At 54.0% G+C, this 138,956-nt stretch overlaps 2 protein-coding genes across 2 annotated transcripts; both read left to right on the top strand.

Moving 5' to 3' along the window:
• Positions 1-57,773: 57,773 nt before the first annotated feature.
• Positions 57,774-77,863, top strand: LOC137484405 (centrosome-associated protein CEP250-like). The gene is made up of 28 exons (XM_068208279.1): positions 57,774-57,788; positions 58,736-58,783; positions 58,933-59,165; positions 59,604-59,757; positions 61,072-61,262; positions 62,568-62,695; positions 62,873-63,042; positions 63,787-63,963; positions 64,262-64,276; positions 64,579-64,713; positions 64,990-65,133; positions 65,596-65,876; positions 66,630-66,789; positions 67,366-67,609; positions 68,237-68,391; positions 69,364-69,705; positions 70,363-70,553; positions 71,852-71,979; positions 72,158-72,327; positions 73,072-73,248; positions 73,547-73,561; positions 73,855-73,989; positions 74,266-74,409; positions 74,872-75,152; positions 75,906-76,065; positions 76,642-76,945; positions 77,573-77,727; positions 77,783-77,863. Exons 1-28 carry the CDS (start codon positions 57,774-57,776, stop codon positions 77,861-77,863), a joined length of 4,533 nt encoding a protein of 1,510 aa, XP_068064380.1.
• A 23,898-nt stretch (positions 77,864-101,761) lies between these two features.
• On the top strand, positions 101,762-121,811 carry LOC137484404 (centrosome-associated protein CEP250-like). The gene is made up of 28 exons (XM_068208277.1): positions 101,762-101,776; positions 102,724-102,771; positions 102,921-103,153; positions 103,598-103,751; positions 105,066-105,256; positions 106,562-106,689; positions 106,868-107,037; positions 107,782-107,958; positions 108,257-108,271; positions 108,574-108,708; positions 108,985-109,128; positions 109,591-109,871; positions 110,624-110,783; positions 111,360-111,603; positions 112,230-112,384; positions 113,328-113,669; positions 114,327-114,517; positions 115,816-115,943; positions 116,122-116,291; positions 117,036-117,212; positions 117,511-117,525; positions 117,819-117,953; positions 118,230-118,373; positions 118,820-119,100; positions 119,854-120,013; positions 120,590-120,893; positions 121,521-121,675; positions 121,731-121,811. The coding sequence occupies exons 1-28, from the start codon at positions 101,762-101,764 to the stop codon at positions 121,809-121,811; spliced, it is 4,533 nt and encodes a 1,510-aa protein (XP_068064378.1).
• The last annotated feature ends 17,145 nt before the right edge of the window (positions 121,812-138,956 follow it).

Here is a 138,956-nt window from a genome sequence, read left to right as displayed (position 1 = left end):
GACAACACAGTCAAGCAGAATGTGGAGGAGTGCGATCTGGTAACAAACTCCGTGCTTCGTCTTCTCCCCTCCTTTGCTCTCAGAACCAGTCTTGAAGGCACTGAATACAATATCCAGCATAAACAGAACAGACGACTGGGGATACAAGCATCATAACATCACCCTAGGACAGAAAGAGAAACAGCACAATGGACTACTTAAGACGAGACAAGGGGTCTTGAGAGAGTTATCCCACCAATTGGCAAGAACAAGCAATAGATAAGCTCTCGTGGCAGGGGAGATGCCCTGCCACACCAGGGAACCCTGCTGCACCTTGCCCGGTTTCTTACGGGCAGAGCCCAGCGGATGCACGGCCTGGGCTCTGCTCCAGCTCTCAGGCAGCCCTGTTGTTAAGGAAACTTCCCTGTCTGAGCATCCCCGAGGCACTCTGGCATTCACACTCCCATCACCAGACTGTTCCTGCAGGGACCAAATCCCCTTTGCAGTGGGTGGCTCAGGTGAGCCAAAGGGTGCCCCCATTGACTCCCTGCACTCCCCCCACTCTCACACAGTCAGGCCAGGTTTCCCACAGCAGAGTCTCACGTGTCTCATTCCACAAAACAATTTATTTGCAGCACAGGAACACAGAAATAGCCCGAGCCGGTGCCTCCAGGGAGGGACCTCGAACCCCTGGGCTGTTACGCCTTCACGGTCAGAGCACATCAAAGTCTCAGCTCTTCCTCCCGAGGCTTGGCATCTGCCCTGTCTCTGAGCGGCCACTGTCTCTGGCTGTGCCACAGGTCCTTGGGCTCTTTGTCCTGCCAAGGGTCAGCAGGTCACGGGCTCTTCCCTTGGGCTCCTGCCAGCCAGAGCTCAGCCTGGAGCTGGCACTGCAGCTGCACCCCGAGCTACCTGCACCAGGTGTATTCCTCAGCACCTGTGCTTTGCAGCTGCCGAGGAACTGCACACAGGACCGCCCACTCGGCCTCCGGGACCGCACGCTGGAGCTGCTGGAGCTGCCTGAGCACTGCCCCAGCTGCGGGTGTGCGTGAACGCGCTGCGGGGCTCACGGCCCTCGTGGCTGAGCAGTTCACGTGGCCCAGGGAAGCTGGGGCACAGCCAATGCTGCTCCTCCCCTGGCCAAGCTGGAGAAGAGCTGCAGCTGGAGCGTGTGCCAGGAACTGCTTTGGGAGCAGAGGAACAGCGTCCCTGGGCTGCGCCCCTCACTGTTTCCCAAGAGCCCCGTGGTGATCAATCACTGCACCTCCAACAGATTGATCTGCCTGTCTCTTGCCTTTGTGCAAAGAGCGAGGCTGGCAGGGCTCTGTAGGGTGAAAGCTGCCCCAAGGAACCAGACAGGCTGGAGGAACGGGCGCCAGAGACCTCGCCACATCCAGCCAAGAAGGGGTAGGAACAGAGAGTGTCACCAAACAGGAAAAAGGGAACTTATCCAATACCAATTTGATGTGAATAAGCAGACACTTCTTTATTCAGGTGCTGGGAACACAGGGATAACTCCTCTGGAAGTGTGTTCCACTTAACAAACAAAACCCATCCATTTTATTTACTTTTTCTGCTGAATCATCATTATGTGCCTTCTTTTACATACTGCGCATACTATGCCCACTCTTAAATTTAACCTTTACATTGATTGGTTCTAAGAGTTAATAACTTCGTCAATATTCTAAACCAATCATTGCTCATCTCTCCTGAGGTCTACTGACTGGAATCCTTAATCTTAAAATCAAGATGGGAAGGATAGTGGGTTTCCAAGCAGTGTTACTGGTGAGCGTGACTGCAACAGAAGGGTCCAGTAACTTCCTGGGGAGGTTTCACCAGTTACATTCCAAACACAGCGCTCCTGACATTTCTATACCTTATACTTCACAACTGTCTACTTATAATCATAGTAACCCTTTTATATGATCTGATTATTTGATCAAAGCATTCATCACAAGAGCAGACAGGAACAGCAGAAGCCAGAGCAGGGGAGACTGGGAAGGTGGCAGAGAGGTGTCTGGGCTGAAGGGGATCCTGAGGAAAGGGGAGGAGAAGGCTTTCCCTCAGCCCGTGCTTCTCTTCTCTTTCTCAAAACATGACCAAGGAATCTCATGTTGCCAGGAATGGGCCAAATATCCAGTTTGCTGCAATTTCCCCAGCCGTTGCTGCTTGGCCATGACAGGGAAGAAGCCCTAAAAAGGGAAAGGAGGAAAAGCAGCCCCCAAACTGGGCATCTTTGGCGTGGCAATTCCTCCCATTCCTTCCTGTTGGTGAGGAAGCTTTGCCTGACAGAATGACACAACAGGGGAGGGGGGAAGGGGCCTGTGGACAGGAGCACCACAAGAGCTCTTGGAAGGAGCTGTGGAGCTCCATCTCACTGCTGGTGTCCTGCCAAAAGGCAGAGGCACTGCTGAGTGCACTGGGAATGACGGGGAGGAAAGCAGTGGGCTGATAGAGAGAGCTCAGCCGCTGAGCCTGGGGCATGCGGGTCTGCTCTAGGCCTAAGGACCCTCAAGAGCCTCAGCTCCTTCTCCTGCACCTGCTGTGCAGGAGGCTTCTTGAGCTACTGCCCAAGTGTCTGTGTCTTCACAGATTGGCCCCGGAACGCCACACCTGGGAGACTGAGCCACCGGGCTGATGGATTCTGACCTGCTGGACCTCCCACTCGGAGTCAAGATCTAGGTGAAGCCCAAGTCCAACTCTGTCTTCTGCAAGGGAAAGCTGGGGGAAAAGGTAAGGAAATAAAAGAGCGCAGAAAAGCTCTCCTCTTTCATGGGGTCCTCATCATGCACAGAAGTTCTTGTGGCCACCTCCTCTACAGCAGGAGCTGCAGCCCTACAGTCAGGCAGGGCTGGGCAGCAGAGGGAAGCTCCAGGCTGACACAGCCCTTGAGCCTGCCTAACCCGAGGAGACTGGTTTCATCCCCTCTCCACTGTCTGCATTTGAAGCACTGGGCCTGACCTTTTCAGCTGGAAGGTTCATTTGTGGGTGGGTCAGCAGTTCTTCCTGGTGGCCTAAGGTGTCTATTTGCTGCTGGGGTTTGTTTTCTCTCCCTCAGCCCATCCCATCACAGCCCAGCCTGGCCCAGCACGGCCCCGCAGTCTTTCTGTGAGGGTCTCTGTGTCTTCAGAAGGATGGTCTTCAAAGTGTTGGTCTTCAAAGTACCTTGCTCTTTCCACAGGTACCGCATGGCACCTCTTTACAGCTCTCCGGCCTCCTTCATACTCTGGGAAATGTCTCTTACAGCTTCACTGGCAATGTCCTTCTTTCAGTCTGGACGACCCCTACATGCACCACCTGAACCTGCAATACAACTGCCTGCATGACCCCCACCTTCAGGACTACCACAAGCGCAAGGACATCCTGCGGATGCTGAAGAAACAGGGCTGCAGCACCAGTGACAACAAGGTAGGTTTGGACATCAGGCTGATCAAGAACAGCCCTCTTCAAGCAGGGCTCCCACAGCCCCTGCTGCAGCCGCCTGCTGCTGCCAGAGGACAGAGCCGTGCGCTGGTGTCTCTGGGAGCAGAAGCAGCGCCAACATCGCCCTGGCAAGCCCTAGTCCTGCCCTTCTCAGCCTGCCCCACGCTGCCTCTTCAGCCCTGGCTGGGGGGACATCAGTGGCCCCAACACCAGGGTATGGGGGGAGGGCTTGGGGGCAGCTCCTCTCCCACTGAGGTCAGGCTGTTTTGGGGAAGGCTGACAGCATGGCTTGACAGTTTCTGGGGGATTCTGTCCTCGTCCCTCCACAGGTGATTTGCACTGTGAAGGAGTTCAACGAGTGCAGGCAGTGCCTGACCAGGACCAAGCTGCAGTCGGAGCAGATCTTGGGGCGGCAAGAGGTAGGCAAAGCGTTGTGTTCAGGGCCATGGGACTGTGCAGGGCTGTGCTGCTGGGCTGGGTGCTGTGGTGTGGAAAGGACTCCACGGCTGGGAGCTGAGCCAGCGCAGGGCGCTGAGCTGGGCACGGGCAGCAGGGCCATGTGCAGGCACACCCCGTGCTGAGGGAAGCCCTTCTCTCCTGCCCTCGTGGCCTGGCTGAAGCAGAGTGCCGGCCTGGGCCCGCAGGAATCCTCAGCACGCAGGGGCTGAGTGCTTGTCCAGGCGCCATGACCCACAACCTGGTGTCACCTTTCTGGAAGGGCTTCTGCCACTTTTGGCCAAATTAAAGGATGGTCCCAAACTGTCAGGAACCACTGACACTTCCTGCAGGGCACAGCGGCAGCTGCAGCCTCAGAAACCTTCCTGCCCACCTCCACAGAAGAGCAAAGAGACCCCCCCTGAAATCAGGGAGATTCAGAAGAGTGAAAGCACCTTTAGACAAGGGCCAAACCCACTCCACGGCTGAGCTGGCTCAGGAAGATGCCAGCAGAGCCGCTGGCTCCCAGAGGAAGCTGGACAACACTGCCGATGGCCTCTTTAAAGCTGTCTTTGAGCAGCTGACCACAGCAGAAGGCCAGAAGCTCCAAGAGCTGGTTGAGACCATTGTGTACAAAGTGTTTGCGAGGCAGAAGGTTCCTTGGGACCAGCGTGTCAGTGTCTTAAGAAACACTGCTCAGGGGATCAGAGGAAGAGTTTTTGGCAGCTCTGTGAGAACAGAGCCTGCAGAGCCACCACTAGACCGCCAACAGGAAATAGAACTGGTGGCCAAGGAGCTTCCAGCAATGGTGTTGGAGATCTTGGGGGACCATCTGGAGTCCAAAGCTTCTGAGTCAGGGAGGGCAGCCAGGCAGAAGGAGCAGCTTGTTGATGGAGGAGCCACCCAAGCAGACACACCCAAGGAAGCTGAAACAGACAGAGGACGTTTACACGCTTGCCTTGACTATCTCACCATCCAAGTTGTCAAGAATATTCCCTGCCTCTAGAAATCCATGGTAGCTTCTCAGTTTGGAGGAGACTCCAGCTGTGACTACACCAAAATCCTGAAGCTTCCCAAGGGTAAGGTCTCCAGAGGACAGATGCCACCAGGATTCCCTGGAGCATCTGAAAAACAGAGCCAGGAAGAAAGCACGGGAGTAAAGCTGCCTGCCTTAGGAACACAGCTCCATGCAAAAGGGACAGGCTATGCCAAAACCATGGAGCCCGAGTATCCAGCAATGGTGAAGGGGAACTTGGTGAGAGAAAGGAACCCAGCAATCTCAGGCAACACTTGGGACATAAGGACCATGGCAAATTGGATCGTTCAGTCTGTATTAGGGTGGGTTGTTCGGCATAGGCCTGCACCAACCTGCAGGCAGAATTTCCAATGGCCTGTCCCAAACCCAGCCACGTGCCAAGGCAGAGAGGAGAGCTGTGCTGCTGAGGACACTCTCCCCTCCTTGGACCCACAGTTTTCCCCACAGCCCATCCCTCCAGAGGGTCCAACGCCCCCTGCCCAGGACAGAGCACGGCACAGATCAGTGCACTCAAAGCTCGTCTGAGGCGAGCAAGGCGTGTGGCAGGAGAGGTGAAGGGCCTCTAGACAGCAAACTTCACACCCTTGTTCCATCAATAAAGAGTTTATCCATAAGGCCTTGCTTGTGCTTCCTCCAAACCAGGCCAAACTGCATCCACGCATTTTCCCTGTTCCCCCATCTCTCCCCCGCAGTCTGCTCCCACAACCTGCCCAGAAGCCCCCAGGATCTCCCAGGACCTCCCCAGAGCCACCCAGGACCCGACCATCTCCCCTCCTATATCTCCCACCCAGGACTCTGTACTACCCATCTGCCTCCCATATATCTCTTCCCAGCCCATCCAGGACTGCCTGAATCCCCTCAAGGAGTCCTCAGCTCCCTGTGCCTCTCATATCTCTCCTATGTCTCCCTTCCATGAGGCCCCCAGGACCCTGTACCCCCTGTATCCCCCCCCATTTCTCCAGCCATATCCCCACTCGGGACCCCATAGCTTCCTGTATTCCCTCATATTCCCCCCATATCTCCCCCTGTTTCCCCTACCAGACCCCTGAAGGACCCTCTCAGCCCCCTCCAGATAGCCAGAGATCCCCCGAGCCCTGCCCTAGGACTGCCCCAGGATGGCTTGTACCTGATGGTGGAGAGCCAGTGTCCCCCATATCTTCCCCCACAGAGCCCCCAGGATCCTCCCCAGATCCCCCCCGGCAGTGGAGTGCCACCCACCGAGGATGAGGGTGTGGGAGGGGGGTGGAAGACCATGGAGTAGCTGGTGGTGGGCAGGTGGAGGGCTTCCCCTTCCCCCAAGCCCCAACCACTCCCAAGGGCCCCCCCTCACAGCGGGAACTGGAACAGCTCTGAGGAGAAAACATCCTCAGATGTGCAGCCTGGGGAGGGGACCCCAAAATCAGGAAGGGACCCTGGACCCTAAGAAGTTGGGACCCCTAAAGCCCCCACCCAGATGAGAGGAGAAAATGGCCTGAGCTGTGTGGTCCCCGCCCAAAAATCAGGAGGGGCCCCAAAATCAGCCTCCCCAGCCCCCTCCACACCTCCGAAGATATAGAGCAAGTCGCCCACCAGCCACCCCAGCCCTCCCATATCTCCCCTATTCCAAATGTCCTCCAGCCCCCCCAGATCCCCTGAAGCTCTCCCAGCCCATTTAGCCCTGCCCAAAGTTCCCCAGAGCTCCCCTCAGACTCCCTGAAGCTCCTCCCCATCTCCAAACAAGGAGACCCAGTTGTCTCCCAGCCCTTCAAAAGCCCCCAACCACCCGTCCCCAAATTCCTCCAGCACCTCCAACCCCTCCAGCCCCCCCTCCATCCTGTAGAACCCCAAAACCTTCCCTAAACCCCCCTAGAATGCCCCTCAGGGCTCCTCCTGACCTCCAGTCATGTAGAGCTGCCAACCCCAGCCCCCCAGACGCCACCACCTTGCCCCCATTCTGAATTTTCCCTGACTCCCCCAAACTCCCCAGGCCCCCTTGTCTTGTAGCTGCCCCAAATCCCCCTAGGATTCACCCAGGACCCCCGAGCCCCCTCCCCACCTCCAAACACATAGAGCCATTCATCCACCAGTGCAGCAAGGGTTGGGGGGTCTCTGGGGAGGTTTTGGGGGTCTGGAGAAGGTGACATCACCTTCATCACCTTTATACAGTTACATCACCGAGATACATGCATATTCGTGTGTTTTGTACATTAGTCAAACATTCTTTTGAACTTTCTGAGGTTTCGGGAACTCCTTTGTTTGATTTCTTCACACTCCGGCTTGTCTGCATAACATCCTGGGTATCAGGTCAATATATTTTATTTCTTCTTGTGTCTCCATCCTGCTGTTTTACATCCTCTGTTAAGGATTTAGTGTGTCCTCCTTAAATGGAACATGGCATTCTCTAATTGTCCTCCGGTGCTCTGGTTTGTGTGACGGTTATCTTATCACTTGGACGGGTCGGTCAGTGGACGGCCTTACATTGTTCTTCTTAGTTACACAAAAGCCTTTTCTATTCTACAATACGTTCATCACACTCTTATTTCCATAACTGCTACACAGATATTATATTCATTACACTATTTCTATGAGCAATACAGTGCACACTTAAGCTGATAGATTCTATTATATTCACAAGCAGCTAAAAAGAGTTACAGTTGGTACTATTTCTAAATACTTATAATCACTGACCACATGCAAAAGCTAATACGTAAAGGTGAAAGCCAATATTATGTAGTCATTTTACACAGACTTTTGCTGCAATTTTGTTCAGGTTTAATGAACCTTTGGAATTTTAAAAGTGAGCATAATTTCTCACAAAGTTAATATTCAAAACCCTATTAAGTCTTTATTCTTCTTCCCTGAGAAGAAGTCCATGGCAATTAGTAAAGCTTTCTAAAATAAATTAATGGATTCAGCTGATTGCAATGATCATGGCTTGTGTGTCTTACAGAGGGCACATACTAAGGGGGACACGGATAGGCGGATCGGGAAGTCCCGAGTACCTCCCAAGTAGCTCAGCCAAAGGGGAAAGGGACTGAGGAGAAAATGCAGCCGGGAAAGGAGAAAAGAAGGCTGCTTGCTCCAGCTAATTGAGAGAGACCCTGATGGACTCCCTCCCTTTGTTCCAGCCAAGGGACTTTTACAGGACTCCTCTGTCTCCTTTGTGGACACGACCCTCGAGCCACGTGAATTTGACGCTCTGGGCGGTGGGGGGTGCTGGAACTCCACTACCTGGGCAGGGGGGAGAATAAACCAGCATAAACCAGTCCAGACTGGGGCAGCTGGGCAAAGTTCAGAGTCACAAGGGGCCACTGGCAGCGAGGCAGGGGAGCGGCGGCAGTGATGGGCAAGGGGAGGGCGGGGAGGAGTTCCGGCCTCAGCCCGACCCCCCTCAGTGAGTGACAACGGGGAAAAGTGCCCTCAGGGATTGGCTGGGAGGGTACGCAAAATGACCCCAAAAAGCCTCAAAACCTCCTCGAAATTTACACAAAACTGACCAAAATGGAATAAATTTGAATAAGTAGGAAATATTTCAGGCTATATTTTAGTTCCATTTAGACAATGGAGTGTGGGAAAGGCAGACTATGCACTGAAACGTGGCAAGGCCAAGAAAAACCCCAAAGGCCCTTTAAGAATCCCTGAAAATTAAGTAAAATTGAGTAGAGGCATAATAAATATCAATAAATATAAATCGGTTAAAGCCATAATTAACATATCAGTATAAAAGGGGGACGTGTAATAGGGGGCTTGGGGTGCTCAAATGCCTCAAGAAAGTACCAGGAAACCCCAAGCACCACATTCCCCTCATGCTTGGGCTGGCTGTTGAGCAGCTCAAGTAGAAGAGTCCTCCAGGAACTGAAGGGAGCAGCAGCCCTCGTGCTGAGGCACAGCCTGTGGAAAAAGGGCTCGGTGGCCCAAATGTGTGCTTTGGAAATCAGAGTTGGGTTCCTAAATCCCCTCGGAACTCTCTCTAACAGACCTGTGGTGGCTGAGGGATGTCCGTGGGAAGGCTTTGCCAGCCTTGAACTGGACCTGTTGATCATCTGAGCTCTGCTCTGTGTGGGAGCCTGTTCCCTTCCCCTTGCCCCAGGGCAGAGAGTTGGTGAGGGCTGGAGTTGGAGGCTGTGTCTGCCCCGAGAGCCGGTACCGTGGGGCTGCAGGTGCTCCTGCCAGCGTGGGCTTGTCTGAGCCGGGCCTTGTGCCTCTTTCAGGTGTCCCTGCTGCAGTCACAGCTGGCCCAAGACCGACAGGACCACCGGCAGAACTACACTGAGAGCTGTGCAAGGACCAGGCAGGAGCTGTCAGACCTTCAGCAGGAGCTGTCCTGCTCCTTTGCAGCTCTGCTCAAAGAGCCCAAAGCTGCTCTTGTGGAAGCAGACACTTGAAGCTGCATCGGTCTCTGAACCTTAACTTGGCAGTGACATCCAGGGGCTGTCCGTCTCTGGAGAGACAGGCCCTGCAGAAGGCAGGTGCAGCTCTTCTCTTCCACGCAGGGTTTGTGCCCTGCTCAGAAGCCAATTCCTGTCAACTGGGGCACAAAATTCCTCCCTAGGTCACAGACGAATGCTATCGAAGATGAGGGCAAAAAATACCTGCCAAAGCTTTTACAAGCAGGCTCATTTAGTTCTTGAAGGTCTGTTCCTAGAGAGGAATCTCTGATGTAAGCAGCAAGACTTTTCTTCTGCCTAGAAAACCTAGTGATATATTGCCAAACAGAGAGCAGAGAAAAAAAATGCACTTGTGGTTGTCTCAGCATTCTTAATCACTTTTATGAGCCTTAAACACTGCAGCTCTTGGCATTTCTCTGTAGGAATTTGAAAAGCCCCTGAAACACCATTCTTCCTCCTCATGTGGCTTTTCTAAAGGCAAAGCTTTACTTTCCATGAATATTTGTAAGCAGCAAGAACCTTTGCAGGCTTTTTCTTCCATCTCTCCTTTGTCAGGAAAGACAGAAGAATTCCTGTGACTCAGGAACCAAGCGCATCCCTAAAGAGCCTGCAGGTCTTGAGAACGCTGAGCCTTAAAACTGACACTGTCTGCACCAGCAACTTTGAACTCATGTTATGAGCCAGGTCCCTGCCCAGCTGCCCAACAGGGCTCTGGGGACACGGGGGAGGCAGGGCCCGTGCCAGTGGTATAAATAAATTTGTTTTAATAGGCCGGCTTAATAATAGTTCATCGTTTTAATGAGTTGTAATGAATTGCTAATTAATATAATTAATTGTTGGAATTGATGTAGTAAGTTACAAAGTTAAAGGTATTGTCGGTCAAGTGTGCGTGCATAGCTGTCAATCACGGAAAAGAGGGGTCGGAAAAGGTGTCAAGGCAAGAATCTTCTAGACGGGTTACATCATGGAGCGATGTCAGCAACTCAACCTATGACTGGGGGACTAACCAGCCAATAGTGCCTCAGAATTCCAGGATGATTGGCCAGGAATGCGCTGTCTTATGGAGCAACCAGCTACCAGGAGGTGGACCAATCAACAAGTGGATCAAAAGTGCACCAGTCTCGCACCTTTCAGAGACTTTAAAAACCCCTGGGTGCCGAGCACCCGGGTCTTTCTGCAGAACTAGTATCCAAAGAAACTCCCTGTGTAGCACAGAGTTACTTGGATCTCTGACTTGCCCCTGAGGCCCTGGGCTTATCCTGGAGCCTCGTCTTCAGTTGTCTTTGTTTTTAATAAACAGGCCCAGACCTTTAAAATGTCTTGGCTCCAATTTGCCTGTTTTTAACACCAGGACCGGCAGGAAGCTGGGATGGGTGGAGAGCCAGGGAGGGCATCTCCAAGAGCCCCTGGAATGCTGGGCTATGGACCCTGGTAACCATCGCAAAGGCTGTGGAATGCTGGGAGTCGGAGCCTGACAACTGTCACAAAGGCCATGGAATGTTGGGGGTTGGAGCCTGAGAACTGTCACAAAGGTTGTGGAATGTTGGGGGTTGGAGCCTGACAACTGTCACAAAGGCCATGGAATGTTGGGGGTTGGAGCCTGACAACTGTCACAAAGGCCATGGAATGTTGGGGCTTAGACCCTGGCGACAACCAACAGCTCCTGGCTATTGGGGTTTGGACCCTGGAGCTGTCAACAGCTCATGAGCTTTGGGGCTTGGACTTTGCAAAGGCCAAGGGCACTTGGATTGTGTGCTATTGACCCTGCAAAGGCCAAGAGCCTTTGGATATTGGGGTTTACACCCTGCAAAGGCCAAGAGCCTTTGGATATTGGGGTTTACACCCTGCAAAGGCCAAGAGCCTTTGGATATTGGGTTTTAGACCCTGCAAAGGCCAAGGGCCTTTGGATATTGGGGTTTAGACCCTGCAAAGGCCAAGGGCCTTTGGATATTGGGGTTTACACCCTGCTAAGGCCAAGGGCCTTTGGATATTGGGGTTTAGACCCTGCTAAGGCCAAGGGCCTTTGGATATTGGGGTTTAGACCCTGCAAAGGCCAAGGGCCTTTGGATATTGGGGTTTAGACCCTGCTAAGGCCAAGGGCCTTTGGATATTGGGGTTTACACCCTGCTAAGGCCAAGGGCCTTTGGATATTGGGGTTTAGACCCTGCAAAGGCCAAGAGCCTTTGGATATTGGGGTTTAGACCCTGCAAAGGCCAAGAGCCTTTGGATATTGGGGTTTAGACCCTGCAAAGGCCAAGAGCCTTTGGATATTGGGGTTTAGACCCTGCTAAGTCCAAGGGCCTTTGGATATTGGGGTTTAGACCCTGCAAAGGCCAAGGGCCTTTGGATATTGGGGTTTAGACCCTGCTAAGGCCAAGGGCCTTTGGATATTGGGGTTTAGACCCTGCAAAGGCCAAGGGCCTTTGGATATTGGGGTTTAGACCCTGCTAAGTCCAAGGGCCTTTGGTCATTGCTTTTTACTCTCTGCTCGTGCCAAGGGGAGGATGGAGACCCGGCGGGTGAGTGAGAAAGCCACTGCTCTCCTTGTGCCAAGCCCAGCAGGGACCTGGGAGGGCCTGGGCTGGGCCTCGGGGAACAGTTCCCTTTGGCAATAGCAAGGGATTAACAGTTGGCTGTTCCGGAGCTGGCAGCAGCTTTGGTGCTCGCTGTGGGGACAGGTGTGGGAGGGAATGGGTGGCTCCTGGCCATCCCAGAGCACAGCCACATCTCCTCCTCCATCCTTGTCCCACTGGAGGCTGTGGGCACAAACAAGGGAGCAGCTTTTCATTGCCTTCCCCTCACCCAAATTACAGCACAGCCTCAGTGCTTCCCAGAGTCCAGAATGAGTTTCTCCCAGACATCTCTGAAATGATCCCTAGTGGCCCAGAGGAGGTCACAAGCATGATAGGAAGATGCTCCAAGGGCTGGAGCACCAGTGGCAAGGGAAAAGGATGCAAGAGTTGGGGTTGTCCAGCCTGGAGAAGGTTCCAGGGTGACCTTAGAGCCCCTTCCAATGCATGAAAGGGCTGCATGAGAGCTGGAGATGGACTTAAGCCAGAGGCCTGCAGGGACAGGACAAATGACAAAAGCTTCCCACCAAGACAGGGCAGGGATGGATGGGATATTGGGAGGGAATTCTGCCCTCTGAGGGTGCTGAGGCCCTGGCACCCAGGCTTGAGGTTTCCCAGAGAAGCTGTGGCTGCCCCTGGATCCCTGGGAGTGTTCAAGGCCAGACTGGCTAGGGCTCTGGGCAACTCCCCTTCTGGTGTTCTTAGAAGTGATGAAACACCTTCCAGCATGTTCATTTCTGCTGCTGTCAAACTACTGGGCTGAAAATATTCCCAAGGAGGGGAGGAAGAGCTCAGCTGGAATTGCTGTGCTCTGGGACAGGCTGGGAGGCACTCAGAGGCGACTGCCTCAGGGGCAGCCATGCAGTCTGAGTGTGCTCTTCCCCGTGCTCTTGCAGGGAGCTCGAGGGCTTTCTCAGCAGGGACGTTCCTCCGGAGCCCCTGAGGTGAGTAAAGTGTGCTGAGCTGGCTGGCATTTTGAAACTGGTTCTCCATGAATGGACGCTGGTTCTTGTGGGATCAGAAAAGAGGTATCTCAGTGCTGCTTTGGAATGGGAACAGAACACCTGACTAACAGCTGGATGTGGGCTTTCAGGCGCCGGTAGGCGACAGTGACAGCATGGCCAATTCCATCATCTGCACCGACAATCCTGGGAACATCCTCTCAACTCTGACATCCACTGATGAACAGCATCCTTTTGAATTGGTTCGGGAAGATACAGAGAACTGGGGGCGCATGCAGCGGCATTTTGATCAAATGGAGGAGAGAACCCAGAGGATCAGAAGCCGCTGCCAGCTGATAGACTCTCTGCTAGAAGAAATCAGTAGGTGAGTCTTTCCTCCTCCTCCTCCTCCTCCTCCTCCTCCTGCATTCCAGAAACAATCTGCTTCCAGGCCGGGGAGTTCAGAGGAGTCCCTGGTGAAGAAGTCACCTGCCTACCATGTGTAGTCCTCAGTGTGGCCCTCGAGCATCGTCCTGTCTGGTTTTTCCATGCTCTTCTGTGACTCCCAAGGCTGTCTGGGAGCTGCAGAGCCATGTTGGAATAGGAGACTCCTTCTCGCCGTGCTGCTTCCCTGAATTCTGTTCTTTAAGTGCCCCTGCCCAGCCATAGCTTCTCACTGAAAGAAGGCAGCCTCTGGAGGATTTTCCTGGGAGGGAAAGAGCAAGGTCTTCCTTAGCCCACTGCCCCCAGCTCCATCCTGGAGAGCTGAAAATGGCATTGCTGACTCTTCAGGCCTCTTGATTCTTCTGACTGAGCCTTGTCTCTGCAGTGACTGTGCAAACCTTGAGAAGTCCAGGGAAATGCTGCTGCAATGCACTGGAATCCCGGAGACAGGAGCCTTGTGTCTGCATCTGAAGAACACCAAGCAGCGGAAGGAAGCATCAGCCCAGGCCGAACAGGCAGAGCAGCAGGACAGGATGGAGGTTGGTTTTGGAAATGAGACTGGTTTTCCCTTGAAAACTCGTCTTGCCCCTTCTTCTACACTGGAGGACTTGGCTGCACTCGAGGGAGAAGACCCATTGTTGCAGAGCGAGCTGGAAGTCAAGAGGCAGTCATTGGAGGAATTGCAGCTTCAGAGGGATCTGCTGCAGCAGGAGAGTGATGATGTTAGCACGGCTCTGAACACCTTATTGCTCGGCAGCACCTATGGGAGGGGGAGTTGTGGCAGCCAGATCAGCCCAGATGCTGTTGCTGGCAGGAGAAGACGGGCACACTGCTGTGCACACCTGGCTCAAGACGGCACATGCGTTTATGAGCCAGGGATATGCGTGTTCATCAGCAAAGTGTTGCATGCTTCTGCAAAATGTGTTGCTTTGGGCAGCCACAGAGCCTCTAAAACGGGGATCGGAGCTGGGGAAGGGTCTGGAGCACAGGTGTGACCAGGAGCAGCTGAGGGAGCTGGGGGGGCTCAGCCTGGAGAAAAGGAGGCTCAGGGGGCACCTTCTTGCCTTCTACAGCTCTCTGTGACAGGAAGCTGCAGCCAGGTGAGGGTCAGGCTCTGCTCCCAGGGAACAAGGGACAGGACAAGAGGAAACAGCCCCAAGCTGTGCCAGAGGAGGTTTAGATTGGGTGTTACAGGATAGCTGCAAGAGAAGGCTTTGTTTCTGATGGTCTCTGTCAGACAGTCTCAGTTCTGGGGAATGTGATAGGTTGGGCAAATGCACAGCAGACGTTCTGATTTGGCCACATCAGGCAGGCGTCCACAAGTCACAAAATGTCTGCTCAGCACAAGAGCCATTTCCCGGCGAGGCATCCTCTCCTTGCAGAGAGCTGCGTAGAATATGTGAGGAGGAGAAACTTAGACGAGAGTTTTGTTGTGGCAGGGGGAAATCCTGTATATTTCCCCTTGATTCAGCAAGCAAATTTGTTTTCACAAATCTTCCTGAAAATGTCCAGCAATGAAATATATCCAGATAATAATTTTGTTTCCCAAGTGGCAGTTGCAGAAGATGCAGTATTTTTGGGTGACAACACGGAGTTTGGAGTGGGGATGTTTGTTGGGAAGGAGCTGTCTGGTCCCAGGCAAGCCAGCAGGGCCTGACACAGCACTTCCAAGGTAACAGTGCCAGAGGCTTTTGGCAGCCCCGGCTATCAGAGCTGCATAGGGCAGATGCTGTGAAACTTTGAGCCCAGAGCACAGGTGCTCCTTGTCCTCTGGCTGCCTGCGAGGTGCCACTGGCTGGCTCTGCACAGGCCTCCCGAGGAAGGGCTCGAGCTGTACCTTGTCCCACTTCCAGGTTTCCCAGGAGCAAGATTCATCGAGCTGCTCTCTGGAGCAGCTGAGCCCGGAATCCTCTGGCCAAGGGCACGCACTGGCCCAGGTGTGCCGAGAGCAGGAGCTGCTGGGCCAGAAGGCTGACCTTGAGGGCCGACTGGCAGCCATGGAGTGGCTCCAACAAGACCTTTCCAGGCAGCTGGAGGAGACCAGGTAAAGGCAGGGAGTAGAATCTTTTGTGGTATTTTAATATTCCCTGGTCAGAATATGGAAGAGTCCCAAGAACAAAAATATGCCACAATGTGAAGGTTCTTTTTCTGACACCTAAAGCCAGCAAAGCTCTCGGGAGCCTCGAGCTCCTGTTTGTGCCACCGAGCACACTCCTGTGGGAAGTCCAAAGCAATCCACCCAGCCCTGAATTGAGTAGTAGTTAAACATGCAGATGCTGAGTGAAACCTCAAGTTTCTCTTGGCTTTGGTTTCTTCTTCTGGGCATTGAACGTCCCTCATTTCTTAGCACGTAGCCTGACATGATCCTGATCTTCAGAACTGAAGCTTCGTCTTCAGCATTCCAGGCTCCGACCTTGGCACGTTGGGGGTAGCACACTGCCATTCAGGGGGAAGCCAGAGGCTCCTGCTGAAAATCTTGAGGGCTTTCTGCTTCCAAGCACACTCTTGAGAAGTGTGGGACAGGCCCTAGAGCTGGCTGGAGAGCAGCAGGGAAAGCTCTTTGGAATTCTCAACAGCCTCTGGGGATTCTTGCTGATTGTTGATGGGCACCCAGCTGCCAAACCTGCCAACCTCCCTTTGGATGGTCCCTCTCACTCTGTAAAGAAGGACAAGTGCCTCGGGCTACTGCCTGCTTGGCCCGCAACACTAAAATAAGGGTGGCAAGTCTACTCCATGACCTTGCAAGAGTTTAAACTGCAGTCTCTGCATTCGGGTAGTTGTTGTTCAGACAAAAGGGTGTCCTGATTTTTTACAAGTGCTGCTATGAGATGACCATGAGATTTTACTGTGTCACGCAAAGTAGTTCTGAAGCCACATAAATACAGGGTGTCTGGAAGATGATGGACCTTTATGTCCATTATCAAGAGCATTAAAAAGTCAGCAGTCAGCAAGGACAAGAGTCTGTTGTGTCCCCCTGCAGAGCAGCTTGGAAGTGCTGATGAGAGAAGGGCTGTGAGCAGGGGCTGGGCTTTTGCTCGTCGCCCCAGCCTGTTTGGACACAGCTAGCCAGTGTCATAGGTCAGGATCAGCAACTGAAGGTTTGGCTGTTGAGGCCAAGTTGGGCTGGGCTGTCTGTGCTATGCCAGGCCATAGGGAAGGCCTGGGCAGTCCCACAGAGGGCCCTGCTCTGCCGTTGAGATGGCACAAATGTGCCTTGTCTGGGCGAGTTTCCACGTGGCCCATTTCCCATACTCAGGTGTGGGGATCTTGAGCCACGTTGTCCTGGAATAACCGGCTGTGGGTGTCTGGAGCAAGCAACTCATGTCTCTCCGTATGTGCAACTCGTAGGTCAGCAAAGGAGAGCCTGGAATCCAGGCTGAGTGCTGCTCAGCAGCAGATATCTCAGATGCAGATGACCAGGAACTATGTGGAGGTAGAGCTGGAAGCTGAGCTGCAGGAAGCTCACAGTGAAATCCAGGCAGCGAAGAGGAGGCACAAGGAAGAGCTACATGGCCTCAAAGAGGAAATGAATCTGCTCCTTGAGCAGAGGGAGGCCCTACAAAAGCAGGTGAGTGAAACAGCACTGGCACTGCAGCCATGCAGCGAGGGGTCTGTGGCCTTCTTGCTTTTCCATGGCAGAGCAGCAGCTGGTGGGGTGATCCCTGATGCTGTCTCAGGCTCGGGGGACTCCATGGCAGCTGCTCTGCAGGACACACAGTGCTCTGCTGAAGTTCAGCTGCTGCTCTGGACAGCTGGGCTAGTCCTCTGGGCTGTTGGCCAGCAACCATCAGCATGGATTCCTGCTGGCCTCCCCTTGCCAGCCTTGGTTTGGGAGGTGCTTTTTCAGGTGCCCTTGGTGGTGGGCCACTTAGAGACTGAAACAAGTTGTCCATATCCAGTGTGAATCTGGTGCTCTCAGGACAGGGAGAAATGGAAAGTTGTCCTTTGCCTTTCCTCTCAGCCTGTGCTGTGGCTGACAGTGACAAGCTGTGGCTGCAGCCCCTGACTGCTTTGTTCCCTTTGACTGGAGGTGGGAGAGTTGACATCTCAGCTGGCAGCCTCCCGAGAGTCCCGGGAAACGACTGTCCAGAGAGCCCAGCAAGAGGTGAGGGAGGCCCAGGAAGAGTCCAGGCAGAAGCTGTCGGAGGTTGAACACGTCCAGAAGATCCTGGAGGAGGCAGAAAATCTGAACAAGGAGCTGCAAGTGCATGTGGAGTCCTTGGAGAAGGAAAGGAATTGCTGGGAAGAAGTGGCTCAGCAAAATTCAGAATTGCGGGCTTCGGTGAATGTCCTAGAGAGTGAAAAAGCCAGGTAAATGAAAGCCTGTGGGACTCTGCATTGTGGTGAATGGATTCCCTCTTTGCCCTCTTTGCACCTGCCAGGGGCTCTGGCAGCATTTCCTAAGTGGCAGATTCTGAACTCTCCGTGCAGACACTTCTCCTTGTCTGGATGTTGTCTTTCATTTTCTTTACTTTTAAGACTTCAAACAGAGTTTTTCTGCAGAGAAAGGTTTTGGGGGTAGCTCTTTCCCTCTAGGGGTTATTGTGTCTTTAGGTGGGTGTGTTGACACTGCCCGAGCTGCATTGTGAGGAGCTGGATACATCCATCAGCTCCACCTTGGGTCCTGTAACTTGAAGCCTTTGAGATCTGCATCAGCCTGGTATCTCATGCTTTTTGTTGACATAAGATGTGTTAAACCCATGATTTTTTGTCTAAGCCAGACAAAAAGAATCGCAGAATGGGTAAGGTTGGAGGCACCACAGTGGCTCATCTAGTCCCACCTCCCTGCTCACGCAGGGTCATCCCAGGGCACATGGAAGAGGATTGCATCTAGATCGTTCTGGAATGTCTCCAGAGCTGGCGATTCCACAGCCTCTCTGGACAATCTGTTCAGGGCTCGGTCTCTGCACAGGAAAGAATTTCTTCCTCTTGTCCAGGTGGAACTGCCTGGGCATCAATCCCTGCCCGTTCCTCTGGTGCCATTGCTGGGCCCCAGGGAGCAGAGCCTGGGCCCTGCTCTGACCCTCCCTGCACACAGGGACACCCAGGGCTGAGGGCCCCTCTCTGACTGGGGCTGCTCTCCAGGCTGAGCAGCCCCAGCTCCCTCAGCCTTTCCTGGGCACCGAGATGCTCCAGGCCCTTGCTCAGCTGCGCAGCCTCCGCTGGCCCTGCTCCGGGAGCTCCCTGTGCCTGCTGTGCTGAGGAGCCAGAGCTGGACACAGCACTCCAGATGTGCCTCACAGGGCTGAGCAGAGGGACTGAATCCCCTGCCTGACCTGCTGGCAATGCTGTTCCCAGTGCTTTCCAGGATCCCAGTGGCCCCTTGGCCACAAGAACACACTGCTGGCTTGTGGAGCGTTTCTTGTCCACCAGGACCCCCAGGTCCTTCTCCACAAAGCTGCTGCCCAGCAGGTTGGCCCCAGCCTGTGCAGGTGCCTGGGGCTGTTCCTCCCCAGGTGCAGGACCCTGCCTTGGCCCTTGCTGGATTTCTGAAGGTTCCTCTGCCCATCCCCAGCCTGCTGAGATCCCTCTGAGGGGATGCACAGTGACCCTGCTGGGGAGAGATCGACCCCCTCATCCAAGTCATTGATGAGCAAGTTCAACAATAGTGTGCCCAGGAGTGAGCCCTGGGGGACACCACTAATGACAGGCCTCTAACGAGCCCCTGTGCCACTAATTGCAGTCCACTCCTCCAGCCACCAATGTCTGAGTTTCCCAAGGAGGATGTTGTGAGAGACTGTGTCAAAAGCCTTGCTGAAATCAAGGTAGACAATGTCCACTGCTCTCCCTTTGTCCACCCAGGTAGATGTTTCATTGTAGAAGGCAATCAGGTTGGTCAGGCATGATTTATCTTTAGTGTATCCGTGCTTACCATTCCTGATCACCTTTTTGTCCTTCCATGTGGGGAAGAGGGGACCTCCAACATGAGGTACTCCATCACCTTTCCAGGGATTGAGGTGATTCTGACAGGCCCATAGTTCTCTGGGTCCTCCTCCATGCCCTTTCTGAAGAGCAGAATGACATTTGCTTTCTTCCAGCCCACGGGCACCTCTCCTGATCTCCATGACCTTTCAAAGATAATGGGGAGTGGCCTCCCTCTGGTGTCCACAAGCTCCCTCAGCACTCATGGACACATCCTGTCAGGGCCTAAGGACTTGTGGATGTCGAGTTTGCCCAGGCATTCACTAACCCAGGCCTCCTTGAAAGGACAGTCTTGCTAAGGTGTCGCTGCAGGCCCCCAGCCGGGTAATAATTAGCATTGACTCCATGATTGCAGAAGGCTGATCAATTGCTTTATTATATCATCTTACACTATACTATACTATGAAGAAATTCAGTAACCTTTACAGCCAGTCCGATACAGCTTTGACCTAATTGGTCAATCAATCCAACCATCCAGTGTCCAATTAAGAAATCACCCTTTGGTAAACAAATCTCCATGACACATTCCACATGCGCACAACAGCAGGTGCAACAAGTGGAGATAAGAATTGTTTCTCATTCTTTTCTCTGATCTTCTCACAGCCTTCCCTGGGAAAATGCCTGGGAAAGTCTGTGCCTGCTCTCTGTGGCCAGAGAGCTGCTGCCACACTAAGGGATAGTCTTCCTTCCAACATTCCTTTAGCCTGGTCTCCTGGGCCAGAGATCCCCGAGGGCTGGTCTTAACCAGTACAGACTGATTCAAAGAAAGGCACTCAGGAACTCTGCCTTCTCTGCATCCTCTGTTACCAGGGTCTCCCCTCCATTTAGGAACAGACAGAGACACATCATCCTTGGTTTTCCTTTTGTAACTGATGTATTTTAAAAAGCTCTTCTTGATGTCCTTGATGTCCTTGCCCAGATTTAATTCCAAGGTGGTCCTTGGTCTTCTTTGTCTCATTTCTAATTACTCCAACAATCTCACTATACTCATTTTAAGTGGCCTGAGCCTGCTTCCATCTCCTCTGTACTTCCTGCGTGTGCTTGAGGAACGACAAGAGTTCTTTGCTTATCCACTCAGGTCTCTTGCCCCCTTTGCCCAGTTTCTTGCTCACTAGGATGTATTGTTGTGGAGCCTGGAGGAAGTGATCCTTCAGTATCAGCTTGGATCCCTTTACCTTGCAAGGCCTGTTCTCATGTGCTTCTTTCAAGAAGGTCCCTGGAGAGACTAAAGTTAGCTCTCAAGAGGTCTGTGGTTGTAATCTTGCTTGCTACCCTGCTTTTTCCTCACCCCCAGCTGAACTCCACAATCTCATTCATAGGCAGTGCAGCCAAGGCTGACCTCAGGCTCACATCTCCAACAAGGCCTTCCCTGATTGTTAGGGTAACGTTGAGCAGCATGCTGTTCCTTGTGGGATCCTCCACTGCCTGTGTCAGCAAGTTGTCATCAGTGCTTTCCAGGAACATCCTGCACTGTGTTGCTTCTCTAGCTGACGGCAGGGAAGCTAAAGTCCCCCACAAGAACCAGGTCCTGTGACTTTGAGGTTGCTTTATGTTGCCTGTAGAAAGCCTTATCTACTTCTCTTCCTGTTTAGCTGGCCTCTAGCAAGCACCCACAGCAATGTCACCCTTACTTGTCTGTCCTTTTATTCTGACCCATAAGCTCTGGACTCACTCATCATCTACCCCAGACTAAGCTTGACACATTCCAAATGTTGCCTAACATAGTGGTCAACTCCATCAGTTGAGTTGGAGTTGACCAACTCTGAGGCACTCAAGGGATTTGAATGTCTCTCATGGCCATCTGTTGCCTTGTTCTACAGGCTGACTCTGTCTCTGGAAGAAAAGGATCTGAGCCTCAGAACCCTGGAAGAAAACAACCTGGCCCAGATCAGTCAGGTGTCTCAGCTTCGTTCTGCCCTTACCCAGGCTGAGGAGCTCCACGCAGAGCACAGAAGAGAAATGCAGGAGCGCAACACCCAGGTAAGCTGTGCAGTGGCATCCTCTTCTCCAGGGACACACAACAGCACCTTTGCCTTGGAGGCCCCAACCTCTTTCCCCTCCCAGCAGCACGCACAGCTGCCGTGTTCTGCCCGGGGCTGCTGCTGCACCCTGAGGCCGAGGCTGGATCTGCTGTCTGCTGCCCAAGTTTTGCACCGTTCTCTCCCGGCTCCCAGCAGGAAATCTGGGAGGGGAGCAGCAGCAGACTCCTCTGGAGCCTCTGTGTCCCTCAGTTAGCAGTGTTGTCCCAGACAGAGTTGGTGCCTGTGCCGGGCACTGAGCAATGTGGGGACACAGAGGTGGCTATGGCAGGCTGGGCAGGGCACTTCCAGCGCAGCCATCTCAGCTGCTGTTCAGAGCTGCAGCCTCAAGGATGCCCATTGCCTCCCTTTCCCTCTTTTCTCTACATTGGTCTCCTTTGGGATCCTTGCTTTTGTGCCTTTTGGTTTTGGCATGGTTTTTGCCTGAAATCATTTCTTCTTTGCTGCTCTCCCTGCGGCCCACTCTGCAGCCTCAGGAGCAGCCCTGTCCCTGAGGCTCTGTGCATCCATCTTCCAGATGCAGGCCATGCTGCTGGCAGAGATAGAGCAGACAGCTCACCAGGCAACTCAAGAGAAGCAGCTGCTGGAAACTGAGGTGTCTGAGCTGCGTGTGAGGCTCCAGAGCTCTGAGGAAAGAGCAGAGGCCATGGCCATACAGTGTAAGGACATGGAGCTGGAGCTGAGGAAGACACAGGCTCAGAGGGACCATCTCAGAGCCCACAATCAGGAGCTGCTGAAACAGCTGGAGAAAAAAGAGCAAGGTACAGCTTCTCCTCTCCCACCCACTGCCCCATCCTGCCTCACCTGCAGGGATCTTGCTGATGGCTCGCAGAGGAAAAGTGCCCAGAGATGGCAGAGGGGAAAAACAACCAGCAGGAGATTTATCCATCCAAGTGCCAGTGAAAGTTTTTTCTTGAGAAAGATGCTGTGGCTGCCAGTGCCATCCGGCCGTGCCATGGCTGATCCCGTGCACAGCTGGAGCCTTCCAGGTGCCGTGTCTGTGCTGAGGAGCTGTAGGAGGATGCCTCAGCTCGATTCCCCCAAACTCCAGGCCCTGCCAGAGCCTCCAGGCTACTGGCCTCTCTGGAGCAGAGCTGCACAGGCATCCCCTCTCCTTTGTCTCTCTTGGATTGCTCACTCTGCACAAGGCCTAGAGCAAACACCCTTTCCTGTCCCTCTGAACATTGCCCCTTTCATTCCTGCTTTTTTCTCTGCCTGCAAATTTCCTTCATTTCTGTCAGCTTTGGAGCCCTTGTGGGCTTAGGGCCTGGCAAACTCAGGCAGGCAGAGAAGGCAGTGCTGTTGTCTCTGCAGGATGCACATCAGTTTGCCTTTGCTTTGCTTTTCCCCTTCTCCTTTCTCCTGTTCCTTCCCCTTCCCTGCTGCAGATTTGTGGGAGGCAGCAGTCAAGCACACCTCTCGAGAAATTGCCCTGGAGAAAGAGGCCTGTGAAAGGCAGGAAGAGGCTGTGACTCTTCGTCAGGAGGTGGCATCTCTGCAGAGGAAATTGGAGAGCCTGCAGAAGGAAAGGATGGATGTGCTGGTGAGATTGGCAGATGCCACAAAGGGCCATTTCCTAGCTGTGTTTGCACATTCAGTTAATAGTTCTAAGGAGCACCTTTTTCCAGTTAAACTTCTCCAACTGCATTCTTCTGAATAAGGAGGAGAAGATGTTGTAGTCATGTCAAAGCCAGTTAATGCTGAGCCTGCTGATTTTCCTCCATGCTGGGCTTCTGTGCCCTAGAAGCTTTAGTCCTCAGTGTCCACACTGCCTCTATGGACATTGCATGCTTTGGGGAATTCCTCGTGTCCAAACCCACGTCCAGATTCCTAAATATCTGGATCTGGAAGGAGGGGTGAGAAGACCAAGTTTGCTGTGAATAGAAAGGTGTTTGGCCTTGGCCATCTGAGAGCAGCCAGTGGGGAGAGAAGAGAGGAAAGCCAAGTGCTGATCCACACCAGGACGTGTGCCTGCAAGGGGAGAACTCGTCCTGAGTGGCAGCAGAGGATGACAGAGGGATCTGGCCATTGCTGCTCCAAGAGAGGGCAGTGGGGCTCTCGGGGATGGAGCCATGGAAACTCTACACAGCAGAGCTGGAAAACCACTGCTGTCAGCCCAAGCCCAGGGAAGGAAATGCTGGCGGTGTTTGCTCTTCCCTTCCTCCCTGATGGAGAGCACATCCTCGTGGCACTGCCTAAATCCTGCTTAGCATGGACTTGAAATCCTGGCTGCAGTTCTGGCAGCTCCTCCCCAGAGGAGCACTGGAGTGGGGCTGCAAGAGCTTGGGGAAGGGCAGAAAGGAAGCTGGGACAGGCTGAGGGAAGGAGCAGAATCAAGGGGGGAACCCAGCAAAGGTCTGCAGCATCCCGAGGGGCAGAGAGAGAGGGGCAGCCAGTGCCTGCCCCTGCAGCAGGAGTCCAGATCTGGTCTGAAAAGCAAACCGAGGGGGCGAACGAGTGACCCTTTTTCTCCCTGTTTTGGCAGCATGGACAGGAATTGAACCAGCAGCACATGAGAGATGTGGAAGAGAAGAATGAAATGCACGCAGCTGAGTTAAGAAATCATAAGGAAAATACTCAAGAATGGGAAGTGGAGAGAGAAGGCGAGCAGGAAGAGTTGGAGCATGGGGCTGCTTCTTTGAAGAAATGGAGAGAGAACACCCAAGTACTGAGTGATGCACTGAAGAAAAGTGAAATTGCCAAAGGGTCTCTGATGAAAGACTTGTACATCCTGATGGGGAAGTCTGGTATCCAGGCAGGCACTGGCATTGACCTTCAGTCCACTCCAGGGTCCCTGAATTATTCCAGTGCTGTTTCCCATGAGGAGGTGGGTCTCTATCCCTGTCAGTCCAGGCCTGCTTGGGTAAAGCAGCCCGGGCTGCAGCAGGCAGCCTTGTCTGTCTGCCTGGCTCCAGCCAGAGACCATTGACTGCCAGATTGTTTCCTGGCTCACCCAGAAAGACTGCTCCAGCTCTGGAGCTTACTGTTCCAATCTGCTCCAGGCCAAAAGCTGGGCATGGGGAGCTGCTTTTCCTGTGCCCATGCAACACATGGGGGTTTGGATTTGGTGTGGGAAGTAATGGAGCAGGTGAGCAGAGGGATGGACGAAACTGAGTGATGGACTAAAGTGGACCAATGGCTGAAAATCAGCTGCACTCCTGGTGCTTAGAGTAAATGGTATTGGCAGTTGCAGAAGATGCAGTATTTTTGGGTGACAACACGGAGTTTGGAGTAGGGATGTTTGTTGGGAAGGAGCTGTCTGGTCCCAGGCAAGCCAGCAGGGCCTGACACAGCACTTCCAAGGTAACAGTGCCAGAGGCTTTTGGCAGCCCCGGCTATCAGAGCTGCATAGGGCAGATGCTGTGAAACTTTGAGCCCAGAGCACAGGTGCTCCTTGTCCTCTGGCTGCCTGTGAGGTGCCACTGGCTGGCTCTGCACAGGGCTCCCGAGGAAGGGCTCGAGCTGTACCTTGTCCCACTTCCAGGTTTCCCAGGAGCAAGATTCATCGAGCTGCTCTCTGGAGCAGCTGGGCCCGGAATCCTCTGGCCAAGGGCACGCACTGGCCCAGGTGTGCCGAGAGCAGGAGCTGCTGGGCCAGAAGGCTGACCTTGAGGGCCGACTGGCAGCCATGGAGTGGCTCCAACAAGACCTTTCCAGGCAGCTGGAGGAGACCAGGTAAAGGCAGGAAGCAGAACTTTTTGTGGTATTTTAATATTCCCTGGTAAAAATATGGAAGAGTCTCAAGAAGAAAAATATGCCCCAATGTGAAGGTTCTTTTTCTGACACCTAAAGCCAGCAAAGCTCTCGGGAGCCTCGAGCTCCTGTTTGTGCCACCGAGCACACTCCTGTGGGAAGTCCAAAGCAATCCACCCAGCCCTGAACTGAGTAGTAGTTAAACCATGCAGATGCTGAGTGAAACCTCAGGTTTCTCTTGGCTTTGGTTTCTTCTTCTGGGCATTGAACGTCCCTCATTCCTTACCAAGTAGCTTGACATGATCCTGATCTTCAGAACTGAAGCTTCGTCTTCAGCATTCCAGGCTCCGACCTTGGCACGTTGGGGGTAGCACACTGCCATTCAGGGGGAAGCCAGAGGCTCCTGCTGAAAATCTTGAGGGCTTTCTGCTTCCAAGCACACTCTTGAGAAGTGTGGGACAGGCCCTAGAGCTGGCTGGAGAGCAGCAGGGAAAGCTCTTTGGAATTCTCAACAGCCTCTGGGGATTCTTGCTGATTGCTGATGGGCACCCAGCTGCCAAACCTGCCAACCTCCCTTTGGATGGTCCCTCTCACTCTGTAAAGAAGGACAAGTGCCTCGGGCTACTGCCTGCTTGGCCCGCAACACTAAAATAAAGGTGGCAAGTCTACTCCATGACCTTGCAAGAGTTTAAACTGCAGTCTCTGCATTCAGGTAGTTGTTGTTCAGACAAAAGGGTGTCCTGATTTTTTACAAGTGCTGCTATGAGATGACCATGAGATTTTACTGTGTCACGCAAAGTAGTTCTGAAGCCACATAAATACAGGGTGTCTGAAAGATGATGGACCTTTATGTCCATTATCAAGAGCATTAAAAAGTCAGCAGTCAGCAAGGACAAGAGTCTGTTGTGTCCCCCTGCAGAGCAGCTTGGAAGTGCTGATGAGAGAAGGGCTGTGAGCAGGGGCTGGGCTTTTGCTCGTCGCCCCAGCCTGTTTGGACACAGCTAGCCAGTGTCATAGGTCAGGATCAGCAACTGAAGGTTTGGCTGTTGAGGCCAAGTTGGGCTGGGCTGTCTGTGCTATGCCAGGCCATAGGGAAGGCCTGGGCAGTCCCTCAGAGGGCCCTGCTCTGCTGTTGAGATGGCACAAATGTGCCTTGCCTGGGCGAAGTTCCACGTGGCCCATTTCCCATACTCAGGTGTGGGGATCTTGAGCCACGTCGTCCTGGAATACCCGGCTGTGGGTGTCTGGAGCAAGCAACTCATGTCTCTCCGTATGTGCAACTCGTAGGTCAGCAAAGGAGAGCCTGGAATCCAGGCTGATTGCTGCTCAGCAGCAGATATCTCAGCTGGAGACCACCAGGAACCATCTGGAGGCTCAAGTGCTCACAGTCACACAGGCCAAGGAGGTGATAGAAGGTGAGAACCTCGTGTGCTTTGTTTGTGGTGCTGCCCCTGCCTAGAGAACTAAGCACCCTGTAAAGCTGCCTCTGTCCACAGAGCTTCTGAGGAGTGGTGGGGCTGGTGGCACTGAAAGGGCCTGAGGTCAGTAAAGTCAGTAAAGACTCTGACTCTTGCTGTTGGTCATGTTTGTAGGAGAAGTGAAGTGCCTGCAAGATGAGCTGGAAGCAGAGAGATCTCTCAGGAGGCAGGAACGGGAAGACACAGCTCAACAGCTCCTGCAGGCAGAGCAGCAGCATCACAAAAGCCTCAGGCTTCAGGGAACTGCTCAGCAACTGGAAATAAAGAAGCTCCTGCAAGACCTGGTAGGGGACAGTACACTTCTGGAGTGTCCAAGCCAGCCCTGTGGGTTGGTTTAGCACAAGCAGAGCCTGAGGGTGTGAAAGGGCAGCAATCCTCTGCCAAGGCCTCCCGCTGCTGGGCCGGGCAGCAGAGGCAGCAGCTTGGACTTGGAGGTGCCTGAGAGCCCCCAGGATGGTGCTGGGACAGTAAATGCAGCCACAGCTTCAGTGAGGGCGTAAGAGGAGTTCCAGAGCAGGTTGGGCAGTGCCCACCCAAAGCGTGGCAGCCCAGGGCAGGATTGTCCCTGAGTCCCACCTGCCACGGAGCAGATGCCAGCGTGGAGCACTTGCCGGCATGGAGCAGATGCCAACAGTGCTGCTGGCTGCAGGCATGGGAACTCGGTTCCTTTCTTGCTGTGCTTCCATGGTGGACAGAGGGATTAGCTTTGGGCTGGAAGCAAAGGGAACAGGCCCCTTGTCCCTGGTCCTTCAGTCCTTGTGACTGGGGTGTCAGGGAAGGGAAGGTGACACCTCCTTTTCTGAGCACTTGGACTCAACGCTTGGGAAGGTCTTTGCCAACAGAAGAGATTCCACGAGTCTGTGATTCTTGCACCTGCTGAGCCTCCTTTTGAATTCCATGACAGGACACGGTTTCTGGAGTGCTGTTGTCTTTTCCGGTTGGGGGTTGTGGGAGGGATGAAGCTTCACCTTTTTCAGCAGGGAGCTTGCCTGGGACTTCATCTTGCAAATTTCTCCTCCCCTCCTCAGGCAAGTGAGCGCGAAAGGCACCGTGCAGAGATGCAGGAGACGCTGGAGCAATGGGAAAAAGAGAAGGCAGAGAGAGAGCAGGAGCACAAGAAGGTGCTGTTTGAGATGAGGCAGAAAGATGCCACCCTGCTGGCCCAACAAGAAGAACTAAGGAGATTTGAAAATGCCAAGCGACAGGTAATGACTGAGAGAGGAGAACTGGTGTGATTTTTTGCAAGGCTGGAGCTGTGGGAGATGGCAGGACATGGGGCTGTGTGGAGCATGCCCTCCGTGTCTTCTACATTGAACTGGGGGAGGTGAAAGCTGAACGGGGCTGTCTTTGGGACCAGCAATGAGCCCTCTCATAGGAAGCCAGGCAGAAACATCAGCTATCAGCTGAGATCTTTGTGCTGCTCTTGTGCTCTGTTGTTCTAAGATGTACCTCAGGGTACCTTCGCTGTTCTCTTTCCGCTCCCCTTTTGGTGTGTACTGGTAGGTGTTCACAGCCAAAGTGAGTTTGTAGCTCTTTTCTTATGTGGGAACGGGGAGGGTGCAGCAGCAACACTGACAAGAGAAAAATCTTTTTAAAGACTTGCCTGGAGTATTTCTGAACAGTAACCCAGAGATGTCTTCTGGGCTGTGTTTTAAGTCACTTCCTGGGAAGCTGTGTTGGCCCCGGGGCAGGCAGTGGCCCAGGGGAGCAGCAGCCGAGTGCTGTGAGAGCACGTGAGCCCATCAGTCTTTGCCTCTGCCACACGGATGCTGCAGGAGAAGTGTGAAGCCCTCTGCTCTTTCCTTCGGTGCAGGTGCTGCTGGAAGAGCAGAAGGAGAAGAGTGCTTTATCAGAGGCACTGCTCCAGACTCAGGGGGAGCTCAGCCGAGCCCACCAGCAGGTCCAGCAGCTCAGGCAGGAGGTGAAAGAGCTGCAAGAGAAGGGGCAGGTAAGTGTGAGTAGGCAGGCAACAGAGGGCAGGGCAGGGACAAGGGCACAAAAGGCAGCTCCTGGGACTGAGGAGGCAAGGGCTGCCTCAGGCCCTGGGAGCACAGAGCCTGGTAAGCTCCAGAGCTCAGCCCCAGGAAGGAAGGCTTGCAGTGGAAGCAGAGCTGGCTAGAGAAGCCAAAAGAAGCAGCTGAAGGAATGGGATTTTGAGGCAGCACGTGGAACAAGCTGAGCCTGAGGGCAGGTCCCAGGAAGTTGCTCTGCATTTTGTTGCCAGACCATCAAGGCAAATCTGCAAGCTGAGCTGCAGGAAGCTCGCAGTGAAGTCCAGGCAGCACTGAGGAGGCACAAGGAAGAGCTACACGGCCTCAAAGAGGAAATGAATCTGCTCCTTGAGCAGAGGGAGGCTCTACAAAAGCAGGTGAGTGAAACAGCACTGGCACAGCAGCCATGCAGCGAGGGGTCTGTGGCCTTCTTGCTTTTCCATGGCAGAGCAGCAGCTGGTGGGGTGATCCCTGGGGCTGTCTCGGGCTCTGGGGGCTCCATGGCAGCTGCTCTGTAGGACACACAGTGCTCTGCTGAATCTCAGCTGCTGCTCTGGACAGCTGGGCTAGTCCTCTGGGCTGTTGGCCAGCAACCATCAGCATGGATTCCTGCTGGCCTCTCCTTGCCAGCCTTGGTTTGGGAGGTGCTTTTTCAGGTGCCCTTGGTGGTGGGCCTCTTAGAGACTGAAACAAGTTGTCCATATCCAGTGTGAATCTGGTGCTCTCAGGACAGGGAGAAATGGAAAGTTGTCCTTTGCCTTTCCTCTCAGCCTGTGCTGTGGCTGACAGTGACAAGCTGTGGCTGCAGCCCCTGACTGCTTTGTTCCCTTTGACTGGAGGTGGGAGAGTTGACATCTCAGCTGGCAGCCTCCCGAGAGTCCCGGGAAACGACTGTCCAGAGAGCCCAGCAAGAGGTGAGGGAGGCCCAGGAAGAGTCCAGGCAGAAGCTGTTGGAGGTTGAGCACGTCCAGAAGATCCTGGAGGAGGCAGAAAATCAGAACAAGGAGCTGCAAGTGCATCTGGAGTCCTTGGAGAAGGAAAGGAATCGCTGGGAAGAAGTGGCTCAGCAAAATTCAGAATTGCAGGCTTCGGTGGATGTCCTAGAGAGTGAAAAAGCCAGGTAAATGAAAGCCTGTGGGACTCTGCATTGTGGTGAATGGATTCCCTCTTTGCCCTCTTTGCACCTGCCAGGGGCTCTGGCAGCATTTCCTAAGTGGCAGATTCTGAACTCTCCGTGCAGACACTTCTCCTTGTCTGGATGTTGTCTTTCATTTTCTTTACTTTTAAGACTTCAAACAGAGTTTTTCTGCAGAGAAAGGATTTGGGGGTAGCTCTTTCCCTCTAGGGGGTATTGTGTTTTTAGGTGGGTGTGTTGACACTGCCCGAGCTGCATTGTAAGGAGCAGGGTTCATCCATCAGCTCCACCTTAGGTCCTGTAACTTGAAGCCTCTGGGATTTGGATCAGCCTGGCCTCTGATGCTTTTTCTGGGCAGAACCATCTGAAGGCCCTGATTGCTGATCTAGGCCAGATTGCCCTCGGAGGCAGCCCAGCAACAAGAGCGGCTCTGTTGCATGGTTCCTCATAAAATGTGCCCCGGTGCCTGGAGGGGGTCAAGCAGGCTCCCTGCCACCCTGCCCAGTCACAGGCTTTACTGACTGTGCAAAGAATGCAAGAAACAGGACCAAGGTATGGGGGGCTCCTCCAGCTGATCAAGTCCTGCCAGTCTTCAGTGCCACAGGATTCTTCTTCCAAGAAGAAGGCAAAGGAAAGGCAGGGCACTCCTGCTTGCCTGGAGCCTTCTGCATCTTCCATCAGCTTTTGCTCCAAGCCTCTGTTGCCACTTGGGCCTTTGTTTCTCCGGCTGAAAGTAGGATGGGTGCTGGTAAATCTTAGGGAACTCGCCTGAGATCCCCTGGCTGTAGGGTGCTGCTCCTCCTACCTGGACATACAAGATGGGGGAAGGAAATGTCTCTTCCATGTTGACCAAACCTCCCTCCCTTGCAGCCTGGTTAGTCCAAAGAAGAAAATGGTTCCTCTCCTCTAATGTCTTCATTGCAAGACTTTGTTAGGTTTGTATTCACATTCCCACCTCAAAAAGAAGGTAGGGCATGTAGGCAGGAACTCCCTGTTCTTTTAGGGCCAAAAGCAGAGTAGGCACATGCTGGGCTTTGACTGCAGGGAGAACAAACAGCCAAGTTGTTTAGACAGACCTCATCAGACAGAGGAGTTTTTCCCTGAGGTGCTGCAAGTCCTGAGAGTTTATAAAATCTGATACTGTGTAGCAATGAGTTGCTTGCTTCCCTTCTAGGCTGATAGTGTCTCTGGAGGAGAAGAACCAGTGCCTCAGAACTCTGGAAAAACAGAACCTGCTGCTGAACTATCAGGTGTCTCAGTATCACTCTGCTCTTCAGCAGGCCCAACAGCTCTCTTCTCACCGCGCTGGACAACTGCGGGAGCTCAACACCCAGGTAAGCTGTGCAGTGGCATCCTCTTCTCCAGGGACACACAACAGCACCTTTGCCTTGGAGGCCCCAACCTCTTTCCCCTCCCAGCAGCACGCACAGCTGCCGTCTTCTGCCCGGGGCTGCTGCTGCACCCTGAGGCCGAGGCTGGATCTGCTGTCTGCTGCCCAAGTTTTGCACTGTTCTCTCCCGGCTCCCAGCAGGAAATCTGGGAGGGGAGCAGCAGCAGACTCCTCTGGAGCCTCTGTGTCCCTCAGTTAGCAGTGTTGTCCCAGACAGAGTTGGTGCCTGTGCCGGGCACTGAGCAATGTGGGGACACAGAGGTGGCTATGGCAGGCTGGGCAGGGCACTTCCAGCGCAGCCATCTCAGCTGCTGTTCAGAGCTGCAGCCTCAAGGATGCCCATTGCCTCCCTTTCCCTCTTTTCTCTACATTGGTCTCCTTTGGGATCCTTGCTTTTCTGCCTTTTGGTTTTGGCATGGTTTTTGCCTGAAATCATTTCTTCTTTGCTGCTCTCCCTGCGGCCCACTCTGCAGCCTCAGGAGCAGCCCTGTCCCTGAGGCTCTGTGCATCCATCTTCCAGATGCAGGCCCTGCAGGACACAGTGCTGCAGATGGAGGCTTCCCAAACAACTCGAAAGAAGCAGCTGCTGCAGACGTTTGAGGAGTCTCGAGCAGGAGAATGGGCTTTGAGGGACTCTGCGGATGTGCTGGAGGCTGAGGTGTCTGAGCTGCGTGTGAGGCTCCAGAGCTCTGAGGAAAGAGCAGAGGCCATGGCCCTACAGTGTAAGGACGTGGAGCTGGAGCTGAGGAAGACACAGGCTCAGAGGGACCATCTCAGAGCCCACAATCAGGAGCTGCTGAAACAGCTGGAGCAAAGTGAGCAAGGTACAGCTTCTCCTCTCCCACCCACTGCCCCATCCTGCCTCACCTGCAGGGATCTTGCTGATGGCTCGCAGAGGAAAAGTGCCCAGAGATGGCAGAGGGGAAAAACAACCAGCAGGAGATTTATCCATCCAAGTGCCAGTGAAAGCTTTTTCTTGAGAAAGATGCTGTGGCTGGCAGTGCCATCCGGCCGTGCCATGGCTGATCCCGTGCACAGCTGGAGCCTTCCAGGTGCCGTGTCTGTGCTGAGGAGCTGTAGGAGGATGCCTCAGCTCGATTCCCCCAAACTCCAGGCCCTGCCAGAGCCTCCAGGCTACTGGCCTCTCTGGAGCAGGGCTGCACAGGCATCCCCTCTCCTTTGTCTCTCTTGGATTGCTCACTCTGCACAAGGCCTAGAGCAAACACCCTTTCCCGTCCCTCTGAACATTTCCCCTTTCATTCCTGCTTTTTTCTCTGCCTGCAAATTTCCTTCATTTCTGTCAGCTTTGGAGCCCTTGTGGGCTCAGGGCCTGGCAAACTCAGGCAGGCAGAGAAGACACTGCTGTTGTCTCTGCAGGATGCACATCAGTTTGCCTTTGCTTTGCTTTTCCCCTTCTCCTTTCTCCTGTTCCTTCCCCCTCCCTGCTGCAGATTTGTGGGAGGCAGCAGTCAAGCACACCTCTCGAGAAACTGCCCTGGAGAAAGAGGCCTGTGAAAGGCAGGAAGAGGCTGTGACTCTTCGTCAGGAGGTGGCATCTCTGCAGAGGAAATTGGAGAGCCTGCAGAAGGAAAGGATGGATGTGCTGGTGAGATTGGCGGATGCCACAAAGGGTCATTTCCTAGCTGTGTTTGCACATTCAGTTAATAGTTCTAAGGAGCACCTTTTTCCAGTTAAACTTCTCCAACTGCATTCTTCTGAATAAGGAGGAGAAGATGTTGTAGTCATGTCAAAGCCAGTTAATGCTGAGCCTGCTGATTTTCCTCCATGCTGGGCTTCTGTGCCCTAGAAGCTTTAGTCCTCAATGTCCACACTGCCTCTATGGACATTGCATGCTTTGGGGAATTCCTCATGTCCAAACCCACGTCCAGATTCCTAAATATCTGGATCTGGAAGGAGGGGTGAGAAGACCAAGTTTGCTGTGAATAGAAAGGTGTTTGGCCTTGGCCATCTGAGAGCAGCCAGTGGGGAGAGAAGAGAGGAAAGCCAAGTGCTGATCCACACCAGGACATGTGCCTGCACGTGGAGAACTCGTCCTGAGTGGCAGCAGAGGATGACAGAGGGATCTGGCCATTGCTGCTCCAAGAGAGGGCAGTGGGGCTCTCGGGGATGGAGCCATGGAAACTCTACACAGCAGAGCTGGAAAACCACTGCTGTCAGCCCAAGCCCAGGGAAGGAAATGCTGGCGGTGTTTGCTCTTCCCTTCCTCCCTGATGGAGAGCACATCCTCGTGGCACTGCCTAAATCCTGCTTAGCATGGACTTGAAATCCTGGCTGCAGTTCTGGCAGCTCCTCCCCAGAGGAGCACTGGAGTGGGGCTGCAAGAGCTTGGGGAAGGGCAGAAAGGAAGCTGGGACAGGCTGAGGGAAGGAGCAGAATCAAGGGGGGAAGACCAGCAAAGGTCTGCAGCATCCCGAGGGGCAGAGAGAGAGGGGCAGCCAGTGCCTGCCACTGCAGCAGGAGTCCAGATCTGGTCTGAAAAGCAAACCGAGGGGGTGAATGAGTGACCCTTTTTCTCCCTGTTTTGGCAGCATGGACAGGAATTGAACCAGCAGCACATGGGAGATGTGGAAGAGAAGAATGAAATGCATGCACCTGTGATGGAAAGTCACCAGGAAAGGACACAACTGGACACTGAAAAGGAAACCAAGCAGGAAGAGTTGGAGCATGGGACTGCTACTTTGAAGGAAAGAGGGAGCGCTGTGCATGCTGCACTGACCAAGTGTAAAATTGCCAAAGGGTCTCTGCAGAAACACTTCACCTTCCTGAAGGGAAAGATGTGTCTCCAGGCAGGCACTGACATTGACCTTCAGTCCACTCCAGGGTCCCTGAATTATTCCAGTGCTGTTTCCCATGAGGAGGTGGGTCTCTATCCCTGTCAGTCCAGGCCTGCTTGGGTAAAGCAGCCCGGGCTGCAGCAGGCAGCCTTGTCTGTCTGCCTGGCTCCAGCCAGAGACCATTGACTGCCAGATTGTTTCCTGGTTCACCCAGAAGGACTGATCCAGCTCTGGAGCTTACTGTTCCAATCTGCTCCAGGCCAAAAGCTGGGCATGGGGAACTGCTTTTCCTGTGCCCATGCAACACGTGGGGGTTTGGATTTGGTGTGGGAAGTAATGGAGCAGGTGAGCAGAGGGATGCACTAAACCCAGCTGAGTTTTGTGCCGAGGGCTGAAGAGCAGCTGCACTGCTGGTGCTTTGAGGATGCTTCCTGAGATGGAGATTTCTGAGGGACAGCTTCTGTGGTGTTTGAAATATGTGCATCATCTCCTCTCTAAATACCCTGCAGGCTGTTGGAGCACAAGTGGAACAGCTGTTACGTGGCTCAGGGACCAGCCTGGAATCCAAGCAACCAATTGCATCACTAGAAGAGGAGAAGAGAGAGAGGCCTGAATTCACCACTGAGCCCAGAAGCGGCAAACAGGTGAAATGGGCTTTTGCTGCCTCTGCAGAACCTCAGGTTTGTCTGGAATACAAGCACCTGGTAGTCAGGAAAGAAGAGTTGGAGGAGTTCCAAGGCCTCAGCATTGCTTAAAGGCCCATTCTCCTTTGGTTTTAATTACCCACATTGTGCTCTGCTCCTGACTGGAATGCTCTGAAGTTTGGGAGAGGAGGAGTTTTCTTCCTGACCCTGGGTTACCTGTGCAGGAGCTTGCTCTTCAAATCACCTCCAGGCCAAGCTGGGCATGGGGAGCTGCTTCTCTTGTGCCCACACAAAGGGAGGCAACACGTGGGGGTTTGTGTTCTGGGTGCAAAAGAATGGAGCGGGAGAGCAGAGTGATGAACTAAACCCAGCTGAGTTTTGTGCCGAGGGCTGAAGAGCAGCTGCTCTGCTGGTGCTTCGAGGATGCTTCCTGAGATGGAGATTTCTGAGGGACAGCTTCTGTGGTGTTTGAAATATGTGCATCATCTCCTCTCTGAATACCCTGCAGGCTGTTGGAGCACAAGTGGAACAGCTGTTACGTGGCTCAGGGACCATCCTGGAATCCAAGCAACCAATTGCATCACTAGAAGAGGAGAAGAGAGAGAGGCCTGAATTCACCACTGAGCCCAGAAGCGGCAAACAGGTGAAATGGGCTTTTGCTGCCTCTGCAGAACCTCAGGTTTGTCTGGAATACAAGCACCTGGTAGTCAGGAAAGAAGAGTTGGAGGAGTTCCAAGGCCTCAGCATTGCTTAAAGGCCCATTCTCCTTTGGTTTTAATTACCCACATTGTGCTCTGCTCCTGACTGGAATGCTCTGAAGTTTGGGAGAGGAGGAGTTTTCTTCCTGACCCTGGGTTACCTGTGCAGGAGCTTGCTCTTCAAATCACCTCCAGGCCAAGCTGGGCATGGGGAGCTGCTTCTCTTGTGCCCACACAAAGGGAGGCAACACGTGGGGGTTTGTGTTCTGGGTGCAAAAGAATGGAGTGGGAGAGCAGAGTGATGAACTAAACCCAGCTGAGTTTTGTGCCGAGGGCTGAAGAGCAGCTGCTCTGCTGGTGCTTCGAGGATGCTTCCCGGGATGGAGATTTCTCAGGCACAGCTTCTGTGGTGTTTGAAATATGGGCATCATCTCCTCTCTGAATACCCTGCAGGCTGTTGGAGCACAAGTGGAACAGCTGTTACGTGGCTCAGGGACCAGCCTGGAACCCAAGCAATCAATTGCATCACTAGAAGAGGAGAAGAGAGAGAGGCCTGAATTAACCACTGAGCCCAGAAGTGGCGAGCGGGTAAATTGGGCTTTCACTGCCTCTGCCGAGCCTCAGGCTCCTCTGGAACTTGGCACGTTAGCCCAGGCAGTGCTTTGGAGACCTCTGCTTGTTTCCTTGCCTCTCCCTGTCCCTGCTGTGGGCACACCCTTTTGTTTGTCCTCTCTCTTGGGGCAGCCCATGGCTTTCACAAGGGCACCTTCACTCCGCTGCCTCCCTCCCTGGCCCTGTGTCCCCGCACACACACTGGCCTCTCTTGCACAGCCCCCAGCGAGAGCTTTTTGCCCCCAGTGTTGTCTAGTGCAATTCAGGGTCTCAGAGCAGAGATCTCCTTGCCATGATGTCCACAGGTCTTTTTGCTCCGTGTTTGCTGACAGGTTTCTGTGACCCTCTCTCCCATCCAACGTGCAGGTGGAACCTGAAAGGAGAAGAACCAGAACTTTTAGGAGAGTGTTCCCCCCAGATTGCTTTAAGTTTCCTGTCCACAAGCCTGCCTATCGAAATCGTCGACTTCTACAACAGAAGACTCCTCCAGTAGCTCAGGGAAGCAGCAGCCCTCCTGCTGATGCACAGCCTGTGGAGAAAGGGGTCAGTGGCCCAAATTTGGAAATCAGAGTTGGGTTCCTAAATCCCCTCGGAACTCTCTCTAACAGACCTGTGGTGGCTGGGGGATGTCCGTGGGAGGGCTTTGCCAGCCTTGAACTGGACCTGTTGATCATCTGAGCTCTGCTCTGTGTGGGAGCCTGTTCCCTTCCCCTTGCCCCAGGGCAGAGAGTTGGTGAGGGCTGGAGTTGGAGGCTGTGTCTGCCCCGAGAGCCGGTACCGTGGGGCTGCAGGTGCTCCTGCCAGCGTGGGCTTGTCTGAGCCGGGCCTTGTGCCTCTTTCAGGTGTCCCTGCTGCAGTCACAGCTGGCCCAAGACCGACAGGACCACCTGGAGAGCTGTGCAGGGAGCAGGCAGGAGACACAAGGTGCAGAAGGGACCTCCTTGCTTCCTGAACGACTCAGAGAGCAGCCAGGGTGCAGCTGGATGCAGTCTTAGACTTAGTCAGTAGTTTATGTTTAAAGGATAGTATAGGTGAAATTGAACCTTTACACAACTGTGTTCCATAGGATGAAAGATATAGAAAAATAAAGAGTTTATGATGATCATGATTAAACTAATAGATCTTTATCAGGGTTATTTACTACCCAGTACAGAGACCTATAACTTCCAGTATAGTGCATTATGTTTTGAAGCAACATTGTAGCAATTCTAGTCAAGCCAGCAAAACTAATTCTTGAAGATTGATGCTACTCACCCAAAGCAAGGACCACGGGCAAACATTTCTCTCAGCCTCAAGGCGTGACCTTGAGAAGCATCCTCACTCCAGGGTGGAATCTGCAGAAGGGAGACATGTGACATGAACCACTTTGGTGAGAGCAGGAGAAACCTGCCATGTGTGGAGCTTTGTCATTTGTCCTTAGGAAACTGCAGCCTGATTATTCTCAGAGTCCCAGAATCTCAGGCCGGGGGAGGCTGGAAGCACCTCTGCAGGTCACCTTGCCCAGCCCCTGCTCCATCAGGGCCACCCAGAGCCAGCTGCCCAGGATGTGTCCAGGTGGCTTTTGAGTCTCTCCAGGGATGGAGACTCCACCACCTCCCTGGGCACCTGCACCAGTGCTCGGCCACCCTCCCAGTGCAGAAGTGCCTCCTGAGCTCAGAGAGCCCCTCCTGTGTGTCACTTGGTGCCCGAGGCCCCTGGAATGTCCCTGGCTCTGTCCCCTCTGCAGCCTCCCCCCGGGTATTTATCCCCAGGGATGAGATGCTCTGAGCCTGCTCTGCTCCAGGCTGGGCAGTGCCAGCTCTCTCAGCCTCTCCTCACGGCAGAGATGCTCCAGTCCCTCCGTCACCTTCATGGCCCTGTGCTGGACTCTGTCCAGTCTGTCCCTGTCTCCTGTACTGGGCAGCCCAGCTCTGGGCCCAGCACTCCAGGGCTGGCCTCACTGTTGTGGAGCAGAGGGAAAGGATCCCCTCCCTCCAGCAGCTGTGTCGCAGCTCCCGGTGCAGCCCAGGACGCTGTTCTGCATTGCTGCAGGAGCACATTGCTGGCCCGTGGGCATCCTGGTGTCCAGCAGGACCCTGCCAAACTTTAGTTTTTCAACCGGGTGGCCCCCAGCAGATACCGGTGCCTGTGGTTGTTCCTTCCCAAGGACAGGACTCAGCACCTGTCATAGAACTGTCACCCCTGTTGAACTGTCCCTCGGGATGGCAGCACTTCTCTCTGGCAGAGCAGCCACCACTCCCGGTTTGTGGGAGGGCACCCCCTGGCCCCATCACCCAGTTTACTGACAAAGGTGTCAGCAAGGACTGGACTCAGCATTGTCCTCCAGGCTCCACCGCTAGACTTTGTGCCACTGATCTCCAGGGTTCCAAGAAGGTAGATTCTGTGCAAGGCGTCTTTGCTTGTATGTACAAATTCAGAAAGAATTGGCAGGATTTACAACAGGCATTTCTGCTCCATATCTTAAGTGGGAAAAAATGTAATGATCCATGCTCCCTCTCACTGGCAGTGGCTAAAGGAAAAGAGGTCCTGTTGTTGGTGACAGTGGATGTCACCTGCAGAGGAACTGTGCCAGACTGGTGTGACATACAAGGTCAAGGGTTGAGGGCATAATTTAAAATAACTTAGCAAAGTGAAAAGCAGAATCACAACCCTGGGTGATAGGAGATCAAGTGAACCGGAAACTTCTGACCAACCTCATCTCAGAAAGGAGGGATGTGGAAGAAGAATCAAGTTATCCAGGGGGCGTGTACAGACATTGCTGTGGAAGCAGTTATGGAGTTAAGAGGAAGCCTGCCCTGCATCATGTGAGCAAGAATGCTGAGAAATGGGGAAGAAAGCTGATTACACACGATCTGAAAACTGGAAAGGCGTCCTGATTGTCAAGCCTGTAAACCTTGTGAGAAGAAGAACAAGCCGTCAAAAGGACGGATTTATTACAGGCCTGCAACCGCTTTTGAGCAAACTGCTGAGCACAGTTTCTCACAATAAAATGTATAAATAATGTCTTAACTTTGCAATAAACCCAATTCACTTGCTTCTAGCTTGTGTCTCTCACATTCATATGCCACAGCAGTAGGGAAGGGGGAGAATAGTTAGGGAGAATAGTTAGAATCTTAAGCCAGGCATACACCAGGTCTAAGGACTGGAGGAAGCTACGTCAGCTGTCCATTGTCTTCAGAAGAGCCTGGCCAGTGCAGGTGGTTCCTGAGAACTTCCTGAGAACTACAGCAGTCTTAAAGATGGGCACAAAGGAGGGTCTGAAGACCTACAGGCTAATCAGCTGCTTTGGAATCCCTGGGAAAGTGATGGAGCAAATCCTCCTGGACACCCTTTCAAGCAACTGAGAGAGAAGGGCATTGGGAACAGCCAGCACAGATTTAGCACAGGGACATGGTGCCTGGCCAACCTGAGCGACTCTGCAAATTACGGGAGACCAGGCATGGTGTTGCCCGACATTGCAAAACATTCAGCAGCCACGCAGTCCCCTTACAGCCCGACTGGTGAGATATGGACTGAGTGAATGGCCAAGGGAAAACCGCCCAAACCAGCGGGCTCAGTGCTGCTGGATCAGATGTATGAAGTGGCCAGGCTGTGGTGACACCACCCACTCCAGATCATCCCTGGAGCCAGCATTACTGTTGATTAATGACTAATATTTATATGCAGAGAATGTCTCCTCTAATCGAAGAAACTTTACAACAGGGGGCTTATTCCACCATGATCATACATATCACAAGGTAGTTCCTAGCTCATACATAAACATTACTTTTCATAGAACTATTTTGCCCACCTCTGCCTCTTGCTGGAAGTCCCTTTATGGTCTTGGAGGGTCATCTAAAGAGGTCTCTGGTGGTCATATTCACAGTGAGCCCTCAAAACTGGAAGTGCCCTTGCCTTGAACTTCTCTTAGGGCATGCACTGTTGTTTCTTGTTACATAACTTTGCCACAAAACCCACTTGGGTGCCTTATAATCTGTTTTTCCACTGCTTCCAGCTCTGTTCAACATCCTGTCTGTCTACTTTTACATTCTTTTATCTCATTTGCTAGTTAGTCTTTAAGCTGTATTTTGCAACCAAAACTTTCTGTTTTCCACGTTTTCTGTCACGGTGAGTGGCAGCAATGCGTCTTCCTGGCTGGAGCCACCCCCATTTCTGTGGTCCCTGCGGCTGACAGACATGCCACGCACTGATGTCATGTCCAGCCTCAGCTCAGCTCGCATCCCTTGCCCAGACAGGGGAGAACCACAGGCAGGAGAGGCAGAAGCCATGTGCTCAGGCTGCCCCGCCTTGAAGGCACAAGAGCCTCCAGCTTCTACCGGTCAAGGGTCAGGGCACCTGACAGTGAGCCTTCAGCACTGAGTGATGGCATCCCACTTCTGCAGCTTTGGCCCAGTCAGATGACCCTGTCTCCTCAGGAGCTGCCCTTTGACCTTGCCAGGGACCACTCAATGGACATGATGCCATGGCAGCTTGGCAACCCCTGGATTTGTCATCAACTATGGTGATGTTTCACCTCAGCATAGAATCCCCGACTGGTTTGGGCTGGAGAGACCTCAAAGCTCATCCTATTCCACCCCCCGCCATGGGCAGGGACACCTGCCACCAGACCAGGTTGCTCCAAGCCGCCTCCAACCTGGCCTCGGACACGTGCAGGGACGGGACAGCCACAGCTGCTCTGGGCAACCTGTGCCAGTGTCTTACCATCCCCACAGGGAAGAGTTTCTTCTAACCCTGCCCTCTGCCAGTGGAAAGCCATTCCCCTTGTCCTGGCGTTCCAAGCCCTTGTCCAAGGTCAGCCCTCAGCTCTCTTAGAGTCCCTTTAGGCATTGGAAATGTCTCTAAGGTCTCCCTGAAGCCTTCTCTTCTCCAGGCTGAACACTCCCAGCTCTCCCAGCTCGGCTCAGAGCAGAGGGGCTCCAGACCTTGGAGCATCTCTTTGGCCTCTCTGGACTCACTCCAGCAGCTCCACATCCTTCTGATGCTGGACCCGAGGGCTGGAGGCAGCTCTGCAGGTGGGGTCTCACCTGAGCAGGGCAGAGGTGCAGAATCCCCCTTGTCCCCTGCTGCCCACTCTGTGGGGCCAGCCCAGGACATGGGGCTTTCTGGGTGACAGCGCAAGGGGTTGGGGCACACTGGGACTTCTGTCCACCAACATGCCCCAGTCCTTCTGCTCAGAGCTGCTCTCAACCCCTGCCCTGCCCAGCCTGAGTCTGTGCTTGGGATTGCCCTGGCCCAGGGGCAGGCCATGTCCTTGGCCTCATACCAGCAGAGTCACACTGGGACTTTGGTGATGGTCTCTGGGCCTATGGCAATGACTCCAGCTCCTTGAAACTTTTAAGCTCCTCTTGCTGCTTCCCCTACCTCATGCTTTTCTTGAGAACCCCATGCTCCCTTTGGTACTGCCTCATCATCCTTGTCGCAGGTTTGCGTGGTCACATCCGGGTAGCAGGGGCCCGCAGGGTGACCCTCTATGAGAAGACACCAGAAGCTGCTCCCGTGTTGGGCAGAGCCGGCTCCAGAGGGCTCCAGGAGGGACCTGCCACTGGCTAAGGCTGAGCCAACCAGTGATGCTGGGAGGGCCTCTGGGATTAGGTACTAAAAAAGGGCTAAACACTGCTGTGCAACAGCAGCTGGCAGGGAGGAAGAAGATGGGAGAGCAACAGTGGATTTTGACCCATAGCCCGTGTAGGTGAGCAGAGGAACAGATCCCCAGTGCAGCCCATGTGAGGAGCCCACAGCACAGCGGGTGGGGATGCCCTGAAGGGATCTGCAGCCTGGAAGGAGCCCACGCTCCAGCAGGTATTGTAAAGGCAGGCGAACCCAGTGGGAAGAATGATGATGTCTGACTCAGTTCAGAAGGCTGAACGATTTCTTTATTATAACTATGCTATAATACATTCATTGACTATATAAAGGAGGATACTAAAACTACATGCTACTTTCTCTAACACTACTAAATCTAACTAACCAACAGCTTGTGACCCTGTTCTCCAGAGTCCAGACACAGGTGGATCCGATTGGCATCAGGCCCAAACAATTCTGACCAGAATCCAATCCAGCAATCACCCCAGGTAAACAACTCTCCAAACACATTCCACAAGGAAAAACAAGGAGCAGAAATAGAAACTGTTTTCTCCTTCTCTCTCTCTGTGCACCTCTAAGAAAAATCCTGAGAGAGAGAGAAATGTGCTTGCCACAAGCGGGCTCCTGGCAGGGGCTATGCTCTGTGGAGAGGAGTCCATGCAGGAGCTGGCAGAACACTGGAGCAGGCTGTTCCTGAAGGACTGGACCCCAGGGAAAGGCACCTTGCTGGAGCAGTTCTTAGAGAACTGCAGCCCGTGGGAAGGACCCACATTGGAAAAGTTGGTGCAGGACTGTCTCCCATGGAGAGGGGAATCTATGAGGAGAAAGGAGCAGCAGAGACAAGTGTTATGAGCTGACAGCAATCCACGTTCCCCATCTTGCGCACTGCTCAAGGGGAGGAGGTAAAAGAGTTGGGAGTAAAGCTGAGTCTGGGAAGAAGGGAGGGTAGGGGGAGGTGGTTTTAGGTTTATTCTTAGTTCTCATTTTCCTACTCTGTTTAAGTGGTTATAAAATAAATTAATTTCCCCGAGGTGAGTCTGTTTTGACTGTGGCAGTAATTGGTGAGTGATCTCCCTGACCCGTGGGATTTTTATCACATTTTCTTCTCCTTTTCAGTCAAAGAGGGGAAGTAATGGAGTGGCTCAGTGAGCACCTGGCTAGCCAAAATTGACCAACCACAGTTCTCCAAACTCCTTCATCACCACCTCCACCTTCAACACCCATTGCCCATGACTTCTTCATGTCCCTGACTCCACTGTCAGTGAAGGGTCTTCCAGCATTGCAGCATTTATTTTGCACTTTATTTACTGCACACTCCAGACATGCCAATGGCACAGGCAACTCTGTGATGTCCAGTGCTCTGGGCCCGCGTCTGCCACCAGAACTCCCCTGCCAGGGCTGGACAGTCTGGAATTGGCTGTGGCAGGTCTGTGGCACGCCCACGGCAAGTCCACAACAGGTCCATGGTGGGTCTCTGATGGGCGCCTGATGGTCCTTTGGCCCAGGTGCCGTGCGCCTTGGTGGGGAGCTGTCACTTTCTGCCCACGTGGTCCTTCAGTGTTACCAGCACTTTTTGTGCCCGCTTCAGGACCTCCTCCTCATCCACGCTGGGGAAGGCCTCACTGGGGGTCATGGGAAAGGGATGGTAACTCGGGTACTGTGTGGCCTTGCCGTCCGTGCCACGGTCACACAACCACTGCACGTCCAGGACAAGGCCCCTCAGCTCCGGCTCCTCCGCCTCCAGCCTTTGGGCCGTACCCATCGGCCCCCTGTGGCCCGCAAAAGCTTCACCACGGCAAAGCACGGCCGCCACCAGTGCCTTCTCCAGGGCCTGGTGCACTTTGAAGAGCACCCAGTTGGGGCAGCAGTGCCGGATGTCATTGCGGGCTGCCTGCAGGTCACTCGTGGCCTGACACAGCCAACGCAGGGCCTCGGGGACGGATGGAGTCAGGGCCATGAGCTCCTCACTGCTCAGCCAGGAGCCACAGCCTCCCTGTCTGTGGTGCTGGGCAGCACTCACAGGTTTGTATTGGACCCACACCTTTGGCCCCCTGACACCATGCAGAGGCCTCAAGGCTGGCAGGCTGGGAGCCTTCCATGGATCAGCTTCAGCCTCCTCCTGCAGCCTTTTCTCTGGCTCTGGCTCTGGTGCAGCACCCACCAGTGCCACGTTGTTCGCCTCCAGAACCAAGGCCACGTCCTGTGGCTCCTGGCAGACCAGCATTTCACGCAGCACGGACAAAGCCTGTGCCTCCAGCTGCCCACCCAGGATGTTATTGATCTCCTGTGCCAGTGTCTCCACGACCCTCAGCTGCTGCCAGTTCAGCACCATCTCTGCATGCCGGATGTAGAGGAGCCGCTGGGCACCACCAGACGGGCACACATAGATAACTTGTGACTGGGAGCTGCCCTCCACCTTTGCCCCACTGTGCACCAGCACAGTGCAGATGTCCTTGCAGCACTGCACTTTCACCTGCTCCACTGCAAAGCCACCATCCCCCTCCATTCCCATCGTAGCCTTGGGGGTCTGCCACTGCAGCAGGGACTCCAGCCCCAGCCTAAACCACGGGGATACCAGCAGGGTCTGGAGACGCCTCTGCGTTGCGCACTGAGAGCCGTAATGACATGGCTGCGGACCACCCTCCTCCAGCTGCTTCTCTGTCACCTCTGAGAGTGCCCGCGGCCGCAGGTGCGGTGGCAGCCTTTGCAGCAGCCACCTGACATTACACCCAGACACTGGCAGCGCAGCCATGAGCACAAAGGTCTTCTCTAGGGCCCGAGCGGTCTCTGAGGGCACACAGTCATTGAAGCACAGTCTGTGGGATGGCTCCAGGCAGTCAGCAGTGCTCAGCAGGTACAGCTCAGCCACAGCAGAGCAATCGGGGGGGCTCCGGTTTCTCCCGCAGCAGCTGGAAGAAATGCCGTGTGGCCAGCAGGACTGTCTTCTCCTGGCTACTGGAAAGGGTTCCACTGCCATGGCTCTCCTGGTAGATTTGGGCCAGGACACGGCTGTAGTGAGTCAGTGTGGGGACCAGGACGACACCAAGGTGTTGCAGGAGATCTCCAAAGGCAGCCACGTGGGGGTGAGGCGTGAGGAGGTAGGGGTAAAAGTCAGCCTCGTCCGGGAGTGATGTCACCACCTGCCGTGGCCTGGCCATGTCCCATGACTTGGCCAGCACCACGGGCAGCTCAGAGAGGTGCTCTGCGTCCACCTCCTTCAGACGGGTCTGCAGGAAGCTGTACATGCTATGGAGCACCCTGGCCCGTGTGCTTACCTGCAGTTCTGTCGAGCAGGCTGCCCTGCACACATGCTCCAGGTTGGCCACCACCAGGGCAGTGGGTATCTCTGCAAAGACTTCCATGGCCTCCAGGGACCGCTCCCCAAGTTCAAGGGATTCTGGCAGGATGGTGGCTGATGTCCACAGGAGCTCAGCCACATTTTTGCAGTAGGAAACGCTGCCTTTCAGAGCCACGGCCTTAGTGCAGTCTGTAAAAGGAGGGTGGAGGTTCATCAAGTTTGGGGGGATATCCAGTGGAGGCAGGAATTGGATTGAGGCAATTTTCCTCAGGATTTTCCAACAGGATTGCAAGTTGCTTGAGCATCTCCTGCTGTCGCTCCAGCAGTTCTGCAGCATGGCATGTAGTCTGAGTGGCTTCACGCTCTATCTCCTCAGCCAGCGCCACAAAGTCCTCTACAGAGAGGCTGGTGCGGACACCTGCCTTAAGGAAGAAATCCACAATTACTATGCAGTTCGAAGGCAGCTTCTTAAAGAAAGATTTAGGCGCAAAGCGGTTTTGGAGCCGCATGTCATGGTAGAAGTAGGAGGCCAGGCGCAGTGTTCTGTGGGCATCTGGTATAAAGGCCGCCTTCCGAAATGCTGCCACAATGGCGTCCACGCTCTGAGTGGAACAGATGGGTCGCAGGACAAAGAACGAGCGTACAGCTTCCATGAGGTCTTGCTGTGTGAGCCGGGACAGCCGGGGAAGTACCACAGTCATGAAGAGCTCTTGGTCATCGGTGAACTCCCCCTTCAAACGCTTGGCCAGCCATTTGGGGTCCTGGCTTAGTGTGAGAAGCAGCATGCTTCTCCATGGAGGAGCTGCTCCAGTGCACGTGAATCCAGCTTTCCCTCCTGGACAAACCTTAGCAGGGCTGACACGTCCTGCTCCCCTAAATCCCCCCAGCAGAGATCAGCTCTTGTGTCTGCCAGATGGGCCACTACAGCCCTGGCATCTGTGACCTGCAGTGCCCTTGGCTTCAGGCAACAGTAGGCAAAACTCCAGGGCAGCAGGGACTGCTGGAGCACAGGGATGCCCAGTTTGTGCAGCACCTTTTCTACTTTAGAGTGACACTCAAAAAGAACCTTGGAGAGGGAGGATAGTGGCAGTAGGTGCTTTGAGTCTGTCTTACTCCCCTGAATAGGCAGCACTGCCGTATTCTGGAGATGATTCATGAACGACTTCATGTCCACATCTGAAGTCCTGGAGGGGACCATCCTGTCAAAGAAGGTCCACAGCCCCTCGAGCCACCTTTCTCCCTCTGTGGTCCACTCCAGCTGACCCAATACCTCCTGGATGAGTGGTGTGGCCTCTGGGAGGTCAAGCTCCTTCACAAAGCAAGGTGGCATCCATTCAGGAATACACTTCCCCAAACGCCTATCTCTTCCTGGGATGCTCCAGTGCACTGGTTTTGGCTGGGATAGAGTTAATTTTCTTCCCAGAAGTGTGTCCAGGGCTACATTCAGGATTTAGCATGAGAACAGTGTTGGTTGCACACTGATGTTTGAGTTGCAGCCCAGTCAAGGACTTTTCAGTGTCCCACGCTCTGCCAGCAAGGGGCAGCATGGCCAGGAGACCTGACCCCAACTGGCCAGAGGGATATTCTGGACCACAGAACCTCCTGCCCAGTACAGAAACTGGGAGGGGGTTGGCCAAAAGCCTCCCCCCCTCTGCCCCCCCGAAAGAAAACCCCCACAGCCCCCTTCCCGCAACCGGTTCGGGAAAAATTTCCTCAGAGAGAAGTGGAGAAAACCTGTTTATTTAACAGGCAAAGCACTGTCCCACGCAAAAAAATGAACAATACCAGATGACAAAACTCATTTGCTGCTCTGAAGAGATGACAAATTCAGAAAGTCTCTCCTGTGGCTGCTCGCTCTGTTATCAGTCCCTCCAGCACTGGGAAAGGCTGCTGCCCAGAGTAGGCCACAAAGTGCGAGCTCTCGGTGCTCCCCGGGTCCTGGTCCAGAGCAGGTTCGAATGGTTCCAGGAAAAGGGAAAGAAAGAAAGACAGTCCAGGGAAAACTTCACTGCCTCAGCTAGCTAAACTAACTAAAAAGCAAAGGGGCGCTCTGTTCTGCTCCATTTGTGCCCAGACAACACAGTCAAGCAGAATGTGGAGGAGTGCGATCTGGTAACAAACTCCGTGCTTCGTCTTCTCCCCTCCTTTGCTCTCAGAACCAGTCTTGAAGGCACTGAATACAATATCCAGCATAAACAGAACAGACGACTGGGGATACAAGCATCATAACATCACCCTAGGACAGAAAGAGAAACAGCACAATGGACTACTTAAGACGAGACAAGGGGTCTTGAGAGAGTTATCCCACCAATTGGCAAGAACAAGCAATAGATAAGCTCTCGTGGCAGGGGAGATGCCCTGCCACACCAGGGAACCCTGCTGCACCTTGCCCGGTTTCTTACGGGCAGAGCCCAGCGGATGCACGGCCTGGGCTCTGCTCCAGCTCTCAGGCAGCCCTGTTGTTAAGGAAACTTCCCTGTCTGAGCATCCCCGAGGCACTCTGGCATTCACACTCCCATCACCAGACTGTTCCTGCAGGGACCAAATCCCCTTTGCAGTGGGTGGCTCAGGTGAGCCAAAGGGTGCCCCCATTGACTCCCTGCACTCCCCCCACTCTCACACAGTCAGGCCAGGTTTCCCACAGCAGAGTCTCACGTGTCTCATTCCACAAAACAATTTATTTGCAGCACAGGAACACAGAAATAGCCCGAGCCGGTGCCTCCAGGGAGGGACCTCGAACCCCTGGGCTGTTACGCCTTCACGGTCAGAGCACATCAAAGTCTCAGCTCTTCCTCCCGAGGCTTGGCATCTGCCCTGTCTCTGAGCGGCCACTGTCTCTGGCTGTGCCACAGGTCCTTGGGCTCTTTGTCATGCCAAGGGTCAGCAGGTCACAGGCTCTTCCCTTGGGCTCCTGCCAGCCAGAGCTCAGCCTGGAGCTGGCACTGCAGCTGCACCCCGAGCTACCTGCACCAGGTGTATTCCTCAGCACCTGTGCTTTGCAGCTGCCGAGGAACTGCACACAGGACCGCCCACTCGGCCTCCGGGACCGCACGCTGGAGCTGCTGGAGCTGCCTGAGCACTGCCCCAGCTGCGGGTGTGCGTGAACGCGCTGCGGGGCTCACGGCCCTCGTGGCTGAGCAGTCCACGTGGCCCAGGGAAGCTGGGGCACAGCCAATGCTGCTCCTCCCCTGGCCAAGCTGGAGAAGAGCTGCAGCTGGAGCGTGTGCCAGGAACTGCTTTGGGAGCAGAGGAACAGTGTCCCTGGGCTGCGCCCCTCGCTGTTTCCCAAGAGCCCCGTGGTGATCAATCACTGCACCTCCAACAGATTGCTCTGCCTGTCTCTTGCCTTTGTGCAAAGAGCGAGGCTGGCAGGGCTCTGTAGGGTGAAAGCTGCCCCAAGGAACCAGACAGGCTGGAGGAATGGGCGCCAGAGACCTCGCCACATCCAGCCAAGAAGGGGTAGGAACAGAGAGTGTCACCAAACAGGAAAAAGGGAACTTATCCAATACCAATTTGATGTGAATAAGCAGACACTTCTTTATTCAGGTGCTGGGAACACAGGGATAACTCCTCTGGAAGTGTGTTCCACTTAACAAAGAAAACCCATCCATTTTATTTACTTTTTCTGCTGAATCATCATTATGTGCCTTCTTTTACATACTGCGCATACTATGCCCACTCTTAAATTTAACCTTTACATTGATTGGTTCTAAGAGTTAATAACTTCGTCAATATTCTAAACCAATCATTGTTCATCTCTCCTGAGGTCTACTGACTGGAATCCTTAATCTTAAAATCAAGATGGGAAGGATAGTGGGTTTCCAAGCAGTGTTACTGGTGAGCGTGACTGCAACAGAAGGGTCCAGTAACTTCCTGGGGAGGTTTCACCAGTTACATTCCAAACACAGCGCTCCTGACATTTCTATACCTTATACTTCACGACTGTCTACTTATAATCATAGTAACCCTTTTATATGATCTGATTATTTGATCAAAGCATTCATCACAAGAGCAGACAGGAACAGCAGAAGCCAGAGCAGGGGAGACTGGGAAGGTGGCAGAGAGGTGTCTGGGCTGAAGGGGATCCTGAGGAAAGGGGAGGAGAAGGCTTTCCCTCAGCCCGTGCTTCTCTTCTCTTTCTCAAAACATGACCAAGGAATCTCACGTTGCCAGGGATGGGCCAAATATCCAGTTTGCTGCAATTTCCCCAGCCGTTGCTGCTTGGCCATGACAGGGAAGAAGCCCTAAAAAGGGAAAGGAGGAAAAGCAGCCCCCAAACTGGGCATCTTTGGCGTGGCAATTCCTCCCATTCCTTCCTGTTGGTGAGGAAGCTTTGCCTGACAGAATGACACAACAGGGGAGGGGGGAAGGGGCCTGTGGACAGGAGCACCACAAGAGCTCTTGGAAGGAGCTGTGGAGCTCCATCTCACTGCTGGTGTCCTGCCAAAAGGCAGAGGCACTGCTGAGTGCACTGGGAATGACGGGGAGGAAAGCAGTGGGCTGATAGAGAGAGCTCAGCCGCTGAGCCTGGGGCATGCGGGTCTGCTCTAGGCCTAAGGACCCTCAAGAGCCTCAGCTCCTTCTCCTGCACCTGCTGTGCAGGAGGCTTCTTGAGCTACTGCCCAAGTGTCTGTGTCTTCACAGATTGGCCCCGGAACGCCACACCTGGGAGACTGAGCCACCGGGCTGATGGATTCTGACCTGCTGGACCTCCCACTCGGAGTCAAGATCTAGGTGAAGCCCAAGTCCAACTCTGTCTTCTGCAAGGGAAAGCTGGGGGAAAAGGTAAGGAAATAAAAGAGCGCAGAAAAGCTCTCCTCTTTCATGGGGTCCTCATCATGCACAGAAGTTCTTGTGGCCACCTCCTCTACAGCAGGAGCCGCAGCCCTACAGTCAGGCAGGGCTGGGCAGCAGAGGGAAGCTCCAGGCTGACACAGCCCTTGAGCCTGCCTAACCCGAGGAGACTGGTTTCATCCCCTCTCCACTGTCTGCATTTGAAGCACTGGGCCTGACCTTTTCAGCTGGAAGGTTCATTTGTGGGTGGGTCAGCAGTTCTTCCTGGTGGCCTAAGGTGTCTATTTGCTGCTGGGGTTTGTTTTCTCTCCCTCAGCCCATCCCATCACAGCCCAGCCTGGCCCAGCACGGCCCCGCAGTCTTTCTGTGAGGGTCTCTGTGTCTTCAGAAGGATGGTCTTCAAAGTGTTGGTCTTCAAAGTACCTTGCTCTTTCCACAGGTACCGCATGGCACCTCTTTACAGCTCTCCGGCCTCCTTCATACTCTGGGAAATGTCTCTTACAGCTTCACTGGCAATGTCCTTCTTTCAGTCTGGACGACCCCTACATGCACCACCTGAACCTGCAATACAACTGCCTGCATGACCCCCACCTTCAGGACTACCACAAGCGCAAGGACATCCTGCGGATGCTGAAGAAACAGGGCTGCAGCACCAGTGACAACAAGGTAGGTTTGGACATCAGGCTGATCAAGAACAGCCCTCTTCAAGCAGGGCTCCCACAGCCCCTGCTGCAGCCGCCTGCTGCTGCCAGAGGACAGAGACGTGCGCTGGTGTCTCTGGGAGCAGAAGCAGCGCCAACATCGCCCTGGCAAGCCCCAGTCCTGCCCTTCTCAGCCTGCCCCACGCTGCCTCTTCAGCCCTGGCTGGGGGGACATCAGTGGCCCCAACACCAGGGTATGGGGGGAGGGCTTGGGGGCAGCTCCTCTCCCACTGAGGTCAGGCTGTTTTGGGGAAGGCTGACAGCATGGCTTGACAGTTTCTGGGGGATTCTGTCCTCGTCCCTCCACAGGTGATTTGCACTGTGAAGGAGTTCAACGAGTGCAGGCAGTGCCTGACCAGGACCAAGCTGCAGTCGGAGCAGATCTTGGGGCGGCAAGAGGTAGGCAAAGCGTTGTGTTCAGGGCCATGGGACTGTGCAGGGCTGTGCTGCTGGGCTGGGTGCTGTGGTGTGGAAAGGACTCCACGGCTGGGAGCTGAGCCAGCGCAGGGCGCTGAGCTGGGCACGGGCAGCAGGGCCATGTGCAGGCACACCCCGTGCTGAGGGAAGCCCTTCTCTCCTGCCCTCGTGGCCTGGCTGAAGCAGAGTGCCGGCCTGGGCCCGCAGGAATCCTCAGCACGCAGGGGCTGAGTGCTTGTCCAGGCGCCATGACCCACAACCTGGTGTCACCTTTCTGGAAGGGCTTCTGCCACTTTTGGCCAAATTAAAGGATGGTCCCAAACTGTCAGGAACCACTGACACTTCCTGCAGGGCACAGCGGCAGCTGCAGCCTCAGAAACCTTCCTGCCCACCTCCACAGAAGAGCAAAGAGACCCCCCCTGAAATCAGGGAGATTCAGAAGAGTGAAAGCACCTTTAGACAAGGGCCAAACCCACTCCACAGCTGAGCTGGCTCAGAAAGATGCCAGCAGAGCCGCTGGCTCCCAGAGGAAGCCGGACAACACTGCCGATGGCCTCTTTAAAGCTGTCTTTGAGCAGCTGACCACAGCAGAAGGCCAGAAGCTCCAAGAGCTGGTTGAGACCATTGTGTACAAAGTGTTTGCGAGGCAGAAGGTTCCTTGGGACCAGCGTGTCAGTGTCTTAAGAAACACTGCTCAGGGGATCAGAGGAAGAGTTTTTGGCAGCTCTGTGAGAACAGAGCCTGCAGAGCCACCACTAGACCGCCAACAGGAAATAGAACTGGTGGCCAAGGAGCTTCCAGCGATGGTGTTGGAGATCTTGGGGGACCATCTGGAGTCCAAAGCTTCTGAGTCAGGGAGGGCAGCCAGGCAGAAGGAGCAGCTTGTTGATGGAGGAGCCACCCAAGCAGACACACCCAAGGAAGCTGAAACAGACAGAGGACGTTTACACGCTTGCCTTGACTATCTCACCATCCAAGTTGTCAAGAATATTCCCTGCCTCTAGAAATCCATGGTAGCTTCTCAGTTTGGAGGAGACTCCAGCTGTGACTACACCAAAATCCTGAAGCTTCCCAAGGGTAAGGTCTCCAGAGGACAGATGCCACCAGGATTCCCTGGAGCATCTGAAAAACAGAGCCAGGAAGAAAGCACGGGAGTAAAGCTGCCTGCCTTAGGAACACAGCTCCATGCAAAAGGGACAGGCTATGCCAAAACCATGGAGCCCGAGTATCCAGCAATGGTGAAGGGGAACTTGGTGAGAGAAAGGAATCCAGCAATCTCAGGCAACACTTGGGGCATAAGGACCATGGCAAATTGGATCGTTCAGTCTGTATTAGGGTGGGTTGTTCGGCATAGGCCTGCACCAACCTGCAGGCAGAATTTCCAATGGCCTGTCCCAAACCCAGCCACGTGCCAAGGCAGAGAGGAGAGCTGTGCTGCTGAGGACACTCTCCCCTCCTTGGACCCACAGTTTTCCCCACAGCCCATCCCTCCGGAGGGTCCAACGCCCCCTGCCCAGGACAGAGCACGGCACAGATCAGTGCACTCAAAGCTCGTCTGAGGCGAGCAAGGCGTGTGGCAGGAGAGCTGAAGGGCCTCTCGACAGCAAACTTCACACCCTTGTTCCATCAATAAAGAGTTTATCCATAAGGCCTTGCTTGTGCTTCCTCCAAACCAGGCCAAACTGCATCCACGCATTTTCCCTGTTCCCCCATCTCTCCCCCGCAGTCTGCTCCCACAACCTGCCCAGAAGCCCCCAGGATCTCCCAGGACCTCCCCAGAGCCACCCAGGACCCGACCATCTCCCCTCCTATATCTCCCACCCAGGACTCTGTACTACCCATCTGCCTCCCATATATCTCTTCCCAGCCTATCCAGGACTGCCTGAATCCCCTCAAGGAGTCCTCAGCTCCCTGTGCCTCTCATATCTCTCCTATGTCTCCCTTCCATGAGGCCCCCAGGACCCTGTACCCCCTGTATCCCCCCCCATTTCTCCAGCCATATCCCCACTCGGGACCCCATAGCTTCCTGTATTCCCTCATATTCCCCCCATATCTCCCCCTGTTTCCCCTACCAGACCCCTGAAGGACCCTCTCAGCCCCCTCCAGATAGCCAGAGATCCCCCGAGCCCTGCCCTAGGACTGCCCCAGGATGGCTTGTACCTGATGGTGGAGAGCCAGTGTCCCCCATATCTTCCCCCACAGAGCCCCCAGGATCCTCCCCAGATCCCCCCCGGCAGTGGAGTGCCACCCACCGAGGATGAGGGTGTGGGAGGGGGGTGGAAGACCATGGAGTAGCTGGTGGTGGGCAGGTGGAGGGCTTCCCCCTCCCCCAAGCCCCAACCACTCCCAAGGGCCCCCCCTCACAGCGGGAACTGGAACAGCTCTGAGGAGAAAACATCCTCAGATGTGCAGCCTGGGGAGGGGACCCCAAAATCAGGAAGGGACCCTGGACCCTAAGAAGTTGGGACCCCTAAAGCCCCCACCCAGATGAGAGGAGAAAATGGCCTGAGCTGTGTGGTCCCCGCCCAAAAATCAGGAGGGGCCCCAAAATCAGCCTCCCCAGCCCCCTCCACACCTCCGAAGATATAGAGCAAGTCGCCCACCAGCCACCCCAGCCCTCCCATATCTCCCCTATTCCAAATGTCCTCCAGCCCCCCCAGATCCCCTGAAGCTCTCCCAGCCCATTTAGCCCTGCCCAAAGTTCCCCAGAGCTCCCCTCAGACTCCCTGAAGCTCCTCCCCATCTCCAAACAAGGAGACCCAGTTGTCTCCCAGCCCTTCAAAAGCCCCCAACCACCCGTCCCCAAATTCCTCCAGCACCTCCAACCCCTCCAGCCCCGCCTCCATCCTGTAGAACCCCAAAACCTTCCCTAAACCCCCCTAGAACGCCCCTCAGGGCTCCTCCTGACCTCCAGTCATGTAGAGCTGCCAACCCCAGCCCCCCAGACGCCACCACCTTGCCCCCATTCTGAATTTTCCCTGACTCCCCCAAACTCCCCAGGCCCCCTTGTCTTGTAGCTGCCCCAAATCCCCCTAGGATTCACCCAGGACCCCCGAGCCCCCTCCCCACCTCCAAACACATAGAGCCATTCATCCACCAGTGCAGCAAGGGTTGGGGGGTCTCTGGGGAGGTTTTGGGGGTCTGGAGAAGGTGACATCACCTTCATCACCTTTATACAGTTACATCACCGAGATACATGCATATTCGTGTGTTTTGTACATTAGTCAAACATTCTTTTGAACTTTCTGAGGTTTCGGGAACTCCTTTGTTTGATTTCTTCACACTCCGGCTTGTCTGCATAACATCCTGGGTATCAGGTCAATATATTTTATTTCTTCTTGTGTCTCCATCCTGCTGTTTTACATCCTCTGTTAAGGATTTAGTGTGTCCTCCTTAAATGGAACATGGCATTCTCTAATTGTCCTCCGGTGCTCTGGTTTGTGTGACGGTTATCTTATCACTTGGACGGGTCGGTCAGTGGACGGCCTTACATTGTTCTTCTTAGTTACACAAAAGCCTTTTCTATTCTACAATACGTTCATCACACTCTTATTTCCATAACTGCTACACAGATATTATATTCATTACACTATTTCTATGAGCAATACAGTGCACACTTAAGCTGATAGATTCTATTATATTCACAAGCAGCTAAAAAGAGTTACAGTTGGTACTATTTCTAAATACTTATAATCACTGACCACATGCAAAAGCTAATACGTAAAGGTGAAAGCCAATATTATGTAGTCATTTTACACAGACTTTTGCTGCAATTTTGTTCAGGTTTAATAAACCTTTGGAATTTTAAAAGTGAGCATAATTTCTCACAAAGTTAATATTCAAAACCCTATTAAGTCTTTATTCTTCTTCCCTGAGAAGAAGTCCATGGCAATTAGTAAAGCTTTCTAAAATAAATTAATGGATTCAGCTGATTGCAATGATCATGGCTTGTGTGTCTTACAGAGGGCACATACTAAGGGGGACACGGATAGGCGGATCAGGAAGTCCCGAGTACCTCCCAAGTAGCTCAGCCAAAGGGGAAAGGGACTGAGGAGAAAATGCAGCCGGGAAAGGAGAAAAGAAGGCTGCTTGCTCCAGCTAATTGAGAGAGACCCTGATGGACTCCCTCCCTTTGTTCCAGCCAAGGGACTTTTACAGGACTCCTCTGTCTCCTTTCTGGACACGACCCTCGAGCCACGTGAATTTGACGCTCTGGGCGGTGGGGGGTGCTGGAACTCCACTACCTGGGCAGGGGGGAGAATAAACCAGCATAAACCAGTCCAGACTGGGGCAGCTGGGCAAAGTTCAGAGTCACAAGGGGCCACTGGCAGCGAGGCAGGGGAGCGGCGGCAGTGATGGGCAAGGGGAGGGCGGGGAGGAGTTCCGGCCTCAGCCCGACCCCCCTCAGTGAGTGACAACGGGGAAAAGTGCCCTCAGGGATTGGCTGGGAGGGTACGCAAAATGACCCCAAAAAGCCTCAAAACCTCCTCGAAATTTACACAAAACTGACCAAAATGGAATAAATTTGAATAAGTAGGAAATATTTAAGGCTATATTTTAGTTCCATTTAGACAATGGAGTGTGGGAAAGGCAGACTGTGCACTGAAACATGGCAAGACCAAGAAAAACCCCGAAGGCCCTTCAAGAATCCCTGAAAATTAAGTAAAATTGAGTAGAGGCATAATAAATATCAATAAATATAAATCGGTTAAAGCCATAATTAACATATCAGTATAAAAGGGGGACGTGTAATATGGGGCTTGGGGTGCTCAAATGCCTCAAGAAAGTACCAGGAAACCCCAAGCACCACATTCCCCTCATGCTTGGGCTGGCTGTTGAGCAGCTCAAGTAGAAGAGTCCTCCAGGAACTGAAGGGAGCAGCAGCCCTCGTGCTGAGGCACAGCCTGTGGAAAAAGGGCTCGGTGGCCCAAATGTGTGCTTTGGAAATCAGAGTTGGGTTCCTAAATCCCCTCGGAACTCTCTCTAACAGACCTGTGGTGGCTGAGGGATGTCCGTGGGAAGGCTTTGCCAGCCTTGAACTGGACCTGTTGATCATCTGAGCTCTGCTCTGTGTGGGAGCCTGTTCCCTTCCCCTTGCCCCAGGGCAGAGAGTTGGTGAGGGCTGGAGTTGGAGGCTGTGTCTGCCCCGAGAGCCGGTACCGTGGGGCTGCAGGTGCTCCTGCCAGCGTGGGCTTGTCTGAGCCGGGCCTTGTGCCTCTTTCAGGTGTCCCTGCTGCAGTCACAGCTGGCCCAAGACCGACAGGACCACCGGCAGAACTACACTGAGAGCTGTGCAAGGACCAGGCAGGAGCTGTCAGACCTTCAGCAGGAGCTGTCCTGCTCCTTTGCAGCTCTGCTCAAGGAGCCCAAAGCTGCTCTTGTGGAAGCAGACACTTGAAGCTGCATCGGTCTCTGAACCTTAACTTGGCAGTGACATCCAGGGGCTGTCCGTCTCTGGAGAGACAGGCCCTGCAGAAGGCAGGTGCAGCTCTTCTCTTCCACGCAGGATTTGTGCCCTGCTCAGAAGCCAATTCCTGTCAACTGGGGCACAAAATTCCTCCCTAGGTCACAGACGAACGCTATCGAAGATGAGGGCAAAAAATACCTGCCAAAGCTTTTACAAGCAGGCTCATTTAGTTCTTGAAGGTCTGTTCCTAGAGAGGAATCTCTGATGTAAGCAGCAAGACTTTTCTTCTGCCTAGAAAACCTAGTGATATATTGCCAAACAGAGAGCAGAGAAAAAAAATGCACTTGTGGTTGTCTCAGCATTCTTAATCACTTTTATGAGCCTTAAACACTGCAGCTCTTGGCATTTCTCTGTAGGAATTTGAAAAGCCCCTGAAACACCATTCTTCCTCCTCATGCGGCTGTTCTAAAGGCAAAGCTTTACTTTCATGAATATTTGTCAGCAGCAAGAACCTTTGCAGGCTTTTTCTTCCATCTCTCCTTTGTCAGGAAAGACAGAAGAATTCCTGTAACTCAGGAACCAAGCGCATCCCTAAAGAGCCTGCAGGTCTTGAGAACGCTGAGCCTTAAAACTGACACTGTCTGCACCAGCAACTTTGAACTCATGTTATGAGCCAGGTCCCTGCCCAGCTGCCCAACAGGGCTCTGGGGACACGGGGGAGGCAGGGCCCGTGCCAGTGGTATAAATAAATTTGTTTTAATAGGCCGGCTTAATAATAGTTCATCGTTTTAATGAGTTGTAATGAATTGCTAATTAATATAATTAATTGTTGGAATTGATGTAGTAAGTTACAAAGTTAAAGGTATTGTCGGTCAAGTGTGTGTGCATAGCTGTCAATCACGGAAAAGAGGGGTCGGAAAAGGTGTCAAGGCAAGAATCTTCTAGACGGGTTACATCATGGAGCGATGTCAGCAACTCAACCTATGACTGGGGGACTAACCAGCCAATAGTGCCTCAGAATTCCAGGATGATTGGCCAGGAATGCGCTGTCTTATGGAGCAACCAGCTACCAGGAGGTGGACCAATCAACAAGTGGATCAAAAGTGCACCAGTCTCGCACCTTTCAGAGACTTTAAAAACCCCTGGGTGCCGAGCACCCGGGTCTTTCTGCAGAATCAGTATCCACAGAAACTCCCTGTGTAGCACAGAGTTACTTGGATCTCTGACTTGCCCCTGAGGCCCTGGGCTTATCCTGGGGCCTCGTCTTCAGTTGTCTTTGTTTTTAATAAACAGGCCCAGGCCTTTTAAAATGTCTTGGCTCCAGTTCGCCTGCTTTTAACACCAGGACCGGCAGGAAGCTGGGATGGGGGGAGAGCCAGGGAGGGCCTCTCCAAGAGCCCCTGGAATGCTGGGCTATGGACCCTGGTAACCATCGCAAAAGCTGTGGAAAGTTGGGAGTTGGAGCCTGACAACTGTCACAAAGGCCATGGAATGTTGGGAGTTGGAGCCTGACAACTGTCACAAAGGCCATGGAATGTTGGGAGTTGGAGCCTGAGAACTGTCACAAAGGCCATGGAATGTTGGGAGTTGGAGCCTGACAACTGTCACAAAGGCCATGGAATGTTGGGGGTTGGAGCCCGAGAACTGTCACAAAGGCCATGGAATGTTGGGGCTTAGACCCTGGCGACAACCAACAGCTCCTGGCTATTGGGGTTTGGACCCTGGAGCTGTCAACAGCTCATGAGCTCTGGGGCTTGGACTTTGCAAAGGCCAAGGGCACGTGGATTGTGTGCTATTGACCCTGCAAAGGCCAAGAACCTTTGGATATTGGGGTTTAGACCCTGCAAAGGCCAAGGGCCTTTGGATATTGGGGTTTAGACCCTGCTAAGGCCAAGGGCCTTTGGATATTGGGGTTTAGACCCTGCTAGGGCCAAGGGCCTTTGGGCATTGCTGTTTACTCTCTGCTCGTGCCAAGGGGAGGATGGAGACCCGGCGGGTGAGTGAGAAAGCCACTGCTCTCCTTGTGCCAAGCCCAGCAGGGACCTGGGAGGGCCTGGGCTGGGCCTCGGGGAACAGTTCCCTTTGGCAATAGCAAGGGATTAACAGTTGGCTGTTCCGGAGCTGGCAGCAGCTTTGGTGCTCGCTGTGGGGACAGGTGTGGGAGGGAATGGGTGGCTCCTGGCCATCCCAGAGCACAGCCACATCTCCTCCTCCATCCTTGTCCCACTGGAGGCTGTGGGCACAAACAAGGGAGCAGCTTTTCATTGCCTTCCCCTCACCCAAATTACAGCACAGCCTCAGTGCTTCCCAGAGTCCAGAATGAGTTTCTCCCAGACATCTCTGAAATGATCCCTAGTGGCCCAGAGGAGGTCACAAGCATGATAGGAAGATGCTCCAAGGGCTGGAGCACCAGTGGCAAGGGAAAAGGATGCAAGAGTTGGGGTTGTCCAGCCTGGAGAAGGTTCCAGGGTGACCTTAGAGCCCCTTCCAATGCATGAAAGGGCTGCATGAGAGCTGGAGATGGACTTAAGCCAGAGGCCTGCAGGGACAGGACAAATGACAAAAGCTTCCCACCAAGACAGGGCAGGGATGGATGGGATATTGGGAGGGAGTTCTGCCCTCTGAGGGTGCTGAGGCCCTGGCACCCAGGCTTGAGGTTTCCCAGAGAAGCTGTGGCTGCCCCTGGATCCCTGGGAGTGTTCAAGGCCAGACTGGCTGGGGCTCTGGGCAACTCCCCTTCTGGTGCTCTTAGAAGTGATGAAACACCTTCCAGCATGTTCATTTCTGCTGCTGTCAAACTACTGGGCTGAAAATATTCCCAAGGAGGGGAGGAAGAGCTCAGCTGGAATTGCTGTGCTCTGGGACAGGCTGGGAGGCACTCAGAGGCGACTGCCTCAGGGGCAGCCATGCAGTCTGAGTGTGCTCTTCCCCGTGCTCTTGCAGGGAGCTCGAGGGCTTTCTCAGCAGGGACGTTCCTCCGGAGCCCCTGAGGTGAGTAAAGTGTGCTGAGCTGGCTGGCATTTTGAAACTGGTTCTCCATGAATGGATGCTGGTTCTTGTGGGATCAGAAAAGAGGTATCTCAGTGCTGCTTTGGAATGGGAACAGAACACCTGACTAACAGCTGGATGTGGGCTTTCAGGCGCTGGTAGGCGACAGTGACAGCATGGCCAATTCCATCATCTGCACCGACAATCCTGGGAACATCCTCTCGACTCTGACATCCACTGATGAACAGCATCCTTTTGAATTGGTTCGGGAAGCTACAGAGAACTGGGGGCGCATGCAGCGGCATTTTGATCAAATGGAGGAGAGAACTCAGAGGATCAGAAGCCGCTGCCAGCTGATAGACTCTCTGCTAGAAGAAATCAGTAGGTGAGTCTTTCCTCCTCCTCCTCCTCCTCCTCCTGCATTCCAGAAACAATCTGCTTCCAGGCCGGGGAGTTCAGAGGAGTCCCTGGTGAAGAAGTCACCTGCCTACCATGTGTAGTCCTCAGTGTGGCCCTCGAGCATCGTCCTGTCTGGTTTTTCCATGCTCTTCTGTGACTCCCAAGGCTGTCTGGGAGCTGCAGAGCCATGTTGGAATAGGAGACTCCTTCTCGCCGTGCTGCTTCCCTGAATTCTGTTCTTTAAGTGCCCCTGCCCAGCCATAGCTTCTCACTGAAAGAAGGCAGCCTCTGGAGGATTTTCCTGGGAGGGAAAGAGCAAGGTCTTCCTTAGCCCACTGCCCCCAGCTCCATCCTGGAGAGCTGAAAATGGCATTGCTGACTCTTCAGGCCTCTTGATTCTTCTGACTGAGCCTTGTCTCTGCAGTGACTGTGCAAACCTTGAGAAGTCCAGGGAAATGCTGCTGCAATGCACTGGAATCCCGGAGACAGGAGCCTTGTGTCTGCATCTGAAGAACACCAAGCAGCGGAAGGAAGCATCAGCCCAGGCCGAACAGGCAGAGCAGCAGGACAGGATGGAGGTTGGTTTTGGAAATGAGACTGGTTTTCCCTTGAAAACTCGTCTTGCCCCTTCTTCTACACTGGAGGACTTGGCTGCACTCGAGGGAGAAGACCCATTGTTGCAGAGCGAGCTGGAAGTCAAGAGGCAGTCATTGGAGGAATTGCAGCTTCAGAGGGATCTGCTGCAGCAGGAGAGGGATGATGTTAGCACGGCTCTGAACACCTTATTGCTCGGCAGCACCTGTGGGAGGGGGAGTTGTGGCAGCCAGATCAGCCCAGATGCTGTTGCTGGCAGGAGAAGATGGGCACACTGCTGTGCACACCTGGCTCAAGACGGCACATGCGTTTATGAGCCAGGGATATGCGTGTTCATCAGCAAAGTGTTGCATGCTTCTGCAAAATGTGTTGCTTTGGGCAGCCACAGAGCCTCTAAAACGGGGATCGGAGCTGGGGAAGGGTCTGGAGCACAGGTGTGACCAGGAGCAGCTGAGGGAGCTGGGGGGGCTCAGCCTGGAGAAAAGGAGGCTCAGGGGGCACCTTCTTGCCTTCTACAGCTCTCTGTGACAGGAAGCTGCAGCCAGGTGAGGGTCAGGCTCTGCTCCCAGGGAACAAGGGACAGGACAAGAGGAAACAGCCCCAAGCTGTGCCAGAGGAGGTTTAGATTGGGTGTTACAGGATAGCTGCAAGAGAAGGCTTTGTTTCTGATGGTCTCTGTCAGACAGTCTCAGTTCTGGGGAATGTGATAGGTTGGGCAAATGCACAGCAGACGTTCTGATTTGGCCACATCAGGCAGGCGTCCACAAGTCACAAAATGTCTGCTCAGCACAAGAGCCATTTCCCGGCGAGGCATCCTCTCCTTGCAGAGAGCTGCGTAGAATATGTGAGGAGGAGAAACTTAGACGAGAGTTTTGTTGTGGCAGGGGGAAATCCTGTATATTTCCCCTTGATTCAGCAAGCAAATTTGTTTTCACAAATCTTCCTGAAAATGTCCAGCAATGAAATATATCCAGATAATAATTGTGTTTCCCAAGTGGCAGTTGCAGAAGATGCAGTATTTTTGGGTGACAACACGGAGTTTGGAGTGGGGATGTTTGTTGGGAAGGAGCTGTCTGGTCCCAGGCAAGCCAGCAGGGCCTGACACAGCACTTCCAAGGTAACAGTGCCAGAGGCTTTTGGCAGCCCCGGCTATCAGAGCTGCATAGGGCAGATGCTGTGAAACTTTGAGCCCAGAGCACAGGTGCTCCTTGTCCTCTGGCTGCCTGTGAGGTGCCACTGGCTGGCTCTGCACAGGGCTCCCGAGGAAGGGCTCGAGCTGTACCTTGTCCCACTTCCAGGTTTCCCAGGAGCAAGATTCATCGAGCTGCTCTCTGGAGCAGCTGGGCCCGGAATCCTCTGGCCAAGGGCACGCACTGGCCCAGGTGTGCCGAGAGCAGGAGCTGCTGGGCCAGAAGGCTGACCTTGAGGGCCGACTGGCAGCCATGGAGTGGCTCCAACAAGACCTTTCCAGGCAGCTGGAGGAGACCAGGTAAAGGCAGGGAGCAGAACCTTTTCAGATCTATTTACATTCCATGGACAGAATATGGAAGAGTCCCAAGAACAAAAATATGCCACAATGTGAAGGTTCTTTTTCTGACACCTAAAGCCAGCAAAGCTCTCGTGAGCCTTGGGCTCCTGTTTGTGCTGCCGAGCACACTCCTGTGGGAAGTCCAAAGCAATCCACCCAGCCCTGAACTGAGTAGTAGGTAAACCATGCAGATGCTGAGTGAAACCTCAGGTTTCTCTTGGCTTTGGTTTCTTCTTCTGGGCATTGAACGTCCCTCATTCCTTACCAAGTAGCTTGACATGATCCTGATCTTCAGAACTGAAGCTTCGTCTTCAGCATTCCAGGCTCCGACCTTGGCACGTTGGGGGTAGCACACTGCCATTCAGGGGGAAGCCAGAGGCTCCTGCTGAAAATCTTGAGGGCTTTCTGCTTCCAAGCACACTCTTGAGAAGTGTGGGACAGGCCCTAGAGCTGGCTGGAGAGCAGCAGGGAAAGCTCTTTGGAATTCTCAACAGCCTCTGGGGATTCTTGCTGATTGTTGATGGGCACCCAGCTGCCAAACCTGCCAACCTCCCTTTGGATGGTCCCTCTCACTCTGTAAAGAAGGACAAGTGCCTCGGGCTACTGCCTGCTTGCCCCGCAACACTAAAATAAAGGTGGCAAGTCTACTCCATGACCTTGCAAGAGTTTAAACTGCAGTCCCTGCATTCAGGTAGTTGTTGTTCAGACAAAAGGGTGTCCTGATTTTTTACAAGTGCTGCTATGAGATGACCATGAGATTTTACTGTGTCACGCAAAGTAGTTCTGAAGCCACATAAATACAGGGTGTCTGGAAGATGATGGACCTTTATGTCCATTATCAAGAGCATTAAAAAGTCAGCAGTCAGCAAGGACAAGAGTCTGTTGTGTCCCCCTGCAGAGAAGCTTGGAAGTGCTGATGAGAGAAGGGCTGTGAGCAGAGGCTGGGCTTTTGCTCGTCGCCCCAGCCTGTTTGGACACAGCTAGCCAGTGTCATAGGTCAGGATCAGCAACTGAAGGTTTGGCTGTTGAGGCCAAGTTGGGCTGGGCTGTCTGTGCTATGCCAGGCCATAGGGAAGGCCTGGGCAGTCCCTCAGAGGGCCCTGCTCTGCTGTTGAGATGGCACAAATGTGCCTTGCCTGGGCGAATTTCCACGTGGCCCATTTCCCATACTCAGGTGTGGGGATCTTGAGCCACGTCGTCCTGGAATACCCGGCTGTGGGTGTCTGGAGCAAGCAACTCATGTCTCTCCGTATGTGCAACTCATAGGTCAGCAAAGGAGAGCCTGGAATCCAGGCTGATTGCTGCTCAGCAGCAGATATCTCAGCTGGAGACCACCAGGAACCATCTGGAGGCTCAAGTGCTCACAGTCACACAGGCCAAGGAGGTGATAGAAGGTGAGAACCTCGTGTGCTTTGTTTGTGGTGCTGCCCCTGCCTAGAGAACTAAGCACCCTGTAAAGCTGCCTCTGTCCACAGAGCTTCTGAGAAGTGGTGGGGCTGGTGGCACTGAAAGGGCCTGAGGTCAGTAAAGTCAGTAAAGACTCTGACTCTTGCTGTTGGTCGTGTTTGTAGGAGAAGTGAAGTGCCTGCAAGATGAGCTGGAAGCAGAGAGATCTCTCAGGAGGCAGGAACGGGAAGACACAGCTCAACAGCTCCTGCAGGCAGAGCAGCAGCATCACAAAGGCCTCAGGCTTCAGGGAACTGCTCAGCAACTGGAAATAAAGAAGCTCCTGCAAGACCTGGTAGGGGACAGTACACTTCTGGAGTGTCCAAGCCAGCCCTGTGGGTTGGTTTAGCACAAGCAGAGCCTGAGGGTGTGAAAGGGCAGCAATCCTCTGCCAAGGCCTCCCGCTGCTGGACCGGGCAGCAGAGGCAGCAGCTTGGACTTGGAGGTGCCTGAGAGCCCCCAGGATGGTGCTGGGACAGTAAATGCAGCCACAGCTTCAGTGAGGGCGTAAGAGGAGTTCCAGAGCAGGTTGGGCAGTGCCCACCCAAAGCGTGGCAGCCCAGGGCAGGATTGTCCCTGAGTCCCACCTGGCACGGAGCAGATGCCAGCGTGGAGCACTTGCCGGCATGGAGCAGATGCCAACAGTGCTGCTGGCTGCAGGCGTGGGAACTCGGTTCCTTTCTTGCTGTGCTTCCATGGTGGACAGAGGGATTAGCTTTGGGCTGGAAGCAAAGGGAACAGGCCCCTTGTCCCTGGTCCTTCAGTCCTTGTGACTGGGGTGTCAGGGAAGGGAAGGTGACACCTCCTTTTCTGAGCACTTGGACTCAACGCTTGGGAAGGTCTTTGCCAACAGAAGAGATTCCACGAGTCTGTGATTCTTGCACCTGCTGAGCCTCCTTTTGAATTCCATGACAGGACACGGTTTCTGGAGTGCTGTTGCCTTTTCCGGTTGGGGGTTGTGGGAGGGATGAAGCTTCACCTTTTTCAGCAGGGAGCTTGCCTGGGACTTCATCTTGCAAATTTCTCCTCCCCTCCTCAGGCAAGTGAGCGCGAAAGGCACCGTGCAGAGATGCAGGAGACGCTGGAGCAATGGGAAAAAGAGAAGGCAGAGAGAGAGCAGGAGCACAAGAAGGTGCTGTTTGAGATGAGGCAGAAAGATGCCACCCTGCTGGCCCAACAAGAAGAACTAAGGAGATTTGAAAATGCCAAGCGACAGGTAATGACTGAGAGAGGAGAACTGGTGTGATTTTTTGCAAGGCTGGAGCTGTGGGAGATGGCAGGACATGGGGCTGTGTGGAGCATGCCCTCCGTGTCTTCTACATTGAACTGGGGGAGGTGAAAGCTGAACGGGGCTGTCTTTGGGACCAGCAATGAGCCCTCTCATAGGAAGCCAGGCAGAAACATCAGCTATCAGCTGAGATCTTTGTGCTGCTCTTGTGCTCTGTTGTTCTAAGATGTACCTCAGGGTACCTTCGCTGTTCTCTTTCCGCTCCCCTTTTGGTGTGTACTGGTAGGTGTTCACAGCCAAAGTGAGTTTGTAGCTCTTTTCTTATGTGGAAACGGGGGGTGAGGGGGGTGCAGCAGCAACATTGACAAGAGAAAAATCTTTTTAAAGACTTGCCTGGAGTATTTCTGAACAGTAACCCAGAGATGTCTTCTGGGCTGTGTTTTAAGTCACTTCCTGGGAAGCTGTGTTGGCCCCGGGGCAGGCAGTGGCCCAGGGGAGCAGCAGCCGAGTGCTGTGAGAGCACGCGAGCCCATCAGTCTTTGCCTCTGCCACATGGATGCTGCAGGAGAAGTGTGAAGCCCTCTGCTCTTTCCTTCGGTGCAGGTGCTGCTGGAAGAGCAGAAGGAGAAGAGTGCTTTATCAGAGGCACTGCTCCAGACTCAGGGAGAGCTCAGCCGAGCCCACCAGCAGGTCCAGCAGCTCAGGCAGGAGGTGAAAGAGCTGCAAGAGAAGGGGCAGGTAAGTGTGAGTAGGCAGGCAACAGAGGGCAGGGCAGGGACAAGGGCACAAAAGGCAGCTCCTGGGACTGAGGAGGCAAGGGCTGCTTCAGGCCCTGGGAGCACAGAGCCTAGTAAGCTCCAGAGCTCAGCCCCAGGAAGGAAGGCTTGCAGTGGAAGCAGAGCTGGCTAGAGAAGCCAAAAGAAGCAGCTGAAGGAATGGGATTTTGAGGCAGCACGTGGAACAAGCTGAGCCTGAGGGCAGGTCCCAGGAAGTTGCTCTGCATTTTGTTGCCAGACCATCAAGGCAAATCTGCAAGCTGAGCTGCAGGAAGCTCGCAGTGAAGTCCAGGCAGTGCAGAGGAGGCACAAGGAAGAGCTACACGGCCTCAAAGAGGAAATGAATCTGCTCCTTGAGCAGAGGGAGGCTCTACAAAAGCAGGTGAGTGAAACAGCACTGGCATGGCAGCCATGCAGCGAGGGGTCTGTGGCCTTCTTGCTTTTCCATGGCAGAGCAGCAGCTGGTGGGGTGATCCCTGGGGCTGTCTCGGGCTCTGGGGGCTCCATGGCAGCTGCTCTGTAGGACACACAGTGCTCTGCTGAATCTCAGCTGCTGCTCTGGACAGCTGGGCTAGTCCTCTGGGCTGTTGGCCAGCAACCATCAGCATGGATTCCTGCTGGCCTCTCCTTGCCAGCCTTGGTTTGGGAGGTGCTTTTTCAGGTGCCCTTGGTGGTGGGCCTCTTAGAGACTGAAACAAGTTGTCCATATCCAGTGTGAATCTGGTGCTCTCAGGACAGGGAGAAATGGAAAGTCGTCCTTTGCCTTTCCTCTCAGCCTGTGCTGTGGCTGACAGTGACAAGCTGTGGCTGCAGCCCCTGACTGCTTTGTTCCCTTTGACTGGAGGTGGGAGAGTTGACATCTCAGCTGGCAGCCTCCCGAGAGTCCCGGGAAACGACTGTCCAGAGAGCCCAGCAAGAGGTGAGGGAGGCCCAGGAAGAGTCCAGGCAGAAGCTGTCGGAGGTTGAACACGTCCAGAAGATCCTGGAGGAGGCAGAAAATCTGAACAAGGAGCTGCAAGTGCATGTGGAGTCCTTGAAGAGGGAAAGGAATCGCTGGGAAGAAGTGGCTCAGCAAAATTCAGAATTGCAGGCTTCGGTGGATGTCCTAGAGAGTGAAAAAGCCAGGTAAATGAAAGCCTGTGGGACTCTGCATTGTGGTGAATGGATTCCCTCTTTGCCCTCTTTGCACCTGCCAGGGGCTCTGGCAGCATTTCCTAAGTGGCAGATTCTGAACTCTCCGTGCAGACACTTCTCCTTGTCTGGATGTTGTCTTTCATTTTCTTTACTTTTAAGACTTCAAACAGAGTTTTTCTGCAGAGAAAGGATTTGGGGGTAGCTCTTTCCCTCTAGGGGGTATTGTGTTTTTAGGTGGGTGTGTTGACACTGCCCGAGCTGCATTGTAAGGAGCTGGATACATCCATCAGCTCCACCTTGGGTCCTGTAACTTGAAGCCTCTGGGATGTGGATCAGCCTGGCCTCTGATGCTTTTTCTGGGCAGAACCATCTGAAGGCCCTGATTGCTGATCTAGGCCAGATTGCCCTCGGAGGCAGCCCAGCAACAAGAGCGGCTCTGTTGCATGGTTCCTCATAAAATGGGCCCCGGTGCCTGGAGGGCGTCTTCATTGCAAGACTTTGTTAGGTTTGTATTCACATTCCCACCTCAAAAAGAAGGTAGGGCAAGTAGGCAGGAACTCCCTGTTCTTTCAGGGCCAAAAGCAGAGTAGGCACATGCTGGGCTTTGACTGCAGGGAGAACAAACAGCCAAGTTGTTTAGACAGACCTCATCAGACAGAGGAGTTTTTCCCTGAGGTGCTGCAAGTCCTGAGAGTTTATAAAATCTGATACCGTGTAGCAATGAGTTGCTTGCTTCCCTTCTAGGCTGATAGTGTCTCTGGAGGAGAAGAACCAGCGCCTCAGAACTCTGGAAAAACAGAACCTGCTGCTGAACAATCGCGTATCTCGGTTATTTTCTGCTCTTAAGCAGGCAGAGCAGCTCTGTTCTGAGCATAGAAGACAAAGGCAGGAGCTCAACACCCAGGTAAGCTGTGCAGTGGCATCCTCTTCTCCAGGGACACACAACAGCACCTTTGCCTTGGAGGCCCCAACCTCTTTCCCCTCCCAGCAGCACGCACAGCTGCCGTCTTCTGCCCGGGGCTGCTGCTGCACCCTGAGGCCGAGGCTGGATCTGCTGTCTGCTGCCCAAGTTTTGCACCGTTCTCTCCCGGCTCCCAGCAGGAAATCTGGGAGGGGAGCAGCAGCAGACTCCTCTGGAGCCTCTGTGTCCCTCAGTTAGCAGTGTTGTCCCAGACAGAGTTGGTGCCTGTGCCGGGCACTGAGCAATGTGGGGACACAGAGGTGGCTATGGCAGGCTGGGCAGGGCACTTCCAGCGCAGCCATCTCAGCTGCTGTTCAGAGCTGCAGCCTCAAGGATGCCCATTGCCTCCCTTTCCCTCTTTTCTCTACATTGGTCTCCTTTGGAATCCTTGCTTTTCTGCCTTTTGGTTTTGGCATGGTTTTTGCCTGAAATCATTTCTTCTTTGCTGCTCTCCCTGCGGCCCACTCTGCAGCCTCAGGAGCAGCCCTGTCCCTGAGGCTCTGTGCATCCATCTTCCAGATCCAGGCCAAGCTGCTGGCAGAGATAGAGCAGACAGCTCACCAGGCAACTCAAGAGAAGCAGCTGCTGGAAACTGAGGTGTCTGAGCTGCGTGTGAGGCTCCAGAGCTCTGAGGAAAGAGCAGAGGCCATGGCCATACAGTGTAAGGACGTGGAGCTGGAGCTGAGGAAGACACAGGCTCAGAGGGACCATCTCAGAGCCCACAATCAGGAGCTGCTGAAACAGCTGGAGCAAAGTGAGCAAGGTACAGCTTCTCCTCTCCCACTCACTGCCCCATCCTGCCTCACCTGCGGGGATCTCGCTGATGGCTCGCAGAGGAAAAGTGCCCAGAGATGGCAGAGGGGAAAAACAACCAGCAGGAGATTTATCCATCCAAGTGCCAGTGAAAGCTTTTTTTTGAGAAAGATGCTGTGGCTGGCAGTGCCATCCGGCTGTGCCATGGCTGATCCCGTGCACAGCTGGAGCCTTCCAGGTGCCGTGTCTGTGCTGAGGAGCTGTAGCTGGATGCTTTAGCTCGATTCCCCCAAACTCCAGGCCCTGCCAGAGCCTCCAGGCTACTGGCCTCTCTGGAGCAGAGCTGCACAGGCATCCCCTCTCCTTTGTCTCTCTTGGATTGCTCACTCTGCACAAGGCCTAGAGCAAACACACTTTCCCATCCCTCTGAACATTTCCCCTTTCATTCCTGCTTTTTTCTCTGCCTGCAAATTTCCTTCATTTCTGTCAGCTTTGGAGCCCTTGTGGGCTCAGGGCCTGACAAACTCAGGCAGGCAGAGAAGACACTGCTGTTGTCTCTGCAGGATGCACATCAGTTTGCCTTTGCTTTGCTTTTCCCCTTCTCCTTTCTCCTGTTCCTTCCCCCTCCCTGCTGCAGATTTGTGGGAGGCAGCAGTCAAGCACACCTCTCGAGAAACTGCCCTGGAGAAAGAGGCCTGTGAAAGGCAGGAAGAGGCTGTGACTCTTCGTCAGGAGGTGGCATCTCTGCAGAGGAAATTGGAGAGCCTGCAGAAGGAAAGGATGGATGTGCTGGTGAGATTGGCAGATGCCACAAAGGGCCATTTCCTAGCTGTGTTTGCACATTCAGTTAATAGTTCTAAGGAGCACCTTTTTCCAGTTAAACTTCTCCAACTGCGTTCTTCTGAATAAGGAGGAGAAGATGTTGTAGTCATGTCAAAGCCAGAGAAGATGTTGTAGTCATGTCAAAGCCAGTTAATGCTGAGCCTGCTGATTTTCCTCCATGCTGGGCTTCTGTGCCCTAGAAGCTTTAGTCCTCAATGTCCACACTGCCTCTATGGACATTGCATGCTTTGGGGAATTCCTCGTGTCCAAACCCACGTCCAGATTCCTAAATATCTGGATCTGGAAGGAGGGGTGAGAAGACCAAGTTTGCTGTGAATAGAAAGGTGTTTGGCCTTGGCCATCTGAGAGCAGCCAGTGGGGAGAGAAGAGAGGAAAGCCAAGTGCTGATCCACACCAGGACGTGTGCCTGCAAGGGGAGAACTCGTCCTGAGTGGCAGCAGAGGATGACAGAGGGATCTGGCCATTGCTGCTCCAAGAGAGGGCAGTGGGGCTCTCGGGGATGGAGCCATGGAAACTCTACACAGCAGAGCTGGAAAACCACTGCTGTCAGCCCAAGCCCAGGGAAGGAAATGCTGGCGGTGTTTGCTCTTCCCTTCCTCCCTGATGGAGAGCACATCCTCGTGGCACTGCCTAAATCCTGCTTAGCATGGACTTGAAATCCTGGCTGCAGTTCTGGCAGCTCCTCCCCAGAGGAGCACTGGAGTGGGGCTGCAAGAGCTTGGGGAAGGGCAGAAAGGAAGCTGGGACAGGCTGAGGGAAGGAGCGGTATCAAGGGGGGAAGACCAGCAAAGGTCTGCAGCATCCCGAGGGGCAGAGAGAGAGGGGCAGCCAGTGCCTGCCCCTGCAGCAGGAGTCCAGATCTGGTCTGAAAAGCAAACCGAGGGGGTGAATGAGTGACCCTTTTTCTCCCTGTTTTGGCAGCATGGACAGGAATTGAACCAGCAGCACATGAGAGATGTGGAAGAGAAGAATGAAATGCATGCAGATGAGTTAAGATATCATAAGGAAAATACTCAAGAATGGGAAGTGGAGAGAGAAGGCGAGCAGGAAGAGTTGGAGCATGGGGCTGCTTCTTTGAAGAAATGGAGAGAGAACACCCAAGTACTGAGTGCTGCACTGAAGAAAAGTGAAATTGCCAAAGGGACTCTGATGAAACACTTGTACATCCTGATGGGAAAGTCTGGTATCCAGGAAGGCACTGGCATTGACCTTCAGTCCACTCCAGGGTCCCTGAATTATTCCAGTGCTGTTTCCCATGAGGAGGTGGGTCTCTATCCCTGTCAGTCCAGGCCTGCTTGGGTAAAGCAGCCCGGGCTGCAGCAGGCAGCCTTGTCTGTCTGCCTGGCTCCAGCCAGAGACCATTGACTGCCAGATTGTTTCCTGGCTCGCCCAGAAAGACTGCTCCAGCTCTGGAGCTTACTGTTCCAATCTGCTCCAGGCCAAAAGCTGGGCATGGGGAGCTGCTTTTCCTGTGCCCATGCAACAAATGGGGCTTTGGATTTGGTGTGGGAAGTAATGCAGCAGGTGAGCAGAGGGATGGACTAAACTGAGTGATGGACTAAAGTGGACCAATGGCTGAAAATCAGCTGCACTCCTGGTGCTTAGAGTAAATGGTATTGCCAGTTGTAGAAGATGCAGTATTTTTGGGTGACAACACGGAGTTTGGAGTGGGGATGTTTGTTGGGAAGGAGCTGTCTGGTCCCAGGCAAGCCAGCAGGGCCTGACACAGCACTTCCAAGGTAACAGTGCCAGAGGCTTTTGGCAGCCCCGGCTATCAGAGCTGCATAGGGCAGATGCTGTGAAACTTTGAGCCCAGAGCACAGGTGCTCCTTGTCCTCTGGCTGCCTGTGAGGTGCCACTGGCTGGCTCTGCACAGGCCTCCCGAGGAAGGGCTCGAGCTGTACCTTGTCCCACTTCCAGGTTTCCCAGGAGCAAGATTCATCGAGCTGCTCTCTGGAGCAGCTGGGCCCGGAATCCTCTGGCCAAGGGCACGCACTGGCCCAGGTGTGCCGAGAGCAGGAGCTGCTGGGCCAGAAGGCTGACCTTGAGGGCCGACTGGCAGCCATGGAGTGGCTCCAACAAGACCTTTCCAGGCAGCTGGAGGAGACCAGGTAAAGGCAGGGAGCAGAACCTTTTCAGATCTATTTACATTCCATGGACAGAATATGGAAGAGTCCCAAGAACAAAAATATGCCACAATGTGAAGGTTCTTTTTCTGACACCTAAAGCCAGCAAAGCTCTCTTGGGCTCCTGTTTGTGCTGCCGAGCACACTCCTGTGGGAAGTCCAAAGCAATCCACCCAGCCCTGAACAGAGTAGTAGGTAAACCATGCAGATGCTGAGTGAAACCTCAGGTTTCTCTTGGCTTTGGTTTCTTCTTCTGGGCATTGAACGTCCCTCATTCCTTAGCAAGTAGCTTGACATGATCCTGATCTTCAGAACTGAAGCTTCGTCTTCAGCATTCCAGGCTCCGACCTTGGCACGTTGGAAGTAGCACACTGCCATTCAGGGGGAAGCCAGAGGCTCCTGCTGAAAATCTTGAGGGCTTTCTGCTTCCAAGCACACTCTTGAGAAGTGTGGGACAGGCCCTAGAGCTGGCTGGAGAGCAGCAGGGAAAGCTCTTTGGAATTCTCAACAGCCTCTGGGGATTCTTGCTGATTGTTGATGGGCACCCAGCTGCCAAACCTGCCAACCTCCCTTTGGATGGTCCCTCTCACTCTGTAAAGAAGGACAAGTGCCTCGGGCTACTGCCTGCTTGGCCCACAACACTAAAATAAAGGTGGCAAGTCTACTCCATGACCTTGCAAGAGTTTAAACTGCAGTCTCTGCATTCAGGTAGTTGTTGTTCAGACAAAAGGGCGTCCTGATTTTTTACAAGTGCTGCTATGAGATGACCATGAGATTTTACCGTGTCACGCAAAGTAGTTCTGAAGCCACATAAATACAGGGTGTCTGGAAGATGATGGACCTTTATGTCCATTATCAAGAGCATTAAAAAGTCAGCAGTCAGCAAGGACAAGAGTCTGTTGTGTCCCCCTGCAGAGAAGCTTGGAAGTGCTGATGAGAGAAGGGCTGTGAGCAGAGGCTGGGCTTTTGCTCGTCGCCCCAGCCTGTTTGGACACAGCTAGCCAGTGTCATAGATCAGGATCAGCAACTGAAGGTTTGGCTGTTGAGGCCAAGTTGGGCTGGGCTGTCTGTGCTATGTCAGGCCATAGGGAAGGCCTGGGCAGTCCCTCAGAGGGCCCTGCTCTGCTGTTGAGATGGCACAAATGTGCCTTGCCTGGGCGAGTTTCCACGTGGCCCATTTCCCATACTCAGGTGTGGGGATCTTGAGCCACGTTGTCCTGGAATACCCAGCTGTGGGTGTCTGGAGCAAGCAACTCATGTCTCTCCGTATGTGCAACTCATAGGTCAGCAAAGGAGAGCCTGGAATCCAGGCTGAGTGCTGCTCAGCAGCAGATATCTCAGCTGGAGACCACCAGGAACCATCTGGAGGCTCAAGTGCTCACAGTCACACAGGCCAAGGAGGTGATAGAAGGTGAGAACCTCGTGTGCTGTGTTTGTGGTGCTGCCCCTGCCTAGAGAACTAAGCACCCTGTAAAGCTGCCTCTGTCCACAGAGCTTCTGAGGAGTGGTGGGGCTTGGTGGCACTGAAAGGGCCTGAGGTCAGTAAAGTCAGTAAAGACTCTGACTCTTGCTGTTGGTCGTGTTTGTAGGAGAAGTGAAGTGCCTGCAAGATGAGCTGGAAGCAGAGAGATCTCTCAGGAGGCAGGAACGGGAAGACACAGCTCAACAGCTCCTGCAGGCAGAGCAGCAGCATCATGAAAGCCTCAGGCTTCAGGGAACTGCTCAGCAACTGGAAATAAAGAAGCTCCTGCAAGACCTGGTAGGGGACAGTACACTTCTGGAGTGTCCAAGCCAGCCCTGTGGGTTGGTTTAGCACAAGCAGAGCCTGAGGGTGTGAAAGGGCAGCAATCCTCTGCCAAGGCCTCCCGCTGCTGGACCGGGCAGCAGAGGCAGCAGCTTGGACTTGGAGGTGCCTGAGAGCCCCCAGGATGGTGCTGGGACAGTAAATGCAGCCACAGCTTCAGTGAGGGCGTAAGAGGAGTTCCAGAGCAGGTTGGGCAGTGCCCACCCAAAGCGTGGCAGCCCAGGGCAGGATTGTCCCTGAGTCCCACCTGCCACGGAGCAGATGCCAGCGTGGAGCACTTGCCGGCATGGAGCAGATGCCAACAGTGCTGCTGGCTGCAGGCGTGGGAACTCGGTTCCTTTCTTGCTGTGCTTCCATGGTGGACAGAGGGATTAGCTTTGGGCTGGAAGCAAAGGGAACAGGCCCCTTGTCCCTGGTCCTTCAGTCCTTGTGACTGGGGTGTCAGGGAAGGGAAGGTGACACCTCCTTTTCTGAGCACTTGGACTCAACGCTTGGGAAGGTCTTTGCCAACAGAAGAGATTCCACGAGTCTGTGATTCTTGCACCTGCTGAGCCTCCTTTTGAATTCCATGACAGGACACGGTTTCTGGAGTGCTGTTGTCTTTTCCGGTTGGGGGTTGTGGGAGGGATGAAGCTTCACCTTTTTCAGCAGGGAGCTTGCCTGGGACTTCATCTTGCAAATTTCTCCTCCCCTCCTCAGGCAAGTGAGCGCGAAAGGCACCGTGCAGAGATGCAGGAGACGCTGGAGCAATGGGAAAAAGAGAAGGCAGAGAGAGAGCAGGAGCACAAGAAGGTGCTGTTTGAGATGAGGCAGAAAGATGCCACCCTGCTGGCCCAACAAGAAGAACTAAGGAGATTTGAAAATGCCAAGCGACAGGTAATGACTGAGAGAGGAGAACTGGTGTGATTTTTTGCAAGGCTGGAGCTGTGGGAGATGGCAGGACATGGGGCTGTGTGGAGCATGCCCTCCGTGTCTTCTACATTGAACTGGGGGAGGTGAAAGCTGAACGGGGCTGTCTTTGGGACCAGCAATGAGCCCTCTCATAGGAAGCCAGGCAGAAACATCAGCTATCAGCTGAGATCTTTGTGCTGCTCTTGTGCTCTGTTGTTCTAAGATGTACCTCAGGGTACCTTCGCTGTTCTCTTTCCGCTCCCCTTTTGGTGTGTACTGGTAGGTGTTCACAGCCAAAGTGAGTTTGTAGCTCTTTTCTTATGTGGGAACGGGGAGGGTGCAGCAGCAACACTGACAAGAGAAAAATCTTTTTAAAGACTTGCCTGGAGTATTTCTGAACAGTAACCCAGAGATGTCTTCTGGGCTGTGTTTTAAGTCACTTCCTGGGAAGCTGTGTTGGCCCCGGGGCAGGCAGTGGCCCAGGGGAGCAGCAGCCGAGTGCTGTGAGAGCACGTGAGCCCATCAGTCTGCCTCTGCCACATGGATGCTGCAGGAGAAGTGTGAAACCCTCTGCTCTTTCCCTCGGTGCAGGTGCTGCTGGAAGAGCAGAAGGAGAAGAGTGCTTTATCAGAGGCACTGCTCCAGACTCAGGGAGAGCTCAGCCGAGCCCACCAGCAGGTCCAGCAGCTCAGGCAGGAGGTGAAAGAGCTGCAAGAGAAGGGGCAGGTAAGTGTGAGTAGGCAGGCAACAGAGGGCAGGGCAGGGACAAGGGCACAAAAGGCAGCTCCTGGGACTGAGGAGGCAAGGGCTGCTTCAGGCCCTGGGAGCACAGAGCCTGGTAAGCTCCAGAGCTCAGCCCCAGGAAGGAAGGCTTGCAGTGGAAGCAGAGCTGGCTAGAGAAGCCAAAAGAAGCAGCTGAAGGAATGGGATTTTGAGGCAGCACGTGGAACAAGCTGAGCCTGAGGGCAGGTCCCAGGAAGTTGCTCTGCATTTTGTTGCCAGACCATCAAGGCAAATCTGCAAGCTGAGCTGCAGGAAGCTCGCAGTGAAGTCCAGGCAGTGCAGAGGAGGCACAAGGAAGAGCTACACGGCCTCAAAGAGGAAATGAATCTGCTCCTTGAGCAGAGGGAGGCTCTACAAAAGCAGGTGAGTGAAACAGCACTGGCACGGCAGCCATGCAGCGAGGGGTCTGTGGCCTTCTTGCTTTTCCATGGCAGAGCAGCAGCTGGTGGGGTGATCCCTGGGGCTGTCTCGGGCTCTGGGGGCTCCATGGCAGCTGCTCTGTAGGACACACAGTGCTCTGCTGAATCTCAGCTGCTGCTCTGGACAGCTGGGCTAGTCCTCTGGGCTGTTGGCCAGCAACCATCAGCATGGATTCCTGCTGGCCTCTCCTTGCCAGCCTTGGTTTGGGAGGTGCTTTTTCAGGTGCCCTTGGTGGTGGGCCACTTAGAGACTGAAACAAGTTGTCCATATCCAGTGTGAATCTGGTGCTCTCAGGACAGGGAGAAATGGAAAGTTGTCCTTTGCCTTTCCTCTCAGCCTGTGCTGTGGCTGACAGTGACAAGCTGTGGCTGCAGCCCCTGACTGCTTTGTTCCCTTTGACTGGAGGTGGGAGAGTTGACATCTCAGCTGGCAGCCTCCCGAGAGTCCCGGGAAACGACTGTCCAGAGAGCCCAGCAAGAGGTGAGGGAGGCCCAGGAAGAGTCCAGGCAGAAGCTGTCGGAGGTTGAACACGTCCAGAAGATCCTGGAGGAGGCAGAAAATCTGAACAAGGAGCTGCAAGTGCATGTGGAGTCCTTGAAGAGGGAAAGGAATCGCTGGGAAGAAGTGGCTCAGCAAAATTCAGAATTGCAGGCTTCGGTGGATGTCCTAGAGAGTGAAAAAGCCAGGTAAATGAAAGCCTGTGGGACTCTGCATTGTGGTGAATGGATTCCCTCTTTGCCCTCTTTGCACCTGCCAGGGGCTCTGGCAGCATTTCCTAAGTGGCAGATTCTGAACTCTCCGTGCAGACACTTCTCCTTGTCTGGATGTTGTCTTTCATTTTCTTTACTTTTAAGACTTCAAACAGAGTTTTTCTGCAGAGAAAGGATTTGGGGGTAGCTCTTTCCCTCTAGGGGGTATTGTGTTTTTAGGTGGGCGTGTTGACACTGCCCGAGCTGCATTGTAAGGAGCTGGATACATCCATCAGCTCCACCTTGGGTCCTGTAACTTGAAGCCTCTGGGATGTGGATCAGCCTGGCCTCTGATGCTTTTTCTGGGCAGAACCATCTGAAGGCCCTGATTGCTGATCTAGGCCAGATTGCCCTCGGAGGCAGCCCAGCAACAAGAGCGGCTCTGTTGCATGGTTCCTCATAAAATGTGCCCCGGTGCCTGGAGGGCGTCTTCATTGCAAGACTTTGTTAGGTTTGTATTCACATTCCCACCTCAAAAAGAAGGTAGGGCATGTAGGCAGGAACTCCCTGTTCTTTTAGGGCCAAAAGCAGAGTAGGCACATGCTGGGCTTTGACTGCAGGGAGAACAAACAGCCAAGTTGTTTAGACAGAACTCATCAGACAGAGGAGTTTTTCCCTGAGGTGCTGCAAGTCCTGAGAGTTTATATAATCTGATACCGTGTAGCAATGAGTTGCTTGCTTCCCTTCTAGGCTGATAGTGTCTCTGGAGGAGAAGAACCAGCGCCTCAGAACTCTGGAAAAACAGAACCTGCTGCTGAACTATCAGGTGTCTCAGTATCACTCTGCTCTTCAGCAGGCAGAGCAGCTCTCTTCTCACCGCGCTGGACAACTGCGGGAGCTCAACACCCAGGTAAGCTGTGCAGTGGCATCCTCTTCTCCAGGGACACACAACAGCACCTTTGCCTTGGAGGCCCCAACCTCTTTCCCCTCCCAGCAGCACGCACAGCTGCCGTCTTCTGCCCGGGGCTGCTGCTGCACCCTGAGGCCGAGGCTGGATCTGCTGTCTGCTGCCCAAGTTTTGCACCGTTCTCTCCCGGCTCCCAGCAGGAAATCTGGGAGGGGAGCAGCAGCAGACTCCTCTGGAGCCTCTGTGTCCCTCAGTTAGCAGTGTTGTCCCAGACAGAGTTGGTGCCTGTGCCGGGCACTGAGCAATGTGGGGACACAGAGGTGGCTATGGCAGGCTGGGCAGGGCACTTCCAGCGCAGCCATCTCAGCTGCTGTTCAGAGCTGCAGCCTCAAGGATGCCCATTGCCTCCCTTTCCCTCTTTTCTCTACATTGGTCTCCTTTGGGATCCTTGCTTTTCTGCCTTTTGGTTTTGGCATGGTTTTTGCCTGAAATCATTTCTTCTTTGCTGCTCTCCCTGCGGCCCACTCTGCAGCCTCAGGAGCAGCCCTGTCCCTGAGGCTCTGTGCATCCATCCTCCAGATGCAGGCCCTGCAGGACACAGTGCTGCAGATGGAGGCTTCCCAAACAACTCGAAAGAAGCAGCTGCTGCAGACGTTTGAGGAGTCTCGAGCAGGCGAATGGGCTTTGAGGGACTCTGTGGACGTGCTGGAGGCTGAGGTGTCTGAGCTGCGTGTGAGGCTCCAGAGCTCTGAGGAAAGAGCAGAGGCCATGGCCATACAGTGTAAGGACGTGGAGCTGGAGCTGAGGAAGACACAGGCTCAGAGGGACCATCTCAGAGCCCACAATCAGGAGCTGCTGAAACAGCTGGAGCAAAGTGAGCAAGGTACAGCTTCTCCTCTCCCACCCACTGCCCCATCCTGCCTCACCTGCGGGGATCTCGCTGATGGCTCGCAGAGGAAAAGTGCCCAGAGATGGCAGAGGGGAAAAACAACCAGCAGGAGATTTATCCATCCAAGTGCCAGTGAAAGCTTTTTCTTGAGAAAGATGCTGTGGCTGGCAGTGCCATCCGGCTGTGCCATGGCTGATCCCGTGCACAGCTGGAGCCTTCCAGGTGCCGTGTCTGTGCTAAGGAGCTTTAGGAGGATGCCTCAGCTCGATTCCCCCAAACTCCAGGCCCTGCCAGAGCCTCCAGGCTACTGGCCTCTCTGGAGCAGGGCTGCACAGGCATCCCCTCTCCTTTGTCTCTCTTGGATTGCTCACTCTGCACAAGGCCAAGAGCAAACACACTTTCCTGTCCCTCTGAACCTTGCCCCTTTCATTCCTGCTTTTTTCTCTGCCTGCAAATTTCCTTCATTTCTGTCAGATTTGGAGCCCTTGTGGGCTCAGGGCCTGGCACACTGAGGCAGGCAGAGAAGACAGTGCTGTTGTCTCTGCAGGATGCACATCAGTTTGCCTTTGCTTTGCTTTTCCCCTTCTCCTTTCTCCTGTTCCTTCCCCCTCCCTGCTGCAGATTTGTGGGAGGCAGCAGTCAAGCACACCTCTCGAGAAACTGCCCTGGAGAAAGAGGCCTGTGAAAGGCAGGAAGAGGCTGTGACTCTTCGTCAGGAGGTGGCATCTCTGCAGAGGAAATTGGAGAGCCTGCAGAAGGAAAGGATGGATGTGCTGGTGAGATTGGCGGATGCCACAAAGGGCCATTTCCTAGCTGTGTTTGCACATTCAGTTAATAGTTCTAAGGAGCACCTTTTTCCAGTTAAACTTCTCCAACTGCGTTCTTCTGAATAAGGAGGAGAAGATGTTGTAGTCATGTCAAAGCCAGTTAATGCTGAGCCTGCTGATTTTCCTCCATGCTGGGCTTCTGTGCCCTAGAAGCTTTAGTCCTCAATGTCCACACTGCCTCTATGGACATTGCATGCTTTGGGGAATTCCTCGTGTCCAAACACACGTCCAGATTCCTAAATATCTGGATCTGGAAGGAGGGGTGAGAAGACCAAGTTTGCTGTGAATAGAAAGGTGTTTGGCCTTGGCCCTCTGAGAGCAGCCAGTGGGGAGAGAAGAGAGGAAAGCCAAGTGCTGATCCACACCAGGACGTGTGCCTGCAAGGGGAGAACTCGTCCTGAGTGGCAGCAGAGGATGACAGAGGGATCTGGCCATTGCTGCTCCAAGAGAGGGCAGTGGGGCTCTCGGGGATGGAGCCATGGAAACTCTACACAGCAGAGCTGGAAAACCACTGCTGTCAGCCCAAGCCCAGGGAAGGAAATGCTGGCGGTGTTTGCTCTTCCCTTCCTCCCTGATGGAGAGCACATCCTCGTGGCACTGCCTAAATCCTGCTTAGCATGGACTTGAAATCCTGGCTGCAGTTCTGGCAGCTCCTCCCCAGAGGAGCACTGGAGTGGGGCTGCAAGAGCTTGGGGAAGGGCAGAAAGGAAGCTGGGACAGGCTGAGGGAAGGAGCGGTATCAAGGGGGGAAGACCAGCAAAGGTCTGCAGCATCCCGAGGGGCAGAGAGAGAGGGGCAGCCAGTGCCTGCCCCTGCAGCAGGAGTCCAGATCTGGTCTGAAAAGCAAACCGAGGGGGCGAATGAGTGACCCTTTTTCTCCCTGTTTTGGCAGCATGGACAGGAATTGAACCAGCAGCACATGAGAGATGTGGAAGAGAAGAATGAAATGCATGCAGATGAGTTAAGATATCATAAGGAAAATACTCAAGAATGGGAAGTGGAGAGAGAAGGCGAGCAGGAAGAGTTGGAGCATGGGGCTGCTTCTTTGAAGAAATGGAGAGAGAACACCCAAGTACTGAGTGCTGCACTGAAGAAAAGTGAAATTGCCAAAGGGACTCTGATGAAACACTTGTACATCCTGATGGGAAAGTCTGGTATCCAGGCAGGCACTGGCATTGACCTTCAGTCCACTCCAGGGTCCCTGAATTATTCCAGTGCTGTTTCCCATGAAGAGGTGGGTCTCTATCCCTGTCAGTCCAGGCCTGCTTGGGTAAAGCAGCCCGGGCTGCAGCAGGCAGCCTTGTCTGTCTGCCTGGCTCCAGCCAGAGACCATTGACTGCCAGATTGTTTCCTGGCTCGCCCAGAAAGACTGCTCCAGCTCTGGAGCTTACTGTTCCAGTCTGCTCCAGGCCAAAAGCTAGGCATGGGGAGCTGCTTTTCCTGTGCCCATGCAACACATGGGGGTTTGGATTTGGTGTGGGAAGTAATGGAGCAGGTGAGCAGAGGGATGCACTAAACCCAGCTGAGTTTTGTACTGAGAGGGCTGAAGAGCAGCTGCACTGCTGGTGCTTCGAGGATGCTTCCTGAGATGGAGATTCCTGAGGGACAGCTTCTGTGGTGTTTGAAATATGGGCATCATCTCCTCTCTAAATACCCTGCAGGCTGTTGGAGCACAAGTGGAACAGCTGTTACGTGGCTCAGGGACCATCCTGGAATCCAAGCAACCAATTGCATCACTAGAAGAGGAGAAGAGAGAGAGGCCTGAATTAACCACTGAGCCCAGAAGTGGCGAGCGGGTAAATTGGGCTTTCACTGCCTCTGCCGAGCCTCAGGCTCCTCTGGAACTTGGCACGTTAGCCCAGGCAGTGCTTTGGAGACCTCTGCTTGTTTCCTTGCCTCTCCCTGTCCCTGCTGTGGGCACACCCTTTTGTTTGTCCTCTCTCTTGGGGCAGCCCATGGCTTTCACAAGGGCACCTTCACTCCGCTGCCTCCCTCCCTGGCCCTGTGTCCCCGCACACACACTGGCCTCTCTTGCACAGCCCCCAGCGAGAGCTTTTTGCCCCCAGTGTTGTCTAGTGCAATTCAGGGTCTCAGAGCAGAGATCTCCTTGCCATGATGTCCACAGGTCTTTTTGCTCCGTGTTTGCTGACAGGTTTCTGTGACCCTCTCTCCCATCCAACGTGCAGGTGGAACCTGAAAGGAGAAGAAACAGAACTTTTAGGAGAGTGTTCCCCCCAGATTGCTTTACGTTTCCTGTCCACAAGCCTGCCTATCGAAATCGTCGACTTCTACAACAGAAGACTCCTCCAGTAGCTCAGGGAAGCAGCAGCCCTCCTGCTGATGCACAGCCTGTGGAGAAAGGGGTCAGTGGCCCAAATTTGGAAATCAGAGTTGGGTTCCTAAATCCCCTCGGAACTCTCTCTAACAGACCTGTGGTGGCTGGGGGATGTCCGTGGGAAGGCTTTGCCAGCCTTGAACTGGACCTGTTGATCATCTGAGCTCTGCTCTGTGTGGGAGCCTTTTCCCTTCCCCTTGCCCCAGGGCAGAGAGTTGGTGAGGGCTGGAGTTGGAGGCTGTGTCTGCCCCGAGAGCCGGTACCGTGGGGCTGCAGGTGCTCCTGCCAGCGTGGGCTTGTCTGAGCCGGGCCTTGTGCCTCTTTCAGGTGTCCCTGCTGCAGTCACAGCTGGCCCAAGACCGACAGGACCACCTGGAGAGCTATGCAGGGAGCAGGCAGGAGACACAAGGTGCAGAAGGGACCTCCTTTCTTCCTGAACGACTCAGAGAGCAGCCAGGGTGCAGCTGGATGCAGTCTTAGACTTAGTCAGTAGTTTATGTTTAAAGGATAGTATAGGTGAAATTGAACCTTTACACAACTGTGTTCCATAGGATGAAAGATATATTTATAGAAAAATAAAGAGTTTATGATGATCATGATTAAACTAATAGATCTTTATCAGGGTTATTTACTACCCAGTACAGAGACCTATAACTTCCAGTATAGTGCATTATGTTTTGAAGCAACATTGTAGCAATTCTAGTCAAGCCAGCAAAACCAATTCTTGAAGATTGATGCTACTCACCCAAAGCAAGGACCACGGGCAAACATTTCTCTCAGCCTCAAGGCATGACCTTGAGAAGCATCCTCACTCCAGGGTGGAATCTGCAGAAGGGAGACATGTGACATGAACCACTTTGGTGAGAGCAGGAGAAACCTGCCATGTGTGGAGCTTTGTCATTTGTCCTTAGGAAACTGCAGCCTGATTATTCTCAGAGTCCCAGAATCTCAGGCCGGGGGAGGCTGGAAGCACCTCTGCAGGTCACCTTGCCCAGCCCCTGCTCCATCAGGGCCACCCAGAGCCAGCTGCCCAGGATGTGTCCAGGTGGCTTTTGAGTCTCTCCAGGGATGGAGACTCCACCACCTCCCTGGGCACCTGCACCAGTGCTCGGCCACCCTCCCAGTGCAGAAGTGCCTCCTGAGCTCAGAGAGCCCCTCCTGTGTGTCACTTGGTGCCCGAGGCCCCTGGAATGTCCCTGGCTCTGTCCCCTCTGCAGCCTCCCCCCGGGTATTTATCCCCAGGGATGAGATGCTCTGAGCCTGCTCTGCTCCAGGCTGGGCAGTGCCAGCTCTCTCAGCCTCTCCTCACGGCAGAGATGCTCCAGTCCCTCCGTCACCTTCATGGCCCTGTGCTGGACTCTGTCCAGTCTGTCCCTGTCTCCTGTACTGGGCAGCCCAGCTCTGGGCCCAGCACTCCAGGGCTGGCCTCACTGCTGTGGAGCAGAGGGAAAGGATCCCCTCCCTCCAGCAGCTGTGTCGCAGCTCCCGGTGCAGCCCAGGACGCTGTTCTGCATTGCTGCAGGAGCACATTGCTGGCCCGTGGGCATCCTGGTGTCCAGCAGGACCCTGCCAAACTTTAGTTTTTCAACCGGGTGGCCCCCAGCAGATACCGGTGCCTGTGGTTGTTCCTTCCCAAGGACAGGACTCAGCACCTGTCATAGAACTGTCACCCTTGTTGAACTGTCCCTCGGGATGGCAGCACTTCTCTCTGGCAGAGCAGCCACCGCTCCCGGTTTGTGGGAGGGCACCCCCTGGCCCCATCACCCAGTTTACTGACAAAGGTGTCAGCAAGGACTGGACTCAGCATTGTCCTCCAGGCTCCACCGCTAGACTTTGTGCCACTGACCTCCAGGGTTCCAAGAAGGTAGATTCTGTGCAAGGCGTCTTTGCTTGTATGCACAAATTCAGAAAGAATTGGCAGGATTTACAACAGGGATTTCTGCTCCATATCTTAAGTGGGAAAAAATGTAATGATCCATGCTCCCTCTCACTGGCAGTGGCTAAAGGAAAAGAGGTCCTGTTGTTGGTGACAGTGGAGGTCACCTGCAGAGGAACTGTGCCAGACTGGTGTGACATACAAGGTCAAGGGTTGAGGGCATAATTTAAAATAACTTAGCAAAGTGAAAAGCAGAATCACAACCCTGGGTGATAGGAGATCAAGTGAACCGGAAACTTCTGACCAACCTCATCTCAGAAAGGAGGGATGTGGAAGAAGAATCAAGTTATCCAGGGGGCGTGTACAGACATTGCTGTGGAAGCAGTTATGGAGTTAAGAGGAAGCCTGCCCTGCATCATGTGAGCAAGAATGCTGAGAAATGGGGAAGAAAGCTGATTACACACGATCTGAAAACTGGAAAGGCGTCCTGATTGTCAAGCCTGTAAACCTTGTGAGAAGAAGAACAAGCCGTCAAAAGGACGGATTTATTACAGGCCTGCAACCGCTTTTGAGCAAACTGCTGAGCACAGTTTCTCACAATAAAATGTATAAATAATGTCTTAACTTTGCAATAAACCCAATTCACTTGCTTCTAGCTTGTGTCTCTCACATTCATATGCCACAGCAGTAGGGAAGGGGGAGAATAGTTAGGGAGAATAGTTAGAATCTTAAGCCAGGCATACACCAGGTCTAAGGACTGGAGGAAGCTACGTCAGCTGTCCATTGTCTTCAGAAGAGCCTGGCCAGTGCAGGTGGTTCCTGAGAACTTCCTGAGAACTACAGCAGTCTTAAAGATGGGCACAAAGGAGGGTCTGAAGACCTACAGGCTAATCAGCTGCTTTGGAATCCCTGGGAAAGTGATGGAGCAAATCCTCCTGGACACCCTTTCAAGCAACTGAGAGAGAAGGGCATTGGGAACAGCCAGCACAGATTTAGCACAGGGACATGGTGCCTGGCCAACCTGAGCGACTCTGCAAATTACGGGAGACCAGGCATGGTGTTGCCCGACATTGCAAAACATTCAGCAGCCACGCAGTCCCCTTACAGCCCGACTGGTGAGATATGGACTGAGTGAATGGCCAAGGGAAAACCGCCCAAACCAGCGGGCTCAGTGCTGCTGGATCAGATGTATGAAGTGGCCAGGCTGTGGTGACACCACCCACTCCAGATCATCCCTGGAGCCAGCATTACTGTTGATTAATGACTAATATTTATATGCAGAGAATGTCTCCTCTAATCGAAGAAACTTTACAACAGGGGGTTTATTCCACCATGATCATACATATCACAAGGTAGTTCCTAGCTCATACATAAACATTACTTTTCATAGAACTATTTTACCCACCTCTGCCTCTTGCTGGAAGTCCCTTTATGGTCTTGGAGGGTCATCTAAAGAGGTCTCTGGTGGTCATATTCACAGTGAGCCCTCAAAACTGGAAGTGCCCTTGCCTTGAACTTCTCTTAGGGCATGCACTGTTGTTTCTTGTTACATAACTTTGCCACAAAACCCACTTGGGTGCCTTATAATCTGTTTTTCCACTGCTTCCAGCTCTGTTCAACATCCCGTCTGTCTACTTTTACATTCTTTTATCTCATTTGCTAGTTAGTCTTTAAGCTGTATTTTGCAACCAACACTTTCTGTTTTCCACGTTTTCTGTCACGGTGAGTGGCAGCAATGCGTCTTCCTGGCTGGAGCCACCCCCATTTCTGTGGTCCCTGCGGCTGACAGACATGCCACGCACTGATGTCATGTCCAGCCTCAGCTCAGCTCGCATCCCTTGCCCAGACAGGGGAGAACCACAGGCAGGAGAGGCAGAAGCCATGTGCTCAGGCTGCCCCGCCTTGAAGGCACAAGAGCCTCCAGCTTCTACCGGTCAAGGGTCAGGGCACCTGACAGTGAGCCTTCAGCACTGAGTGATGGCATCCCACTTCTGCAGCTTTGGCCCAGTCAGATGACCCTGTCTCCTCAGGAGCTGCCCTTTGACCTTGCCAGGGACCACTCAATGGACATGATGCCATGGCAGCTTGGCAACCCCTGGATTTGGCATCAACTATGGTGATGTTTCACCTCAGCATAGAATCCCCGACTGGTTTGGGCTGGAGAGACCTCAAAGCTCATCCTATTCCACCCCCCGCCATGGGCAGGGACACCTGCCACCAGACCAGGTTGCTCCAAGCCGCCTCCAACCTGGCCTCGGACACGTGCAGGGACGGGACAGCCACAGCTGCTCTGGGCAACCTGTGCCAGTGTCTTACCATCCCCACAGGGAAGAGTTTCTTCTAACCCTGCCCTCTGCCAGTGGAAAGCCATTCCCCTTGTCCTGGCGTTCCAAGCCCTTGTCCAAGGTCAGCCCTCAGCTCTCTTAGAGTCCCTTTAGGCATTGGAAATGTCTCTAAGGTCTGCCTGAAGCCTTCTCTTCTCCAGGCTGAACACTCCCAGCTCTCCCAGCTCGGCTCAGAGCAGAGGGGCTCCAGACCTTGGAGCATCTCTTTGGCCTCTCTGGACTCACTCCAGCAGCTCCACATCCTTCTGATGCTGGACCCGAGGGCTGGAGGCAGCTCTGCAGGTGGGGTCTCACCTGAGCAGGGCAGAGGTGCAGAATCCCCCTTGTCCCCTGCTGCCCACTCTGTGGGGCCAGCCCAGGACATGGGGCTTTCTGGGTGACAGCGCAAGGGGTTGGGGCACACTGGGACTTCTGTCCACCAACATGCCCCAGTCCTTCTGCTCAGAGCTGCTCTCAACCCCTGCCCTGCCCAGCCTGAGTCTGTGCTTGGGATTGCCCTGGCCCAGGGGCAGGCCATGTCCTTGGCCTCATACCAGCAGAGTCACACTGGGACTTTGGTGATGGTCTCTGGGCCTATGGCAATGACTCCAGCTCCTTGAAACTTTTAAGCTCCTCTTGCTGCTTCCCCTACCTCATGCTTTTCTTGAGAACCCCATGCTCCCTTTGGTACTGCCTCATCATCCTTGTCGCAGGTTTGCGTGGTCACATCCGGGTAGCAGGGGCCCGCAGGGTGACCCTCTATGAGAAGACACCAGAAGCTGCTCCCGTGTTGGGCAGAGCCGGCTCCAGAGGGCTCCAGGAGGGACCTGCCACTGGCTAAGGCTGAGCCAACCAGTGATGCTGGGAGGGCCTCTGGGATTAGGTACTAAAAAAGGGCTAAACACTGCTGTGCAACAACAGCTGGCAGGGAGGAAGAAGATGGGAGAGCAACAGTGGATTTTGACCCATAGCCCGTGTAGGTGAGCAGAGGAACAGATCCCCAGTGCAGCCCATGTGAGGAGCCCACAGCACAGCGGGTGGGGATGCCCTGAAGGGATCTGCAGCCTGGAAGGAGCCCACGCTCCAGCAGGTATTGTAAAGGCAGGCGAACCCAGTGGGAAGAATGATGATGTCTGACTCAGTTCAGAAGGCTGAACGATTTCTTTATTATAACTATGCTATAATACATTCATTGACTATATAAAGGAGGATACTAAAACTACATGCTACTTTCTCTAACACTACTAAATCTAACTAACCAACAGCTTGTGACCCTGTTCTCCAGAGTCCAGACACAGGTGGATCCGATTGGCATCAGGCCCAAACAATTCTGACCAGAATCCAATCCAGCAATCACCCCAGGTAAACAACTCTCTAAACACATTCCACAAGGAAAAACAAGGAGCAGAAATAGAAACTGTTTTCTCCTTCTCTCTCTCTGTGCACCTCTAAGAAAAATCCTGAGAGAGAGAGAAATGTGCTTGCCACAAGCGGGCTCCTGGCAGGGGCTATGCTCTGTGGAGAGGAGTCCATGCAGGAGCTGGCAGAACACTGGAGCAGGCTGTTCCTGAAGGACTGGACCCCAGGGAAAGGCACCTTGCTGGAGCAGTTCTTAGAGAACTGCAGCCCGTGGGAAGGACCCACATTGGGAAAGTTGGTGCAGGACTGTCTCCCATGGAGAGGGGAATCTATGAGGAGAAAGGAGCAGCAGAGACAAGTGTTATGAGCTGACAGCAATCCACGTTCCCCATCTTGCGCACTGCTCAAGGGGAGGAGGTAAAAGAGTTGGGAGTAAAGCTGAGTCTGGGAAGAAGGGAGGGTAGGGGGAGGTGGTTTTAGGTTTATTCTTAGTTCTCATTTTCCTACTCTGTTTAAGTGGTTATAAAATAAATTAATTTCCCCGAGGTGAGTCTGTTTTGACTGTGGCAGTAATTGGTGAGTGATCTCCCTGACCCGTGGGATTTTTATCACATTTTCTTCTCCTTTTCAGTCAAAGAGGGGAAGTAATGGAGTGGCTCAGTGAGCACCTGGCTAGCCAAAATTGACCAACCACAGTTCTCCAAACTCCTTCATCACCACCTCCACCTTCAACACCCATTGCCCATGACTTCTTCATGTCCCTGACTCCACTGTCAGTGAAGGGTCTTCCAGCATTGCAGCATTTATTTTGCACTTTATTTACTGCACACTCCAGACATGCCAATGGCACAGGCAACTCTGTGATGTCCAGTGCTCTGGGCCCGCGTCTGCCACCAGAACTCCCCTGCCAGGGCTGGACAGTCTGGAATTGGCTGTGGCAGGTCTGTGGCACGCCCACGGCAAGTCCACAACAGGTCCATGGTGGGTCTCTGATGGGCGCCTGATGGTCCTTTGGCCCAGGTGCCGTGCGCCTTGGTGGGGAGCTGTCACTTTCTGCCCACGTGGTCCTTCAGTGTTACCAGCACTTTTTGTGCCCGCTTCAGGACCTCCTCCTCATCCACGCTGGGGAAGGCCTCACTGGGGGTCATGGGAAAGGGATGGTAACTCGGGTACTGTGTGGCCTTGCCGTCCGTGCCACGGTCACACAACCACTGCACGTCCAGGACAAGGCCCCTCAGCTCCGGCTCCTCCGCCTCCAGCCTTTGGGCCGTACCCATCGGCCCCCTGTGGCCCGCAAAAGCTTCACCACGGCAAAGCACGGCCGCCACCAGTGCCTTCTCCAGGGCCTGGTGCACTTTGAAGGGCACCCAGTTGGGGCAGCAGTGCCGGATGTCATTGCGGGCTGCCTGCAGGTCACTCGTGGCCTGACACAGCCAACGCAGGGCCTCGGGGACGGATGGAGTCAGGGCCATGAGCTCCTCACTGCTCAGCCAGGAGCCACAGCCTCCCTGTCTGTGGTGCTGGGCAGCACTCACAGGTTTGTATTGGACCCACACCTTTGGCCCCCTGACACCATGCAGAGGCCTCAAGGCTGGCAGGCTGGGAGCCTTCCATGGATCAGCTTCAGCCTCCTCCTGCAGCCTTTTCTCTGGCTCTGGTGCAGCACCCACCAGGTCCACGTTGTTCGCCTCCAGAACCAAGGCCACGTCCTGTGGCTCCTGGCAGACCAGCATTTCACGCAGCACGGACAAAGCCTGTGCCTCCAGCTGCCCACCCAGGATGTTATTGATCTCCTGTGCCAGTGTCTCCACGACCCTCAGCTGCTGCCAGTTCAGCACCATCTCTGCATGCCGGATGTAGAGGAGCCGCTGGGCACCACCAGACGGGCACACATAGATAACTTGTGACTGGGAGCTGCCCTCCACCTTTGCCCCACTGTGCACCAGCACAGTGCAGATGTCCTTGCAGCACTGCACTTTCACCTGCTCCACTGCAAAGCCACCATCCCCCTCCATTCCCATCGTAGCCTTGGGGGTCTGCCACTGCAGCAGGGACTCCAGCCCCAGCCTAAACCACGGGGATACCAGCAGGGTCTGGAGACGCCTCTGCGCAGCGCACTGAGAGCCGTAATGACATGGCTGCGGACCACCCTCCTCCAGCTGCTTCTCTGTCACCTCTGAGAGTGCCCGCGGCCGCAGGTGCGGTGGCAGCCTTTGCAGCAGCCACCTGACATTACACCCAGACACTGGCAGCGCAGCCATGAGCACAAAGGTCTTCTCTAGGGCCCGAGCGGTCTCTGAGGGCACACAGTCATTGAAGCACAGTCTGTGGGATGGCTCCAGGCAGTCAGCAGTGCTCAGCAGGTACAGCTCAGCCACAGCAGAGCAATCGGGGGGCTCCAGTTCCTCCCGCAGCAGCTGGAAGAAATGCCGTGTGGCCAGCAGGACTGTCTTCTCCTGGCTACTGGAAAGGGTTCCACTGCCATGGCTCTCCTGGTAGATTTGGGCCAGGACACGGCTGTAGTGAGTCAGTGTGGGGACCAGGACGACACCAAGGTGTTGCAGGAGATCTCCAAAGGCAGCCACGTGGGGGTGAGGCGTGAGGAGGTAGGGGTAAAAGTCAGCCTCGTCTGGGAGTGATGTCACCACCTGCCGTGGCCTGGCCATGTCCCATGACTTGGCCAGCACCACGGGCAGCTCAGAGAGGTGCTCTGCGTCCACCTCCTTCAGACGGGTCTGCAGGAAGCTGTACATGCTATGGAGCACCCTGGCCCGTGTGCTTACCTGCAGTTCTGTCGAGCAGGCTGCCCTGCACACATGCTCCAGGTTGGCCACCACCAGGGCAGTGGGTATCTCTGCAAAGACTTCCATGGCCTCCAGGGACCGCTCCCCAAGTTCAAGGGATTCTGGCAGGATGGTGGCTGATGTCCACAGGAGCTCAGCCACATTTTTGCAGTAGGAAACGCTGCCTTTCAGAGCCACGGCCTTAGTGCAGTCTGTAAAAGGAGGGTGAAGGTTCATCAAGTTTGGGGGGATATCCAGTGGAGGCAGGAATTGGATTGAGGCAATTTTTCTCAGGAAATTTTCCTCAGGATTTTCCAACAGGATTGCAAGTTGCTTGAGCATCTCCTGCTGTCGCTCCAGCAGTTCTGCAGCATGGCATGTAGCCTGAGTGGCTTCACGCTCTATCTCCTCAGCCAGCGCCACAAAGTCCTCTACAGAGAGGCTGGTGCGGACACCTGCCTTAAGGAAGAAATCCACAATTACTATGCAGTTCGAAGGTAGCTTCTTAAAGAAAGATTTAGGCGCAAAGCGGTTTTGGAGCCGCATGTCATGGTAGAAGTAGGAGGCCAGGCGCAGTGTTCTGTGGGCATCTGGTATAAAGGTCGCCTTCCGAAATGCTGCCACAATGGCGTCCACGCTCTGAGTGGAACAGATGGGTCGCAGGACAAAGAACGAGTGTACAGCTTCCATGAGGTCTTGCTGTGTGAGCTGGGACAGCCGGGGAAGTACCACAGTCATGAAGAGCTCTTGGTCATCGGTGAACTCCCCCTTCAAACGCTTGGCCAGCCATTTGGGGTCCTGGCTTAGTGTGAGAAGCAGCATGCTTCTCCATGGAGGAGCTGCTCCAGTGCACGTGAATCCAGCTTTCCCTCCTGGACAAACCTTAGCAGGGCTGACACGTCCTGCTCCCCTAAATCCCCCCAGCAGAGATCAGCTCTTGTGTCTGCCAGATGGGCCACTACAGCCCTGGCATCTGTGACCTGCAGTGCCCTTGGCTTCAGGCAACAGTAGGCAAAACTCCAGGGCAGCAGGGACTGCTGGAGCACAGGGATGCCCAGTTTGTGCAGCACCTTTTCTACTTTAGAGTGACACTCAAAAAGAACCTTGGAGAGGGAGGATAGTGGCAGTAGGTGCTTTGAGTCTGTCTTACTCCCCTGAATAGGCAGCACTGCCGTATTCTGGAGATGATTCATGAACGACTTCATGTCCACATCTGAAGTCCTGGAGGGGACCATCCTGTCAAAGAAGGTCCACAGCCCCTCGAGCCACCTTTCTCCCTCTGTGGTCCACTCCAGCTGACCCAATACCTCCTGGATGAGTGGTGTGGCCTCTGGGAGGTCAAGCTCCTTCACAAAGCAAGGTGGCATCCATTCAGGAATACACTTCCCCAAACGCCTATCTCTTCCTGGGATGCTCCAGTGCACTGGTTTTGGCTGGGATAGAGTTAATTTTCTTCCCAGAAGTGTGTCCAGGGCTACATTCAGGATTTAGCATGAGAACAGTGTTGGTTGCACACTGATGTTTGAGTTGCAGCCCAGTCAAGGACTTTTCAGTGTCCCACGCTCTGCCAGCAAGGGGCAGCATGGCCAGGAGACCTGACCCCAACTGGCCAGAGGGATATTCTGGACCACAGAACCTCCTGCCCAGTACAGAAACTGGGAGGGGGTTGGCCAAAAGCCTCCCCCCCTCTGCCCCCCCCCCCCCCCCAGAAAGAAAACCCCCACAGCCCCCTTCCCGCAACCGGTTCGGGAAAAATTTCCTCAGAGAGAAGTGGAGAAAACCTGTTTATTTAACAGGCAAAGCACTGTCCCGTGCAAAAAAATGAACAATACCAGATGACAAAACTCATTTGCTGCTCTGAAGAGATGACAAATTCAGAAAGTCTCTCCTGTGGCTGCTCGCTCTGTTATCAGTCCCTCCGGCACTGGGAAAGGCTGCTGCCCAGAGTAGGCCACAAAGTGCGAGCTCTCGGTGCTCCCCGGGTCCTGGTCCAGAGCAGGTTCGAATGGTTCCAGGAAAAGGGAAAGAAAGAAAGACAGTCCAGGGAAAACTTCACTGCCTCAGCTAGCTAAACTAACTAAAAAGCAAAGGAGCGCTCTGTTCTGCTCCATTTGTGCCCAGACAACACAGTCAAGCAGAATGTGGAGGAGTGCGATCTGGTAACAAACTCCGTGCTTCGTCTTCTCCCCTCCTTTGCTCTCAGAACCAGTCTTGAAGGCACTGAATACAATATCCAGCATAAACAGAACAGACGACTGGGGATACAAGCATCATAACATCACTCTAGGACAGAAAGAGAAACAGCACAATGGACTACTTAAGACGAGCCAAGGGGTCTTGAGAGAGTTATCCCACCAACTGGCAAGAACAAGCAATAGATAAGCTCTCGTGGCAGGGGAGATGCCCTGCCACACCAGGGAACCCTGCTGCACCTTGCCCGGTTTCTTACGGGCAGAGCCCAGCGGATGCACGGCCTGGGCTCTGCTCCAGCTCTCAGGCAGCCCTGTTGTTAAGGAAACTTCCCTGTCTGAGCATCCCCGAGGCACTCTGGCATTCACACTCCCATCACCAGACTGTTCCTGCGGGGACCAAATCCCCTTTGCAGTGGGTGGCTCAGGTGAGCCAAAGGGTGCCCCCATTGACTCCCTGCACTCCCCCCACTCTCACACAGTCAGGCCAGGTTTCCCACAGCAGAGTCTCAGGTGTCTCATTCCACAAAACAATTTATTTGCAGCACAGGAACACAGAAATAGCCCGAGCCGGTGCCTCCAGGGAGGGACCTCGAACCCCTGGGCTGTTACGCCTTCACGGTCAGAGCACATCAAAGTCTCAGCTCTTCCTCCCGAGGCTTGGCATCTGCCCTGTCTCTGAGCGGCCACTGTCTCTGGCTGTGCCACAGGTCCTTGGGCTCTTTGTCATGCCAAGGGTCAGCAGGTCACGGGCTCTTCCCTTGGGCTCCTGCCAGCCAGAGCTCAGCCTGGAGCTGGCACTGCAGCTGCACCCCGAGCTACCTGCACCAGGTGTATTCCTCAGCACCTGTGCTTTGCAGCTGCCGAGGAACTGCACACAGGACCGCCCACTCGGCCTCCGGGACCGCACGCTGGAGCTGCTGGAGCTGCCTGAGCACTGCCCCAGCTGCGGGTGTGCGTGAACGCGCTGCGGGGCTCACGGCCCTCGTGGCTGAGCAGTCCACGTGGCCCAGGGAAGCTGGGGCACAGCCAATGCTGCTCCTCCCCTGGCCAAGCTGGAGAAGAGCTGCAGCTGGAGCGTGTGCCAGGAACTGCTTTGGGAGCAGAGGAACAGCGTCCCTGGGCTGCGCCCCTCGCTGTTTCCCAAGAGCCCCGTGGTGATCAATCACTGCACCTCCAACAGATTGCTCTGCCTGTCTCTTGCCTTTGTGCAAAGAGCGAGGCTGGCAGGGCTCTGTAGGGTGAAAGCTGCCCCAAGGAACCAGACAGGCTGGAGGAACGGGCGCCAGAGACCTCGCCACATCCAGCCAAGAAGGGGTAGGAACAGAGAGTGTCACCAAACAGGAAAAAGGGAACTTATCCAATACCAATTTGATGTGAATAAGCAGACACTTCTTTATTCAGGTGCTGGGAACACAGGGATAACTCCTCTGGAAGTGTGTTCCACTTAACAAACAAAACCCATCCATTTTATTTACTTTTTCTGCTGAATCATCATTATGTGCCTTCTTTTACATACTGCGCATACTATGCCCACTCTTAAATTTAACCTTTACATTGATTGGTTCTAAGAGTTAATAACTTCGCCAATATTCTAAACCAATCATTGCTCATCTCTCCTGAGGTCTACTGACTGGAATCCTTAATCTTAAAATCAAGATGGGAAGGATAGTGGGTTTCCAAGCAGTGTTACTGGTGAGCGTGACTGCAACAGAAGGGTCCAGTAACTTCCTGGGGAGGTTTCACCAGTTACATTCCAAACACAGCGCTCCTGACATTTCTATACCTTATACTTCACAACTGTCTACTTATAATCATAGTAACCCTTTTATATGATCTGATTATTTGATCAAAGCATTCATCACAAGAGCAGACAGGAACAGCAGAAGCCAGAGCAGGGGAGACTGGGAAGGTGGCAGAGAGGTGTCTGGGCTGAAGGGGATCCTGAGGAAAGGGGAGGAGAAGGCTTTCCCTCAGCCCGTGCTTCTCTTCTCTTTCTCAAAACATGACCAAGGAATCTCACGTTGCCAGGGATGGGCCAAATATCCAGTTTTCTGCAATTTCCCCAGCCGTTGCTGCTTGGCCATGACAGGGAAGAAGCCCTAAAAAGGGAAAGGAGGAAAAGCAGCCCCCAAACTGGGCATCTTTGGCGTGGCAATTCCTCCCATTCCTTCCTGTTGGTGAGGAAGCTTTGCCTGACAGAATGACACAACAGGGGAGGGGGGAAGGGGCCTGTGGACAGGAGCACCACAAGAGCTCTTGGAAGGAGCTGTGGAGCTCCATCTCACTGCTGGTGTCCTGCCAAAAGGCAGAGGCACTGCTGAGTGCACTGGGAATGACGGGGAGGAAAGCAGTGGGCTGATAGAGAGAGCTCAGCCGCTGAGCCTGGGGCTTGCGGGTCTGCTCTAGGCCTAAGGACCCTCAAGAGCCTCAGCTCCTTCTCCTGCACCTGCTGTGCAGGAGGCTTCTTGAGCTACTGCCCAAGTGTCTGTGTCTTCACAGATTGGCCCCGGAACGCCACACCTGGGAGACTGAGCCACCGGGCTGATGGATTCTGACCTGCTGGACCTCCCACTCGGAGTCAAGATCTAGGTGAAGCCCAAGTCCAACTCTGTCTTCTGCAAGGGAAAGCTGGGGGAAAAGGTAAGGAAATAAAAGAGCGCAGAAAAGCTCTCCTCTTTCATGGGGTCCTCATCATGCACAGAAGTTCTTGTGGCCACCTCCTCTACAGCAGGAGCTGCAGCCCTACAGTCAGGCAGGGCTGGGCAGCAGAGGGAAGCTCCAGGCTGACACAGCCCTTGAGCCTGCCTAACCCGAGGAGACTGGTTTCATCCCCTCTCCACTGTCTGCATTTGAAGCACTGGGCCTGACCTTTTCAGCTGGAAGGTTCATTTGTGGGTGGGTCAGCAGTTCTTCCTGGTGGCCTAAGGTGTCTATTTGCTGCTGGGGTTTGTTTTCTCTCCCTCAGCCCATCCCATCACAGCCCAGCCTGGCCCAGCACGGCCCCGCAGTCTTTCTGTGAGGGTCTCTGTGTCTTCAGAAGGATGGTCTTCAAAGTGTTGGTCTTCAAAGTACCTTGCTCTTTCCACAGGTACCGCATGGCACCTCTTTACAGCTCTCCGGCCTCCTTCATACTCTGGGAAATGTCTCTTACAGCTTCACTGGCAATGTCCTTCTTTCAGTCTGGACGACCCCTACATGCACCACCTGAACCTGCAATACAACTGCCTGCATGACCCCCACCTTCAGGACTACCACAAGCGCAAGGACATCCTGCGGATGCTGAAGAAACAGGGCTGCAGCACCAGTGACAACAAGGTAGGTTTGGACATCAGGCTGATCAAGAACAGCCCTCTTCAAGCAGGGCTCCCACAGCCCCTGCTGCAGCCGCCTGCTGCTGCCAGAGGACAGAGCCGTGCGCTGGTGTCTCTGGGAGCAGAAGCAGCGCCAACATCGCCCTGGCAAGCCCCAGTCCTGCCCTTCTCAGCCTGCCCCACGCTGCCTCTTCAGCCCTGGCTGGGGGGACATCAGTGGCCCCAACACCAGGGTATGGGGGGAGGGCTTGGGGGCAGCTCCTCTCCCACTGAGGTCAGGCTGTTTTGGGGAAGGCTGACAGCATGGCTTGACAGTTTCTGGGGGATTCTGTCCTCGTCCCTCCACAGGTGATTTGCACTGTGAAGGAGTTCAACGAGTGCAGGCAGTGCCTGACCAGGACCAAGCTGCAGTCGGAGCAGATCTTGGGGCGGCAAGAGGTAGGCAAAGCGTTGTGTTCAGGGCCATGGGACTGTGCAGGGCTGTGCTGCTGGGCTGGGTGCTGTGGTGTGGAAAGGACTCCACGGCTGGGAGCTGAGCCAGCGCAGGGCGCTGAGCTGGGCACGGGCAGCAGGGCCATGTGCAGGCACACCCCGTGCTGAGGGAAGCCCTTCTCTCCTGCCCTCGTGGCCTGGCTGAAGCAGAGTGCCGGCCTGGGCCCGCAGGAATCCTCAGCACGCAGGGGCTGAGTGCTTGTCCAGGCGCCATGACCCACAACCTGGTGTCACCTTTCTGGAAGGGGTTCTGCCACTTTTGGCCAAATTAAAGGATGGTCCCAAACTGTCAGGAACCACTGACACTTCCTGCAGGGCACAGCGGCAGCTGCAGCCTCAGAAACCTTCCTGCCCACCTCCACAGAAGAGCAAAGAGACCCCCCCTGAAATCAGGGAGATTCAGAAGAGTGAAAGCACCTTTAGACAAGGGCCAAACCCACTCCACAGCTGAGCTGGCTCAGAAAGATGCCAGCAGAGCCGCTGGCTCCCAGAGGAAGCCGGACAACACTGCCGATGGCCTCTTTAAAGCTGTCTTTGAGCAGCTGACCACAGCAGAAGGCCAGAAGCTCCAAGAGCTGGTTGAGACCATTGTGTACAAAGTGTTTGCGAGGCAGAAGGTTCCTTGGGACCAGCGTGTCAGTGTCTTAAGAAACACTGCTCAGGGGATCAGAGGAAGAGTTTTTGGCAGCTCTGTGAGAACAGAACCTGCAGAGCCACCACTAGACCGCCAACAGGAAATAGAACTGGTGGCCAAGGAGCTTCCAGCGATGGTGTTGGAGATCTTGGGGGACCATCTGGAGTCCAAAGCTTCTGAGTCAGGGAGGGCAGCCAGGCAGAAGGAGCAGCTTGTTGATGGAGGAGCCACCCAAGCAGACACACCCAAGGAAGCTGAAACAGACAGAGGACGTTTACACGCTTGCCTTGACTATCTCACCATCCAAGTTGTCAAGAATATTCCCTGCCTCTAGAAATCCATGGTAGCTTCTCAGTTTGGAGGAGACTCCAGCTGTGACTACACCAAAATCCTGAAGCTTCCCAAGGGTAAGGTCTCCAGAGGACAGATGCCACCAGGATTCCCTGGAGCATCTGAAAAACAGAGCCAGGAAGAAAGCACGGGAGTAAAGCTGCCTGCCTTAGGAACACAGCTCCATGCAAAAGGGACAGGCTATGCCAAAACCATGGAGCCCGAGTATCCAGCAATGGTGAAGGGGAACTTGGTGAGAGAAAGGAACCCAGCAATCTCAGGCAACACTTGGGACATAAGGACCATGGCAAATTGGATCGTTCAGTCTGTATTAGGGTGGGTTGTTCGGCATAGGCCTGCACCAACCTGCAGGCAGAATTTCCAATGGCCTGTCCCAAACCCAGCCACGTGCCAAGGCAGAGAGGAGAGCTGTGCTGCTGAGGACACTCTCCCCTCCTTGGACCCACAGTTTTCCCCACAGCCCATCCCTCCGGAGGGTCCAACGCCCCCTGCCCAGGACAGAGCACGGCACAGATCAGTGCACTCAAAGCTCGTCTGAGGCGAGCAAGGCGTGTGGCAGGAGAGCTGAAGGGCCTCTAGACAGCAAACTTCACACCCTTGTTCCATCAATAAAGAGTTTATCCATAAGGCCTTGCTTGTGCTTCCTCCAAACCAGGCCAAACTGCATCCACGCATTTTCCCTGTTCCCCCATCTCTCCCCCGCAGTCTGCTCCCACAACCTGCCCAGAAGCCCCCAGGATCTCCCAGGACCTCCCCAGAGCCACCCAGGACCCGACCATCTCCCCTCCTATATCTCCCACCCAGGACTCTGTACTACCCATCTGCCTCCCATATATCTCTTCCCAGCCCATCCAGGACTGCCTGAATCCCCTCAAGGAGTCCTCAGCTCCCTGTGCCTCTCATATCTCTCCTATGTCTCCCTTCCATGAGGCCCCCAGGACCCTGTACCCCCTGTATCCCCCCCCATTTCTCCAGCCATATCCCCACTCGGGACCCCATAGCTTCCTGTATTCCCTCATATTCCCCCCATATCTCCCCCTGTTTCCCCTACCAGACCCCTGAAGGACCCTCTCAGCCCCCTCCAGATAGCCAGAGATCCCCCGAGCCCTGCCCTAGGACTGCCCCAGGATGGCTTGTACCTGATGGTGGAGAGCCAGTGTCCCCCATATCTTCCCCCACAGAGCCCCCAGGATCCTCCCCAGATCCCCCCCGGCAGTGGAGTGCCACCCACCGAGGATGAGGGTGTGGGAGGGGGGTGGAAGACCATGGAGTAGCTGGTGGTGGGCAGGTGGAGGGCTTCCCCTTCCCCCAAGCCCCAACCACTCCCAAGGGCCCCCCCTCACAGCGGGAACTGGAACAGCTCTGAGGAGAAAACATCCTCAGATGTGCAGCCTGGGGAGGGGACCCCAAAATCAGGAAGGGACCCTGGACCCTAAGAAGTTGGGACCCCTAAAGCCCCCACCCAGATGAGAGGAGAAAATGGCCTGAGCTGTGTGGTCCCCGCCCAAAAATCAGGAGGGGCCCCAAAATCAGCCTCCCCAGCCCCCTCCACACCTCCGAAGATATAGAGCAAGTCGCCCACCAGCCACCCCAGCCCTCCCATATCTCCCCTATTCCAAATGTCCTCCAGCCCCCCCAGATCCCCTGAAGCTCTCCCAGCCCATTTAGCCCTGCCCAAAGTTCCCCAGAGCTCCCCTCAGACTCCCTGAAGCTCCTCCCCATCTCCAAACAAGGAGACCCAGTTGTCTCCCAGCCCTTCAAAAGCCCCCAACCACCCGTCCCCAAATTCCTCCAGCACCTCCAACCCCTCCAGCCCCCCCTCCATCCTGTAGAACCCCAAAACCTTCCCTAAACCCCCCTAGAACGCCCCTCAGGGCTCCTCCTGACCTCCAGTCATGTAGAGCTGCCAACCCCAGCCCCCCAGACGCCACCACCTTGCCCCCATTCTGAATTTTCCCTGACTCCCCCAAACTCCCCAGGCCCCCTTGTCTTGTAGCTGCCCCAAATCCCCCTAGGATTCACCCAGGACCCCCGAGCCCCCTCCCCACCTCCAAACACATAGAGCCATTCATCCACCAGTGCAGCAAGGGTTGGGGGGTCTCTGGGGAGGTTTTGGGGGTCTGGAGAAGGTGACATCACCTTCATCACCTTTATACAGTTACATCACCGAGATACATGCATATTCGTGTGTTTTGTACATTAGTCAAACATTCTTTTGAACTTTCTGAGGTTTCGGGAACTCCTTTGTTTGATTTCTTCACACTCTGGCTTGTCTGCATAACATCCTGGGTATCAGGTCAATATATTTTATTTCTTCTTGTGTCTCCATCCTGCTGTTTTACATCCTCTGTTAAGGATTTAGTGTGTCCTCCTTAAATGGAACATGGCATTCTCTAATTGTCCTCCGGTGCTCTGGTTTGTGTGACGGTTATCTTATCACTTGGACGGGTCGGTCAGTGGACAGCCTTACATTGTTCTTCTTAGTTACACAAAAGCCTTTTCTATTCTACAATACGTTCATCACACTCTTATTTCCATAACTGCTACACAGATATTATATTCATTACACTATTTCTATGAGCAATACAATGCACACTTAAGCTGATAGATTCTATTATATTCACAAGCAGCTAAAAAGAGTTACAGTTGGTACTATTTCTAAATACTTATAATCACTGACCACATGCAAAAGCTAATACGTAAAGGTGAAAGCCAATATTATGTAGTCATTTTACACAGACTTTTGCTGCAATTTTGTTCAGGTTTAATGAACCTTTGGAATTTTAAAAGTGAGCATAATTTCTCACAAAGTTAATATTCAAAACCCTATTAAGTCTTTATTCTTCTTCCCTGAGAAGAAGTCCATGGCAATTAGTAAAGCTTTCTAAAATAAATTAATGGATTCAGCTGATTGCAATGATCATGGCTTGTGTGTCTTACAGAGGGCACATACTAAGGGGGACACGGATAGGCGGATCAGGAAGTCCCGAGTACCTCCCAAGTAGCTCAGCCAAAGGGGAAAGGGACTGAGGAGAAAATGCAGCCGGGAAAGGAGAAAAGAAGGCTGCTTGCTCCAGCTAATTGAGAGAGACCCTGATGGACTCCCTCCCTTTGTTCCAGCCAAGGGACTTTTACAGGACTCCTCTGTCTCCTTTCTGGACACGACCCTCGAGCCACGTGAATTTGACGCTCTGGGCGGTGGGGGGTGCTGGAACTCCACTACCTGGGCAGGGGGGAGAATAAACCAGCATAAACCAGTCCAGACTGGGGCAGCTGGGCAAAGTTCAGAGTCACAAGGGGCCACTGGCAGCGAGGCAGGGGAGCGGCGGCAGTGATGGGCAAGGGGAGGGCGGGGAGGAGTTCCGGCCTCAGCCCGACCCCCCTCAGTGAGTGACAACGGGGAAAAGTGCCCTCAGGGATTGGCTGGGAGGGTACGCAAAATGACCCCAAAAAGCCTCAAAACCTCCTCGAAATTTACACAAAACTGACCAAAATGGAATAAATTTGAATAAGTAGGAAATATTTAAGGCTATATTTTAGTTCCATTTAGACAATGGAGTGTGGGAAAGGCAGACTGTGCACTGAAACATGGCAAGACCAAGAAAAACCCCAAAGGCCCTTTAAGAATCCCTGAAAATTAAGTAAAATCGAGTAGAGGCATAATAAATATCAATAAATATAAATCGGTTAAAGCCATAATTAACATATCAGTATAAAAGGGGGACGTGTAATATGGGGCTTGGGGTGCTCAAATGCCTCAAGAAAGTACCAGGAAACCCCAAGCACCACATTCCCCTCATGCTTGGGCTGGCTGTTGAGCAGCTCAAGTAGAAGAGTCCTCCAGGAACTGAAGGGAGCAGCAGCCCTCGTGCTGAGGCACAGCCTGTGGAAAAAGGGCTCGGTGGCCCAAATGTGTGCTTTGGAAATCAGAGTTGGGTTCCTAAATCCCCTCGGAACTCTCTCTAACAGACCTGTGGTGGCTGAGGGATGTCCGTGGGAAGGCTTTGCCAGCCTTGAACTGGACCTGTTGATCATCTGAGCTCTGCTCTGTGTGGGAGCCTGTTCCCTTCCCCTTGCCCCAGGGCAGAGAGTTGGTGAGGGCTGGAGTTGGAGGCTGTGTCTGCCCCGAGAGCCGGTACCGTGGGGCTGCAGGTGCTCCTGCCAGCGTGGGCTTGTCTGAGCCGGGCCTTGTGCCTCTTTCAGGTGTCCCTGCTGCAGTCACAGCTGGCCCAAGACCGACAGGACCACCGGCAGAACTACACTGAGAGCTGTGCAAGGACCAGGCAGGAGCTGTCAGACCTTCAGCAGGAGCTGTCCTGCTCCTTTGCAGCTCTGCTCAAGGAGCCCAAAGCTGCTCTTGTGGAAGCAGACACTTGAAGCTGCATCGGTCTCTGAACCTTAACTTGGCAGTGACATCCAGGGGCTGTCCGTCTCTGGAGAGACAGGCCCTGCAGAAGGCAGGTGCAGCTCTTCTCTTCCACGCAGGATTTGTGCCCTGCTCAGAAGCCAATTCCTGTCAACTGGGGAACAAAATTCCTCCCTAGGTCACAGATGAACGCTATCGAAGATGAGGGCAAAAAATACCTGCCAAAGCTTTTACAAGCAGGCTCATTTAGTTCTTGAAGGTCTGTTCCTAGAGAGGAATCTCTGATGTAAGCAGCAAGACTTTTCTTCTGCCTAGAAAACCTAGTGATATATTGCCAAACAGAGAGCAGAGAAAAAAAATGCACTTGTGGTTGTCTCAGCATTCTTAATCACTTTTATGAGCCTTAAACACTGCAGCTCTTGGCATTTCTCTGTAGGAATTTGAAAAGCCCCTGAAACACCATTCTTCCTCCTCATGCGGCTGTTCTAAAGGCAAAGCTTTACTTTCATGAATATTTGTCAGCAGCAAGAACCTTTGCAGGCTTTTTCTTCCATCTCTCCTTTGTCAGGAAAGACAGAAGAATTCCTGTAACTCAGGAACCAAGCGCATCCCTAAAGAGCCTGCAGGTCTTGAGAACGCTGAGCCTTAAAACTGACACTGTCTGCACCAGCAACTTTGAACTCATGTTATGAGCCAGGTCCCTGCCCAGCTGCCCAACAGGGCTCTGGGGACACGGGGGAGGCAGGGCCCGTGCCAGTGGTATAAATAAATTTGTTTTAATAGGCCAGCTTAATAATAGTTCATCGTTTTAATGAGTTGTAATGAATTGCTAATTAATATAATTAATTGTTGGAATTGATGTAGTAAGTTACAAAGTTAAAGGTATTGTCGGTCAAGTGTGCGTGCATAGCTGTCAATCACGGAAAAGAGGGGTCGGAAAAGGTGTCAAGGCAAGAATCTTCTAGACGGGTTACATCATGGAGCGATGTCAGCAACTCAACCTATGACTGGGGGACTAACCAGCCAATAGTGCCTCAGAATTCCAGGATGATTGGCCAGGAATGCGCTGTCTTATGGAGCAACCAGCTACCAGGAGGTGGACCAATCAACAAGTGGATCAAAAGTGCACCAGTCTCGCACCTTTCAGAGACTTTAAAAACCCCTGGGTGCCGAGCACCCGGGTCTTTCTGCAGAATCAGTATCCACAGAAACTCCCTGTGTAGCACAGAGTTACTTGGATCTCTGACTTGCCCCTGAGGCCCTGGGCTTATCCTGGGGCCTCGTCTTCAGTTGTCTTTGTTTTTAATAAACAGGCCCAGGCCTTTTAAAATGTCTTGGCTCCAGTTCGCCTGCTTTTAACACCAGGACCGGCAGGAAGCTGGGATGGGGGGAGAGCCAGGGAGGGCCTCTCCAAGAGCCCCTGGAATGCTGGGCTATGCTATGGACCCTGGTAACCATCGCAAAAGCTGTGGAAAGTTGGGAGTTGGAGCCTGACAACTGTCACAAAGGCCATGGAATGTTGGGAGTTGGAGCCTGACAACTGTCACAAAGGCCATGGAATGTTGGGGGTTGGAGCCCGAGAACTGTCACAAAGGCCATGGAATGTTGGGGCTTAGACCCTGGCGACAGCCAACAGCTCCTGGCTATTGGGGTTTGGACCCTGGAGCTGTCAACAGCTCATGAGCTTTGGGGCTTGGACTTTGCAAAGGCCAAGGGCACGTGGATTGTGTGCTATTGACCCTGCAAAGGCCAAGAACCTTTGGATATTAGGGTTTAGACCCTGCAAAGGCCAAGAGCCTTTGGATATTGGGGTTTAGACCCTGCAAAGGCCAAGGGCCTTTGGATATTGGGGTTTAGACCCTGCTAAGGCCAAGGGCCTTTGGATATTGGGGTTTACACCCTGCTAGGGCCAAGGGCCTGTGGGCATTGCTGTTTACTCTCTGCTCGTGCCAAGGGGAGGATGGAGACCCGGCGGGTGAGTGAGAAAGCCACTGCTCTCCTTGTGCCAAGCCCAGCAGGGACCTGGGAGGGCCTGGGCTGGGCCTCGGGGAACAGTTCCCTTTGGCAATAGCAAGGGATTAACAGTTGGCTGTTCCGGAGCTGGCAGCAGCTTTGGTGCTCGCTGTGGGGACAGGTGTGGGAGGGAATGGGTGGCTCCTGGCCATCCCAGAGCACAGCCACATCTCCTCCTCCATCCTTGTCCCACTGGAGGCTGTGGGCACAAACAAGGGAGCAGCTTTTCATTGCCTTCCCCTCACCCAAATTACAGCACAGCCTCAGTGCTTCCCAGAGTCCAGAATGAGTTTCTCCCAGACATCTCTGAAATGATCCCTAGTGGCCCAGAGGAGGTCACAAGCATGATAGGAAGATGCTCCAAGGGCTGGAGCACCAGTGGCAAGGGAAAAGGATGCAAGAGTTGGGGTTGTCCAGCCTGGAGAAGGTTCCAGGGTGACCTTAGAGCCCCTTCCAATGCATGAAAGGGCTGCATGAGAGCTGGAGATGGACTTAAGCCAGAGGCCTGCAGGGACAGGACAAATGACAAAAGCTTCCCACCAAGACAGGGCAGGGATGGATGGGATATTGGGAGGGAATTCTGCCCTCTGAGGGTGCTGAGGCCCTGGCACCCAGGCTTGAGGTTTCCCAGAGAAGCTGTGGCTGCCCCTGGATCCCTGGGAGTGTTCAAGGCCAGACTGGCTGGGGCTCTGGGCAACTCCCCTTCTGGTGCTCTTAGAAGTGATGAAACACCTTCCAGCATGTTCATTTCTGCTGCTGTCAAACTACTGGGCTGAAAATATTCCCAAGGAGGGGAGGAAGAGCTCAGCTGGAATTGCTGTGCTCTGGGACAGGCTGGGAGGCACTCAGAGGCGACTGCCTCAGGGGCAGCCATGCAGTCTGAGTGTGCTCTTCCCCGTGCTCTTGCAGGGAGCTCGAGGGCTTTCTCAGCAGGGACGTTCCTCCGGAGCCCCTGAGGTGAGTAAAGTGTGCTGAGCTGGCTGGCATTTTGAAACTGGTTCTCCATGAATGGATGCTGGTTCTTGTGGGATCAGAAAAGAGGTATCTCAGTGCTGCTTTGGAATGGGAACAGAACACCTGACTAACAGCTGGATGTGGGCTTTCAGGCGCTGGTAGGCGACAGTGACAGCATGGCCAATTCCATCATCTGCACCGACAATCCTGGGAACATCCTCTCAACTCTGACATCCACTGATGAACAGCATCCTTTTGAATGGGTTCGGGAAGCTACAGAGAACTGGGGGCGCATGCAGCGGCATTTTGATCAAATGGAGGAGAGAACTCAGAGGATCAGAAGCCGCTGCCAGCTGATAGACTCTCTGCTAGAAGAAATCAGTAGGTGAGTCTTTCCTCCTCCTCCTCCTCCTCCTCCTCCTCCTGCATTCCAGAAACAATCTGCTTCCAGGCCGGGGAGTTCAGAGGAGTCCCTGGTGAAGAAGTCACCTGCCTACCATGTGTAGTCCTCAGTGTGGCCCTCGAGCATCGTCCTGTCTGGTTTTTCCATGCTCTTCTGTGACTCCCAAGGCTGTCTGGGAGCTGCAGAGCCATGTTGGAATAGGAGACTCCTTCTCGCCGTGCTGCTTCCCTGAATTCTGTTCTTTAAGTGCCCCTGCCCAGCCATAGCTTCTCACTGAAAGAAGGCAGCCTCTGGAGGATTTTCCTGGGAGGGAAAGAGCAAGGTCTTCCTTAGCCCACTGCCCCCAGCTCCATCCTGGAGAGCTGAAAATGGCATTGCTGACTCTTCAGGCCTCTTGATTCTTCTGACTGAGCCTTGTCTCTGCAGTGACTGTGCAAACCTTGAGAAGTCCAGGGAAATGCTGCTGCAATGCACTGGAATCCCGGAGACAGGAGCCTTGTGTCTGCATCTGAAGAACACCAAGCAGCGGAAGGAAGCATCAGCCCAGGCCGAACAGGCAGAGCAGCAGGACAGGATGGAGGTTGGTTTTGGAAATGAGACTGGTTTTCCCTTGAAAACTCGTCTTGCCCCTTCTTCTACACTGGAGGACTTGGCTGCACTCGAGGGAGAAGACCCATTGTTGCAGAGCGAGCTGGAAGTCAAGAGGCAGTCATTGGAGGAATTGCAGCTTCAGAGGGATCTGCTGCAGCAGGAGAGGGATGATGTTAGCACGGCTCTGAACACCTTATTGCTCGGCAGCACCTGTGGGAGGGGGAGTTGTGGCAGCCAGATCAGCCCAGATGCTGTTGCTGGCAGGAGAAGACGGGCACACTGCTGTGCACACCTGGCTCAAGACGGCACATGCGTTTATGAGCCAGGGATATGCGTGTTCATCAGCAAAGTGTTGCGTGCTTCTGCAAAATGTGTTGCTTTGGGCAGCCACAGAGCCTCTAAAACGGGGATCGGAGCTGGGGAAGGGTCTGGAGCACAGGTGTGACCAGGAGCAGCTGAGGGAGCTGGGGGGGCTCAGCCTGGAGAAAAGGAGGCTCAGGGGGCACCTTCTTGCCTTCTACAGCTCTCTGTGACAGGAAGCTGCAGCCAGGTGAGGGTCAGGCTCTGCTCCCAGGGAACAAGGGACAGGACAAGAGGAAACAGCCCCAAGCTGTGCCAGAGGAGGTTTAGATTGGGTGTTACAGGATAGCTGCAAGAGAAGGCTTTGTTTCTGATGGTCTCTGTCAGACAGTCTCAGTTCTGGGGAATGTGATAGGTTGGGCAAATGCACAGCAGACGTTCTGATTTGGCCACATCAGGCAGGCGTCCACAAGTCACAAAATGTCTGCTCAGCACAAGAGCCATTTCCCGGCGAGGCATCCTCTCCTTGCAGAGAGCTGCGTAGAATATGTGAGGAGGAGAAACTTAGACGAGAGTTTTGTTGTGGCAGGGGGAAATCCTGTATATTTCCCCTTGATTCAGCAAGCAAATTTGTTTTCACAAATCTTCCTGAAAATGTCCAGCAATGAAATATATCCAGATAATAATTTTGTTTCCCAAGTGGCAGTTGCAGAAGATGCAGTATTTTTGGGTGACAACACGGAGTTTGGAGTGGGGATGTTTGTTGGGAAGGAGCTGTCTGGTCCCAGGCAAGCCAGCAGGGCCTGACACAGCACTTCCAAGGTAACAGTGCCAGAGGCTTTTGGCAGCCCCGGCTATCAGAGCTGCATAGGGCAGATGCTGTGAAACTTTGAGCCCAGAGCACAGGTGCTCCTTGTCCTCTGGCTGCCTGCGAGGTGCCACTGGCTGGCTCTGCACAGGGCTCCTGAGGAAGGGCTCGAGCTGTACCTTGTCCCACTTCCAGGTTTCCCAGGAGCAAGATTCATCGAGCTGCTCTCTGGAGCAGCTGGGCCCGGAATCCTCTGGCCAAGGGCACGCACTGGCCCAGGTGTGCCGAGAGCAGGAGCTGCTGGGCCAGAAGGCTGACCTTGAGGGCCGACTGGCAGCCATGGAGTGGCTCCAACAAGACCTTTCCAGGCAGCTGGAGGAGACCAGGTAAAGGCAGGGAGCAGAACCTTTTCAGATCTATTTACATTCCATGGACAGAATATGGAAGAGTCCCAAGAACAAAAATATGCCACAATGTGAAGGTTCTTTTTCTGACACCTAAAGCCAGCAAAGCTCTCGTGAGCCTTGGGCTCCTGTTTGTGCTGCCGAGCACACTCCTGTGGGAAGTCCAAAGCAATCCACCCAGCCCTGAACTGAGTAGTAGTTAAACCATGCAGATGCTGAGTGAAACCTCAGGTTTCTCTTGGCTTTGGTTTCTTCTTCTGGGCATTGAACGTCCCTCATTCCTTACCAAGTAGCTTGACATGATCCTGATCTTCAGAACTGAAGCTTCGTCTTCAGCATTCCAGGCTCCGACCTTGGCACGTTGGGGGTAGCACACTGCCATTCAGGGGGAAGCCAGAGGCTCCTGCTGAAAATCTTGAGGGCTTTCTGCTTCCAAGCACACTCTTGAGAAGTGTGGGACAGGCCCTAGAGCTGGCTGGAGAGCAGCAGGGAAAGCTCTTTGGAATTCTCAACAGCCTCTGGGGATTCTTGCTGATTGTTGATGGGCACCCAGCTGCCAAACCTGCCAACCTCCCTTTGGATGGTCCCTCTCACTCTGTAAAGAAGGACAAGTGCCTCGGGCTACTGCCTGCTTGCCCCGCAACACTAAAATAAAGGTGGCAAGTCTACTCCATGACCTTGCAAGAGTTTAAACTGCAGTCTCTGCATTCAGGTAGTTGTTCTTCAGACAAAAGGGTGGCCTGATTTTTTACAAGTGCTGCTATGAGATGACCATGAGATTTTACTGTGTCACGCAAAGTAGTTCTGAAGCCACATAAATACAGGGTGTCTGGAAGATGATGGACCTTTATGTCCATTATCAAGAGCATTAAAAAGTCAGCAGTCAGCAAGGACAAGAGTCTGTTGTGTCCCCCTGCAGAGAAGCTTGGAAGTGCTGATGAGAGAAGGGCTGTGAGCAGAGGCTGGGCTTTTGCTCGTCGCCCCAGCCTGTTTGGACACAGCTAGCCAGTGTCATAGGTCAGGATCAGCAACTGAAGGTTTGGCTGTTGAGGCCAAGTTGGGCTGGGCTGTCTGTGCTGTGCCAGGCCATAGGGAAGGCCTGGGCAGTCCCTCAGAGGGCCCTGCTCTGCTGTTGAGATGGCACAAATGTGCCTTGCCTGGGCGAATTTCCACGTGGCCCATTTCCCATACTCAGGTGTGGGGATCTTGAGCCACGTTGTCCTGGAATACCCGGCTGTGGGTGTCTGGAGCAAGCAACTCATGTCTCTCCGTATGTGCAACTCATAGGTCAGCAAAGGAGAGCCTGGAATCCAGGCTGATTGCTGCTCAGCAGCAGATATCTCAGCTGGAGACCACCAGGAACCATCTGGAGGCTCAAGTGCTCACAGTCACACAGGCCAAGGAGGTGATAGAAGGTGAGAACCTCGTGTGCTTTGTTTGTGGTGCTGCCCCTGCCTAGAGAACTAAGCACCCTGTAAAGCTGCCTCTGTCCACAGAGCTTCTGAGGAGTGGTGGGGCTTGGTGGCACTGAAAGGGCCTGAGGTCAGTAAAGTCAGTAAAGACTCTGACTCTTGCTGTTGGTCGTGTTTGTAGGAGAAGTGAAGTGCCTGCAAGATGAGCTGGAAGCAGAGAGATCTCTCAGGAGGCAGGAACGGGAAGACACAGCTCAACAGCTCCTGCAGGCAGAGCAGCAGCATCACGAAAGCCTCAGGCTTCAGGGAACTGCTCAGCAACTGGAAATAAAGAAGCTCCTGCAAGACCTGGTAGGGGACAGTACACTTCTGGAGTGTCCAAGCCAGCCCTGTGGGTTGGTTTAGCACAAGCAGAGCCTGAGGGTGTGAAAGGGCAGCAATCCTCTGCCAAGGCCTCCCGCTGCTGGACCGGGCAGCAGAGGCAGCAGCTTGGACTTGGAGGTGCCTGAGAGCCCCCAGGATGGTGCTGGGACAGTAAATGCAGCCACAGCTTCAGTGAGGGCGTAAGAGGAGTTCCAGAGCAGGTTGGGCAGTGCCCACCCAAAGCGTGGCAGCCCAGGGCAGGATTGTCCCTGAGTCCCACCTGGCACGGAGCAGATGCCAGCGTGGAGCACTTGCCGGCATGGAGCAGATGCCAACAGTGCTGCTGGCTGCAGGCGTGGGAACTCGGTTCCTTTCTTGCTGTGCTTCCATGGTGGACAGAGGGATTAGCTTTGGGCTGGAAGCAAAGGGAACAGGCCCCTTGTCCCTGGTCCTTCAGTCCTTGTGACTGGGGTGTCAGGGAAGGGAAGGTGACACCTCCTTTTCTGAGCACTTGGACTCAACGCTTGGGAAGGTCTTTGCCAACAGAAGAGATTCCACGAGTCTGTGATTCTTGCACCTGCTGAGCCTCCTTTTGAATTCCATGACAGGACACGGTTTCTGGAGTGCTGTTGTCTTTTCCGGTTGGGGGTTGTGGGAGGGATGAAGCTTCACCTTTTTCAGCAGGGAGCTTGCCTGGGACTTCATCTTGCAAATTTCTCCTCCCCTCCTCAGGCAAGTGAGCGCGAAAGGCACCGTGCAGAGATGCAGGAGACGCTGGAGCAATGGGAAAAAGAGAAGGCAGAGAGAGAGCAGGAGCACAAGAAGGTGCTGTTTGAGATGAGGCAGAAAGATGCCACCCTGCTGGCCCAACAAGAAGAACTAAGGAGATTTGAAAATGCCAAGCGACAGGTAATGACTGAGAGAGGAGAACTGGTGTGATTTTTTGCAAGGCTGGAGCTGTGGGAGATGGCAGGACATGGGGCTGTGTGGAGCATGCCCTCCGTGTCTTCTACATTGAACTGGGGGAGGTGAAAGCTGAACGGGGCTGTCTTTGGGACCAGCAATGAGCCCTCTCATAGGAAGCCAGGCAGAAACATCAGCTATCAGCTGAGATCTTTGTGCTGCTCTTGTGCTCTGTTGTTCTAAGATGTACCTCAGGGTACCTTCGCTGTTCTCTTTCCGCTCCCCTTTTGGTGTGTACTGGTAGGTGTTCACAGCCAAAGTGAGTTTGTAGCTCTTTTCTTATGTGGAAACGGGGGGGGAGGGGGGTGCAGCAGCAACATTGACAAGAGAAAAATCTTTTTAAAGACTTGCCTGGAGTATTTCTGAACAGTAACCCAGAGATGTCTTCTGGGCTGTGTTTTAAGTCACTTCCTGGGAAGCTGTGTTGGCCCCGGGGCAGGCAGTGGCCCAGGGGAGCAGCAGCCGAGTGCTGTGAGAGCACGTGAGCCCATCAGTCTTTGCCTCTGCCACACGGATGCTGCAGGAGAAGTGTGAAGCCCTCTGCTCTTTCCTTCGGTGCAGGTGCTGCTGGAAGAGCAGAAGGAGAAGAGTGCTTTATCAGAGGCACTGCTCCAGACTCAGGGAGAGCTCAGCCGAGCCCACCAGCAGGTCCAGCAGCTCAGGCAGGAGGTGAAAGAGCTGCAAGAGAAGGGGCAGGTAAGTGTGAGTAGGCAGGCAACAGAGGGCAGGGCAGGGACAAGGGCACAAAAGGCAGCTCCTGGGACTGAGGAGGCAAGGGCTGCTTCAGGCCCTGGGAGCACAGAGCCTGGTAAGCTCCAGAGCTCAGCCCCAGGAAGGAAGGCTTGCAGTGGAAGCAGAGCTGGCTAGAGAAGCCAAAAGAAGCAGCTGAAGGAATGGGATTTTGAGGCAGCACGTGGAACAAGCTGAGCCTGAGGGCAGGTCCCAGGAAGTTGCTCTGCATTTTGTTGCCAGACCATCAAGGCAAATCTGCAAGCTGAGCTGCAGGAAGCTCGCAGTGAAGTCCAGGCAGTGCAGAGGAGGCACAAGGAAGAGCTACACGGCCTCAAAGAGGAAATGAATCTGCTCCTTGAGCAGAGGGAGGCTCTACAAAAGCAGGTGAGTGAAACAGCACTGGCATGGCAGCCATGCAGCGAGGGGTCTGTGGCCTTCTTGCTTTTCCATGGCAGAGCAGCAGCTGGTGGGGTGATCCCTGGGGCTGTCTCGGGCTCTGGGGGCTCCATGGCAGCTGCTCTGTAGGACACACAGTGCTCTGCTGAATCTCAGCTGCTGCTCTGGACAGCTGGGCTAGTCCTCTGGGCTGTTGGCCAGCAACCATCAGCATGGATTCCTGCTGGCCTCTCCTTGCCAGCCTTGGTTTGGGAGGTGCTTTTTCAGGTGCCCTTGGTGGTGGGCCACTTAGAGACTGAAACAAGTTGTCCATATCCAGTGTGAATCTGGTGCTCTCAGGACAGGGAGAAATGGAAAGTTGTCCTTTGCCTTTCCTCTCAGCCTGTGCTGTGGCTGACAGTGACAAGCTGTGGCTGCAGCCCCTGACTGCTTTGTTCCCTTTGACTGGAGGTGGGAGAGTTGACATCTCAGCTGGCAGCCTCCCGAGAGTCCCAGGAAACAACTGTCCAGAGAGCCCAGCAAGAGGTGAGGGAGGCCCAGGAAGAGTCCAGGCAGAAGCTGTCGGAGGTTGAACACGTCCAGAAGATCCTGGAGGAGGCAGAAAATCTGAACAAGGAGCTGCAAGTGCATGTGGAGTCCTTGAAGAGGGAAAGGAATCGCTGGGAAGAAGTGGCTCAGCAAAATTCAGAATTGCAGGCTTCGGTGGATGTCCTAGAGAGTGAAAAAGCCAGGTAAATGAAAGCCTGTGGGACTCTGCATTGTGGTGAATGGATTCCCTCTTTGCCCTCTTTGCACCTGCCAGGGGCTCTGGCAGCATTTCCTAAGTGGCAGATTCTGAACTCTCCGTGCAGACACTTCTCCTTGTCTGGATGTTGTCTTTCATTTTCTTTACTTTTAAGACTTCAAACAGAGTTTTTCTGCAGAGAAAGGATTTGGGGGTAGCTCTTTCCCTCTAGGGGGTATTGTGTTTTTAGGTGGGTGTGTTGACACTGCCGGAGCTGCATTGTGAGGAGCTGGATACATCCATCAGCTCCACCTTGGGTCCTGTAACTTGAAGCCTCTGGGATGTGGATCAGCCTGGCCTCTGATGCTTTTTCTGGGCAGAACCATCTGAAGGCCCTGATTGCTGATCTAGGCCAGATTGCCCTCGGAGGCAGCCCAGCAACAAGAGCGGCTCTGTTGCATGGTTCCTCATAAAATGTGCCCCGGTGCCTGGAGGGCGTCTTCATTGCAAGACTTTGTTAGGTTTGTATTCACATTCCCACCTCAAAAAGAAGGTAGGGCATGTAGGCAGGAACTCCCTGTTCTTTTAGGGCCAAAAGCAGAGTAGGCACATGCTGGGCTTTGACTGCAGGGAGAACAAACAGCCAAGTTGTTTAGACAGACCTCATCAGACAGAGGAGTTTTTCTCTGAGGTGCTGCAAGTCCTGAGAGTTTATAAAATCTGATACCGTGTAGCAATGAGTTGCATATTCCCTTCTAGGCTGATAGTGTCTCTGGAGGAGAAGAACCAGCGCCTCAGAACTCTGGAAAAACAGAACCTGCTGCTGAACTATCGCGTATCTCGGTTATTTTCTGCTCTTAAGCAGGCAGAGCAGCTCTGTTCTGAGCATAGAAGACAAAGGCAGGAGCTCAACACCCAGGTAAGCTGTGCAGTGGCATCCTCTTCTCCAGGGACACACAACAGCACCTTTGCCTTGGAGGCCCCAACCTCTTTCCCCTCCCAGCAGCACGCACAGCTGCCGTCTTCTGCCCGGGGCTGCTGCTGCACCCTGAGGCCGAGGCTGGATCTGCTGTCTGCTGCCCAAGTTTTGCACCGTTCTCTCCCGGCTCCCAGCAGGAAATCTGGGAGGGGAGCAGCAGCAGACTCCTCTGGAGCCTCTGTGTCCCTCAGTTAGCAGTGTTGTCCCAGACAGAGTTGGTGCCTGTGCCGGGCACTGAGCAATGTGGGGACACAGAGGTGGCTATGGCAGGCTGGGCAGGGCACTTCCAGCGCAGCCATCTCAGCTGCTGTTCAGAGCTGCAGCCTCAAGGATGCCCATTGCCTCCCTTTCCCTCTTTTCTCTACATTGGTCTCCTTTGGAATCCTTGCTTTTCTGCCTTTTGGTTTTGGCATGGTTTTTGCCTGAAATCATTTCTTCTTTGCTGCTCTCCCTGCGGCCCACTCTGCAGCCTCAGGAGCAGCCCTGTCCCTGAGGCTCTGTGCATCCATCTTCCAGATCCAGGCCAAGCTGCTGGCAGAGATAGAGCAGACAGCTCACCAGGCAACTCAAGAGAAGCAGCTGCTGGAAACTGAGGTGTCTGAGCTGCGTGTGAGGCTCCAGAGCTCTGAGGAAAGAGCAGAGGCCATGGCCATACAGTGTAAGGACGTGGAGCTGGAGCTGAGGAAGACACAGGCTCAGAGGGACCATCTCAGAGCCCACAATCAGGAGCTGCTGAAACAGCTGGAGCAAAGTGAGCAAGGTACAGCTTCTCCTCTCCCACCCACTGCCCCATCCTGCCTCACCTGCGGGGATCTCGCTGATGGCTCGCAGAGGAAAAGTGCCCAGAGATGGCAGAGGGAAAAACAACCAGCAGGAGATTTATCCATCCAAGTGCCAGTGAAAGCTTTTTCTTGAGAAAGATGCTGTGGCTGGCAGTGCCATCCGGCTGTGCCATGGCTGATCCCGTGCACAGCTGGAGCCTTCCAGGTGCCGTGTCTGTGCTGAGGAGCTGTAGGAGGATGCCTCAGCTCGATTCCCCCAAACTCCAGGCCCTGCCAGAGCCTCCAGGCTACTGGCCTCTCTGGAGCAGGGCTGCACAGGCATCCCCTCTCCTTTGTCTCTCTTGGATTGCTCACTCAGCACAAGGCCAAGAGCAAACACACTTTCCCGTCCCTCTGAACATTTCCCCTTTCATTCCTGCTTTTTTCTCTGCCTGCAAATTTCCTTCATTTCTGTCAGCTTTGGAGCCCTTGTGGGCTCAGGGCCTGGCACACTGACGCAGGCAGAGAAGACACTGCTGTTGTCTCTGCAGGATGCACATCAGTTTGCCTTTGCTTTGCTTTTCCCCTTCTCCTTTCTCCTGTTCCTTCCCCCTCCCTGCTGCAGATTTGTGGGAGGCAGCAGTCAAGCACACCTCTCGAGAAACTGCCCTGGAGAAAGAGGCCTGTGAAAGGCAGGAAGAGGCTGTGACTCTTCGTCAGGAGGTGGCATCTCTGCAGAGGAAATTGGAGAGCCTGCAGAAGGAAAGGATGGATGTGCTGGTGAGATTGGCAGATGCCACAAAGGGCCATTTCCTAGCTGTGTTTGCACATTCAGTTAATAGTTCTAAGGAGCACCTTTTTCCAGTTAAACTTCTCCAACTGCGTTCTTCTGAATAAGGAGGAGAAGATGTTGTAGTCATGTCAAAGCCAGTTAATGCTGAGCCTGCTGATTTTCCTCCATGCTGGGCTTCTGTGCCCTAGAAGCTTTAGTCCTCAATGTCCACACTGCCTCTATGGACATTGCATGCTTTGGGGAATTCCTCGTGTCCAAACCCACGTCCAGATTCCTAAATATCTGGATCTGGAAGGAGGGGTGAGAAGACCAAGTTTGCTGTGAATAGAAAGGTGTTTGGCCTTGGCCATCTGAGAGCAGCCAGTGGGGAGAGAAGAGAGGAAAGCCAAGTGCTGATCCACACCAGGACGTGTGCCTGCAAGGGGAGAACTCGTCCTGAGTGGCAGCAGAGGATGACAGAGGGATCTGGCCATTGCTGCTCCAAGAGAGGGCAGTGGGGCTCTCGGGGATGGAGCCATGGAAACTCTACACAGCAGAGCTGGAAAACCACTGCTGTCAGCCCAAGCCCAGGGAAGGAAATGCTGGCGGTGTTTGCTCTTCCCTTCCTCCCTGATGGAGAGCACATCCTCGTGGCACTGCCTAAATCCTGCTTAGCATGGACTTGAAATCCTGGCTGCAGTTCTGGCAGCTCCTCCCCAGAGGAGCACTGGAGTGGGGCTGCAAGAGCTTGGGGAAGGGCAGAAAGGAAGCTGGGACAGGCTGAGGGAAGGAGCGGTATCAAGGGGGGAAGACCAGCAAAGGTCTGCAGCATCCCGAGGGGCAGAGAGAGAGGGGCAGCCAGTGCCTGCCCCTGCAGCAGGAGTCCAGATCTGGTCTGAAAAGCAAACCGAGGGGGTGAATGAGTGACCCTTTTTCTCCCTGTTTTGGCAGCATGGACAGGAATTGAACCAGCAGCACATGAGAGATGTGGAAGAGAAGAATGAAATGCATGCAGATGAGTTAAGATATCATAAGGAAAATACTCAAGAATGGGAAGTGGAGAGAGAAGGCGAGCAGGAAGAGTTGGAGCATGGGGCTGCTTCTTTGAAGAAATGGAGAGAGAACACCCAAGTACTGAGTGCTGCACTGAAGAAAAGTGAAATTGCCAAAGGGACTCTGATGAAACACTTGTACATCCTGAAGGGAAAGTCTGGTATCCAGGAAGGCACTGGCATTGACCTTCAGTCCACTCCAGGGTCCCTGAATTATTCCAGTGCTGTTTCCCATGAGGAGGTGGGTCTCTATCCCTGTCAGTCCAGGCCTGCTTGGGTAAAGCAGCCCGGGCTGCAGCAGGCAGCCTTGTCTGTCTGCCTGGCTCCAGCCAGAGACCATTGACTGCCAGATTGTTTCCTGGCTCGCCCAGAAAGACTGCTTCAGCTCTGGAGCTTACTGTTCCAATCTGCTCCAGGCCAAAAGCTGGGCATGGGGAGCTGCTTTTCCTGTGCCCATGCAACAAATGGGGCTTTGGATTTGGTGTGGGAAGTAATGCAGCAGGTGAGCAGAGGGATGGACTAAACTGAGTGATGGACTAAAGTGGACCAATGGCTGAAAATCAGCTGCACTCCTGGTGCTTAGAGTAAATGGTATTGCCAGTTGTAGAAGATGCAGTATTTTTGGGTGACAACACGGAGTTTGGAGTGGGGATGTTTGTTGGGAAGGAGCTGTCTGGTCCCAGGCAAGCCAGCAGGGCCTGACACAGCACTTCCAAGGTAACAGTGCCAGAGGCTTTTGGCAGCCCCGGCTATCAGAGCTGCATAGGGCAGATGCTGTGAAACTTTGAGCCCAGAGCACAGGTGCTCCTTGTCCTCTGGCTGCCTGTGAGGTGCCACTGGCTGGCTCTGCACAGGCCTCCCGAGGAAGGGCTCGAGCTGTACCTTGTCCCACTTCCAGGTTTCCCAGGAGCAAGATTCATCGAGCTGCTCTCTGGAGCAGCTGGGCCCGGAATCCTCTGGCCAAGGGCACGCACTGGCCCAGGTGTGCCGAGAGCAGGAGCTGCTGGGCCAGAAGGCTGACCTTGAGGGCCGACTGGCAGCCATGGAGTGGCTCCAACAAGACCTTTCCAGGCAGCTGGAGGAGACCAGGTAAAGGCAGGGAGCATAACCTTTTCAGATCTATTTACATTCCATGGACAGAATATGGAAGAGTCCCAAGAACAAAAATATGCCACAATGTGAAGGTTCTTTTTCTGACACCTAAAGCCAGCAAAGCTCTCTTGGGCTCCTGTTTGTGCTGCCGAGCACACTCCTGTGGGAAGTCCAAAGCAATCCACCCAGCCCTGAACTGAGTAGTAGGTAAACCATGCAGATGCTGAGTGAAACCTCAGGTTTCTCTTGGCTTTGGTTTCTTCTTCTGGGCATTGAACGTCCCTCATTCCTTAGCAAGTAGCTTGACATGATCCTGATCTTCAGAACTGAAGCTTCGTCTTCAGCATTCCAGGCTCCGACCTTGGCACGTTGGAAGTAGCACACTGCCATTCAGGGGGAAGCCAGAGGCTCCTGCTGAAAATCTTGAGGGCTTTCTGCTTCCAAGCACACTCTTGAGAAGTGTGGGACAGGCCCTAGAGCTGGCTGGAGAGCAGCAGGGAAAGCTCTTTGGAATTCTCAACAGCCTCTGGGGATTCTTGCTGATTGTTGATGGGCACCCAGCTGCCAAACCTGCCAACCTCCCTTTGGATGGTCCCTCTCACTCTGTAAAGAAGGACAAGTGCCTCGGGCTACTGCCTGCTTGGCCCACAACACTAAAATAAAGGTGGCAAGTCTACTCCATGACCTTGCAAGAGTTTAAACTGCAGTCTCTGCATTCAGGTAGTTGTTGTTCAGACAAAAGGGCGTCCTGATTTTTTACAAGTGCTGCTATGAGATGACCATGAGATTTTACCGTGTCACGCAAAGTAGTTCTGAAGCCACATAAATACAGGGTGTCTGGAAGATGATGGACCTTTATGTCCATTATCAAGAGCATTAAAAAGTCAGCAGTCAGCAAGGACAAGAGTCTGTTGTGTCCCCCTGCAGAGAAGCTTGGAAGTGCTGATGAGAGAAGGGCTGTGAGCAGAGGCTGGGCTTTTGCTCGTCGCCCCAGCCTGTTTGGACACAGCTAGCCAGTGTCATAGATCAGGATCAGCAACTGAAGGTTTGGCTGTTGAGGCCAAGTTGGGCTGGGCTGTCTGTGCTATGTCAGGCCATAGGGAAGGCCTGGGCAGTCCCTCAGAGGGCCCTGCTCTGCTGTTGAGATGGCACAAATGTGCCTTGTCTGGGCGAGTTTCCACGTGGCCCATTTCCCATACTCAGGTGTGGGGATCTTGAGCCACGTTGTCCTGGAATACCCAGCTGTGGGTGTCTGGAGCAAGCAACTCATGTCTCTCCGTATGTGCAACTCATAGGTCAGCAAAGGAGAGCCTGGAATCCAGGCTGAGTGCTGCTCAGCAGCAGATATCTCAGCTGGAGACCACCAGGAACCATCTGGAGGCTCAAGTGCTCACAGTCACACAGGCCAAGGAGGTGATAGAAGGTGAGAACCTCGTGTGCTTTGTTTGTGGTGCTGCCCCTGCCTAGAGAACTAAGCACCCTGTAAAGCTGCCTCTGTCCACAGAGCTTCTGAGGAGTGGTGGGGCTTGGTGGCACTGAAAGGGCCTGAGGTCAGTAAAGTCAGTAAAGACTCTGACTCTTGCTGTTGGTCGTGTTTGTAGGAGAAGTGAAGTGCCTGCAAGATGAGCTGGAAGCAGAGAGATCTCTCAGGAGGCAGGAACGGGAAGACACAGCTCAACAGCTCCTGCAGGCAGAGCAGCAGCATCACGAAAGCCTCAGGCTTCAGGGAACTGCTCAGCAACTGGAAATAAAGAAGCTCCTGCAAGACCTGGTAGGGGACAGTACACTTCTGGAGTGTCCAAGCCAGCCCTGTGGGTTGGTTTAGCACAAGCAGAGCCTGAGGGTGTGAAAGGGCAGCAATCCTCTGCCAAGGCCTCCCGCTGCTGGACCGGGCAGCAGAGGCAGCAGCTTGGACTTGGAGGTGCCTGAGAGCCCCCAGGATGGTGCTGGGACAGTAAATGCAGCCACAGCTTCAGTGAGGGCGTAAGAGGAGTTCCAGAGCAGGTTGGGCAGTGCCCACCCAAAGCGTGGCAGCCCAGGGCAGGATTGTCCCTGAGTCCCACCTGCCACGGAGCAGATGCCAGCGTGGAGCACTTGCCGGCATGGAGCAGATGCCAACAGTGCTGCTGGCTGCAGGCGTGGGAACTCGGTTCCTTTCTTGCTGTGCTTCCATGGTGGACAGAGGGATTAGCTTTGGGCTGGAAGCAAAGGGAACAGGCCCCTTGTCCCTGGTCCTTCAGTCCTTGTGACTGGGGTGTCAGGGAAGGGAAGGTGACACCTCCTTTTCTGAGCACTTGGACTCAACGCTTGGGAAGGTCTTTGCCAACAGAAGAGATTCCACGAGTCTGTGATTCTTGCACCTGCTGAGCCTCCTTTTGAATTCCATGACAGGACACGGTTTCTGGAGTGCTGTTGTCTTTTCCGGTTGGGGGTTGTGGGAGGGATGAAGCTTCACCTTTTTCAGCAGGGAGCTTGCCTGGGACTTCATCTTGCAAATTTCTCCTCCCCTCCTCAGGCAAGTGAGCGCGAAAGGCACCGTGCAGAGATGCAGGAGACGCTGGAGCAATGGGAAAAAGAGAAGGCAGAGAGAGAGCAGGAGCACAAGAAGGTGCTGTTTGAGATGAGGCAGAAAGATGCCACCCTGCTGGCCCAACAAGAAGAACTAAGGAGATTTGAAAATGCCAAGCGACAGGTAATGACTGAGAGAGGAGAACTGGTGTGATTTTTTGCAAGGCTGGAGCTGTGGGAGATGGCAGGACATGGGGCTGTGTGGAGCATGCCCTCCATGTCTTCTACATTGAACTGGGGGAGGTGAAAGCTGAACGGGGCTGTCTTTGGGACCAGCAATGAGCCCTCTCATAGGAAGCCAGGCAGAAACATCAGCTATCAGCTGAGATCTTTGTGCTGCTCTTGTGCTCTGTTGTTCTAAGATGTACCTCAGGGTACCTTCGCTGTTCTCTTTCCGCTCCCCTTTTGGTGTGTACTGGTAGGTGTTCACAGCCAAAGTGAGTTTGTAGCTCTTTTCTTATGTGGGAACGGGGAGGGTGCAGCAGCAACACTGACAAGAGAAAAATCTTTTTAAAGACTTGCCTGGAGTATTTCTGAACAGTAACCCAGAGATGTCTTCTGGGCTGTGTTTTAAGTCACTTCCTGGGAAGCTGTGTTGGCCCCGGGGCAGGCAGTGGCCCAGGGGAGCAGCAGCCGAGTGCTGTGAGAGCACGTGAGCCCATCAGTCTGCCTCTGCCACATGGATGCTGCAGGAGAAGTGTGAAACCCTCTGCTCTTTCCCTCGGTGCAGGTGCTGCTGGAAGAGCAGAAGGAGAAGAGTGCTTTATCAGAGGCACTGCTCCAGACTCAGGGAGAGCTCAGCCGAGCCCACCAGCAGGTCCAGCAGCTCAGGCAGGAGGTGAAAGAGCTGCAAGAGAAGGGGCAGGTAAGTGTGAGTAGGCAGGCAACAGAGGGCAGGGCAGGGACAAGGGCACAAAAGGCAGCTCCTGGGACTGAGGAGGCAAGGGCTGCTTCAGGCCCTGGGAGCACAGAGCCTGGTAAGCTCCAGAGCTCAGCCCCAGGAAGGAAGGCTTGCAGTGGAAGCAGAGCTGGCTAGAGAAGCCAAAAGAAGCAGCTGAAGGAATGGGATTTTGAGGCAGCACGTGGAACAAGCTGAGCCTGAGGGCAGGTCCCAGGAAGTTGCTCTGCATTTTGTTGCCAGACCATCAAGGCAAATCTGCAAGCTGAGCTGCAGGAAGCTCGCAGTGAAGTCCAGGCAGTGCAGAGGAGGCACAAGGAAGAGCTACACGGCCTCAAAGAGGAAATGAATCTGCTCCTTGAGCAGAGGGAGGCTCTACAAAAGCAGGTGAGTGAAACAGCACTGGCACGGCAGCCATGCAGCGAGGGGTCTGTGGCCTTCTTGCAGCAGCTGGTGGGGTGATCCCTGGGGCTGTCTCGGGCTCTGGGGGCTCCATGGCAGCTGCTCTGTAGGACACACAGTGCTCTGCTGAATCTCAGCTGCTGCTCTGGACAGCTGGGCTAGTCCTCTGGGCTGTTGGCCAGCAACCATCAGCATGGATTCCTGCTGGCCTCTCCTTGCCAGCCTTGGTTTGGGAGGTGCTTTTTCAGGTGCCCTTGGTGGTGGGCCACTTAGAGACTGAAACAAGTTGTCCATATCCAGTGTGAATCTGGTGCTCTCAGGACAGGGAGAAATGGAAAGTTGTCCTTTGCCTTTCCTCTCAGCCTGTGCTGTGGCTGACAGTGACAAGCTGTGGCTGCAGCCCCTGACTGCTTTGTTCCCTTTGACTGGAGGTGGGAGAGTTGACATCTCAGCTGGCAGCCTCCCGAGAGTCCCGGGAAACGACTGTCCAGAGAGCCCAGCAAGAGGTGAGGGAGGCCCAGGAAGAGTCCAGGCAGAAGCTGTCGGAGGTTGAACACGTCCAGAAGATCCTGGAGGAGGCAGAAAATCTGAACAAGGAGCTGCAAGTGCATGTGGAGTCCTTGAAGAGGGAAAGGAATCGCTGGGAAGAAGTGGCTCAGCAAAATTCAGAATTGCAGGCTTCGGTGGATGTCCTAGAGAGTGAAAAAGCCAGGTAAATGAAAGCCTGTGGGACTCTGCATTGTGGTGAATGGATTCCCTCTTTGCCCTCTTTGCACCTGCCAGGGGCTCTGGCAGCATTTCCTAAGTGGCAGATTCTGAACTCTCCGTGCAGACACTTCTCCTTGTCTGGATGTTGTCTTTCATTTTCTTTACTTTTAAGACTTCAAACAGAGTTTTTCTGCAGAGAAAGGATTTGGGGGTAGCTCTTTCCCTCTAGGGGGTATTGTGTTTTTAGGTGGGCGTGTTGACACTGCCCGAGCTGCATTGTAAGGAGCTGGATACATCCATCAGCTCCACCTTGGGTCCTGTAACTTGAAGCCTCTGGGATGTGGATCAGCCTGGCCTCTGATGCTTTTTCTGGGCAGAACCATCTGAAGGCCCTGATTGCTGATCTAGGCCAGATTGCCCTCGGAGGCAGCCCAGCAACAAGAGCGGCTCTGTTGCATGGTTCCTCATAAAATGTGCCCCGGTGCCTGGAGGGCGTCTTCATTGCAAGACTTTGTTAGGTTTGTATTCACATTCCCACCTCAAAAAGAAGGTAGGGCATGTAGGCAGGAACTCCCTGTTCTTTTAGGGCCAAAAGCAGAGTAGGCACATGCTGGGCTTTGACTGCAGGGAGAACAAACAGCCAAGTTGTTTAGACAGACCTCATCAGACAGAGGAGTTTTTCCCTGAGGTGCTGCAAGTCCTGAGAGTTTATAAAATCTGATACCGTGTAGCAATGAGTTGCTTGCTTCCCTTCTAGGCTGATAGTGTCTCTGGAGGAGAAGAACCAGCACCTCAGAACTCTGGAAAAACAGAACCTGCTGCTGAACTATCAGGTGTCTCAGTATCACTCTGCTCTTCAGCAGGCAGAGCAGCTCTCTTCTCACCGCGCTGGACAACTGCGGGAGCTCAACACCCAGGTAAGCTGTGCAGTGGCATCCTCTTCTCCAGGGACACACAACAGCACCTTTGCCTTGGAGGCCCCAACCTCTTTCCCCTCCCAGCAGCACGCACAGCTGCCGTCTTCTGCCCGGGGCTGCTGCTGCACCCTGAGGCCGAGGCTGGATCTGCTGTCTGCTGCCCAAGTTTTGCACCGTTCTCTCCCGGCTCCCAGCAGGAAATCTGGGAGGGGAGCAGCAGCAGACTCCTCTGGAGCCTCTGTGTCCCTCAGTTAGCAGTGTTGTCCCAGACAGAGTTGGTGCCTGTGCCGGGCACTGAGCAATGTGGGGACACAGAGGTGGCTATGGCAGGCTGGGCAGGGCACTTCCAGCGCAGCCATCTCAGCTGCTGTTCAGAGCTGCAGCCTCAAGGATGCCCATTGCCTCCCTTTCCCTCTTTTCTCTACATTGGTCTCCTTTGGGATCCTTGCTTTTCTGCCTTTTGGTTTTGGCATGGTTTTTGCCTGAAATCATTTCTTCTTTGCTGCTCTCCCTGCGGCCCACTCTGCAGCCTCAGGAGCAGCCCTGTCCCTGAGGCTCTGTGCATCCATCCTCCAGATGCAGGCCCTGCAGGACACAGTGCTGCAGATGGAGGCTTCCCAAACAACTCGAAAGAAGCAGCTGCTGCAGACGTTTGAGGAGTCTCGAGCAGGCGAATGGGCTTTGAGGGACTCTGTGGACGTGCTGGAGGCTGAGGTGTCTGAGCTGCGTGTGAGGCTCCAGAGCTCTGAGGAAAGAGCAGAGGCCATGGCCATACAGTGTAAGGACGTGGAGCTGGAGCTGAGGAAGACACAGGCTCAGAGGGACCATCTCAGAGCCCACAATCAGGAGCTGCTGAAACAGCTGGAGCAAAGTGAGCAAGGTACAGCTTCTCCTCTCCCACCCACTGCCCCATCCTGCCTCACCTGCGGGGATCTCGCTGATGGCTCGCAGAGGAAAAGTGCCCAGAGATGGCAGAGGGGAAAAACAACCAGCAGGAGATTTATCCATCCAAGTGCCAGTGAAAGCTTTTTCTTGAGAAAGATGCTGTGGCTGGCAGTGCCATCCGGCTGTGCCATGGCTGATCCCGTGCACAGCTGGAGCCTTCCAGGTGCCGTGTCTGTGCTAAGGAGCTTTAGGAGGATGCCTCAGCTCGATTCCCCCAAACTCCAGGCCCTGCCAGAGCCTCCAGGCTACTGGCCTCTCTGGAGCAGGGCTGCACAGGCATCCCCTCACCTTTGTCTCTCTTGGATTGCTCACTCTGCACAAGGCCAAGAGCAAACACCCTTTCCTGTCCCTCTGAACCTTGCCCCTTTCATTCCTGCTTTTTTCTCTGCCTGCAAATTTCCTTCATTTCTGTCAGATTTGGAGCCCTTGTGGGCTCAGGGCCTGGCACACTGAGGCAGGCAGAGAAGACAGTGCTGTTGTCTCTGCAGGATGCACATCAGTTTGCCTTTGCTTTGCTTTTCCCCTTCTCCTTTCTCCTGTTCCTTCCCCCTCCCTGCTGCAGATTTGTGGGAGGCAGCAGTCAAGCACACCTCTCGAGAAACTGCCCTGGAGAAAGAGGCCTGTGAAAGGCAGGAAGAGGCTGTGACTCTTCGTCAGGAGGTGGCATCTCTGCAGAGGAAATTGGAGAGCCTGCAGAAGGAAAGGATGGATGTGCTGGTGAGATTGGCGGATGCCACAAAGGGCCATTTCCTAGCTGTGTTTGCACATTCAGTTAATAGTTCTAAGGAGCACCTTTTTCCAGTTAAACTTCTCCAACTGCGTTCTTCTGAATAAGGAGGAGAAGATGTTGTAGTCATGTCAAAGCCAGTTAATGCTGAGCCTGCTGATTTTCCTCCATGCTGGGCTTCTGTGCCCTAGAAGCTTTAGTCCTCAATGTCCACACTGCCTCTATGGACATTGCATGCTTTGGGGAATTCCTCGTGTCCAAACCCACGTCCAGATTCCTAAATATCTGGATCTGGAAGGAGGGGTGAGAAGACCAAGTTTGCTGTGAATAGAAAGGTGTTTGGCCTTGGCCATCTGAGAGCAGCCAGTGGGGAGAGAAGAGAGGAAAGCCAAGTGCTGATCCACACCAGGACGTGTGCCTGCAAGGGGAGAACTCGTCCTGAGTGGCAGCAGAGGATGACAGAGGGATCTGGCCATTGCTGCTCCAAGAGAGGGCAGTGGGGCTCTCGGGGATGGAGCCATGGAAACTCTACACAGCAGAGCTGGAAAACCACTGCTGTCAGCCCAAGCCCAGGGAAGGAAATGCTGGCGGTGTTTGCTCTTCCCTTCCTCCCTGATGGAGAGCACATCCTCGTGGCACTGCCTAAATCCTGCTTAGCATGGACTTGAAATCCTGGCTGCAGTTCTGGCAGCTCCTCCCCAGAGGAGCACTGGAGTTGGGCTGCAAGAGCTTGGGGAAGGGCAGAAAGGAAGCTGGGACAGGCTGAGGGAAGGAGCGGTATCAAGGGGGGAAGACCAGCAAAGGTCTGCAGCATCCCGAGGGGCAGAGAGAGAGGGGCAGCCAGTGCCTGCCCCTGCAGCAGGAGTCCAGATCTGGTCTGAAAAGCAAACCGAGGGGGCGAATGAGTGACCCTTTTTCTCCCTGTTTTGGCAGCATGGACAGGAATTGAACCAGCAGCACATGAGAGATGTGGAAGAGAAGAATGAAATGCATGCAGATGAGTTAAGATATCATAAGGAAAATACTCAAGAATGGGAAGTGGAGAGAGAAGGCGAGCAGGAAGAGTTGGAGCATGGGGCTGCTTCTTTGAAGAAATGGAGAGAGAACACCCAAGTACTGAGTGCTGCACTGAAGAAAAGTGAAATTGCCAAAGGGACTCTGATGAAACACTTGTACATCCTGATGGGAAAGTCTGGTATCCAGGCAGGCACTGGCATTGACCTTCAGTCCACTCCAGGGTCCCTGAATTATTCCAGTGCTGTTTCCCATGAAGAGGTGGGTCTCTATCCCTGTCAGTCCAGGCCTGCTTGGGTAAAGCAGCCCGGGCTGCAGCAGGCAGCCTTGTCTGTCTGCCTGGCTCCAGCCAGAGACCATTGACTGCCAGATTGTTTCCTGGCTCGCCCAGAAAGACTGCTCCAGCTCTGGAGCTTACTGTTCCAGTCTGCTCCAGGCCAAAAGCTAGGCATGGGGAGCTGCTTTTCCTGTGCCCATGCAACACATGGGGGTTTGGATTTGGTGTGGGAAGTAATGGAGCAGGTGAGCAGAGGGATGCACTAAACCCAGCTGAGTTTTGTACTGAGAGGGCTGAAGAGCAGCTGCACTGCTGGTGCTTCGAGGATGCTTCCTGAGATGGAGATTCCTGAGGGACAGCTTCTGTGGTGTTTGAAATATGGGCATCATCTCCTCTCTAAATACCCTGCAGGCTGTTGGAGCACAAGTGGAACAGCTGTTACGTGGCTCAGGGACCATCCTGGAATCCAAGCAACTAATTGCATCACTAGAAGAGGAGAAGAGAGAGAGGCCTGAATTAACCACTGAGCCCAGAAGTGGCGAGCGGGTAAATTGGGCTTTCACTGCCTCTGCCGAGCCTCAGGCTCCTCTGGAACTTGGCACGTTAGCCCAGGCAGTGCTTTGGAGACCTCTGCTTGTTTCCTTGCCTCTCCCTGTCCCTGCTGTGGGCACACCCTTTTGTTTGTCCTCTCTCTTGGGGCAGCCCATGGCTTTCACAAGGGCACCTTCACTCCGCTGCCTCCCTCCCTGGCCCTGTGTCCCCGCACACACACTGGCCTCTCTTGCACAGCCCCCAGCGAGAGCTTTTTGCCCCCAGTGTTGTCTAGTGCAATTCAGGGTCTCAGAGCAGAGATCTCCTTGCCATGATGTCCACAGGTCTTTTTGCTCCGTGTTTGCTGACAGGTTTCTGTGACCCTCTCTCCCATCCAACGTGCAGGTGGAACCTGAAAGGAGAAGAAACAGAACTTTTAGGAGAGTGTTCCCCCCAGATTGCTTTACGTTTCCTGTCCACAAGCCTGCCTATCGAAATCGTCGACTTCTACAACAGAAGACTCCTCCAGTAGCTCAGGGAAGCAGCAGCCCTCCTGCTGATGCACAGCCTGTGGAGAAAGGGGTCAGTGGCCCAAATTTGGAAATCAGAGTTGGGTTCCTAAATCCCCTCGGAACTCTCTCTAACAGACCTGTGGTGGCTGGGGGATGTCCGTGGGAAGGCTTTGCCAGCCTTGAACTGGACCTGTTGATCATCTGAGCTCTGCTCTGTGTGGGAGCCTTTTCCCTTCCCCTTGCCCCAGGGCAGAGAGTTGGTGAGGGCTGGAGTTGGAGGCTGTGTCTGCCCCGAGAGCCGGTACCGTGGGGCTGCAGGTGCTCCTGCCAGCGTGGGCTTGTCTGAGCCGGGCCTTGTGCCTCTTTCAGGTGTCCCTGCTGCAGTCACAGCTGGCCCAAGACCGACAGGACCACCTGGAGAGCTATGCAGGGAGCAGGCAGGAGACACAAGGTGCAGAAGGGACCTCCTTGCTTCCTGAACGACTCAGAGAGGAGCCAGGGTGCAGCTGGATGCAGTCTTAGACTTAGTTAGTAGTTTATGTTTAAAGGATAGTATAGGTGAAATTGAACCTTTACACAACTGTGTTCCATAGGATGAAAGATATATTTATAGAAAAATAAAGAGTTTATGATGATCATGATTAAACTAATAGATCTTTATCAGGGTTATTTACTACCCAGTACAGAGACCTATAACTTCCAGTATAGTGCATTATGTTTTGAAGCAACATTGTAGCAATTCTAGTCAAGCCAGCAAAACCAATTCTTGAAGATTGATGCTACTCACCCAAAGCAAGGACCACGGGCAAACATTTCTCTCAGCCTCAAGGCATGACCTTGAGAAGCATCCTCACTCCAGGGTGGAATCTGCAGAAGGGAGACATGTGACATGAACCACTTTGGTGAGAGCAGGAGAAACCTGCCATGTGTGGAGCTTTGTCATTTGTCCTTAGGAAACTGCAGCCTGATTATTCTCAGAGTCCCAGAATCTCAGGCCGGGGGAGGCTGGAAGCACCTCTGCAGGTCACCTTGCCCAGCCCCTGCTCCATCAGGGCCACCCAGAGCCAGCTGCCCAGGATGTGTCCAGGTGGCTTTTGAGTCTCTCCAGGGATGGAGACTCCACCACCTCCCTGGGCACCTGCACCAGTGCTCGGCCACCCTCCCAGTGCAGAAGTGCCTCCTGAGCTCAGAGAGCCCCTCCTGTGTGTCACTTGGTGCCCGAGGCCCCTGGAATGTCCCTGGCTCTGTCCCCTCTGCAGCCTCCCCCCGGGTATTTATCCCCAGGGATGAGATGCTCTGAGCCTGCTCTGCTCCAGGCTGGGCAGTGCCAGCTCTCTCAGCCTCTCCTCACGGCAGAGATGCTCCAGTCCCTCCGTCACCTTCATGGCCCTGTGCTGGACTCTGTCCAGTCTGTCCCTGTCTCCTGTACTGGGCAGCCCAGCTCTGGGCCCAGCACTCCAGGGCTGGCCTCACTGCTGTGGAGCAGAGGGAAAGGATCCCCTCCCTCCAGCAGCTGTGTCGCAGCTCCCGGTGCAGCCCAGGACGCTGTTCTGCATTGCTGCAGGAGCACATTGCTGGCCCGTGGGCATCCTGGTGTCCAGCAGGACCCTGCCAAACTTTCGTTTTTCAACCGGGTGGCCCCCAGCAGATACCGGTGCCTGTGGTTGTTCCTTCCCAAGGACAGGACTCAGCACCTGTCATAGAACTGTCACCCTTGTTGAACTGTCCCTCGGGATGGCAGCACTTCTCTCTGGCAGAGCAGCCACCGCTCCCGGTTTGTGGGAGGGCACCCCCTGGCCCCATCACCCAGTTTACTGACAAAGGTGTCAGCAAGGACTGGACTCAGCATTGTCCTCCAGGCTCCACCGCTAGACTTTGTGCCACTGACCTCCAGGGTTCCAAGAAGGTAGATTCTGTGCAAGGCGTCTTTGCTTGTATGCACAAATTCAGAAAGAATTGGCAGGATTTACAACAGGGATTTCTGCTCCATATCTTAAGTGGGAAAAAATGTAATGATCCATGCTCCCTCTCACTGGCAGTGGCTAAAGGAAAAGAGGTCCTGTTGTTGGTGACAGTGGAGGTCACCTGCAGAGGAACTGTGCCAGACTGGTGTGACATACAAGGTCAAGGGTTGAGGGCATAATTTAAAATAACTTAGCAAAGTGAAAAGCAGAATCACAACCCTGGGTGATAGGAGATCAAGTGAACCGGAAACTTCTGACCAACCTCATCTCAGAAAGGAGGGATGTGGAAGAAGAATCAAGTTATCCAGGGGGCGTGTACAGACATTGCTGTGGAAGCAGTTATGGAGTTAAGAGGAAGCCTGCCCTGCATCATGTGAGCAAGAATGCTGAGAAATGGGGAAGAAAGCTGATTACACACGATCTGAAAACTGGAAAGGCGTCCTGATTGTCAAGCCTGTAAACCTTGTGAGAAGAAGAACAAGCCGTCAAAAGGACGGATTTATTACAGGCCTGCAACCGCTTTTGAGCAAACTGCTGAGCACAGTTTCTCACAATAAAATGTATAAATAATGTCTTAACTTTGCAATAAACCCAATTCACTTGCTTCTAGCTTGTGTCTCTCACATTCATATGCCACAGCAGTAGGGAAGGGGGAGAATAGTTAGGGAGAATAGTTAGAATCTTAAGCCAGGCATACACCAGGTCTAAGGACTGGAGGAAGCTACGTCAGCTGTCCATTGTCTTCAGAAGAGCCTGGCCAGTGCAGGTGGTTCCTGAGAACTTCCTGAGAACTACAGCAGTCTTAAAGATGGGCACAAAGGAGGGTCTGAAGACCTACAGGCTAATCAGCTGCTTTGGAATCCCTGGGAAAGTGATGGAGCAAATCCTCCTGGACACCCTTTCAAGCAACTGAGAGAGAAGGGCATTGGGAACAGCCAGCACAGATTTAGCACAGGGACATGGTGCCTGGCCAACCTGAGCGACTCTGCAAATTACGGGAGACCAGGCATGGTGTTGCCCGACATTGCAAAACATTCAGCAGCCACGCAGTCCCCTTACAGCCCGACTGGTGAGATATGGACTGAGTGAATGGCCAAGGGAAAACCGCCCAAACCAGCGGGCTCAGTGCTGCTGGATCAGATGTATGAAGTGGCCAGGCTGTGGTGACACCACCCACTCCAGATCATCCCTGGAGCCAGCATTACTGTTGATTAATGACTAATATTTATATGCAGAGAATGTCTCCTCTAATCGAAGAAACTTTACAACAGGGGGTTTATTCCACCATGATCATACATATCACAAGGTAGTTCCTAGCTCATACATAAACATTACTTTTCATAGAACTATTTTACCCACCTCTGCCTCTTGCTGGAAGTCCCTTTATGGTCTTGGAGGGTCATCTAAAGAGGTCTCTGGTGGTCATATTCACAGTGAGCCCTCAAAACTGGAAGTGCCCTTGCCTTGAACTTCTCTTAGGGCATGCACTGTTGTTTCTTGTTACATAACTTTGCCACAAAACCCACTTGGGTGCCTTATAATCTGTTTTTCCACTGCTTCCAGCTCTGTTCAACATCCCGTCTGTCTACTTTTACATTCTTTTATCTCATTTGCTAGTTAGTCTTTAAGCTGTATTTTGCAACCAACACTTTCTGTTTTCCACGTTTTCTGTCACGGTGAGTGGCAGCAATGCGTCTTCCTGGCTGGAGCCACCCCCATTTCTGTGGTCCCTGCGGCTGACAGACATGCCACGCACTGATGTCATGTCCAGCCTCAGCTCAGCTCGCATCCCTTGCCCAGACAGGGGAGAACCACAGGCAGGAGAGGCAGAAGCCATGTGCTCAGGCTGCCCCGCCTTGAAGGCACAAGAGCCTCCAGCTTCTACCGGTCAAGGGTCAGGGCACCTGACAGTGAGCCTTCAGCACTGAGTGATGGCATCCCACTTCTGCAGCTTTGGCCCAGTCAGATGACCCTGTCTCCTCAGGAGCTGCCCTTTGACCTTGCCAGGGACCACTCAATGGACATGATGCCATGGCAGCTTGGCAACCCCTGGATTTGGCATCAACTATGGTGATGTTTCACCTCAGCATAGAATCCCCGACTGGTTTGGGCTGGAGAGACCTCAAAGCTCATCCTATTCCACCCCCCGCCATGGGCAGGGACACCTGCCACCAGACCAGGTTGCTCCAAGCCGCCTCCAACCTGGCCTCGGACACGTGCAGGGACGGGACAGCCACAGCTGCTCTGGGCAACCTGTGCCAGTGTCTTACCATCCCCACAGGGAAGAGTTTCTTCTAACCCTGCCCTCTGCCAGTGGAAAGCCATTCCCCTTGTCCTGGCGTTCCAAGCCCTTGTCCAAGGTCAGCCCTCAGCTCTCTTAGAGTCCCTTTAGGCATTGGAAATGTCTCTAAGGTCTCCCTGAAGCCTTCTCTTCTCCAGGCTGAACACTCCCAGCTCTCCCAGCTCGGCTCAGAGCAGAGGGGCTCCAGACCTTGGAGCATCTCTTTGGCCTCTCTGGACTCACTCCAGCAGCTCCACATCCTTCTGATGCTGGACCCGAGGGCTGGAGGCAGCTCTGCAGGTGGGGTCTCACCTGAGCAGGGCAGAGGTGCAGAATCCCCCTTGTCCCCTGCTGCCCACTCTGTGGGGCCAGCCCAGGACATGGGGCTTTCTGGGTGACAGCGCAAGGGGTTGGGGCACACTGGGACTTCTGTCCACCAACATGCCCCAGTCCTTCTGCTCAGAGCTGCTCTCAACCCCTGCCCTGCCCAGCCTGAGTCTGTGCTTGGGATTGCCCTGGCCCAGGGGCAGGCCATGTCCTTGGCCTCATACCAGCAGAGTCACACTGGGACTTTGGTGATGGTCTCTGGGCCTATGGCAATGACTCCAGCTCCTTGAAACTTTTAAGCTCCTCTTGCTGCTTCCCCTACCTCATGCTTTTCTTGAGAACCCCATGCTCCCTTTGGTACTGCCTCATCATCCTTGTCGCAGGTTTGCGTGGTCACATCCGGGTAGCAGGGGCCCGCAGGGTGACCCTCTATGAGAAGACACCAGAAGCTGCTCCCGTGTTGGGCAGAGCCGGCTCCAGAGGGCTCCAGGAGGGACCTGCCACTGGCTAAGGCTGAGCCAACCAGTGATGCTGGGAGGGCCTCTGGGATTAGGTACTAAAAAAGGGCTAAACACTGCTGTGCAACAGCAGCTGGCAGGGAGGAAGAAGATGGGAGAGCAACAGTGGATTTTGACCCATAGCCCGTGTAGGTGAGCAGAGGAACAGATCCCCAGTGCAGCCCATGTGAGGAGCCCACAGCACAGCGGGTGGGGATGCCCTGAAGGGATCTGCAGCCTGGAAGGAGCCCACGCTCCAGCAGGTATTGTAAAGGCAGGCGAACCCAGTGGGAAGAATGATGATGTCTGACTCAGTTCAGAAGGCTGAACGATTTCTTTATTATAACTATGCTATAATACATTCATTGACTATATAAAGGAGGATACTAAAACTACATGCTACTTTCTCTAACACTACTAAATCTAACTAACCAACAGCTTGTGACCCTGTTCTCCAGAGTCCAGACACAGGTGGATCCGATTGGCATCAGGCCCAAACAATTCTGACCAGAATCCAATCCAGCAATCACCCCAGGTAAACAACTCTCCAAACACATTCCACAAGGAAAAACAAGGAGCAGAAATAGAAACTGTTTTCTCCTTCTCTCTCTCTGTGCACCTCTAAGAAAAATCCTGAGAGAGAGAGAAATGTGCTTGCCACAAGCGGGCTCCTGGCAGGGGCTATGCTCTGTGGAGAGGAGTCCATGCAGGAGCTGGCAGAACACTGGAGCAGGCTGTTCCTGAAGGACTGGACCCCAGGGAAAGGCACCTTGCTGGAGCAGTTCTTAGAGAACTGCAGCCCGTGGGAAGGACCCACATTGGGAAAGTTGGTGCAGGACTGTCTCCCATGGAGAGGGGAATCTATGAGGAGAAAGGAGCAGCAGAGACAAGTGTTATGAGCTGACAGCAATCCACGTTCCCCATCTTGCGCACTGCTCAAGGGGAGGAGGTAAAAGAGTTGGGAGTAAAGCTGAGTCTGGGAAGAAGGGAGGGTAGGGGGAGGTGGTTTTAGGTTTATTCTTAGTTCTCATTTTCCTACTCTGTTTAAGTGGTTATAAAATAAATTAATTTCCCCGAGGTGAGTCTGTTTTGACTGTGGCAGTAATTGGTGAGTGATCTCCCTGACCCGTGGGATTTTTATCACATTTTCTTCTCCTTTTCAGTCAAAGAGGGGAAGTAATGGAGTGGCTCAGTGAGCACCTGGCTAGCCAAAATTGACCAACCACAGTTCTCCAAACTCCTTCATCACCACCTCCACCTTCAACACCCATTGCCCATGACTTCTTCATGTCCCTGACTCCACTGTCAGTGAAGGGTCTTCCAGCATTGCAGCATTTATTTTGCACTTTATTTACTGCACACTCCAGACATGCCAATGGCACAGGCAACTCTGTGATGTCCAGTGCTCTGGGCCCGCGTCTGCCACCAGAACTCCCCTGCCAGGGCTGGACAGTCTGGAATTGGCTGTGGCAGGTCTGTGGCACGCCCACGGCAAGTCCACAACAGGTCCATGGTGGGTCTCTGATGGGCGCCTGATGGTCCTTTGGCCCAGGTGCCGTGCGCCTTGGTGGGGAGCTGTCACTTTCTGCCCACGTGGTCCTTCAGTGTTACCAGCACTTTTTGTGCCCGCTTCAGGACCTCCTCCTCATCCACGCTGGGGAAGGCCTCACTGGGGGTCATGGGAAAGGGATGGTAACTCGGGTACTGTGTGGCCTTGCCGTCCGTGCCACGGTCACACAACCACTGCACGTCCAGGACAAGGCCCCTCAGCTCCGGCTCCTCCGCCTCCAGCCTTTGGGCCGTACCCATCGGCCCCCTGTGGCCCGCAAAAGCTTCACCACGGCAAAGCACGGCCGCCACCAGTGCCCTCTCCAGGGCCTGGTGCACTTTGAAGAGCACCCAGTTGGGGCAGCAGTGCCGGATGTCATTGCGGGCTGCCTGCAGGTCACTCGTGGCCTGACACAGCCAACGCAGGGCCTCGGGGACGGATGGAGTCAGGGCCATGAGCTCCTCACTGCTCAGCCAGGAGCCACAGCCTCCCTGTCTGTGGTGCTGGGCAGCACTCACAGGTTTGTATTGGACCCACACCTTTGGCCCCCTGACACCATGCAGAGGCCTCAAGGCTGGCAGGCTGGGATCCTTCCATGGATCAGCTTCAGCCTCCTCCTGCAGCCTTTTCTCTGGCTCTGGTGCAGCACCCACCAGGTCCACGTTGTTCGCCTCCAGAACCAAGGCCACGTCCTGTGGCTCCTGGCAGACCAGCATTTCACGCAGCACGGACAAAGCCTGTGCCTCCAGCTGCCCACCCAGGATGTTATTGATCTCCTGTGCCAGTGTCTCCACGACCCTCAGCTGCTGCCAGTTCAGCACCATCTCTGCATGCCGGATGTAGAGGAGCCGCTGGGCACCACCAGACGGGCACACATAGATAACTTGTGACTGGGAGCTGCCCTCCACCTTTGCCCCACTGTGCACCAGCACAGTGCAGATGTCCTTGCAGCACTGCACTTTCACCTGCTCCACTGCAAAGCCACCATCCCCCTCCATTCCCATCGTAGCCTTGGGGGTCTGCCACTGCAGCAGGGACTCCAGCCCCAGCCTAAACCACGGGGATACCAGCAGGGTCTGGAGACGCCTCTGCGTTGCGCACTGAGAGCCGTAATGACATGGCTGCGGACCACCCTCCTCCAGCTGCTTCTCTGTCACCTCTGAGAGTGCCCGCGGCCGCAGGTGCGGTGGCAGCCTTTGCAGCAGCCACCTGACATTACACCCAGACACTGGCAGCGCAGCCATGAGCACAAAGGTCTTCTCTAGGGCCCGAGCGGTCTCTGAGGGCACACAGTCATTGAAGCACAGTCTGTGGGATGGCTCCAGGCAGTCAGCAGTGCTCAGCAGGTACAGCTCAGCCACAGCAGAGCAATCGGGGGGGCTCCGGTTTCTCCCGCAGCAGCTGGAAGAAATGCCGTGTGGCCAGCAGGACTGTCTTCTCCTGGCTACTGGAAAGGGTTCCACTGCCATGGCTCTCCTGGTAGATTTGGGCCAGGACACGGCTGTAGTGAGTCAGTGTGGGGACCAGGACGACACCAAGGTGTTGCAGGAGATCTCCAAAGGCAGCCACGTGGGGGTGAGGCGTGAGGAGGTAGGGGTAAAAGTCAGCCTCGTCCGGGAGTGATGTCACCACCTGCCGTGGCCTGGCCATGTCCCATGACTTGGCCAGCACCACGGGCAGCTCAGAGAGGTGCTCTGCGTCCACCTCCTTCAGACGGGTCTGCAGGAAGCTGTACATGCTATGGAGCACCCTGGCCCGTGTGCTTACCTGCAGTTCTGTCGAGCAGGCTGCCCTGCACACATGCTCCAGGTTGGCCACCACCAGGGCAGTGGGTATCTCTGCAAAGACTTCCATGGCCTCCAGGGACCGCTCCCCAAGTTCAAGGGATTCTGGCAGGATGGTGGCTGATGTCCACAGGAGCTCAGCCACATTTTTGCAGTAGGAAACGCTGCCTTTCAGAGCCACGGCCTTAGTGCAGTCTGCAAAAGGAGGGTGAAGGTTCATCAAGTTTAGGGGGATATCCAGTGGAGGCAGGAATTGGATTGAGGCAATTTTTCTCAGGAAATTTTCCTCAGGATTTTCCAACAGGATTGCAAGTTGCTTGAGCATCTCCTGCTGTCGCTCCAGCAGTTCTGCAGCATGGCATGTAGCCTGAGTGGCTTCACGCTCTATCTCCTCAGCCAGCGCCACAAAGTCCTCTACAGAGAGGCTGGTGCGGACACCTGCCTTAAGGAAGAAATCCACAATTACTATGCAGTTCGAAGGTAGCTTCTTAAAGAAAGATTTAGGCGCAAAGCGGTTTTGGAGCCGCATGTCATGGTAGAAGTAGGAGGCCAGGCGCAGTGTTCTGTGGGCATCTGGTATAAAGGCCGCCTTCCGAAATGCTGCCACAATGGCGTCCACGCTCTGAGTGGAACAGATGGGTCGCAGGACAAAGAACAAGCGTACAGCTTCCATGAGGTCTTGCTGTGTGAGCTGGGACAGCCGGGGAAGTACCACAGTCATGAAGAGCTCTTGGTCATCGGTGAACTCCCCCTTCAAACGCTTGGCCAGCCATTTGGGGTCCTGGCTTAGTGTGAGAAGCAGCATGCTTCTCCATGGAGGAGCTGCTCCAGTGCACGAGAATCCAGCTTTCCCTCCTGGACAAACCTTAGCAGGGCTGACACGTCCTGCTCCCCTAAATCCCCCCAGCAGAGATCAGCTCTTGTGTCTGCCAGATGGGCCACTACAGCCCTGGCATCTGTGACCTGCAGTGCCCTTGGCTTCAGGCAACAGTAGGCAAAACTCCAGGGCAGCAGGGACTGCTGGAGCACAGGGATGCCCAGTTTGTGCAGCACCTTTTCTACTTTAGAGTGACACTCAAAAAGAACCTTGGAGAGGGAGGATAGTGGCAGTAGGTGCTTTGAGTCTGTCTTACTCCCCTGAATAGGCAGCACTGCCGTATTCTGGAGATGATTCATGAACGACTTCATGTCCACATCTGAAGTCCTGGAGGGGACCATCCTGTCAAAGAAGGTCCACAGCCCCTCGAGCCACCTTTCTCCCTCTGTGGTCCACTCCAGCTGACCCAATACCTCCTGGATGAGTGGTGTGGCCTCTGGGAGGTCAAGCTCCTTCACAAAGCAAGGTGGCATCCATTCAGGAATACACTTCCCCAAACGCCTATCTCTTCCTGGGATGCTCCAGTGCACTGGTTTTGGCTGGGATAGAGTTAATTTTCTTCCCAGAAGTGTGTCCAGGGCTACATTCAGGATTTAGCATGAGAACAGTGTTGGTTGCACACTGATGTTTGAGTTGCAGCCCAGTCAAGGACTTTTCAGTGTCCCACGCTCTGCCAGCAAGGGGCAGCATGGCCAGGAGACCTGACCCCAACTGGCCAGAGGGATATTCTGGACCACAGAACCTCCTGCCCAGTACAGAAACTGGGAGGGGGTTGGCCAAAAGCCTCCCCCCCTCTGCCCCCCCCCCCCCCCCCAGCCCCCAGAAAGAAAACCCCCACAGCCCCCTTCCCGCAACCGGTTCGGGAAAAATTTCCTCAGAGAGAAGTGGAGAAAACCTGTTTATTTAACAGGCAAAGCACTGTCCCGTGCAAAAAAATGAACAATACCAGATGACAAAACTCATTTGCTGCTCTGAAGAGATGACAAATTCAGAAAGTCTCTCCTGTGGCTGCTCGCTCTGTTATCAGTCCCTCCGGCACTGGGAAAGGCTGCTGCCCAGAGTAGGCCACAAAGTGCGAGCTCTCGGTGCTCCCCGGGTCCTGGTCCAGAGCAGGTTCGAATGGTTCCAGGAAAAGGGAAAGAAAGAAAGACAGTCCAGGGAAAACTTCACTGCCTCAGCTAGCTAAACTAACTAAAAAGCAAAGGAGCGCTCTGTTCTGCTCCATTTGTGCCCAGACAACACAGTCAAGCAGAATGTGGAGGAGTGCGATCTGGTAACAAACTCCGTGCTTCGTCTTCTCCCCTCCTTTGCTCTCAGAACCAGTCTTGAAGGCACTGAATACAATATCCAGCATAAACAGAACAGACGACTGGGGATACAAGCATCATAACATCACCCTAGGACAGAAAGAGAAACAGCACAATGGACTACTTAAGACGAGACAAGGGGTCTTGAGAGAGTTATCCCACCAATTGGCAAGAACAAGCAATAGATAAGCTCTCGTGGCAGGGGAGATGCCCTGCCACACCAGGGAACCCTGCTGCACCTTGCCCGGTTTCTTACGGGCAGAGCCCAGCGGATGCACGGCCTGGGCTCTGCTCCAGCTCTCAGGCAGCCCTGTTGTTAAGGAAACTTCCCTGTCTGAGCATCCCCGAGGCACTCTGGCATTCACACTCCCATCACCAGACTGTTCCTGCGGGGACCAAATCCCCTTTGCAGTGGGTGGCTCAGGTGAGCCAAAGGGTGCCCCCATTGACTCCCTGCACTCCCCCCACTCTCACACAGTCAGGCCAGGTTTCCCACAGCAGAGTCTCACGTGTCTCATTCCACAAAACAATTTATTTGCAGCACAGGAACACAGAAATAGCCCGAGCCGGTGCCTCCAGGGAGGGACCTCGAACCCCTGGGCTGTTACGCCTTCACGGTCAGAGCACATCAAAGTCTCAGCTCTTCCTCCCGAGGCTTGGCATCTGCCCTGTCTCTGAGCGGCCACTGTCTCTGTCCTGCCAAGGGTCAGCAGGTCACGGGCTCTTCCCTTGGGCTCCTGCCAGCCAGAGCTCAGCCTGGAGCTGGCACTGCAGCTGCACCCTGAGCTACCTGCACCAGGTGTATTCCTCAGCACCTGTGCTTTGCAGCTGCTGAGGAACTGCACACAGGACCGCCCACTCGGCCTCCGGGACCGCACGCTGGAGCTGCTGGAGCTGCCTGAGCACTGCCCCAGCTGCGGATGTGCGTGAACGCGCTGCGGGGCTCACGGCCCTCGTGGCTGAGCAGTTCACGTGGCCCAGGGAAGCTGGGGCACAGCCAATGCTGCTCCTCCCCTGGCCAAGCTGGAGAAGAGCTGCAGCTGGAGCGTGTGCCAGGAACTGCTTTGGGAGCAGAGGAACAGCGTCCCTGGGCTGCGCCCCTCGCTGTTTCCCAAGAGCCCCGTGGTGATCAATCACTGCACCTCCAACAGATTGCTCTGCCTGTCTCTTGCCTTTGTGCAAAGAGCGAGGCTGGCAGGGCTCTGTAGGGTGAAAGCTGCCCCAAGGAACCAGACAGGCTGGAGGAACGGGCGCCAGAGACCTCGCCACATCCAGCCAAGAAGGGGTAGGAACAGAGAGTGTCACCAAACAGGAAAAAGGGAACTTATCCAATACCAATTTGATGTGAATAAGCAGACACTTCTTTATTCAGGTGCTGGGAACACAGGGATAACTCCTCTGGAAGTGTGTTCCACTTAACAAACAAAACCCATCCATTTTATTTACTTTTTCTGCTGAATCATCATTATGTGCCTTCTTTTACATACTGCGCATACTATGCCCACTCTTAAATTTAACCTTTACATTGATTGGTTCTAAGAGTTAATAACTTCGCCAATATTCTAAACCAATCATTGCTCATCTCTCCTGAGGTCTACTGACTGGAATCCTTAATCTTAAAATCAAGATGGGAAGGATAGTGGGTTTCCAAGCAGTGTTACTGGTGAGCGTGACTGCAACAGAAGGGTCCAGTAACTTCCTGGGGAGGTTTCACCAGTTACATTCCAAACACAGCGCTCCTGACATTTCTATACCTTATACTTCACAACTGTCTACTTATAATCATAGTAACCCTTTTATATGATCTGATTATTTGATCAAAGCATTCATCACAAGAGCAGACAGGAACAGCAGAAGCCAGAGCAGGGGAGACTGGGAAGGTGGCAGAGAGGTGTCTGGGCTGAAGGGGATCCTGAGGAAAGGGGAGGAGAAGGCTTTCCCTCAGCCCGTGCTTCTCTTCTCTTTCTCAAAACATGACCAAGGAATCTCACGTTGCCAGGGATGGGCCAAATATCCAGTTTTCTGCAATTTCCCCAACCGTTGCTGCTTGGCCATGACAGGGAAGAAGCCCTAAAAAGGGAAAGGAGGAAAAGCAGCCCCCAAACTGGGCATCTTTGGCGTGGCAATTCCTCCCATTCCTTCCTGTTGGTGAGGAAGCTTTGCCTGACAGAATGACACAACAGGGGAGGGGGGAAGGGGCCTGTGGACAGGAGCACCACAAGAGCTCTTGGAAGGAGCTGTGGAGCTCCATCTCACTGCTGGTGTCCTGCCAAAAGGCAGAGGCACTGCTGAGTGCACTGGGAATGACGGGGAGGAAAGCAGTGGGCTGATAGAGAGAGCTCAGCCGCTGAGCCTGGGGCTTGCGGGTCTGCTCTAGGCCTAAGGACCCTCAAGAGCCTCAGCTCCTTCTCCTGCACCTGCTGTGCAGGAGGCTTCTTGAGCTACTGCCCAAGTGTCTGTGTCTTCACAGATTGGCCCCGGAACGCCACACCTGGGAGACTGAGCCACCGGGCTGATGGATTCTGACCTGCTGGACCTCCCACTCGGAGTCAAGATCTAGGTGAAGCCCAAGTCCAACTCTGTCTTCTGCAAGGGAAAGCTGGGGGAAAAGGTAAGGAAATAAAAGAGCGCAGAAAAGCTCTCCTCTTTCATGGGGTCCTCATCATGCACAGAAGTTCTTGTGGCCACCTCCTCTACAGCAGGAGCCGCAGCCCTACAGTCAGGCAGGGCTGGGCAGCAGAGGGAAGCTCCAGGCTGACACAGCCCTTGAGCCTGCCTAACCCGAGGAGACTGGTTTCATCCCCTCTCCACTGTCTGCATTTGAAGCACTGGGCCTGACCTTTTCAGCTGGAAGGTTCATTTGTGGGTGGGTCAGCAGTTCTTCCTGGTGGCCTAAGGTGTCTATTTGCTGCTGGGGTTTGTTTTCTCTCCCTCAGCCCATCCCATCACAGCCCAGCCTGGCCCAGCACGGCCCCGCAGTCTTTCTGTGAGGGTCTCTGTGTCTTCAGAAGGATGGTCTTCAAAGTGTTGGTCTTCAAAGTACCTTGCTCTTTCCACAGATACCGCATGGCACCTCTTTACAGCTCTCCGGCCTCCTTCAAACTCTGGGAAATGTCTCTTACAGCTTCACTGGCAATGTCCTTCTTTCAGTCTGGACGACCCCTACATGCACCACCTGAACCTGCAATACAACTGCCTGCATGACCCCCACCTTCAGGACTACCACAAGCACAAGGACATCCTGCGGATGCTGAAGAAACAGGGCTGCAGCACCAGTGACAACAAGGTAGGTTTGGACATCAGGCTGATCAAGAACAGCCCTCTTCAAGCAGGGCTCCCACAGCCCCTGCTGCAGCCGCCTGCTGCTGCCAGAGGACAGAGCCGTGCGCTGGTGTCTCTGGGAGCAGAAGCAGCGCCAACATCGCCCTGGCAAGCCCCAGTCCTGCCCTTCTCAGCCTGCCCCACGCTGCCTCTTCAGCCCTGGCTGGGGGGACATCAGTGGCCCCAACACCAGGGTATGGGGGGAGGGCTTGGGGGCAGCTCCTCTCCCACTGAGGTCAGGCTGTTTTGGGGAAGGCCGACAGCATGGCTTGACAGTTTCTGGGGGATTCTGTCCTCGTCCCTCCACAGGTGATTTGCACTGTGAAGGAGTTCAACGAGTGCAGGCAGTGCCTGACCAGGACCAAGCTGCAGTCGGAGCAGATCTTGGGGCGGCAAGAGGTAGGCAAAGCGTTGTGTTCAGGGCCATGGGACTGTGCAGGGCTGTGCTGCTGGGCTGGGTGCTGTGGTGTGGAAAGGACTCCACGGCTGGGAGCTGAGCCAGCGCAGGGCGCTGAGCTGGGCACGGGCAGCAGGGCCATGTGCAGGCACACTCCGTGCTGAGGGAAGCCCTTCTCTCCTGCCCTCGTGGCCTGGCTGAAGCAGAGTGCCGGCCTGGGCCCGCAGGAATCCTCAGCACGCAGGGGCTGAGTGCTTGTCCAGGCGCCATGACCCACAACCTGGTGTCACCTTTCTGGAAGGGCTTCTGCCACTTTTGGCCAAATTAAAGGATGGTCCCAAACTGTCAGGAACCACTGACACTTCCTGCAGGGCACAGCGGCAGCTGCAGCCTCAGAAACCTTCCTGCCCACCTCCACAGAAGAGCAAAGAGACCCCCCCTGAAATCAGGGAGATTCAGAAGAGTGAAAGCACCTTTAGACAAGGGCCAAACCCACTCCACAGCTGAGCTGGCTCAGGAAGATGCCAGCAGAGCCGCTGGCTCCCAGAGGAAGCCGGACAACACTGCCGATGGCCTCTTTAAAGCTGTCTTTGAGCAGCTGACCACAGCAGAAGGCCAGAAGCTCCAAGAGCT

The sequence above is a fragment of the Anomalospiza imberbis genome, chromosome 17 (assembly GCF_031753505.1).
Source record: "Anomalospiza imberbis isolate Cuckoo-Finch-1a 21T00152 chromosome 17, ASM3175350v1, whole genome shotgun sequence".
In the NCBI taxonomy this organism is placed as follows: Eukaryota; Metazoa; Chordata; class Aves; order Passeriformes; family Viduidae; genus Anomalospiza; species Anomalospiza imberbis.
This window is presented reverse-complemented; position numbering and strand designations above follow the sequence as displayed.

Coding starts and splice junctions, on each gene's coding strand:
- LOC137484405 (XM_068208279.1), top strand. Junction 67,610..68,236: donor GCTGGAGCAAAGTGAGCAAG/GTACAGCTTCTC, acceptor TCCCTGCTGCAG/ATTTGTGGGAGGCAGCAGTC. Junction 76,066..76,641: donor TGCGGGAGCTCAACACCCAG/GTAAGCTGTGCA, acceptor TCCATCCTCCAG/ATGCAGGCCCTGCAGGACAC.
- LOC137484404 (XM_068208277.1), top strand. Junction 108,709..108,984: donor AGCTGCAAGAGAAGGGGCAG/GTAAGTGTGAGT, acceptor TTTTGTTGCCAG/ACCATCAAGGCAAATCTGCA. Junction 115,944..116,121: donor GGCCAAGGAGGTGATAGAAG/GTGAGAACCTCG, acceptor TCGTGTTTGTAG/GAGAAGTGAAGTGCCTGCAA.